General features: G+C 46.8%; 7 protein-coding genes across 15 annotated transcripts; 3 read left to right on the top strand and 4 right to left on the bottom strand.

Annotated features, from left to right (window-relative positions):
• Positions 1 to 3671: 3671 nt before the first annotated feature.
• On the top strand, positions 3672 to 59859 carry RHBDL1 (rhomboid like 1). Its single transcript, XM_077274242.1, has 8 exons — positions 3672 to 4141; positions 36567 to 36725; positions 38089 to 38313; positions 42424 to 42572; positions 51921 to 52033; positions 56275 to 56375; positions 57523 to 57583; positions 58183 to 59859. Exons 1-8 carry the CDS (start codon positions 4103 to 4105, stop codon positions 58452 to 58454), a joined length of 1119 nt encoding a protein of 372 aa, XP_077130357.1. The 5' UTR covers positions 3672 to 4102; the 3' UTR covers positions 58455 to 59859.
• A 970-nt stretch (positions 59860 to 60829) lies between these two features.
• Positions 60830 to 68531, bottom strand: LOC143785416 (uncharacterized). Of its 3 annotated transcripts, none has more exons than XM_077274247.1 (6): positions 68313 to 68531; positions 68038 to 68181; positions 67759 to 67852; positions 67502 to 67661; positions 67259 to 67411; positions 60830 to 61551 (listed from the first exon to the last, which is right to left on the bottom strand). In XM_077274247.1, exons 2-6 carry the CDS (start codon positions 68163 to 68165, stop codon positions 61409 to 61411), a joined length of 678 nt encoding a protein of 225 aa, XP_077130362.1. In that variant the 5' UTR covers positions 68166 to 68181; positions 68313 to 68531; the 3' UTR covers positions 60830 to 61408. The 3 variants fall into 3 exon arrangements, with proteins under 3 accessions (XP_077130362.1, XP_077130360.1, XP_077130363.1); XM_077274245.1 differs by having other exon boundaries at positions 68038 to 68211; positions 68313 to 68529; XM_077274248.1 differs by having other exon boundaries at positions 61414 to 61551; positions 67241 to 67411; positions 68038 to 68211.
• Positions 68532 to 68761: 230 nt separating this feature from the next.
• Positions 68762 to 75692, top strand: STUB1 (STIP1 homology and U-box containing protein 1). The gene is made up of 7 exons (XM_077274243.1): positions 68762 to 69623; positions 70772 to 70970; positions 71245 to 71410; positions 71522 to 71612; positions 74585 to 74641; positions 74727 to 74843; positions 74929 to 75692. Exons 1-7 carry the CDS (start codon positions 69441 to 69443, stop codon positions 75052 to 75054), a joined length of 939 nt encoding a protein of 312 aa, XP_077130358.1. The 5' UTR covers positions 68762 to 69440; the 3' UTR covers positions 75055 to 75692.
• Positions 75693 to 75842: 150 nt separating this feature from the next.
• JMJD8 (jumonji domain containing 8) lies at positions 75843 to 84773 on the bottom strand. The gene is made up of 10 exons (XM_077274244.1): positions 84649 to 84773; positions 83968 to 84114; positions 80210 to 80302; positions 79840 to 79888; positions 79669 to 79765; positions 78480 to 78548; positions 78262 to 78381; positions 78049 to 78116; positions 77843 to 77977; positions 75843 to 76202 (listed from the first exon to the last, which is right to left on the bottom strand). Exons 2-10 carry the CDS (start codon positions 84063 to 84065, stop codon positions 76122 to 76124), a joined length of 810 nt encoding a protein of 269 aa, XP_077130359.1. The 5' UTR covers positions 84066 to 84114; positions 84649 to 84773; the 3' UTR covers positions 75843 to 76121.
• Positions 83764 to 100242, top strand: LOC143785409 (E3 ubiquitin/ISG15 ligase TRIM25-like). Of its 6 annotated transcripts, XR_013217981.1 has the most exons (3): positions 92094 to 92155; positions 97090 to 97318; positions 100009 to 100242. XR_013217981.1 is itself a non-coding variant. In XM_077274231.1 (2 exons), the coding sequence occupies exon 2, from the start codon at positions 97190 to 97192 to the stop codon at positions 98735 to 98737; it is 1548 nt and encodes a 515-aa protein (XP_077130346.1). In that variant the 5' UTR covers positions 83764 to 84041; positions 97090 to 97189; the 3' UTR covers positions 98738 to 99796. The 6 variants fall into 6 exon arrangements, 5 of the variants coding, with proteins under 5 accessions (XP_077130346.1, XP_077130348.1, XP_077130345.1 ...); XM_077274231.1 differs by lacking the exons at positions 92094 to 92155; positions 100009 to 100242 and adding an exon at positions 83764 to 84041 and having other exon boundaries at positions 97090 to 99796; XM_077274233.1 differs by lacking the exons at positions 92094 to 92155; positions 100009 to 100242 and adding an exon at positions 84673 to 84820 and having other exon boundaries at positions 97090 to 99796.
• On the bottom strand, positions 88563 to 91911 carry LOC143785412 (tripartite motif-containing protein 14-like). Of its 2 annotated transcripts, none has more exons than XM_077274241.1 (2): positions 91801 to 91911; positions 88563 to 90183 (listed from the first exon to the last, which is right to left on the bottom strand). In XM_077274241.1, the coding sequence occupies exon 2, from the start codon at positions 90153 to 90155 to the stop codon at positions 89022 to 89024; it is 1134 nt and encodes a 377-aa protein (XP_077130356.1). In that variant the 5' UTR covers positions 90156 to 90183; positions 91801 to 91911; the 3' UTR covers positions 88563 to 89021. The 2 variants fall into 2 exon arrangements, with proteins under 2 accessions (XP_077130356.1, XP_077130355.1); XM_077274240.1 differs by lacking the exon at positions 91801 to 91911 and adding an exon at positions 91594 to 91787.
• A 4970-nt stretch (positions 100243 to 105212) lies between the features above and the next one.
• Positions 105213 to 106133, bottom strand: LOC143786167 (olfactory receptor 1L4-like). Its single transcript, XM_077275457.1, has one exon. The coding sequence runs from the start codon at positions 106131 to 106133 to the stop codon at positions 105213 to 105215; it is 921 nt and encodes a 306-aa protein (XP_077131572.1).
• Positions 106134 to 120596: the final 14463 nt, after the last annotated feature.

Here is a 120596-nt window from a genome sequence, read left to right as displayed (position 1 = left end):
ACTGTAGAGTTTTAGGCCTACGCTGGCAGCCTGGGCTTGTTTCTAGGGGCCGTGTTGTGGATGTCGGGGTCATCTGTAGGGAGTTGTCCACCACATCCTGCACCTGCTCCTCATTGCCGGGGTTAAGAGTCTTCGAATCGGCTAAAAGGGGCTTCTTCATGCTATAGGACCATAAGGATGCCATGGAAGAGGGCGTCCTGGTCTGATGAATCACGTTATATATCACACTATGAGAAGAAGACAAGCTGGCGGAGGCAGTGTGACTGGGTGACGCTCTGCAGTGTGACGGGGCGACGCAGCGCCCAAGAGTCTTGGTCGTTGCAGTAATGTCATTCTTCCACCAGGGGGAGTGATATTACGTCTGAAGGCAATAAAGTAGATCTCTTTACCAGGTATCACAAACCACACAACACACTTCACACTCCAGGCCGCCAGGGGGAGCTATGCTCCTATCTAGTAGGGCACTCCTCACAGTTGGGTAAAACTGGTGGTTTGGATAGGACGTTAGTCTGAATCAGAAGTCCGCAGCAGAGAGAAGCTGGCTAGAGTGAGCTCCAGTCAGATCCAGACTGCGGTCTGAGGAGGACGAGGGTCCACAGAGCTGCGCCTGCCCCACGTGCGGCAGCATCCTAGGAAAGAGACATTGAAGGGATTTGTGTTGCAGTGAGTGAGAAACTAAGTCATAGCAAAAGGAGAGGAAACCAGAAGGAGTTCTGCCCTGTGAAAGGCTGCCTCCTTTCTGAGGCGCAGGAATCCGGTAGCCAGAACACCGAGGGAGTAAGGATCTCTACGCTTTACTTCAGAGACTGGCAGGACAGTTAATTCCACGTTAGCTGCCCGACCTTATACCCAGGAGGCACGGTGGCAACTTGTGGGGGCCGGGGCGTGGTAGTGTCCCTGTAAAAAGCCTCAGGCCACCAGTCATACGGGTTTTGTCCTATCCTATCCACCAGGGGGACAGAGAGAAAGAGACTTAACATCCAGAATAGTTGTGAGTTCCTTCTGGGAACTATGGAACCACATGGGCACCAAAGACAAGAAAAACAACACCCATATCCAAAATGGCAACCTCTGGCTCCAATACTTCAGAGACCTCTATAAAGACATTCCAAAGGAAGAACTAAGCAAAGAACAGGAAAACATAATGGCGAAACTAAAAGCAATGGAGGAAAAAATCAAAAACTTCCAAAACCCGGTGGGTACACCTATAACACTACAGGAAGTAGCCAAGAGACTCTCCTCCATAAGATGTAGAAAAGCCGGTGGCCTGGATGGAATCCTACCAGAAATGCTGAAGTACAGCCCACCAGAAATACAGGCTGCAATGGTTAAACTCTTCAATATTGTGCTGAGTGCCGGCTACTTCCCTCGTACCTGGAACCAAGGCCTCATCACACCCATCCACAAGAGTGGGGACAGGTATGACCCAGCCAACTACAGAGGCATATGTGTCAGCAGCAACCTGGGAAAACTGTTCAACAGTACCTGAACAAGAGGATCCTCACCAAGCACAACGTCCTCAGCAAGAGCTAAGCAGGGATCATGCCGAACCACTGACCACATCTATACTCTGCACAGATTCATTCAGAGACACGTCTACAATACAAAGAATGAGAAGATATACGCCTGCTTTGTGGACTTTAAAAAGGCCTTTGATTCAGTGTGGCACCCGGGCTTATTCCTGAAACTGCTGGAGAGCGAAATAGGAGGAAAGACCTACGATGTCATCAAAAGCTCCTACACCGAGAACCGCTGCAGCATGAGTGTGAACGGCTTAGTTCCAGCAGAGCCGCGGGGTCAGACAAGGCTGCAGCCTAAGTCCAACGCTCTTCAACATTTACATCAAGGAGCTGGCTACCGCCCTGGAATCCTCCTCAGCACCAGGTCTCACCTTCCACGACGCACGGGTGAAATTCCTGCTGTATGCAGATGACCTGCTGCTGCTGTCACCAACCGAGAAAGGCCTCCAGGACAACCTGAAAATCCTAGAGAAATTTAGCTCCACCTGGGCTCTACTGGTCAACCTAAAGAAAACCAACACCATGGTGGTTCCAGAGGAGAAAGAGAAGATCAGACCAGCACCCATCATTTGTCCTCAACAACTGCGACCTCACAGGAATGGACAAATATACCTACCTGGGCCTAGAGATTCACCGGTCAGGGAGCTTCAAACAAGCCATAGAGACCCTGAAAGACAAGGCCTGCAAAACCTTCTATGCCATCCAAAGGAAACTCTACCATCTGAAGCCACCAGTGAGGGTCTGGCTAAAAATCTTCGACTCCATCATCGCCCCAATCCTCCTGTATGGCAGCACATTACAACAGCTGTCATGTAGCACTACATCACCCAGCAGAGATGCCACGTCTCCACAATATGATTAGAGGGGATCGGTCATCAGATCAGCATTGTCCACGTTTGGTTCTTATTTTATACCCGTTGCTATAATTTTTTTTTTTTTTACATCCGCACACGGTTCCACAGATCTGGGCCTTTTATTAAGTGCTAATTGTTATGGTATAGAAGATACTTATGCAGAACAGCCTCGAGCCACGCCTACATGGAATCCTGTGAGCCAGCTGAGGGGTCCCTACAACACCAGAGCATAAGCCCCTTCACTACTGTTCCTCTGGGCCGCACATGTACGTCGGGGATAGGGGCATGTGGGGTGCATCTGGCGCAGAGTCCTACATTGTCCCGTTGCGGCGCGGATCATGATCGCTCAGAAGCGATGGGTGGGATGTAGTCAGATGCGATAGGTGGGTTGTGATAGCTTGGATGCCATCTATCAGACGCGATGGGTGGGATGTAATCGCAGTGATGCAATGACTCGGGTGTGATCACTCTGATGTGATAGCTCAGATGCGATCTGTCGGATGCGATACCATTCTCATGATGTGATCGCTTACATGCAATCGGTCGTATGCGCTGGGTGGGATGTGATCGCTAGGATGCCATGGGTGGAATGTGATCGATCAGATGCGATTGGTGGGATGTGATCGCTAGGATGCCATGGGTGGGATGTGATTGGTTTGTTGGATGAGATCGTTCGAATGTGGTTGGTCAGAGGTGACCGGTCGGATGTGATGGATGGCATGTGATTGCTCGGGTGCAATTGGTCAGATACGATGGGTGAGATGTGGTCGGTTGGATACAATGTGTGAGATGTGATTGCACGGATGGGTCAGATACGATGGGTGAGATGTGGTCGCTCGGATGTGGTCGGTTGGATACAATGTGTGAGATGTGATTGCACGGATGGGTCGGATACAATGTGTGAGATGTGATTGCACGGATGGGTCGGATACGATGGGTGAGATGTGGTCGCTCGGATGTGGTCGGTTGGATACAATGTGTGAGATGTGATTGCACGGATGGGTTGGATGCGATGGGCTAGATGTGATCACTCGGATGCGATGTGATGGATCTGATTTGATCAGTCACTTGGACCCTCAGCACCAGATGGAAGTTACATAACAGCAGCATGTGAGCAGGATACATTGTTGCCCTGTGATGCAGGACACTGATGGCTCTGGGGGTCTCAGGTGATGAAGGGGCTGTATCTTCCCCCTCCCTCCAGGCTTGGCCCCCCATTTCCCTGCCTGTGATTGGCTGCTGGCTGCCACACACCCCCACTCTGTCTCATTGGCATTCGCAGGCGGTGCCCCGGCCTGTGTGTGTGATGGGAGGGGGAAGTGACAGCTCGCAGCCGTGTGTGGACGCGTGCATTGGGTGGGCATCACCTGGATCTCCGGTGGCCTCAGTGTCTGCAGCTTCCCCGCCTGTTCCCCTGCCTCCATCCTGCCAGTAGCACCAGCTGCTGCTCCCCAGTATAACCAGTGCCTGCATCCTCCATAACCCCCGCATTCTGCAGCTCTGCACATCACCCGGCCTCACCTGGCATCTCCACTGCACTGGGCAGGAGGGGGAGCTGTCAGTCATCGCTCCATCCTCTCCTGTCCTCCCTCCTTCCTGCCTGCATTCTCTCTTCTCCCGGATCTCCCCACTCTCTCCCTGTAGCCCAGGAGTGGGGGGCTGCTCTGCAGGTAGAGATCACCCTCCACCACAGTGCAGCGCCCCCCACAACAGCCCCTCTGCGGGTATATGGACAGGAGCTCCCTGCTGCGCCTCATCCAGGGGCAGGTAAGATGTGGGGGAGGGGAAAGGAGCAAAGGGCTAAGGGGCAAGAAGCATGAGACACAGGAGGAGAGTGACAGCATCTACTGAGTGCATGAGAGAGACAGGAGGAGAGTGACAGCATCTACTGAGTGTATGAGAGACAGGAGGAGAGTGACAGCATCTACTGAGTGCATGAGAGAGACAGGAGGAGAGTGACAGCATCTACTGAGTGTATGAGAGACAGGAGGAGAGTGACAGCATCTACTGAGTGTATGAGAGGGACAGGAGGAGAGTGACAGCATCTACTGAGTGTATGAGAGACAGGAGGAGAGTGACAGCATCTACTGAGTGTAAGAGAGAGACAGGAAGAGAGTGACAGTATCTACTGTGTTTGAGAGACAGGAGGAGAGTGACAGTATCTACTGAGTGTATGAGAGAGACAGGAGGAGAGAGTGACAGCATCCACTGAGTATGAGAGAGACAGGAGGAGATTGACAGCATCTACTGAGTATGAGACAGGAGGAGAGTGACAGCATCTACTGAGTGTGAGACAGGAGGAGAGTGACAGCATCTACTGAGTGTGAGACAGGAGGAGAGTGACAGCATCTACTGAGTATGAGACAGGAGGAGAGTGACAGCATCTACTGAGTATGAGACAGGAGGAGAGTGACAGCATCTACTGAGTGTGTGAGAGTGACAGCACCTACTGAGTGTATGAGAGACAGGAGGAGAGTGACAGAATCTACTGAGTGTATGAGAGAGACAGGAGGAGAGTGACAGAATCTACTGAGTGTATTAGAGAGACAGGAGGAGAGTGACAGCATCCACTGAGTGTATAAGAGAGACAGGAGGAGAGTGACAGTATCTACTGAGTGTATGAGAGAGACAGGAGGAGAGAGTGACAGCATCCACTGAGTATGAGAGAGACAGGAGGAGATTGACAGCATCTACTGAGTATGAGACAGGAGGAGAGTGACAGCATCTACTGAGTGTGAGACAGGAGGAGAGTGACAGCATCTACTGAGTATGAGACAGGAGGAGAGTGACAGCATCTACTGAGTATGAGACAGGAGGAGAGTGACAGCATCTACTGAGTGTGTGAGAGTGACAGCACCTACTGAGTGTATGAGAGACAGGAGGAGAGTGACAGAATCTACTGAGTGTATGAGAGAGACAGGAGGAGAGTGACAGAATCTACTGAGTGTATTAGAGAGACAGGAGGAGAGTGACAGCATCCACTGAGTGTATAAGAGAGACAGGAGGAGAGTGACAGCATCTACTGAGTGTATGAGAGACACAGGAGGAGAGTAACAGCATCTACAGAGTGTATGAGAGAGACAGGAGGAGAGTGACAGCATGTACTGAGTGTATGAAAGAGACAGGAGGAGAGTGACAGCATCTACTGAGTGTATGAGAGACAGGAGGAGAGTGACAGCATCTACTGAGTGTATGAGACAGGAGAAGAGTGACAGCATCTATTGAGTATGAGAGAGACAGGAGGAGAGTGACAGAATCTACTGAGTGTATGAGAGACAGGAGGAGAGTGACAGTATCTACTGAATGTATGAGAGAGAAAGGAGGAGAGTGCCAGCGTGTACTGAGTGTATGAGAGAGAAAGGAGGAGAGTGACAGCATCTACTGAGCATGAGAGAGACAGGAGGAGAGTGACAGCATGTACTGAGTGTATGAGAGAGACAGGAGGAGAGTGACAGCATCTACTGAGTGTATGAGAGAGACAGGAGGAGAGTGACAGCATATACGGAGTATGAGAGAAACAGGAAGAGAGTGACAGCATCTACTGAGTATGAGAGAGACAGGAGGAGAGTGACAGCATCCACTGAGTATGAGAGAGACAGGAAGAGAGTGACAGCATCTACTGAGTATGAGAGACAGGACCAGAGTGACAGCATCTACTGAGTGTATGAGAGACAGGAGGAGAGTGACAGCATCTACTAAGTGTATGAGAGCCAGGAGGAGAGTGACAGTATCTACTGAGTGTATGAGAGAGACTGGAGGAGAGTGACAGCATCTACTGAGTGTATGAGAGAGACAGGAGGAGAGTGACAGCATATACGTAGTATGAGAGAGACAGGAAGAGAGCGACAGCATCTACTGAGTATGAGAGAGACAGGAGGAGAGTGACAGCATCCACTGAGTATGAGAGAGACAGGAAGAAAGTGACAGCATCTACTGAGTATGAGAGACAGGACCAGAGTGACAGCATCTACTGAGTGTATGAGAGACAGGAGGAGAGTGACAGCATGTACTGAGTGTATGAGAGACAGGAGGAGAGTGACAGCATCTACTGAGTGTATGAGAGCCAGGAGGAGAGTGACAGTATCTACTGAGTGTATGAGAGAGACTGGAGGAGAGTGACAGCATCTACTGAGTGTATGAGAGAGACAGAAGGAGAGTGACAGCATCTACTGAGTGTATGAGACAGGAGGAGAGTGACAATATCTACTGAGTGTATGAGAGACAGGAGGAGAGTGACAGCATCTAATGAGTGTATGAGAGAGACAGGAGGAGAGTGACAGCATCTACTGAGTGTATGAGAGAGGAGGAGAGTGACAGCATCTAATGAGTGTATGAGAGAGACAGGAGGAGAGTGACAGCATCTACTGAGTGTATGAGAGAGACAGGAGGAGAGTGACAGTATCTACTGAGTGTATGAGACAGGAGGAGAGTGACAATATCTACTGAGTGTATGAGAGAGACAGGAGGAGAGTGACAGCATCTAATGAGTGTCTGAGAGACAGGAGGAGAGTGACAGTATCTACTGAGTGTATGAGAGAGACAGGAAGAGAGTGACAGTATCTACTGTGTTTATGAGAGACAGGAGGAGAGTGACAGTATCTACTGAGTGTATGAGAGAGACAGGAGGAGAGAGTGACAGCATCCACTGAGTATGAGAGAGACAGGAGGATATTGACAGCATCTACTGAGTATGAGACAGGAGGAGAGTGACAGCATCTACTGAGTATGAGACAGGAGGAGAGTGACAGCATCTACTGAGTATGAGACAGGAGGAGAATGACAGCATCTATTGAGTATGAGAGAGACAGGAGGAGAGTGACAGCATCTACTGAGTGTGTGAGAGTGACAGCACCTACTGAGTGTATGAGAGACAGGAGGAGAGTGACAGTATCTACTGAGTGTATGAGAGAGACAGGAGGAGAGTGACAGCATCTACTGAGTGTATTAGAGAGACAGGAGGAGAGTGACAGCATCCACTGAGTGTATAAGAGAGACAGGAGGAGAGTGACAGCATCTACTGAGTGTATGAGAGAGACAGGAGGAGAGTGACAGCATCTACAGAGTGTATGAGAGAGACAGGAGGAGAGTGACAGCATGTACTGAGTGTATGAAAGAGACAGGAGGAGAGTGACAGCATCTACTGAGTGTATGAGAGACAGGAGGAGAGTGACAGCATCTACTGAGTGTATGAGACAGGAGAAGAGTGACAGCATCTATTGAGTATGAGAGAGACAGGAGGAGAGTGACAGAATCTACTGAGTGTATGAGAGACAGGAGGAGAGTGACAGTATCTACTGAATGTATGAGAGAGAAAGGAGGAGAGTGCCAGCGTGTACTGAGTGTATGAGAGAGAAAGGAGGAGAGTGACAGCATCTACTGAGCATGAGAGAGACAGGAGGAGAGTGACAGCATGTACTGAGTGTATAAGAGTGACAGCATTACTGAGTATGAGAGAGACAGGAGGAGAGTGACAGCATCTACTGAGTGTATGAGAGACAGGATGATAGTGACAGCATATACGGAGTATGAGAGAGACAGGAGGAGAGTGACAGAATCTACTGAGTGTATGAGAGACAGGAGGAGAGTGACAGTATCTACTGAGTGTATGAGAGAGACAGGAAGAGAGTGACAGTATCTACTGAGTGAGAGACAGGAGGAGAGTGACAGCATCTACTGAGTGTATGAGAGAGACAGGAGGAGAGTGACAGCATCTACTGAGTATATGAGAGACAGGAGGAGATTGACAGCATCTACTGAGTGTATGAGAGACAGGAGGAGAGTGACAGTATCTACTGAGTGTATGAGAGAGACAGGAGGAGAGTGACAGCATCTACTGAGTGTATGAGGGAGACAGGAGGAGAGTGACAGCATGTACTGAGTATAAGAGAGACAGGAGGAGAATGACAGTATCTACTGAGTGTATGAGAGACAGGAGGAGAGTGACAGCATCTACTGAGTGTATGAGAGAGACAGGAGGAGAGTGACAGCATCTACTGAGTGTATGAGAGACAGGAGGAGAGTGACAGCATCTACTGAGTGTATGAGAGACAGGAGGAGAGTGACAGCATCTACTGAGTGTATGAGAGAGACAGGAGGAGAGTGACAGCATCTACTGAGTGTATGAGAGACAGGAGGAGAGTGACAGTATCTACTGAGTGTATGAGAGAGACAGGAGGAGAGTGACAGCATCTACTGAGTGTATGAGAGAGACAGGAGGAGATTGACAGCATCTACTGAGTGTATGAGACAGGAGGAGAGTGACAGTATCTACTGAGTGTATGAGAGACAGGAGGAGAGTGACAGTATCTACTGAGTGAAAAAAGAGAGACAGGAGGAGAGTGAAAGCATCTACTGAGTGTATGAGAGACAGGAGGAGAGAGACAGTATCTACTGAGTGTATGAGAGAGACAGGAGAGTGACAGCATCTACTGAGTGAGAGACAGGAGGAGAGTGACAGTATCTACTGAGTGTATGAGAGAGACAGGAGGAGAGTGACAGCATCTACTGAGTGTATGAGAGACAGGAGGAGAGTGACAGTATCTACTGAGTGAAAAAAGAGAGACAGGAGGAGAGTGACAGCATTTACTGAGTATGAGAGAGACAGGAGGAGAGTGACAGCATCCACTGAGTGTATGAGAGACAGGAGGAGAGTGACAGCATCTACTGAGTATGAGAGAGAGGAGGAGAGTGACAGCATCTACTGAATTTGAGAGAGAGAGGAGGAGAGTGATAGCATGTACTGAGTTTGAGAGACAGGAGGAGAGTGACAGCATGTACTGAGTGTATGACAGACAGGAGGAGAGTGACAGCATCTACTGAATATGAGAGACAGGAGGAGAGTGACAGCATCCACTGAGTGTATGAGAGAGACAAGAGGAGAGTGACAGCATCTATTGAGTATGACAGAGACAGGGGGAGAGTGACAGCATCTACTGAGTGTATGAGAGAGACAGGAGGAGAGTGACAGCATGTACTAAGTATGAGAGAGACAGGAGGAGAGTGACAGCATCCACTGAGTGTATGAGAGACAGGAGGAGAGTGACAGCATCTACTGAGTATGAGAGAGAGGAGGAGAGTGACAGCATCCACTGAGTGTATGAGAGATAGGAGAGTGACAGCATCTACTGAATTTGAGAGAGAGGAGGAGAGTGATAGCATGTACTGAGTTTGAGAGACAGGAGAGTGACAGCATGTACTGAGTGTATGAGAGACAGGAGGAGAGTGACAGCATCTACTGAGTGTATGAGACAGGAGGAGAGTGACAGTATCTACTGAGTGTATGAGAGACAGGAGGAGAGTGACAGTATCTACTGAGTGAAAAAAGAGAGACAGGAGGAGAGTGACAGCATTTACTGAGTATGAGAGAGACAGGAGGAGAGTGACAGCATCCACTGAGTGTATGAGAGACAGGAGGAGAGTGACAGCATCTACTGAGTATGAGAGAGAGGAGGAGAGTGACAGCATCTACTGAATTTGAGAGAGAGAGGAGGAGAGTGATAGCATGTACTGAGTTTGAGAGACAGGAGGAGAGTGACAGCATGTACTGAGTGTATGACAGACAGGAGGAGAGTGACAGCATCTACTGAATATGAGAGACAGGAGGAGAGTGACAGCATCCACTGAGTGTATGAGAGAGACAAGAGGAGAGTGACAGCATCCACTGAGTGTATAAGAGAGACAGGAGGAGAGTGACAGCATCCACTGAGTGTATAAGAGAGACAGGAGGAGAGTGACAGCATCTACTGAGTGCATGAGAGAGACAGGAGGAGAGTGACAGCATCTACTGAGTGTATGAGAGACAGGAGGAGAGTGACAGCATCTACTGAGTGCATGAGAGAGACAGGAGGAGAGTGACAGCATCTACTGAGTGTATGAGAGACAGGAGGAGAGTGACAGCATCTACTGAGTGTATGAGAGGGACAGGAGGAGAGTGACAGCATCTACTGAGTGTATGAGAGACAGGAGGAGAGTGACAGCATCTACTGAGTGTAAGAGAGAGACAGGAAGAGAGTGACAGTATCTACTGTGTTTGAGAGACAGGAGGAGAGTGACAGTATCTACTGAGTGTATGAGAGAGACAGGAGGAGAGAGTGACAGCATCCACTGAGTATGAGAGAGACAGGAGGAGATTGACAGCATCTACTGAGTATGAGACAGGAGGAGAGTGACAGCATCTACTGAGTGTGAGACAGGAGGAGAGTGACAGCATCTACTGAGTGTGAGACAGGAGGAGAGTGACAGCATCTACTGAGTATGAGACAGGAGGAGAGTGACAGCATCTACTGAGTATGAGACAGGAGGAGAGTGACAGCATCTACTGAGTGTGTGAGAGTGACAGCACCTACTGAGTGTATGAGAGACAGGAGGAGAGTGACAGAATCTACTGAGTGTATGAGAGAGACAGGAGGAGAGTGACAGAATCTACTGAGTGTATTAGAGAGACAGGAGGAGAGTGACAGCATCCACTGAGTGTATAAGAGAGACAGGAGGAGAGTGACAGTATCTACTGAGTGTATGAGAGAGACAGGAGGAGAGAGTGACAGCATCCACTGAGTATGAGAGAGACAGGAGGAGATTGACAGCATCTACTGAGTATGAGACAGGAGGAGAGTGACAGCATCTACTGAGTGTGAGACAGGAGGAGAGTGACAGCATCTACTGAGTATGAGACAGGAGGAGAGTGACAGCATCTACTGAGTATGAGACAGGAGGAGAGTGACAGCATCTACTGAGTGTGTGAGAGTGACAGCACCTACTGAGTGTATGAGAGACAGGAGGAGAGTGACAGAATCTACTGAGTGTATGAGAGAGACAGGAGGAGAGTGACAGAATCTACTGAGTGTATTAGAGAGACAGGAGGAGAGTGACAGCATCCACTGAGTGTATAAGAGAGACAGGAGGAGAGTGACAGCATCTACTGAGTGTATGAGAGACACAGGAGGAGAGTAACAGCATCTACAGAGTGTATGAGAGAGACAGGAGGAGAGTGACAGCATGTACTGAGTGTATGAAAGAGACAGGAGGAGAGTGACAGCATCTACTGAGTGTATGAGAGACAGGAGGAGAGTGACAGCATCTACTGAGTGTATGAGACAGGAGAAGAGTGACAGCATCTATTGAGTATGAGAGAGACAGGAGGAGAGTGACAGAATCTACTGAGTGTATGAGAGACAGGAGGAGAGTGACAGTATCTACTGAATGTATGAGAGAGAAAGGAGGAGAGTGCTAGCGTGTACTGAGTGTATGAGAGAGAAAGAAGGAGAGTGACAGCATCTACTGAGCATGAGAGAGACAGGAGGAGAGTGACAGCATGTACTGAGTGTATGAGAGAGACAGGAGGAGAGTGACAGCATCTACTGAGTGTATGAGAGAGACAGGAGGAGAGTGACAGCATATACGGAGTATGAGAGAAACAGGAAGAGAGTGACAGCATCTACTGAGTATGAGAGAGACAGGAGGAGAGTGACAGCATCCACTGAGTATGAGAGAGACAGGAAGAGAGTGACAGCATCTACTGAGTATGAGAGACAGGACCAGAGTGACAGCATCTACTGAGTGTATGAGAGACAGGAGGAGAGTGACAGCATCTACTAAGTGTATGAGAGCCAGGAGGAGAGTGACAGTATCTACTGAGTGTATGAGAGAGACTGGAGGAGAGTGACAGCATCTACTGAGTGTATGAGAGAGACAGGAGGAGAGTGACAGCATATACGTAGTATGAGAGAGACAGGAAGAGAGCGACAGCATCTACTGAGTATGAGAGAGACAGGAGGAGAGTGACAGCATCCACTGAGTATGAGAGACAGGACCAGAGTGACAGCATCTACTGAGTGTATGAGAGACAGGAGGAGAGTGACAGTATCTACTGAGTGTATGAGAGAGACAGTAAGAGAGTGACAGCATTTACTGAGTATGAGAGACAGGACCAGAGTGACAGCATCTACTGAGTGTATGAGAGACAGGAGGAGAGTGACAGTATCTACTGAGTGAAAAAAGAGAGACAGGAGGAGAGTGACAGCATTTACTGAGTATGAGAGAGACAGGAGGAGAGTGACAGCATCCACTGAGTGTATGAGAGACAGGAGGAGAGTGACAGCATCTACTGAGTATGAGAGAGAGGAGGAGAGTGACAGCATCTACTGAATTTGAGAGAGAGAGGAGGAGAGTGATAGCATGTACTGAGTTTGAGAGACAGGAGGAGAGTGACAGCATGTACTGAGTGTATGACAGACAGGAGGAGAGTGACAGCATCTACTGAATATGAGAGACAGGAGGAGAGTGACAGCATCCACTGAGTGTATGAGAGAGACAAGAGGAGAGTGACAGCATCCACTGAGTGTATAAGAGAGACAGGAGGAGAGTGACAGCATCCACTGAGTGTATAAGAGAGACAGGAGGAGAGTGACAGCATCTACTGAGTGCATGAGAGAGACAGGAGGAGAGTGACAGCATCTACTGAGTGTATGAGAGACAGGAGGAGAGTGACAGCATCTACTGAGTGCATGAGAGAGACAGGAGGAGAGTGACAGCATCTACTGAGTGTATGAGAGACAGGAGGAGAGTGACAGCATCTACTGAGTGTATGAGAGGGACAGGAGGAGAGTGACAGCATCTACTGAGTGTATGAGAGACAGGAGGAGAGTGACAGCATCTACTGAGTGTAAGAGAGAGACAGGAAGAGAGTGACAGTATCTACTGTGTTTGAGAGACAGGAGGAGAGTGACAGTATCTACTGAGTGTATGAGAGAGACAGGAGGAGAGAGTGACAGCATCCACTGAGTATGAGAGAGACAGGAGGAGATTGACAGCATCTACTGAGTATGAGACAGGAGGAGAGTGACAGCATCTACTGAGTGTGAGACAGGAGGAGAGTGACAGCATCTACTGAGTGTGAGACAGGAGGAGAGTGACAGCATCTACTGAGTATGAGACAGGAGGAGAGTGACAGCATCTACTGAGTATGAGACAGGAGGAGAGTGACAGCATCTACTGAGTGTGTGAGAGTGACAGCACCTACTGAGTGTATGAGAGACAGGAGGAGAGTGACAGAATCTACTGAGTGTATGAGAGAGACAGGAGGAGAGTGACAGAATCTACTGAGTGTATTAGAGAGACAGGAGGAGAGTGACAGCATCCACTGAGTGTATAAGAGAGACAGGAGGAGAGTGACAGTATCTACTGAGTGTATGAGAGAGACAGGAGGAGAGAGTGACAGCATCCACTGAGTATGAGAGAGACAGGAGGAGATTGACAGCATCTACTGAGTATGAGACAGGAGGAGAGTGACAGCATCTACTGAGTGTGAGACAGGAGGAGAGTGACAGCATCTACTGAGTATGAGACAGGAGGAGAGTGACAGCATCTACTGAGTATGAGACAGGAGGAGAGTGACAGCATCTACTGAGTGTGTGAGAGTGACAGCACCTACTGAGTGTATGAGAGACAGGAGGAGAGTGACAGAATCTACTGAGTGTATGAGAGAGACAGGAGGAGAGTGACAGAATCTACTGAGTGTATTAGAGAGACAGGAGGAGAGTGACAGCATCCACTGAGTGTATAAGAGAGACAGGAGGAGAGTGACAGCATCTACTGAGTGTATGAGAGACACAGGAGGAGAGTAACAGCATCTACAGAGTGTATGAGAGAGACAGGAGGAGAGTGACAGCATGTACTGAGTGTATGAAAGAGACAGGAGGAGAGTGACAGCATCTACTGAGTGTATGAGAGACAGGAGGAGAGTGACAGCATCTACTGAGTGTATGAGACAGGAGAAGAGTGACAGCATCTATTGAGTATGAGAGAGACAGGAGGAGAGTGACAGAATCTACTGAGTGTATGAGAGACAGGAGGAGAGTGACAGTATCTACTGAATGTATGAGAGAGAAAGGAGGAGAGTGCCAGCGTGTACTGAGTGTATGAGAGAGAAAGAAGGAGAGTGACAGCATCTACTGAGCATGAGAGAGACAGGAGGAGAGTGACAGCATGTACTGAGTGTATGAGAGAGACAGGAGGAGAGTGACAGCATCTACTGAGTGTATGAGAGAGACAGGAGGAGAGTGACAGCATATACGGAGTATGAGAGAAACAGGAAGAGAGTGACAGCATCTACTGAGTATGAGAGAGACAGGAGGAGAGTGACAGCATCCACTGAGTATGAGAGAGACAGGAAGAGAGTGACAGCATCTACTGAGTATGAGAGACAGGACCAGAGTGACAGCATCTACTGAGTGTATGAGAGACAGGAGGAGAGTGACAGCATCTACTAAGTGTATGAGAGCCAGGAGGAGAGTGACAGTATCTACTGAGTGTATGAGAGAGACTGGAGGAGAGTGACAGCATCTACTGAGTGTATGAGAGAGACAGGAGGAGAGTGACAGCATATACGTAGTATGAGAGAGACAGGAAGAGAGCGACAGCATCTACTGAGTATGAGAGAGACAGGAGGAGAGTGACAGCATCCACTGAGTATGAGAGAGACAGGAAGAAAGTGACAGCATCTACTGAGTATGAGAGACAGGACCAGAGTGACAGCATCTACTGAGTGTATGAGAGACAGGAGGAGAGTGACAGCATGTACTGAGTGTATGAGAGACAGGAGGAGAGTGACAGCATCTACTGAGTGTATGAGAGCCAGGAGGAGAGTGACAGTATCTACTGAGTGTATGAGAGAGACTGGAGGAGAGTGACAGCATCTACTGAGTGTATGAGAGAGACAGAAGGAGAGTGACAGCATCTACTGAGTGTATGAGACAGGAGGAGAGTGACAATATCTACTGAGTGTATGAGAGACAGGAGGAGAGTGACAGCATCTAATGAGTGTATGAGAGAGACAGGAGGAGAGTGACAGCATCTACTGAGTGTATGAGAGAGGAGGAGAGTGACAGCATCTAATGAGTGTATGAGAGAGACAGGAGGAGAGTGACAGCATCTACTGAGTGTATGAGAGAGACAGGAGGAGAGTGACAGTATCTACTGAGTGTATGAGACAGGAGGAGAGTGACAATATCTACTGAGTGTATGAGAGAGACAGGAGGAGAGTGACAGCATCTAATGAGTGTCTGAGAGACAGGAGGAGAGTGACAGTATCTACTGAGTGTATGAGAGAGACAGGAAGAGAGTGACAGTATCTACTGTGTTTATGAGAGACAGGAGGAGAGTGACAGTATCTACTGAGTGTATGAGAGAGACAGGAGGAGAGAGTGACAGCATCCACTGAGTATGAGAGAGACAGGAGGAGATTGACAGCATCTACTGAGTATGAGACAGGAGGAGAGTGACAGCATCTACTGAGTATGAGACAGGAGGAGAGTGACAGCATCTACTGAGTATGAGACAGGAGGAGAATGACAGCATCTATTGAGTATGAGAGAGACAGGAGGAGAGTGACAGCATCTACTGAGTGTGTGAGAGTGACAGCACCTACTGAGTGTATGAGAGACAGGAGGAGAGTGACAGTATCTACTGAGTGTATGAGAGAGACAGGAGGAGAGTGACAGCATCTACTGAGTGTATTAGAGAGACAGGAGGAGAGTGACAGCATCCACTGAGTGTATAAGAGAGACAGGAGGAGAGTGACAGCATCTACTGAGTGTATGAGAGAGACAGGAGGAGAGTGACAGCATCTACAGAGTGTATGAGAGAGACAGGAGGAGAGTGACAGCATGTACTGAGTGTATGAAAGAGACAGGAGGAGAGTGACATCATCTACTGAGTGTATGAGAGACAGGAGGAGAGTGACAGCATCTACTGAGTGTATGAGACAGGAGAAGAGTGACAGCATCTATTGAGTATGAGAGAGACAGGAGGAGAGTGACAGAATCTACTGAGTGTATGAGAGACAGGAGGACAGTGACAGTATCTACTGAATGTATGAGAGAGAAAGGAGGAGAGTGCCAGCGTGTACTGAGTGTATGAGAGAGAAAGGAGGAGAGTGACAGCATCTACTGAGCATGAGAGAGACAGGAGGAGAGTGACAGCATGTACTGAGTGTATAAGAGTGACAGCATTACTGAGTATGAGAGAGACAGGAGGAGAGTGACAGCATGTACTGAGTGTATGAGAGAGGCAGGAGGAGAATGACAGTATCTACTGAGTATGAGAGAGACAGGAGGAGAGTTGCAGCATCTACTGAGTATGAGAGAGACAGGAGGAGAGTGACAGTGGTGAGAGCTATGAGAGGTGACACGAGGTAGATGTTTCTGCTGGATAATGTGATATCAAGTATTAATGATGAGAGCAGGGAGAGATCACAGATTAGATGACTAGAAAAGCAATGATACATGTGACAGCAAAGATTGTGAGACGTGTTGTTACTGAGCTCAGGTCAAATGAGGAGTAATTTAGTTTTCAACATATTTTAATTTTCTAATTTGATAAGAATGTGTACTTCTTGTAATAAAATGGCTGGGGTGTAAATGGGAACAGCAAAGGATAATGCTCAATGACCAAGTGCTTTAGGATTCTGACCTGCGATAATAATATACAGTTCTGGTTACCATATAAGGTGGCGCAATACACAGATATTTTACCAAATATATTCACTAATGTATTATGAACCTCATTAGCGAACACAGTACTTTAGAGGGACTGTACGGGCATCTAATATTGATGATCTATTCTCTTGAACAGGAGATGATTCTCAGTTCTTGTCAGCGGCTGTTACACATTAAACTAATTTCTACAATACTGCCCCATGTACAAGAATATATCTACTATAATACTGTCCCCTATGTATAAAAATATAACTACTATAATACTGCTCCTATGTACAAGAATATAACTACTATAATACTGCTCCTATGTACAGGAATATAACTACTATAATACTGCTCCTATGTACAACAATATAACTACTATAATACTGCCCCTATGTACAAGAATATAACTACTATAATACTGCCCCCTATGTACAAGAATATAACTACTATAATACTGCCCCCTATGTACAAGAATATAACTACTATAATACTGCCCCCTATGTACAAGAATATAACTACTATAATACTGCCCCCTATGTACAAGAATATAACTACTATAATACTGTCCCCTATGTATAAAAATATAACTACTATAATACTGGAAAAGAAAAAGCAACGAAGATCAGCTCACCTCCTCTCAGTCCAGTTTTTTAACAAAAATGGAATAAAAGGTATTTTTTATGGACATCACCCACGCTGGACTTCTGCTTTTTCTACTATAATACTGCTCCTATGTACAAGAATATATCTACTATAATACTGTCCCCATGAATAAAAATATAACTACTATAATACTGCCCTTATGTACAAGAATATAACTACTATAATACTGCCCCTATGTGCAAGAATATAGCTACTATAATACTGCACCTATCTTCAAGAATATAGCTACTATAATACTGCCCCTATGTACAAGAATATAACTACTATAATACTGCCCCTATGTACAATAATATAACTACTATAATACTGCCTCCTATGTACAAGAATAACTACTATAATATTCCTCCCTACGTACAAGAATATAACTGCTATAATACTGCTCCTATGTACAAGAATATAACTACTATAATACTGCTCCTATGTACAAGAATATAACTACTATAATACTGCCCTCTAGGTACAAGAATATAACTACTATAATACTGCCCCCTATGTACAAGAATATAACTACTATAATACTGCCCCCTATGTACAAGAATATCTATATATATATAATTGTAAGGGGTATTTCCGTCTTTCTGTTGGCAACTTCCGTCACGGAAATCCCGCGTCGCTGATTGGTCTCGCCAGCTGCCTGTCATGGCTGCCGCGACCAATCAACGACGGGCACAGTCCGATTAGTCCCTCCCTACTTCCCTGCAGTCATGAAGTCAGTGCCCGGCGCCCGCTCCATATTCCCTTCCGGTCACCGCTCACACAGGGTTAATGCCAGAGGTAATGGACCGCGTAAGGCTACTTTCACACTAGCGTTAACTGCAATCCGTCACAATGCGTCGTTTTGCAGAAAAAACGCATCCTGCAAAAGTGCTTGCAGGATGCGTTTTTTCTCCATTGACTAACATTAGCGACGCATTGCGACGGATTGCCACACGTCGCAACCGTCGTGAGACGGTTGCGCCGTGTTGTGGCGGTCCGCCGGGAGCAAAACACGTTACATGTAACGTTTTTTGCTCCCGACGGTCCGCTTTTTCCAACCGCGCATGCGCGGCCGAAACTCCGCCCCCGCCTCCCCGCACCTCACAATGGGGCAACGGATGGGCTGGAAAAATGCATCCGCTGCCCCCGTTGTGCGGCTGAGACAACGCTAGCGTCGGTGACCTCTGCCCGACGCACTGTGACGGGCCGAGCCCGACGCTAGTGTGAAAGTAGCCTTATGCCGCGGGTAACGCACTCCGTTACCGCTGCTATTAACCCTGAGTGACAAACTTTTTACTATTGATGCTGCCTATGCAGCATCAATAGTAAAAAGATCTAATGTTAAAAATAATAAAAAAAACAAAAAACCTGCTATTCTCACCCTCCGTCGTCCGACGATGCGCTCGTGCCTGCCGCCATCTTCTGTTCCCAGAGATGCATTGCGAAATTACCCAGAAGACTTAGCGGTCTCGCGAGACCGCTAAATCATCTGGGTAATTTCGCAATGCATACTGGCAACGGAAGATGGCGGCAGCCGCGCGCGCATCGCCAGAGCTTTGCTGGATCCTGGAGGGTTAGTATAAAACTATTTTTTATTTTAATTATTTTTTATTAACAGGGATATGGTGCCCACACTGCTAAATACTACGTGGGCTGTGTTATATACCGCGTGGCTGCTATATACTACGTGACCACTGTTATATACTGCGAGGGCTGCGTTATATACTACATGGCTGCTATATACTACGTGGGCTTTGTTATATACCGCGTGGCTGCTATATACTACATGGGCAGTGTTATATACTGTGTGGGCTGTGCTATATACTACGTGCCCTGTGTTATATACTGCGTGGCCTGTGCTATATACTACGTCGCCTGTGTGCCTGTGTTATATACTGGGTGGCTGCTATATACTGCGTGGGCTGTGTTATATAGTACGTGGGCTGTGTTATATACTGTTTGGGCTGTGTTATATACTGCGTGGCCACTGTTATATACTGTTTGGCCTGTATTAACGGATCGGCTATTTTACAATATGTATGTATGTATATAGCAGCCACATAGTATATAGCACAGGCCACGTAGTATTTGTCTGCTTTATACTACATGGCTCCTATATACTACGTGGCCTGTGCTATATACCATGTGGCTGCTATATACATACATACATATTGTAGAATAGCCGATGCGTTAGAATCGGGCCACCATCTAGTAACTACTATAATACTCCTCCCTACGTATAAGAATATAACTGCTATAATACTGCCCCTATGTACAAGAATATAACTACTATAATACTGCCCCTCTGTACAAGAATATATCTACTATAATACTCCTCCTATGTACAAGAATGTAACTGCTATAATACTGCTCCTATGTACAAGAATATAACTACTATAATACTGCCCCTATGTACAAGAATATAACTGCTATAATACTGCCCCTATGTACAAGAATCTAACTACTATAATACTGCCCCCTATGTACAAGAATATAACTACGATAATACTGCTCCTATGTACAAGAATATAACTACTATAATACTGCCCCCTAAGTAAAAGAATATAACTACTATAATACTGCTCCTATGTACAAGAATATAACTACTATAATACTGCCCCTATGTACAAGAATCTAACTGCTATAATACTGCCCCTATGTACAAGAATCTAACTACTATAATACTGCCCCCTATGTACAAGAATATAACTACGATAATACTGCTCCTATGTACAAGAATATAACTACTATAATACTGCCCCTATGTACAAGAATCTAACTACTATAATACTGCCCCTAGGTACAAGAATATAACTACTATAATACTGCCCCTAGGTACAAGAATATAACTACTATAACACTGCTCCTATGTATATGAATATAACTACTATAATACTGCTCCTATGTACAAGAATATAACTACTATAATACTGCCCACTATGTACAAGAATATAACTACTATAATACTGCTCCTATGTACAAGAATATAACTACGATAATACTGCTCCTATGTACAAGAATATAACTACTATAATACTGCCCCTATGTACAAGAATCTAACTACTATAATGCTGCCCCTAGGTACAAGAATATTACTATAACACTGCTCCTATGTATATGAATATAACTACTATAATACTGCTCCTATGTACAAGAATATAACTACTATAATACTGCCCACTATGTACAAGAATATAACTACTATATTACTGCTCCTATGTACAAGAATATAACTACTATAATACTGCCCCCTATGTAAAAGAATATAACTACTATAATACTGCTCCTATGTACAAGAATATAACTACTATAATACTGCCTCTATGTACAAGAATATAACTACTATAATATTCCTCCTATGTACAAGAATATAACTACTATAATACTGCCCCTATGTACAAGAATATAGCTACTATAATACTGCTCCTATATACAAGAATATAACTACTATAATACTGCCCCTATGTACAAGAATATAACTGCTATAATACTGCCCCTATGTACAAGAATCTAACTACTATAATACTGCCCCCTATGTACAAGAATATAACTACGATAATACTGCTCCTGTGTACAAGAATCTAACTACTATAATACTGCCCCTATGTACAAGAATCTAACTACTATAATACTGCCCCTAGGTACAAGAATCTAACTACTATAATACTGCCCCTATGTACAAGAATATAACTACTATAATACTGCTCCTATATACAAGAATATAACTACTATAATACTGCCCCTATGTACAAGAATATAACTACTATAATACTGCCCCTATGTACAAGAATATAACTACTATAATACTGCCCCTATGTACAAGAATATAACTACTATAATACTGCCCCTATGTACAAGAATATAACTACTATAATACTGCTCCTATGTACAAGAATATAACTACTATAATACTGCCCCTATGTACAAGAATATAACTACTATAATACTGCTCCTATGTACAAGAATATAACTACTGTAATACTGCCCCTATGTACAAGAATATAACTACTATAATACTGCTCCTATGTACAAGAATATAACTAGTATAATACTGCTCCTATGTACAAGAATATAACTAGTATAATACTGCCCCTATGTACAAGAATATAACTACGCGAGCTCTGGGTTTTGGAGTGACCTGTACCTAGCGGTTACAGGAAAATATTGTAAAGCATTTATAGGAAGGACGTGTGGGTGAGGAGGGAACAGCAGCCAGTAGTACTGACTGTATACAACATCCTTTTGGTATTAGGTACATGAGTGGGAGAAAGCGCTGTGTGCAGGGAGAGCGGGTCATGTAGCAAGATTTTCTGTGTGTGGGCGATTCGTGATATGAAAATAAACTTCATTTAAGAGTCAATAGAAGATTTAATTCAGAAAACAAGGACAGAAGGTCTATAAGGAAGGAAATGGGAAGCAGCCTGCAGAATCTGGGGAGACAGTCAGCCCAGGCGGTGGAGAGCCACATATGGCAAAATATGGTGGAAAGAATATTAGTAGGAAACTGATGATAATGTCTGTGAAGCGATGGGGAATTTGTACTGAGTGTATGAGAGAGATAGGAGGAGAGTGACAGCATCTACAAAGTATGAGAGACGGGACACATCCTCTATATACTACACCACAGGGGACACATCCTCTATATACTGCACCTCACGGGACACATCCTCTATATACTGCACCACACGGGACACATCCTCTATATACTACACAGGACACATCCTCTATATACTACACCACAGGGGACACATCCTCTATATACTGCACCTCACGGGACACATCCTCTATATACTACACCACACGGGACACATCCTCTATATACTACACAGGACACATCCTCTATATACTACATCACACGGGACGCATCGTCTATATACTGCACCACACGGGACACATCCTCTATATACTACACCACACGGGACACATCCTCTATATACTGCACCACACGGGACACATCCTCTATATACTACACCACACGGGGCACATCCTCTATATACTGCACCACACGGGGCATATCCTCTATATACTGCACCACACGGGACACATCCTCTATATACTGCATCACACGGGACACATCCTCTATATACTGCACCACACGGGACACATCCTCTATATACTACACAGGACACATCCTCTATATACTACACCACACGGGACACATCCTCTATATACTACACCACACGGGACACATCCTCTATATACTACACCACACGGGACACCTCCTCTATATACTGCACCACACGGGACACATCCTCTATATACTGCACCACACGGGACACATCCTCTATATACTGCACCACACGGGACACATCCTCTATATACTACACCACACGGGACACATCCTCTATATACTACACCACACGGGACACATCCTCTATATACTACACCACACGGGACACCTCCTCTATATACTGCACCACACGGGACACATCCTCTATATACTGCACCACACGGGACACATCCTCTATATACTGCACCACACGGGACACATCCTCTATATACTACACCACACGGGACACATCCTCTATATACTACACCACACGGGGCACATCCTCTATATACTACACCACACGGGACACATCCTCTATATACTACACCACACGGGGCACATCCTCTATATACTACACCACACGGGACACATCCTCTATATACTGCATCACACGGGACACATCCTCTATATACTGCACCACACGGGACACATCCTCTATATACTACACAGGACACATCCTCTATATACTGCACCACACGGGGCATATCCTCTATATACTGCACCACACGGGACACATCCTCTATATACTACACCACACGGGGCACATCCTCTATATACTACACCACACGGGACACATCCTCTATATACTACACAGGACACATCCTCTATATACTACACCACACGGGACACATCCTCTATATACTGCACCACACGGGACACATCCTCTATATACTACACCACACGGGACACATCCTCTATATACTACACCACACGGGACACATCCTCTATATACTACACCACACGGGACACATCCTCTATATACTACACCACACGGGACACATCCTCTATATACTACATCACACGGGACACATCCTCTATATACTGCACCACACGGGACACATCCTCTATATACTACACAGGACACATCCTCTATATACTACACCACACGGGACACATCCTCTATATACTGCACCACACGGGACACATCCTCTATATACTACACCACACGGGGCACATCCTCTATATACTGCACCACACGGGGCATATCCTCTATATACTGCACCACACGGGACACATCCTCTATATACTGCACCTCACGGGACACATCCTCTATATACTGCACCACACGGGGCACATCCTCTATATACTGCACCACACGGGGCACATCCTCTATATACTACACAGGACACATCCTCTATATACTACACCACACGGGACACATCCTCTATATACTACACCACACGGGACACATCCTCTATATACTGCACCACACGGGACACATCCTCTATATACTGCACCACACGGGACACATCCTCTATATACTACACCACACGGGACACATCCTCTATATACTACACCACACGGGACACATCCTCTATATACTGCACCACACGGGACACATCCTCTATATACTGCACCACACGGGACACATCCTCTATATACTGCACCACACGGGACACATCCTCTATATACTACACCACACGGGACACATCCTCTATATACTACACCACACGGGACACATCCTCTATATACTACACCACACCGGACACATCCTCTATATACTACACCACACGGGACACATCCTCTATATACTGCACCACACGGGACACATCCTCTATATACTGCACCACACGGGACACATCCTCTATATACTACACCACACGGGACACATCCTCTATATACTACACCACACGGGACACATCCTCTATATACTACACCACACGGGACACATCCTCTATATACTGCACCACACGGGACACATCCTCTATATACTACACCACACGGGACACATCCTCTATATACTACACCACACGGGACACATCCTCTATATACTACACCACACGGGACACATCCCCTATATACTACACCACACATCCTCTATATACTACACCACACATCCTCTATATACTACACCACACGGACACATCCTCTATATACTACACCACACGGGGCACATCCCCTATATACTACACCACACGGGGCACATCCTCTATATACTACACCACACGGGACACATCCTCTATATACTGCACCACACGGGACACATCCTCTATATACTACACCACACGGGACACATCCTCTATATACTACACCACATGGGACACATCCTCTATATACTACACCACACGGGACACATCCTCTATATACTACACCACACGGGACACCTCCTCTATATACTACACCACACGGGACACATCCTCTATATACTACACCACACGGGACACATCCTCTATATACTACACCACATGGGACACATCCTCTATATACTGCACCACACGGGACACATCCTCTATATACTACACCACACGGGACACATCCTCTATATACTACACCACACGGGACACATCCTCTATATACTACACCACATGGGACACCTCCTCTATATACTACACCACATGGGACACATCCTCTATATACTGCACCACACGGGACACATCCTCTATATACTGCACCACACGGGGCACATCCTCTATATACTACACCACACGGGGCACATCCTCTATATACTACACAGGACACCTCCTCTATATACTACACCACATGGGACACATCCTCTATATACTACACCACACGGGACACATCCTCTATATACTACACCACACGGGACACATCCTCTATATACTACACCACACGGGACACATCCTCTATATACTACACCACACGGGACACATCCTCTATATACTGCACCTCACGGGACACATCCTCTATATACTGCACCACACGGGGCACATCCTCTATATACTACACAGGACACATCCTCTATATACTACACCACACGGGACACATCCTCTATATACTACACCACACATCCTCTATATACTACACCACACGGGACACATCCTCTATATACTGCACCACACGGGACACATCCTCTATATACTACACCACACGGGACACATCCTCTATATACTACACCACACGGGACACAACCTCTATATACTACACCACACGGGACACATCCTCTATATACTACACCACACGGGACACATCCTCTATATACTACACCACACGGGACACATCCTCTATATACTACACCACACGGGACACATCCTCTATATACTACACCACACGGGACACAACCTCTATATACTACACCACACGGGACACATCCTCTATATACTACACCTCACGGGACACATCCTCTATATACTGCACCACACGGGACACATCCTCTATATACTGCACCACACGGGACACATCCTCTATATACTACACCACACATCCTCTATATACTACACCACACGGGACACATCCTCTATATACTGCACCACACAGGACACATCCTCTATATACTACACCACACGGGACACATCCTCTATATACTACACCACACGGGACACATCCTCTATATACTGCACCACACGGGACACATCCTCTATATACTGCACCACACATCCTCTATATACTACACCACACGGGACACATCCTCTATATACTACACCACACGGGACACAACCTCTATATACTACACCACACGGGACACATCCTCTATATACTACACCACACGGGACACATCCTCTATATACTACACCACACGGGACACATCCTCTATATACTGCACCACACGGGACACATCCTCTATATACTGCACCACACATCCTCTATATACTACACCACACAGGACACATCCTCTATATACTACACCACACGGGACACATCCTCTATATACTGCACCACACGGGACACATCCTCTATATACTGCACCACACGGGACACATCCTCTATATACTACACCACACGGGACACATCCTCTATAAACTACACCACACGGGGCATATCCTCTATATACTGCACCACACGGGACACATCCTCTATATACTGCACCACACATCCTCTATATACTACACCACACAGGACACATCCTCTATATACTACACCACACGGGACACATCCTCTATATACTGCACCACACGGGACACATCCTCTATATACTACACCACACGGGACACATCCTCTATATACTGCACCACACGGGACACATCCTCTATATACTACACCACACGGGACACATCCTCTATATACTACACCACACGGGACACATCCTCTATATACTACACCACACGGGACACATCCTCTATATACTACACCACACGGGACACATCCTCTATATACTACACCACACAGGACACATCCTCTATATACTACACCACACAGGACACATCCTCTATATACTACACCACAGGGGACACATCCTCTATATACTGCACTACACGGGACACATCCTCTATATACTGCACCACACGGGACACATCCTCTATATACTACACCACACGGGACACATCCTCTATATACTACACCACACGGGACACATCCTCTATATACTGCACCACACGGGACACATCCTCTATATACTACACCACACATCCTCTATATACTACACCACACGGGACACATCCTCTATATACTACACCACACATCCTCTATATACTACACCACACATCCTCTATATACTACACCACATGGGACACATCCTCTATATACTGCACCACACGGGACACATCCTCTATATACTACACCACACATCCTCTATATACTACACCACACGGGACACATCCTCTATATACTACACCACACGGGACACATCCTCTATATACTGCACCACACGGGACACATCCTCTATATACTACACCACATGGGACACATCCTCTATATACTGCACCACACGGGACACATCCTCTATATACTACACCACACGGGACACATCCTCTATATACTACACCACAGGGGACACATCCTCTATATACTGCACTACACGGGACACATCCTCTATATACTGCACCACACGGGACACATCCTCTATATACTACACCACACGGGACACATCCTCTATATACTACACTACACGGGACACATCCTCTATATACTGCACTACACGGGACACATCCTCTATATACTACACCACACGGGACACATCCTCTATATACTACACCACACGGGACACATCCTCTATATACTACACCACACGGGACACATCCTCTATATACTACACCACACGGGACACATCCTCTATATACTGCACCTCACGGGACACATCCTCTATATACTACACCACACGGGACACATCCTCTATATACTACACCACACGGGACACATCCTCTATATACTGCACCACACGGGACACATCCTCTATATACTACACCACACGGGACACATCCTCTATATACTACACCACACGGGACACATCCTCTATATACTACACCACACGGGACACATCCTCTATATACTACACCACACGGGACACATCCTCTATATACTACATGTCACGGTTCACACCGTGCTGCCAACAATATGTTACAGATCTCAACAATATGTCAGGGATCCCGGGGAGGAGTTGTGTTGGCTGGCCGGGGTACTGGCATTGGTTGCAGGCTTACCCCCTCTCCAGCTGGCGGTGACTGGCTTCCGGACTTCCAATTTACGGTTGGCCTCATAGGCATCGGCAATCAGCGCTGCTTTAGTCATGTCTTTGGGCTCTCTGTCCATCACTAACTGTCGCACCTCAGCTGGGCAAAGATGTAAGAACTGGTATTTGATCATCAGGTCCCGCAGCTGTGCAAAGGTGATCACTGACAGTCCTTGGATCCACTGGTCAAAGTGGGTCCCGAATCCATGCGCCACATGGCTGTAACTGTCGTGTGGGCCAAGTAGGAGGTTCCGGAACTTTCTACAGTAAACCTCAGGTGTAAGTTGGTACTTGGTTATCAGGGCCTGCTTGATGGGCTCATAGTCGTCATCTTGGTCTGGCGGGAGAGAAGCAAATGCCTCAGAGCTTTGCCTTTTAGCCCTGGGGTCAGGTATCGGGCCCATTGGTTCCCAGGCAGCTGGTACTGTCTGCAGGCTTTCTCAAAGGCCCCCAGGAAAGTGTCCAAGTCCCCGTCCTTTTCCATCACAGAAAAGTGCTCTGGCCGGGGCTTAGGGGTCTGAGCGCTGTTGGGCTCGCCGCTGGACTGGGACGACCCTGGCATTTGGAGTCGGGCTAACTGCAGCTGGTACTCCCGCTCTGCTTGCCTCTCTCCGCCTCAGCTTGGTGCTTGGCTCTCTCCGCCTTCCGCTGGGCCACTCGCTCAGCTTGGTCCTCCTGTCGGTACTGCTGGACCAGCTGCATATGTCCAACACGGTCGTCAGCGGGGAATTGTTCCAAGGCCGCCAGCAGGTGGGGGTCCAATTTGCCCTGGTTGCTAGTAGGGCCGGCATTCAGTGTTTGGACCTCCGCTGCAGCCCTATTTTCGCTTGGGCTGGCTTCTGCATCCGCTGGGCTCTGAGCGATTTCCCATTGCACCAGAGCCGTGACCAGTTGGCTTTTGTTTTTGCCCGTGGCGTCAATCTGCATCAACCCGCCTAGGGCAATAAGAGTGTCCTTGTTATGCTGCTTATACCAGCCTTCTCTGCTTGCGGCCATCATTGCCAAATAAAAGATAGGATAGAGAAACAAAGAGAAAGGGAGGGGGTTATCGCAAGTACACACGGTATCATCTCAGGACTAGTAAACACCGAGCTTGCTCTCCAAACTATTTTGCGCAGAGTCCTATCTAGAACTGTGCAAGTTTTTAGTGAGAGGAATGATTTCTCAAACCAGATCACTAATGCTCTATTATCCCACCGCTCTGCCACCAATATGTCATGGTTCACACCGCGCTGCCAACAATATGTCACGGATCTCAACAATATGTCAGGGATCCCGCAGGGAGGATATCTTTATCGTCTCCACTACTCACACCGATTTGTCATGAACCGGGGTGATTTGGTTGCCCCTGGTTCCTTCTGAAGGGGATTTATCTATATTCCACTTCCCATTTCCGGTTAGGAACGTGCAGCTCTCTGGCGCCCCCTTTACCCTCAGGTCAGATTAGGTACTGCACCTAGGGTAATTTGTCGCCAGAAAGGCTGCCTGCTATGTAATGGCTATTGGGCACGCTACAGCTAGGGTGATTTAACTACTCCCACTCAAGAACAATAATTATCAACGCCGCCGGTCGCTGCAAAGAAGCCCAATCGCACAGGACAAAGTCGCTGCCACCAGCTCCGATTAAAGGGGTTCGGAGCCAACCCAAATCAGTAGCGTAATTCACTTCAGGGGAAGCGACAGTAGAGAGCATGAAGAGACAAGCTAGTAAAATTATATATTTTACTCCATAAAAAGATAGGCAGTATTTACAAAAATATTAAAAAGATATTATAAAGAAGACCAATCATGTGTACGATGCAATTACAAATAAAATGAGGATTAAAATAGAAGAGAACACTTACATATTGCTTAGATCATTCCAGGCTAACCATGCTGGTGGGAGGAGCCAGACGTCGCAATGCATTGAGGGTCTTGTTGCAGCAGCTTCCCAGGTAAGAATGAAGGCTGGGCTGAGTGCAGTAACTTATACTTCTGGGCATGTGAGGTCTTGTTGCAGCAGCTTCCCAGCTAAGAATGAAGGCTGGGCTGAGTGCAGTAACTTATACTTCTGGGCATGTGACATCACTAAAGGGACTGGTTTACCTGCACCCTCCCCTAGCTGCCAGGGTGCACATTTTGGTAAGAAAACTTATAATAATCATAACTGGGCTTGAGAACCTAGCAGATTAACGGCACACACATCACTCATCTTATATTTAAATTAGCTTTCTAATGATTACAAACTCGGACTAGCTATTCCACTCTGTTCAGGAGAAATCCATTTCTCGGGTTCTTTTGGTGCTAGAATTTAGCAAAAGGCGCTGTGGCGAAGCCCTATTAAAGCACGTTCCAAATATGTATCTGTCATATTTCTATCATACACTGGTGTCGCATTATAGCTTCTTTAATATCTTCCCCCACATACACCAAGCACATGGGTTTTTAGACAAAGACATTCTACACACTCCTGCCTTTGAGAAGGAGGGGGACAGAGTCCCACACTGGAGTTTCAAGTTACACAGTGTATCTGCCATAGGGCTTTGTTTGTTGTATTCAGGGGGGAGGGAGATGCCTGCAGGGTGTCTGTGCTCAGCTTTAAGGGTTGTAGCAGAGCTCAGCGTGCATGATCATAGACAGCCAAATACCTCATATTCCTGACACTACACCACAGAGGACACATCCTTTATATACTACACCACACGGGACACATCCTCTTTATACTACACCACACGGGACACATCCTCTATATACTGCATCACATGGGACACATCCTCTATATGCACCACACGGGACATATCCTCTATGTACTGCACCACACAGGACACATGTTCAGAGGTATGATGATAAAGGATAATTTTTTTCCTCGTCTTTTATTATTTCTTTTATTGTGTTCACTAAAGGGGTTAACTAGTGGGACAGTTTTATAGGTTGGGGCATTTCGGATGCCGCGCTTCCAAATATTTGTCATTTTTTTCATAAATATATTGTACCCATGAATAAATATTTGTATTATTATTGTGTTTTGTTTTTCACTTTTTTACTTAGTCCCACTATGGGGCTTTCAATTTCTGCAGTCTGATTGCTGTTATAAAGCATTGCAATGCTCCTGCAATGATACATCCATTTCACGGGTTCTTTTGGTGCTAGAATTTAGCAAAAGGCGCGGTAGCGAAGCTCTATTAAAGCACGTTATGTATCTGTCATATTTCTATCATACACTGGTGTCGCATTATAGCTTCTTTAATATCTTCCCCCACATACACCAAGCACATGGGTTTTTAGACAAATACATTCTACACACTCCTGCCTTTGAGAAGGGCAGAGTCCCACACTGGAGTTTCAAGTTACACAGTGTATCTGCCATAGGGCTTTGTTTGTTGTATTCAGGGGGCAGGGAGATGCCTGCAGGGTGTCTGTGCTCAGCTTTAAGGGATGTAGCAGAGCTCAGCGTGCATGATCATAGACAGCCAAATACCTCATATTCCTGACACTACACCACAGAGGACACATCCTTTATATACTACACCACAAGGGACACATCTTCTTTATACTACACCGCACGGGACACATCCTCTATATACTGCACCGCACGGGACACATCCTCTACATACCGCACCACACGGGACACATCCTCTATATACCACACCACACGGGACACATCCTCTATATACTACACCACACGGGACACATCCTCTATATACTGCATCACACGGGACACATCCTCTATATACTGCATCACACGGGACACATCCTCTATATACTGCATCACACGGGACACATCCTCTATATACTGCATCACACGGGACACATCCTCTATATACTACATCACACGGGACACATCGTCTATACACTACATCACACGGGACACATCCTCTGTATACAACATCACACGGGACACATCCTCTATATACTACACCACACGGGACACCTCCTCTATATACTACACCACACATCCACTATATACTACATCACACAGGACACATCCTCTATATACTGCATCACACGGGACACATTCTCTACATACTATACCACACGGGACACATCGTCTATATACTACATCACACGGGACACATCCTCTATATACTACACCACACGGGACACATCCTCTATATACTACACCACACGGGACATATCCTCTATATACTGCACCACACAGGACACATGTTCGGAGGTATGATGATAAAGGATAATTTTTTGCCTCGTCTTTTATTATTTCTTTTATTGTGTTCACTAAAGGGGTTAACTAGTGGGACAGTTTTATAGGTCGGGGCATTTCGGACGCCACGCTTCCAAATATTTGTATTTTTTTTTTCATAAATATATTGTACCCATTAATAAATATTTGTATTATTATTTTGTGGTTTTTTTTTTTTTTACTTTTTTACTTAGTCCCACTGTGGGGCTTTCAATTTCTGCAGTCTGATCGCTGTTATAAAGCATTGCAATGCTTCTGCAATGATACATCCATTTCACGGGTTCTTTTGGTGCTAGAATTTAGCAAAAGGCGCAGTAGCGAAGCTCTATTAAAGCACGTTATGTATCTGTCATATTTCTATCATACACTGGTGTCGCATTATAGCTTCTTTAATATCTTCCCCCACATACACCAAGCACATGGGTTTTTAGACAAATACATTCTACACACTCCTGCCTTTGAGAAGGACAGAGTCCCACACTGGAGTTTCAAGTTACACAGTGTATCTGCCATAGGGCTTTGTTTGTTGTATTCAGGGGGCAGGGAGATGCCTGCAGGGTGTCTGTGCTCAGCTTTAAGGGATGTAGCAGAGCTCAGCGTGCATGATCATAGACAGCCAAATACCTCATATTCCTGACACTACACCACAGAGGACACATCCTTTATATACTACACCACAAGGGACACATCTTCTTTATACTACACCGCACGGGACACATCCTCTATATACTGCACCGCACGGGACACATCCTCTACATACCGCACCACACGGGACACATCCTCTATATACTACACCACACGAGACACATCCTCTATATACTGCATCACACGGGACACATCCTCTATATACTGCATCACACGGGACACATCCTCTATATACTGCATCACACGGGACACATCCTCTATATACTGCATCACACGGGACACATCCTCTATATACTGCATCACACGGGACACATCCTCTATATACTGCATCACACGGGACACATCCTCTATATACTGCATCACACGGGACACATCCTCTATATACTGCATCACACGGGACACATCCTCTATATACTACATCACACGGGACACATCCTCTATATACTACACCACACGGGACACATCCTCTATATACTACACCACACAGGGCACATCCTCTATATACTGCACCACACATCCTCTATATACTACACCACACGGGACATATCCTCTATATACTACACCACACGGGACACATCCTCTATATACTGCACCACACGGGACACATCCTCTATATACTGCATCACACGGGACACATCCTCTATATACTGCATCACACGGGACACATCCTCTATATACTACATCACACGGGACACATCCTCTATATACTACATCACACGGGACACATCCTCTGTATACTACATCACACAGGACACATCCTCTATATACTACACCACACGGGACACATCCTCTATATACTACACCACACGGGACACATCCTCTATATACTACATCACACGGGACGCATCGTCTATATACATCACACGGGACACATCCTCTATATACTACACCACACGGGACACATTCTCTACATACTATACCACACGGGACACATCGTCTATATACTACATCACACGGGACACCTCCTCTATATACTACACCACACGGGACACCTCCTCTATATACTGCACCACACGGGACACATTCTCTATATACTACACCACACGGGACACATCCTCTATATACTGCACCACACGGGACACATCCTCTATATACTACACCACACGGGACACATCCTCTATATACTACACCACACGGGACACATCCTCTATATACTGCATCACACGGGACACATCCTCTATATACTACATCACACGGGACGCATCGTCTATATACATCACACGGGACACATCCTCTATATACTACACCACACGGGACACATTCTCTACATACTATACCACACGGGACACATCGTCTATATACTACATCACACGGGACACATCCTCTATATACTACACCACACGGGACACATCCTCTATATACTACACCACACAGGACACAGCCTCTATATACTGCACCACACGGGACACATCCTCTATATACTACACCACACGGGACACATCCTCTATATACTACACCACACGGGACACATCCTCTATATACTACACCACACAGGACACATCCTCTATATACTACACCACACGGGACACATCCTCTATATACTACACCACACGGGACACATCCTCTATATACTGCATCACACGGGACACATCCTCTATATACTACATCACACGGGACGCATCGTCTATATACATCACACAGGACACATCCTCTATATACTACACCACACGGGACACATTCTCTACATACTATACCACACGGGACACATCGTCTATATACTACATCACACGGGACACATCCTCTATATACTACACCACACGGGACACATCCTCTATATACTACACCACACGGGACACATCCTCTATATACTACACCACACGGGACACCTCCTCTATATACTGCACCACACAGGACACATCCTCTATATACTACACCACACGGGACACCTCCTCTATATATACACCACACGGGACACCTCCTCTATATACTGCACCACACGGGACACATTCTCTATATACTACACCACACGGGACATATCCTCTATATACTGCACCACACGAGACACATCCTCTATATACTGCACCACACGGGACACATCCTCTATATACTACACCACACGGGACACATCCTCTATATACTACACCACACGGGGCATATCCTCTATATACTGCACCACACAGGACACATGTTCGGAGGTATGATGATAAAGGATAATTTTTTGCCTCGTCTTTTATTATTTCTTTTACTGTGTTCACTAAAGGGGTTAACTAGTGGGACAGTTTTATAGGTCGGGGCATTTCAGACGCCACGCTTCCAAATATTTGTATTTTTTTTTCATAAATATATTGTACCCATTAATAAATATTTGTATTATTATTTTGTGTTTTTTTTTTTTTTTACTTTTTTACTTAGTCCCACTATGGGGCTTTCAATTTCTGCAGTCTGATCGCTCTTATAAAGCATTGCAATGCTTCTGCAATGATACATCCAAGGTTGTGAAGAGGTTAATTTATCAACAGATTTATTAATCTCCGGAGAATAAATCACGGTGGTAGAAAAGGAACCAAAACGAGGATGTAATCCATGATTACAGAAAAAGTTAGAAGTTTTAATGGATTCTTGATATTTATTATTAATAGCAAATTCAGCTAATGATAGATGTTCCACTCAGACTGGTTGATGATGAAACACATAACACCGAAGATATTGCTCGAGTGTTTGATTAGTACATTCTGTCTGACCGTTGGACTTTAGGTGGTAGGCAGAAGAAAAAGACAACTCAATATTTATTTTTTTTACAGATCCAAAATCTGGAAGTGAACTGGGTCCCCTGGTTGGAAACAACTTAAGGTTTCAGAGTAGACAAAATGACAGTTTACTAAACCTGTCAGCCACCACCCAGATAACAGTCTTCTCTTCTGAGGGTGGGAGGTCAGTAACAAAGTCCATGGAGAAAGGGGTCCAAGAACTCCTAGGAGCAGGTAGAGGCTGTAGAAAACCAGTAGGACAGGATAGGGGCGTCTTGGCTTGAGCACATATTTCTGACAGACCTTAACTATGGTTGGCCACCAAAAGTTCCTGGTTACCAGTCGATGGTATTGTTAATACCAGGGTGACCTGCAAGCATAGAATCATGAAACCCGTGAAGAATACATAGGCGAAACTGGGGAAGAACAAATAGCTTTTGGGTAGGAGTAGTGTCAGGGGCTAACTCTTGGGATCTACGGATCTTTTCTCCAAGATCTAAGAAACATAAGACACAACTATACCATCAGCTAGAATAGGAACTGGAACAGTGGGGAGAGTTGGTCAGTTTTCATGTCTTTAGTACCAGGTCTGAATATCACAAATTCACAATACTGTATCTGGCAGCTTCCAGCAGTAAGCTGGAAGATAAGTAGGGTGTGGTGTTCTTCATTTGGCTGGAGCAAGGAGCTGATAACTCCAGCTGCACAGAACCCATTCTGTCAGACTTGGACGGCACTGCAGGTCCCAACCGCCCTATTCAAAATGTCTGGATAGAGCCTGCGTCGTCCAGAACTTTTGGTTCCAACATCTCTTCTATTACCAGCGCTGTCCATATAATGAATACGGCAGCGCTTGTTGACATTGCAGGAACTGGTCCTGGTGGCGATGTGACAACAGTATGTTTCATGGCATTGAGTGGATGTTATATCAGCTGCTTTCTTGTTTTTTTTCAGCTTGACCCAGATAACACAGGTTTTGTATGTGCCGAAACCTTTGCCGCTCTGGTAAATAACAATGAGCTGCCCCTGGACCCCGCTAAGTTGGAGATGTTATTTGCTCTGTCACAGGGCAATGAAGAGGGGCAAATCTGCTACCCGCAGCTCGTGGACCTGGTGAGCAATGCAATATCCCTTTCACAAAAATCTTCTATAACTTTGAAGTATATCTTGTGTTAAAATCTCTAATCGTTTTCCAGATTTCTGCTTGCTGTCAGTTTTCCTTACCTTCGTATTACTGGTAGTTCTGAAATAAGAGAATTACCGTATTTCGCGGACTATAAGACGCACCGGACCATAAGACGCACCCCAAATTTGGGGTGAAAATTGCAGAAAAAAAGATTTTTTATAAGATGGGGGTCCGTCTTATTATCCGAATTTACAGTATCTTACCTGTGGGCTGGTGGTGGCAGAGCAGGGTCACAGGAGGCATGGTGTCGGCAGAGGTGGGGTGAGGCGGTACGGCGTACACCTGAGCAGGGTCCCTTCCTGCTTAGGTTGGCGACGCCACGGCCTGGTGTCCATGGGAGGGTGGCAGCAGTGGTTACCGGCAGAGGTGTTGGGATGAGGAGGCACAGTGAGAGGTATGGCGTGAGAGGGGTCCCTTTCCCCGGTGAGGTGATGCAGCAGCCCGGTAATGCAGCAGAGCCGGGTGAATCCTGTTGTTACCGTGGTGGCAGAGGTGTGGAGACGAGGAGGCGCAGTGAGCGGGGTCCCTTTCCCTGGTGAGGTGATGCAGCAGCCCCGGTAATGCAGCAGAGCCGGGTGAATCCTGTTGTTACCGCGGTGGCAGAGGTGTGGAGATGAGGAGGCGCAGTGAGCGGGGTCCCTTTCCCCAGTGAGGTGATGCAGCAGCCCCGGTAATGCAGCAGGGCCGGGTGAATCCTGTTGTTATCGGTGCGCGCGGCCATCTTCCTGAGGCCGCGCGTTCGCAGATGGAGCTCTGCTGCCCGGGGCTTCAGGAAAATGGCCGCCGCGATCCCCATCTGCGCACGCGCGGCATCCCGCGGCCATTTTCCTGAAGCCCCGGGCAGCAGAGCTCCATCTGCGAACGCGCGGCCTCAGGAAGATGGCCGCGCGCACCGATAACAACAGGATTCACCCGGCTCTGCTGCATTACCGGGGCTGCTGCATCACCTCACCGGGGAAAGGGACCCCGCTCACTGCGCCTCCTCATCTCCACACCTCTGCCGCCGCACCTCTGCCACCGCACCTCTGCCGCCACGGTCCACGGTAAGCCTGCATTGCGAATATAAGACGCACCCCCCATTTCCCCCCCTTTTTTTGGGGGGAAAAAGTGCGTCTTATATGCCAAAAAATACGGTATTTACTGTCTTAAATTGTGAGAAGATTAGTAACCTGCTTGGTGGTGGTTTCCATGAGACGCCAAGGGAATGGATTAGGGAATGAATGCATAATAGATAACATCTGAAAATTATCAATGGCTTTCTGACATGGAAACGATACTGTGACTCCACAGATAAGCAGCAAGAGGTCCAGTAGTTTCCGCAGAGCCATTACCAGCGGCCAGAGAGCTCTCCCTCGCGATGTGCTGCTGGATCAAGCTGGGCTGGGCGTCTATAAAAGATTTGTACGTTATGTGGCATATGAGATCCTGCCCGGGGAGATGGAGAGGCGGTGGTACTTCTACCAGCATCGCCCATGTCCACCACCTGTATTCATGGCAGCCGTGACTTTGACACAGGCAAGTATTCACTAGGAACAGGTGTAGATGGTAAATGTGTCTGCTTCCTAACATAACCTTTTCTCTATCTCTCAATGTATGTATCACTCTCATATCTATCTACACTCATCCACACTGGAATTACAATTCCAAGAAGTTCTTGAATTGTGGAAATCTCTGTACGGAGACATTACTGATCTGGAAAGAAATATTCAAAACATCTGGAATTCTTCAGTTTGGAGTAGGAGCCACGTGCAGAAATCCTGGCACTTTCAGCCTCGGCTGCTATCACTGAGGTCTTTTATCTTTGCCTGAGGAAGGTTCTGCCGCTGCATGCATTTGGACAAATCATCAAGATCAGCTGCTGGCAGCTCCTGTGTAATCACCGACAAATAATGTCTCAGATGTGCTTAATGGGAGACAAGTCTGGAGAGGCTGCAGCCATGGGAGCATGTTCAAGCCACCGCAGGCTGCTCACAGCCACGACTGGTTCCAGCAACAAATCAATGTAACGTTGAGTTCTTAGTGTACCTGGAAATAAGACTAGAGGGGTCCGGCTACTGTACATTGTCACCCCACACCAGAATCCCAGGAACTGGACCGATGTGACATTCCCTAGTGAAGGCCTCTTCATGGTGTTGTCCATGTGGTCTTCAGACCAATCTTTGGCTATCATTACATCCAAGGCAAAAACGTAACTGGTCACTGAGAGACTTCCAATCCAGCCTCTGGCCTTCATTAGGAGACCACATAGGCAACTCCATGAAGAGGCTTTCCTTATAGATTGTCATACTGGTCCTACTCCCGGGATTATGGTGTATAGTGGCATAACATCCTGTAATCATTGATTACACAGGAGCTGCCAGCAGCGGATCCTGATGATTTGCACAAGTGCATTCAGCTGAACCTTCCTCAGACGGCCATTAATAACCTCACTGATAGCAACTGAGGCTGGAAGTGCAGTGTGTCACTCATACTCCAGACTGCAAAAATTCAGATGTTTTGAAAATGTGGTTTCCAACCGGTTAATAACAGGTCTATCCATCCTGTGATTTGCATCATTCCACGATGATCAAGTCTATCTCATATACAGTACTGTGCAAAAGTCTAAAGAAGCTGTGGAAAAACTGCAAAGTAAGAAGCTTTCATTTATACAAGTGTTAATTGTAACTTGTTAATAGATAAAAAATAAACTAAGTGAATGAATAAAAGAGAAATGTAAATTCTCTGTCGCCTCCATCATCAGTATCTGGTGAGCGCCCATCACCTCCATCATCAAAATCTAGTGACCTCCTGTCTCCTCCATCATCAGTATCTGATGACCGCCCGTCATCTTCATCATCAGCACCTGGTGACCGCTTGTTGCCTCCCTCATCAGTATCTGGTGAGCGGCTGTGGTCTCCATCATCAGTATCTGGTGAGCGGCTGTGGTCTCCATCATCAGTATCTGGTGAGCGGCTGTTGTCTCCATCATCAGTATCTGATGACCGCCCATTATCTCCATCATCAGTATCTGGTGACCGCCCATTGTCTCCATCATCAGTATCTGGTGACCGCCCATTGTCTCCATCATCAATATCTGGTGAGCGCCCGTTGTCTCCATCATCAGAATCTGGTGACCGCTTGTTGCCTCCCTCATCAGTATCTGGTGAACGGCTTTTGTCTCCATCATCAGTATCTGGTGACCGCCCATTGTCTCCATCATCAGTATCTGGTGACCGGCCATTGTCTCTAATATCAGTATCTGGTGACCGCCCATTGTCTCCATCATCAGTATCTGGTGACCGGCCATTGTCTCTAATATCAGTATCTGGTGACCGCCCATTGTCTCCATCGTCAGTATCTGGTGACCGCCCATTGTCTCCATCATCAGTATCTGGTGACCGCCCATTGTCTCCATCATCAATATCTGGTGAGCGCTCGTTGTCTCCATCATCAGAATCTGGTGACCGCTTGTTGCCTCCCTCATCAGTATCTGGTGAACGGCTGTTGTCTCCATCATCAGCATCTGGTGACCGCCCATTGTCTCCATCATCAGTATCTGGTGACCGGCCATTGTCTCTAATATCAGTATCTGGTGACCGCCCATTGTCTCCATCATCAGTATCTGGTGACCGCCCATTGTCTCCATCATCAGTATCTGGTGAGCGCCCATTGTCTCTATCATCAGTTTCTGGTGAGCGTCCGTTGTCTCCATCATCATTATCTGGTGAGCTCCTGTTGTCTCCATCATCAGTATCTGGTGAGCGCCTGTTGTCTCCATCATCAGCATCTGGTGACCGCCCGTTGTCTCCATCATCAGTATCTGGTGAGCACCTGTTGTCTCCATCATCAGCATCTGGTGACCGCCCGTTGTCTCCATCATCAGCATCTGGTGAGCGCCCGTTGTCTCCATCATCAGTAACTGGTGAGCGCCTGTTGTCTCCATCATCAGCATCTGGTGACCGCCCGTTGTCTCCATCATCAGTATCTGGTGAGCACCTGTTGTCTCCATCATCAGCATCTGGTGACCGCCCGTTGTCTCCATCATCAGTATCTGGTGACCGCCCGTTGTCTCCATCATCAGTATCTGGTGACCGCCCGTCACCTCCATCATCAGTATCTGGTGACCGCTCCTTGTCTCCATCATCAGTAGGTGGGGACTGCCTGTCGCCTTCATCATCAGTAGCTGGTGACCTCCCGTCGCCATCATCATCAGTAGCTGATGACCACCCATCACCTACATCATCATTATCTGGTGAATGCCCGTTGCCTCCATTATCAGAATCTAGTGACAGCCAGTCACCTCCATCACTTCTGCTCGTCTCTTGTACTCAGGTTATGGAGGATCTCGGCAGGAGGTTCTATTAAACATCTTGGAGAGCTGACCCCAGATCTTCTGTGTTTGAGGCTTATGCGGATCCTTCTGTCTCAAGTGATCCCAGATAGACGGGATGATGTAAGATCAGGGCTCTGTGGGCCGGATCGTCACCTCCAGGACTCCTCGTTCTTCTTTACACTGAAGATCGCTCTTAATGACATTTTGCCCTATTCATCATTTGTGATTTATTGATGTCACTTTTTTTTTTCACTTAATATTCGCTGATGTTTTTTTGAGACAGTTTCTTCAAAATGACACACGGTCCATGAATTTAGTGCAAAAAAACCCCAAAAGCTCTTTATTTTTATCTTTAGCAGGTTTTTACGACTTTTCACCTCCAAAAGTCACAAATCCATTAAAAAGTAGCAAAAACGTGCCACAATTGAAAACTCCTTCAGAAACCTTACTCCAAGGCAGAGACTGAAGATGTTCCCCCTCCAAAAAAGGCGACATTTGATGGAAGTCATATTTCCAGAATCTGTCCAAAACATCCGGATAATAAAAGTTGTTGAGGAAAAAAATAAAATAAAAGACTTAAAAAAGAAAAACTGAAAAAGTGGCACATAATGTGTAGAGAATAATGGGGTCAAAGACTAAAGCTGTTGGAAAGGAGAAAATTACGCCAATAAATTGGAGAAACAGCAATGATGGGTTGGGGGGCCATTAGTTGGATGTTGTCCGGCTGCGGAATCAGACGCCTCCCTGATGTATCACATGATGGAGAAGTATTGGCCTCATTTTCTCGGCCACAATTCTTCCATGAAGATGACTTCTAGCCAGACATCTCCGAACAGTAGATGGGTGTAGCTGGGTTCCATCGGTTGCTGCTAGCTCCGAGCCATTGCTGGATATCTGCCGATTTAGAAGACAAGTAACACGATGTGTCTCATCTGCTGCCAATTTCATGGCGTTCTAAATGCGGAAAAATCCAGGAAGATACTTACCCATCATATAATACCATCCGGGAGGCATCCGATTGTCACCAAATTTATTCTGCAGCCCGACAACGACCCCCAACATCCTTCCAATGTCATTAAGAACGAGGAGTCCTGGGGGTGATGATCTGGTCTCAGAGCGCTGGGCTCACATCATCCAGTCTGGGGTCATAAGAAGATCTGGGGTCAGTTCTCCAAGATGTTTGGAACCTCCTCCTGACAGCAGGGCTTTGTTTAGTAGTTGAATGAGAGCGCAGCATCCTGCCCGGCTACCTAAGTGGTTAATAGTCCACTGGCCTTCTTCTGCTGTTCTTAGGCCTGTCTCATCCACTCTAGATCATCGTGTTCCTGTGTTACGGCATCAAATTGAACAAGTGGGTGTTACAGACGTACCACCCTGAGTACATGAAGAGCCCCCTGGTATACCACCCGGGACATCGAGCCAGAGCCTGGCGCTTCCTCACGTATATGTTCATGCACGTTGGGTAAGTGCCGCCCTCAGCTGACTCCATAAGGGTGCTTTGGGGTAGGCGGTGTTAGAAAAAGCGACAACTACAGCTCTACTTATGATATATGTACAGAGAGGTTGTCAGAAGACATAAAATGGGACAGGTTTAACAGGCAGGGATATCCAAAATGGCACCCTTACAGACCGCCTTTCAGCTCCATAACCTAAAGTGATGCAGCCATCATTGTGGGAGTGTTGTGACCCAACGTGTCATTGGCAGCTATCGTGCTTGTTGACGGTTTCCATAAAGCACTAGGAGGAGGTTAAAATAACCGATAATGCAGATAATATAGGTTAGCCGTTTTTGTTTTTTTTTACTTCTTTGGCGTCACGGTGCAGTATTTTCTCCGCCACAATCTCTGTTCCTCTCCTGCGGGTTTTACTGAAGGATGGAGATTTCGTGAGGCAAATCTGCTCGGAGATACGGGAGATATTTTTTCATGTAATTTCCATGGTAACCAGGTACTTGAGATCGTACGAAGAGGACTCTATAGATGTTTTTGAAGGATCCTGGTGCATTAAACCTCAATCCTCGTCTAGAAGAAAAAAAAAACAAGTCGCTTCCGCTATAAATCAGGCAGAAAACAAAAAGACATATCGTAATTGGTGGAAAATCTGCACAACAGATTTCCTACTTTTAATTTTTTTGCAGTCACCTAAAAAAACCATTTGAGGTCCCTTAAAGGAGTGCAGTCACATTTAGGCTAAGCTCCGCCCCGTTTGTTATATGGAGGGGGGTGTAAATACTTTTGCGGCACTGATGTAATATCACTAGAAGGCTTCGGGATGAAGAGGGGAACTTATTTGGACCTTGCACAAGAGGATCTGTCAGAAGTTGCCTGCTTGTTGACGGTTTCTAGTACTGGATATGGACCGTAAGTCTACTTCTCAGCCAAAACCTGATGGACAAACAGAGGAATGGTTTAGGGTGGTTGAGAGGTTAACGAGACCAGCGTCAGATCCTGTGACTGATTTGCCGTTTAGGAGTCCGGGAAAGCCAGGTGACAACCTCACGGCAGCGGTAATGGAGGCCGTATGCAGCCTATATGGCGGTGAAACGTTTCCCTGTGTAGTACGTTAATTCCCATTTCTCCACGCTCCCTCACCTCCATCAGTCTTCTGCTTTATTGAACCACCCAGGGCCTTGTTCTGTGCATTGATCCCAAGGCCGTAGTGGTGGTTGCCATGGTAACACTAGAGCATAACTGTGACATCCTAATTATAGGACTCGTAATGGTTCATCCTCATCTCAGGAGGGGCGAGAAATGTGTGAGCAGCCACTGCGAGGTCTTCATATAGCAGTAGTATTATTATTAGTGTAGGCCGGTGGAGCTTGTACGGACCTGAAGCCTCTACCACATCCATCAGCCCCAGCTCCTGAGCACAGTCTTCAGCCTGCCGGGACCTCCTTGACCACTACATTGTGCACCACTAGGCGGCGCTCTGGAACTTCCTGGTGTTATTTTCACGTCATTTCCTATATAAGTTGCAGTGGACAGCGGAATGCAGATCTGACTTTAAAGGGGAGCTCACACCAGCAGTGTTAACACACCGCCAAACGATCTTTTTATCATGCGACGTGTTTCTGACAAGCACCGAACGGTCACGTTAATGATCCCTTTTGTGAACGGGGCCATAAATGACCGACTTGTACATAGTAAGTGTATGGGCCTGTACTTTCCACCCTGATTTTACTCTGTTTATACACTGAATTAGTCACCATGCTGCTGTTGACAGATCTTGTTGTTTTACTTTCTAGCTCGTGTGAACGTATATAGCTCATCACAGCTATACAAGCTACCGAAATTGGGAATTTGTGTGCTAAAGGGACATTGCCATCATAGTAAAATGACTGGCGGTATCACAACTCGGTTGTCAGGTGACCCGGGGCTAATACCCTGTCCCTAATAATAGGGGGCGCCCTATTCCTCGGGATACTTCTGAAGGTGAAGATGTCGGGGCCTCCACCCTTGCTTTATCGCCTGAATCAGCCCTCTGTCCGTTCCTTTCTCCCACCCAGGGAAGAGGGGAGCAACCGTGCACTGCAGAACACCAACCAAACGAACAAGGCACTTGAAAATACCAGGCATATAAATATTCACTCACATATAATAGAGGAATGCACAGGGAGTGGAGGATGGGGGAAAAAAACAAAGTAAGAGGAGGGAAGGGAATTATCACACTTCGAAACCACGCAACAGTCACAGATAATTCCACCAAACACCTCTCCTCCAAGCCATGCAGCATAAGCTAGCTCTGACAATGTATTTCAGTCAGGACCTAGATTATATAGGGGATAGGAGTGGCTAACCGAGCTCAGCTGAGAGCCCAGAGTCTTCAACATGACCAATTAAATAAAATTAACACCTTTAAAAAAAAAAAAAAAAGGTGAAGTGCTTCTTTTCAGCGCAGGAGTAGGAGCAATCAGACGCTGCGGTCTTCTGGCTTCTCTCTGTTGCGGTAACACCGAGACAGGCGGTCTGAGGTCCGAATTTCAAACTGATCCAAAAGATGAAAGGACTGCAGTGGTGAGCGAGCACTGCAGCTTCTTTACTGTTTTTCCTTCTCCACAACCCTCTGTGCAGAGATTTCTGCTAAATTACATCCCTGCACAGCTGGAAATTCAAGAGGCAAAAAAATATAGTTCTTACCGATAACGGTATTTCTCTGAGCCCATGACGCCACCACGGAGAGAGGGGATCCGCCCACCAAGGACAGGAAACCTACAGATAAAAAGGCGGTACCTCTCTCCTGCATCAGTTGTTTACTAGAGAACGATGGGAGACTATGGAACAGCTTATTAGTTTCAATATTACTTAACTTAATTGAGATACCGCGTGACCTATTATAAAATAAACTATGGCACTATATTAACGTGCACACCCATGAGTGAAGGGAGGGAATGTACGGGTGCCGTCATGGGCTCAGAGAAATACCGTTATCGGTAAGAACTATATTTTTCTCTGTCGCCCATGACGGCACCACGGAGAGAATTGCAGAGATTTGTACATTCAGGGAGGGACCACCGCTTCCAGAGCCCTTTACCAAAAGTAAGGTCCGAAGAGGAGATAAGGTCCAATCTATAGTGCCTATAGAATGTGGAAGGTGATGACCAAGTAGCAGCTCTACATATCTGGTCAATAGAAGCTCCGGCCTTCTCCGCCCAAGAAGCTGCCACTGCTCTCGTTGAGCGAGCCTTGACCTCCCCGGAAATAGACATTCCACTTGATGAGTATGATAGGCTGATAGCATCTGTGATCCATCTCGCCAGAGTAGCTTTGGAGGCTTTTTTCCCCTTCCAGGGATCCTGAAAGCACACAAAAAGAGAGGCATCCTCCCTACTCTCTCTGGTGGCTTCTAAGTACTACATGAAGCATCTCCTGACATCTATTGTATGCAATGATTCCTCCTCCCTATTTTTAGGGTTAAGACAAAAGGAGGGGAGAGATATCTCTTGAGTTCTGTGGAACCGGGATGCCACCTTCGGGAGGTATACTGGATCTATTTTGAGAGTAACACTATCCCCTAAAAACCGTGTATGAGGAGGGTTAGAAGATAGTGCCTGTATGTCGCTTATTCTACGAGCAGATGAGAGGGCGATGAGCAGGGATGTTTTGAGGGATAGGAGTTTTAATGGGATATTCTCTAAGGGTTTGAAGGGCAGTTTAGACAGGGTTTTAAGGACCAAAAATAAATCCCATTGAAGGGAACTTTTACTGGAAGTGGCCTCGAACTACCTGCTGCCCTGATGAATCTGGGAACCCACCGAATCATAAAGTGATGTTTTAAGGGACAGATTCCCAGAGAAGCCTCTGACCGGGGTTCAAAAGGAGGTTTGGATAGGGATATAAGATCCAAGTTTAAATTCCCAGGAGGAGTAAACCGAGAGGGGATGGGTCTAGACCTGGCCAATGCTTTGATGAACCTGGATATCCCCGATACCCAGCCGGGTCGTAATTTTACATGGCCCTTAAAGCCAAGACTTGAACTTTTAAAGGATTTGTGGCTAGCCCCTGTTCCAATTCCTTGCAGAAACTCTAAGACAGCTGTTATTGGAAACTCCCTCTTCTAACTTGGAACCTGAAAGGAAGTTCCTCCAGGTTTCCCCCCCCCCAGCAGTTTGGTGGTTCCTATATGGTCTTCTCCACTCCTGGAAACATTCACAATCAATATTATGGCTAATATTCTGAGGAGATGCACCAGAGAAGTCTGGGTGACCAGCCTTTTGACCATTTCCACATATTAGGGCTCAGAGTACTGGCCCCCGACCACCTGCTCTATATTTCCATGAGGAGGGGACTTGGAGAAGCAACATGTGCCTGTTCAGACTGGATTACCCAGTCATGCACCGCGGCGTCTGCTTGCGTCATAAGGGCGCGCTCTCACCCCGCGCGTGCCACTAGCCTCCGGTCCTGGACTGCGTGAAGATCAAACCAATAACCGTTAGTACATGGATAATGGCAGAGCATTAGGATGTACACACATTACTCATCCAGAAGATCACGTCTATTCCGAATCCTTAGGTGTCTAAACCCCAAACAAGGGTTGGATATTATTGCAACCAAGGAATACACAATCCGGCAGGTAATATTTCCTAACATTACCAGAGTTGGCCTCTCATTAGAAACGCTGAAAGGGAAACGTGGATCATCACTCCTATTTTACTGACATTACACATATATACATATCCTAAAAGGCAAGCTTGTCAGTGTTATCAGCCATGGAGGGAGTAGCCATACTCTATGGCTAGAGAAAAACAGGATTCTTCCCACCAGAGAGGTGCTGATTCGCCACAAGGTGCCAAAGGCAGACATGCCGTCCCTGGTAACCATAGTACAATAGACGAGAATCTGTCTACTGGATGTTAATCAAGGAAACCAGCCTGATTGTCACATGTGGAATTGGTAAGGATTTTTTCCTTCCACCTCTTGGTATTTTCTGCTCCCAGGACAGTAGTATGTCCCTTTATAGGTTGAGAAAAACTGTTCCATACGGAAGAACTGCTAATTTACTCAGCCAATTCAAGCAGAGCTGCTTGCTCAGCTAAGCCCTGTTGTAAAGAATGAATCAACAGAAGTTGGAACTGAGTACAAAACCACTAGGACTCTAAGTCAGAATTGGGGCCCAAGACAAAAATGTGAAATGGTAGACACACGATATACCTTGTGCGTGGCTGCATAACCTAAATCAGAAGGTCTAACCCAGAGCCAAAAAAGAAAACAACAAGCCCGAAGAACTAGAAAGCACAGAGGTACTATGATACTAATGTTACCTCCTGAGATACAGGGGCACTGAAGCAAAAAGATGCCCGTAAGCACACATTTTGATGCATGGAGGGGCTATTGATGCAATGTGAAGCAAAAAAACACAATGAAGCACCACGATGCAATATGATGCAATACAATGCATAAAGGCAATATGAAGCACTAAGATGCGACATGATGCAACATGATGCACCGAGGCACTGTGAACTATACTGGGCAGCACGGTAGCGCAGTGGTCAGTACAGCAGCCCTACAGCGCCTGAGTCCCGGGCTCAAACCCCACCAAGGACAACATCCGCAAAGAGCCTGCATGCTCTCTCCGTGTCTGCGTGGGCCTCTGGGCCCTCCAGCCTCCTCCCACATTCCAAAGACTCACCGACAGGGAATCCAGATCGTGAGCCCCACCGGGGACAGCGCCAACAATGTCTGCAAACTGCAAGGCGCTGCGGAACATGCCAGTGCCATACAAAAACAAAGAGCATCATTATTATTATCTATTATGATGCACAGAGGCAATATGAAACACTATAATACAACATGAAGCACGGAGGCACTATGATGCAATATGATTCACAGAGGCACTCAATATGATGCATAGAGGCACTAAGATGCAACATGATGCACAGAGGCACTCAATATGATGCATAAAAGCACAATGATGCAATATGAAGCAGAGGTACTCAATATGATGCATAAAGGCACTATAATGCAACATGCTGCACAGCGGCACTCAATATGATGCATGGAGGCACTGATGCAACATGAAGCACAGATGCACTCAATATGATGCATAAAGGCACTATGATGCAACATGATGCACAGAGGCTCTCAATATGATACGTAGAGGCACAATAATGCAATATGAAGCACAGAGGCACTCAGTATGATGCATAGATGCATTATGATTCAATATGATACCCAGAGGCACTCAGTATGATGCATAGAGGCACCATGATGCAATACAACGCGCAGAGGCACTCACTACGATGCCTAGAGGTACTATGATGCAACATGATACATAGAGGCATGCAATATAATGCATAAAGCACTATGATGCAATATGATACACAGAGACATGCCACATAATGCATAGAGGCACCATGCTGCAACATGATGCACAGAGGCACGCAACATAAGGCATAGAGGCACCATGATGTAATATGATACGTAGAGGCATGTAATATAATGCATAGAAGCACTATGATGCGACATGATACAGAGACATGCGACATAATGCATAGAAGCAATATGATACACAGACACGCAATATAATGCAAAGAGGTACCATGACACACAGGGGCACTCGGTAAGATGCATAAAAGCTCTAAGATGCAATATGACACACAGAGGCACTCAATACGATGCATAGAGGAACCATGATGCAACGTGTTGCACTCAATATAATGCATAAAAGTGCCATATGATGTTCAGCCACACACAATAATAAAGCATAGAGCTACAGTCATGCTTGAAAACCGGCCCATAGTTACAAGCAAAAGAGCAATCTCTCAGAGATACGGATAAGCCTCCACTTTGAATAGTATATCTCATTTGTCAGACTGACCCCACCCGAAGGAGCTAACTAATGAGTCGCAGCTGAAGGGCAGTCTTCATGGAGGCAAAGTGCTCCATTAACACTATATGTCCTCCCAAGGCATAGAGTAGTTAAGTTGCAAAGAAAAGTGAGACACCTGTTTATCAGATCCAAGAAAAGTGAAATCCATGCATCCAAAGGTCACTTTGAAGTCTAATCATAAGGCTCTGCGCAGACAAGACATGCAACTAACTTAAGCCAAATCATGAGATGTAGCCTGGACATATGGCCTTATTATAGCCTAGAGGTCCAAGGTCTGGCTGTGTATATGTGAAAACATACCTCACATATGAAGCTCTAGCACAGCTTTGTACAAAGGCATGAGCTATCAACAGAACATTCCACCATGCACTTACCTGTGCTGGCTCCATACCTGCTAAAAAACAGGGGGAGCTGGTGACGCCAAGAGCCCAAAATGAGGGGAAGCGGCGTCCCATCAGGAGTGCTGCAATGATTCTCTCTCCCACGAGGTCCAGGCCTGGCAACTGAAGTAGGCTCAGCTCCGGTGTTTCCCTGGAGAAGATTCTGGAAGATGCAGCATGCAGCTTTTTTTTTTTTTTTTTTTTCCTCCCCTGCACACTGGGGCCCCGGCTTTTGCAGATTGCAGGCTTACGCTTCAGGGGGGAGAGCGCCACTCTCCCCGTAACCACAGAGGGACCCCCCTGTATGTTTATCGCTGCTGCGGCATCTTTTTTTTTTTTTTTTTTGTGGCTAGTGCTGCGGTTTGCGGTGCGGCCTGCTTCAAGATGGTGCCGCACATGACCCGCTGCCTACCGGAGCTCCCGGTCTCTTTGCAGCCTGCCCTAACGCGCGGTCCCTGCACGCCGGTCGGCTATGCAGTGTGCAGGCTGACGCTTCCAAAGGGAGAGCCGCGCCGCTCCTCCCGCAACCACAGAGGGACCCCCCTGGATGTTGCCGCTGCTGCATCTTACCTAGGGAGGTGACCGCGAACTCCATGTCACCTCCCCCGCACACCCTAAAGGCTCACTAGCCCCAGCGGTGGCGCTTCGGGTGACCACACCAGCCGAGGCAGAGGGACCCCAGCTGCCTGAGTCGGACTGATTGGCCCCGGAATCCCACGACGATCTTCCTTCTGGTAAGTCTGTAGGTCTCCCATCAAGGACAGGAAACCAACTGATGCAGGAGAGAGGTACCGCCTTTTTATCTGTAGGTTTCCTGTCCTTGGTGGGCGGATCCCCTCTCTCCGTGGTGCCGTCATGGGCGACAGAGAAAGTTAGTAGTCCGTGGCAGCCAGACCCCAGCCCGGCAAACTGTTTCCACCTGTCGACATCTCTGATATTTCCTCTGATTAGCAGCCCTGACGCTGCTTCATGTGTGTGTCACACTGGGCCGACTAATTAGAAGAGACTTGGAGATAAAAGCCGGTTCGCAGCGCTCTGGTCCAGTGGCCACGGACTACGAACTTAGGCCCTGCAAATATTTTGTGCTTCTAGACAGTGAAAATTTGGAAGGGGGATCAGGGCCAATTTAATTGAAACCTTCATTTTCAGAATGCAGGGTGTCACAGAGGTCGGACCTCAAGGCTGAAAATGTTTCCATCCTGAGATATTTTAGTCCAAATATACAAAAACAAACAAACAATCGATGGGAGCTTGCTGACAGTTTCCATGAACAGTTTTATTAACTAGCACTCAACACTGAAGTGGATTTTACATTGCTGTAATTACTAACAGTGGGTTATGGGATATTTCTCTGCCGCCATCGAAGGTGGAAGCGATTTTTTAACATATTGTGCTTAATGCAAATAGAGGCGGATTATTTCAGAAATACGACCACTTGCCAAAGCGAATAGATATTTCTGAAGGAACTGCGGCGACGATGGCTCCGGGCGCTCAGCCAGGAAATACGACTTTACTCTCACACTTAGAGACGACGCCAGGAGTCATTTTTAATGGTGCACGCAATAACAAAACTCCTGAACCTGAAAAGGCTTCACTCAGCAAAGCCCCCGCCGCCGCTCACAGGGGATCAGACAAGAGCACGTAGAGGCTTAATAGAGGCTTCCGTGACCGAGGGTGAAATCACTGAGTCGCAGCTTCATATTCGTGCTCGGTGTTTACTTGGTTAGGTTTTTTGTTAAAGAAATGGCGCACTAATCAGACGATGGATCAGCGAGTCACAGAGAAATCTAGAATATTTTCTACAGAGGCAAAGGAAAGAAATGCAGAGGAGGAGAATGGGGAGAAGGTAGAACATGATGGCAGCAGACAATTCCAATGAAGAAGACGGATATTTAGAAAGTGACTGCTATGCAAGTGGATGTGGGGTAGAAGTGACAACCACTCTCGCCACCGGTATCAGATCAGAGTAGTCAGACTTTCTGTCCATTTCATGATTACTATAAAGGAGAATGAATGTGGCTGAAAACAAAAGCACTAATGAATTTACTAATTACTGACATCACCTTGATCCGCTCTACAATTGACCCTTTATTTGACATTTCCAGCTTGGAGCAGCTCGGCTTTAACACCCTCCTCCAGCTAATGATTGGCGTGCCGCTAGAGATGGTTCACGGGGTGCTGAGGATCAGCTTCCTGTACCTGGCCGGGGTGCTGGCGGGTGAGTCCATCATGTTACCAGCTACAGAAATAAAACGTTTAATCTGAGACAAAAATTAGTGTTCATTGTAACCTCAAATCAAGGGAAGCGACAACTGTTCTATGCACATTTCTGTCTCACAGGCACAGTTGTCACTTTTCAAGAGATTCAACTATTGCTCGACAAAACCGTGAAAAATATCTCTACTGTACTAACCGTAATAATACTGCCCCCCATGTACAATAATATAACTACTATAATACTGTCCCCATGTACAATAATATAACTACAATAATACTGCTCCTATGTACAAGAATATAACTACTATAATACTGCTCCTATGTACAAGAATATAACTACTATAATACTGCCCCTATGTACAAGAATATAACTACTATAATACTGCTCCTATGTACAAGAATATAACTACTATAATACTGCCCCTATGTGCAAGAATATAACTACTATAATACTGCTCCTATGTACAAGAATATAACTACTATAATACAGCCCCCTATGTACAAGAATATAACTACTATAATACTGCCCCCTATGTACAAGAATATAACTACTATAATACTGCTCCAATGTACAAGAATATAACTACTATAATACAGCCCCCATGTACAATAATATAACTACTATACTGCTCCTATATACAAGAATATAACTACTATAATACTGCCCCTATGTACAAGAATATAACTACTATAATACTGCCCCTATGTACAAGAATATAACTACTATAATACTGCCCCCTATGTACAAGAATATATCTACTATAATACTGTCCCTATGTACAAGAATATAACTACTATAATACTGCCCCTATGTACAAGAATATAACTATATAATACTGCTCCTATGTACAAGAATATAACTACTATAATACTGCTCCCTATGTACAAGAATATAACTACTATAATACTGCCCCTATGTACGAGAATATAACTACTATAATGCTGCTCCTATGTACAAGAATATAACTACTATAATACTGCCCCTATGTACAAGAATATAACTACTATAATACTGCCCCCTATGTACAAGAATATAACTACTATAATGCTGCCCCTATGTACAAGAATATAACTACTATAATACTGCCCCTATGTACAAGAATATAACTACTATAATACTGCCCCTATGTACAAGAATATAACTACTATAATACTGCCCCCTATGTACAAGAATATAACTACTATAATACTGCTCCTATGTACAAGAATATAACTACTATAATACTGCCCCTATGTACAAGAATATAACTACTATAATACTGCCCCTATGTACAAGAATATAACTATAATACTGCCCCTCTGTACAAGAATATAACTACTATAATGCTGCCCCTATGTACAAGAATATAACTACTATAATACTGCCCCCTATGTACGAGAATATAACTACTATAATACTGCCCTTATGTACAAGAATATAACTACTATAATACTGCTCCTATGTACAAGAATATAACTACTATAACACTGCCCCTTATATACAAGAATATAACTACTATAATACTGCCCCTTATATACAAGAATAACTACTATAATACTGCCCCCTATGTACGAGAATATAACTACTATAATACTGCCTCCTATGTACAAGAATATAACTACTATAATACTGCTCCTATGTACAAGAATATAACTACTATAATACTGCTCCTATATACAAGAATATAACTACTATAATACTGCTCCTATGTACAAGAATATAACTACTATAATGCTGCCCCTATGTACAAGAATATAACTACTATAATACTGCCCCTATGTACAAGAATATAACTATAATACTGCCCCTCTGTACAAGAATATAACTACTATAATACTGCTCCTATGTACAAGAATATAACTACTATAATACTGCTCCTATATACAAGAATATAACTACTATAATACTGCTCTTATGTACAGGAATATAACTACTATAATACTGCCCCGTGTACAAGAATATAACTACTATAATACTGCTCCTATATACAAGAATATAACTACTATAATACTGCCCCTATGTACAAGAATATAACTATAATACTGCCCCTCTGTACAAGAATATAACTACTATAATACTGCTCCTATGTACAAGAATATCACTACTATAATACTGCCCCCTATGTACAAGAATATAACTACTATAATGCTGCCCCTATGTACAAGAATATAACTACTATAATACTGCTCCTATGTACAAGAATATAACTACTATAATACTGCCCCTTATTTACAAGAATATAACTACTATAATACTGCTCCTATGTACAAGAATATAACTACTATAATACTGCTCCTATGTACAAGAATATCACTACTATAATACTACTCCTATGTACAAGAATATAACTATAATACTGCCCCTATGTACAAGAATATAACTACTATAATACTGCTCCTATATACAAGAATATAACTACTATAATACTGCTCCCTATGTACAAGAATATAACTACTATAATACTGCTCCCTATGTACAAGAATATAACTACTATAATACTGCCCCCTATGTACAAGAATATAACTATAATACTGCCCCTCTGTACAAGAATATAACTACTATAATGCTGCCCCTATGTACAAGAATATAACTACTATAATACTGCTCTTATGTACAAGAATATAACTACTATAATACTGCTCCCTATGTACAAGAATATAACTACTATAATACTGCCCCTATGTACAAGAATATAACTATAATACTGCCCCTATGTACAAGAATATAACTACTATAATGCTGCCCTTATGTACAAGAATATAACTACTATAATACTGCTCCTATGTACAAGAATATAACTACTATAATACTGCCCCCTATGTACAAGAATATAACTACCATAATACTGCCCCTATGTACAAGAATATAACTACTATAATACTGCTCCTATGTACAATATAACTATTATAATACTGCCCCTTATATACAAGAATATAACTACTATAATTCTGCTATGTACAAGAATATAACTACTATAATACTGCTCCTATGTACAAGAATATAACTACTATAATACTGCTTCTATGTACGAGAATATAACTACTATAATACTGCCCCTATGTACAAGAATATAACTACTATAATACTGCTCCTATGTACAAGAATATAACTACTGTAATACTGCCCCTATGTACAAGAATATAACTACTATAATACTGCTCCTATGTACAGGAATATAACTACTATAATACTGCTCCTATGTACAAGAATATAACTACTATAATACTGCCCCTATGTACAAGAATATAACTACTATAATACTGCTCCTATGTACAAGAATATAACTACTATAATACTGCTCCTATGTACAGGAATATAACTACTATAATACTGCTCCTATGTACAAGAATATAACTACTATAATACTGCCCCTATGTACAAGAATATAACTACTATAATACTGCCCCTATGTACAAGAATATAACTACTATAATACTGCTCCTATGTACAAGAATATAACTACTATAATACTGCTCCTATGTACAAGAATATCACTACTATAATACTGCCCCTATGTACAAGAATATAACTACTATAATACTGCTTCTATGTACAAGAATATAACTACTATAATACTGCCCCTATGTACAAGAATATAACTACTATAATACTGCCCCTATGTACAAGAATATAACTACTATAATACTGCTCCTATGTACAAGAATATAACTACAATACTGCTCCTATGTACAGGAATATAACTACTATAATACTGCTCCTATGTACAAGAATATAACTACTATAATACTGCCCCTATGTACAAGAATATAACTACTATAATACTGCCCCTATGTACAAGAATATAACTACTATAATACTGCTCCTATGTACAAGAATATAACTACTATAATACTGCCCCTATGTACAAGAATATAACTACTATAATACTGCTTCTATGTACAAGAATATAACTACTATAATACTGCCCCTATGTACAAGAATATAACTACTATAATACTGCCCCTATGTACAAGAATATAACTACTATAATACTGCCCCTATGTACAAGAATATAACTACTATAATACTGCTCCTATGTACAAGAATATAACTACTATAATACTGCTCCTATGTACAAGAATATAACTACTATAATACTGCCCCCTATGTACAAGAATATAACTACTATAATACTGCTCCTATGTACAAGAATATCACTACTATAATACTGCCCCCTATGTACAAGAATATATCTACTATAATACTGCCCATATGGGGGAAGACTATAGGAACTGTACGATAACATGTCTGTCCTTTCCCAGGATCCCTTGCAGTGTCAGTCACAGACATGAGAGCCCCATTGGTGGGGGGCTCGGGCGGTGTATATGCGCTGTGTTCTGCCCATCTCGCTAACGTTGTTATGGTGAGTTACTACCTCACACTGTACATTATATATGCCGTATACTGGGGATGATATATGCTGTATTATAGCTTATGTCCGCCGGCCTCCTCGCCTGTGAGAAGCCTGAGCAGTGAGCACAGTATTATGCCCGACTCTCCGGCAAATATTAAGGACATTTATGAAGGTTATATGAATGAATGAATAGCATTGTGGGCTGAGTCTTAGTCTCTGGCCCTTCAGCTACCGCCTGTGACACCAGTGACATGAGGGGAGGTGACAGCTTGGCAGCAGTGACACGGGCGGTGATGAGCGGAGCTGACGGCGCACAGAGGATTTTCCCCCGTTGGAGGATTATTCTGTGACATGGGGCCGGAGCGGCGGTGGCATACGGGATGGAGGTCCTGTCATTACAGGGAGGCTCGGCTGCAGTCACGGCGCCCTCAGTAACAGAGAGACATGAGAACAGGACAAGGCCTAGTCATGGTTACCATAGCAACCGCATCCTGACCTAAATTCACTTACAAGTCAAAGCCCGGCCTGAAATGTTAACGGTCACAATTCCGAAATGTAGGGACCACCGTGCCTGTGCGTCAGGACTCCAATGGCCTCACATGTCCTGACAGGTCGCTGTGCAGCCCCAGCCTTTAGGGGGTATTTCCATCTCCAAGATCTGATCCCAATATGCAGTGGGTAGAATAATAATATTAGCAAATACCTCCAAATACAAATGTAGTATAGTTCTTCTGATTAGCTATGTTGCTTACTCTATGTGCAGAGCATTGCATTACCTTAGGCATGCATGGTTACTACCACTCATACATGTCACTGAGTTAGTTGCTAGTGGCCGTAACCATGGATACCTAAGCTACTGCAGTGGTCTGCACATGGGGTAAATGATATAGCTAATCAGAAGAACTATACATTTCTAATTGGGGGTGTTTGCTAATTTTATACTTACCGTACTATATATTGGGATAGGCTCTTGGAGATGGGAATACCCCTTTAAAGGTACACTCCATAAAAATGACTACATCTAGGGTGTGCGGGGGGGGAAAATGTATCATCCTTCAAAAAGTTGCATAAGGTCTGGTCCCCCCCAATCACTGATGCCAACATGTCCCTGTACACCGGCCCGCTCCCGATAACCTCTCACTTCTCTTCCTGGCAGAACTGGGCCGGGATGCGCTGTCCGTACAAGGTTCTCCGAATGGTTCTTGCATTGGTCTGCAGTAAGTATTCACCCCCCTAGGAAATATTTTACTCCTTTAATTTTTTGTCTTACGAGGGAATATCGCGACCAGAAATAATGACGTTTAAAGGGATTCTCTGCGGGGTGCCGATGAGTTCTCATGGCAGCAGGGGCCCATTGCGGCCATTATTTTCCTCCTGTGAAGCCCTTGGCAGGAGAACGTGACTTCTAATATATATTGCAATACTGTAGTATAGCAGTATATAGAAAAAAATAGATCAAATGATCACGTTATAAAAAAAAAAAAAAGTTGCATTTTTTTCGCGATAAAAACGCAGAAAAAACGCATACATATGCATCCCATCAATTAGAATGCATTCCGCAATTTTTGTGCACACGATGCGTTTTTTTTTTCTCGAAAAAAACGCATTGCGGTACAAAACGCAGCATGTTCATTAATTTTGCGGATTTTCCCCATTATTTAATGCATTGGGAAAGGTCCAGAAAAAAAACGCCAAAAAAAAACGCATGCGGATTTCTGGGAGAAATGTACGGTTTTTGTCAGGAAATTTCTGCAAGAAATCCTGAACGTGTGCACATAGCCTAAATCCAGAGTGACGCTCTTGTCTTTCTCCGCAGTGAGCTCGGAGGTGGGCCGCGCAGTCTGGCTTCGTTTTTCCCCTCCTCTACCGGCCGCTGGCCCTCAGCCCAGTTTCATGGCGCACCTGGCGGGCGCGGCGGTCGGGGTCAGCATGGGACTGACCATCTTGCGGAGTTACGAGGAGAACCTCCAGGACCAGTGCGGATGGTGGGTGATCTTGCTTTGCTACGCCACCTTCCTGGCGTTCGCCATTTTCTGGAATGTGTTCGCTTACGACTTGCTCGGAGTCCAGATCCCGCATCCTCCGTGACCGTCGCCGCCCTCCCTACACCCATCGCGCCCTCGACAGCGGACATTATTCTGGTGCTGAATCGGAGCTTGTCGACAAAATGGCCGAAGCCTCCTCCGGCGGGACGGAGGAGGAGATCGACAAAGGGGAAAGCAGGATGACTAAGAGCCGGGGGGAGGAGAAGAGCCGCCGTCTCACCTCCGTCCAGTACAGCAGAGTCATGTGATGTTTGCTATATATGTGGTTAGGTGACTTTTTTTTTTTTTAATCAAATTTTTTTTTTCCTTCTGCTGCCTGTAGATTGAGCTAAACAATAGGTGGGTTATCGTCGGGCGAGTATACCCCGCCCAAAAATATTTACACTGTGATGTCATAGCGGATACAAGGCTACTGGCCCTTTAAGGCACAGTGGGCGTCAGTACAATTCAGGCAAGATGGCGGTCGTCGTTACTACTGATGCTAGCGTATACTGCCCACTAGAGGCCGATGGCGGTACTATAACTTTAGAGCGCCGATTTCCTCTACCAGTAGACGGCGCCAATTTTCTGCTTCTTTTAACAGTATTTACCCCCTAAACGCTCCAAGAAAACCTCTATAAAAAAATAGATAGACAATTTTTTTTCCCCCGTTCCTGGAGGTTTTTTTTAGTATTATCATTTTGGAGTCCGTACGACTTTTCTTTCTGAAAACAGCATTTTTGCTTTTTTATTTTTCTACCCCCGCTCCACATTGTGACATAAATATATTTTAGCAGTCCTGAAAATTACGCAAGCGGCGATAGTTCATGTTCTATAAAATAAAAAAAAATAAAAAAAATTTACATTTTTCCCCCTAAAAATGAGGCAATAGGAACTTTTCTACATTTTGGGAGGCAGACACAGGGGTGCCGTTATTACTGGATTTGCCCCTTCTACCAAGGTGCCATTTGCCAAGTACTGGCGCTCAACCCCTGCTTACCGCTATTTTTTAATTATTATTTAAAGGGACAGTGCCGTTTTCAATAAATGCCTTAAATGTCCTGTTTATTATGAACCATTTACCTCAGACGAGCAACTAAAAAAATTAATATAAAAAAAAAGAGGGGCAACATGGAAGAAGCCGATGCATCCTTTCATCTAATCCAGACTTTCTAGTCACAGATTTACATTATAATCTGCGGGAGTCGGTTACCATGGTAACGACAAAGTGCATCCGATTATTACGACTCCATTGTTCTTTAATTAGAAATCTTATTATGTTTTAATTTAAAGGAAAACTCCTGCTCCGGAGCAGAAATGTAATGACGAGAAGATTCTTCTTTTTTTTTTTGAATATTCCTTCAGAGCTGCATTCAGAATTCAGCAGTACAAAGTCTGACAACAAAGGCTGACCAAAACCGCTGTCTGTTTCCAATGGCAACCAGAAGAATTTTGAATTCAGCTGCGGATATCACCAAAAAAAAAAAAAAAAAAAAGAAATAGGATTAGTCATGGATTTTGCAGATTACGCTCTTGCCTGATGATAACCCATCTCCCGACATTTTGTAGCACTCACAATGTTGCCTCAGTTTTTCGCCTCTCAAATTTATCCAATTTTTTTTTTGTTTTTTTTCACCGGCCTTTCAGCCTTATAAAGAATGACACAAAGGAAAAGAGAACATGGCGCCAATCTGTCTACAACTTACCAGGGGGAAATGTTTTGACAGGACACACATGAATGTTACTTGGGTTTTTATAACTTCTCTCAATCTGCATGGAGAATCCTGTCACATTAGAATTTTAACTTCTGACCTAGAAAATGGGTTAAAAAATAATAATTTCCGATCATAGTATGAAATATTTAGAAAATAGAAGCAACCTAAAAAATATTTTACCTCACATTTTGATATTCAAGACAATGGGTGGCCATTTCTGGTGACAGAAGGTTGACTGGCGGCCATTTTGTAACAGAAAACTACCACTTGTGTCCTTGTTCACAGAGCAACCAATCAGATTCTATATTTCATTTTTCCCATTGCATATTAGAAATGAAAGTTAAGCTCCGATTGGTTGATATGGGAACTAATTCAAACGCACTTAAGCCTCATTCCATGCTGCTCATAGCAACCAATCGCAGCGCTGCTTTTATTTTTCCACAGAACTAACAGAAATGAAACCTGAGCTCTCATTGGTTACTATAGGCAACAATGACAAGAGGAGATAAAAAAAAAAATATGACTGGCAGCCATTTTGTATAAGCCAACCAATATAACGTAATGGCAGCCATTTTGAACAACACAAAAATGGTGTCAGATTCCAAAATAAATATATATAAAATGTAATAAAAAGGCAAAAAATATGTTATAAAGAAAAAAAAAATATATATATATTCCACAATAGGCAAATTTACCGACCAAAAAAAAAAGAGATTATAAGAAGTAAATTATAAGCATATTTATTATTCAGAGTATAATACAACGATGGTGCATCTATTATATCGCCCCCTTAACCCTTGAAAAGACGTATGAAGTGCCAAAAACGATGAATTTCAGTCCAAATGTCGTGAACAGGGATAATTTTCTACAATTACTGACGGAGATTGTGCCACAATGCTTTTTTTATGTTATTTATATTTTGTTCTTATTTGGGAAGATTGTATGAGGAAAATAACAATGGCTTAAAAAAAAAAAAAAAAAAAAAAAAAAAAGACTGAATAAAATCAACATGCTGTACATGACTGAGCCGGTATTTTCTGCACAGCAGTGATATTATGTCTCCGGAGCTGCATTTACAATTCTGCTGTCAGTTGTTCAGGGTCACTGTCAGGGTGGACACTACATCTCACAGCGCAGCGGAGCCAGTATAAGACAAAGCTGCAGCGTGCACAAATCACCCCCTAAAAAAAAGTGTGCCCCCTGTGCCCAACGGATGTGACAAGCATTCCGGACTATCACTATACAGTGGAGGCCCACCACCATTGTACGAAAGCACGGGAACAACTCTATCCTGCTCTAGTGCTCATCGCTGGGTCTTCTGCCTCTTAGGAGGATTTTCTTCCTCATCGTCTGAGAACTCCAGAAGTTTGGGGCACAGTTTCTGGGCTACTTTCCAAGTCCACAGACATAGTTCCACACGGTGAGGCGTCCATTCTTCCTCTGAGGCTGCAACACACATTGTCTCAGATTATTGGTACTGAAAGAACATCCTAATCCCGAGTTACCTCCCGTATTATACTGCAGAGCTGCACTCACTATTCTGCTGGTGCAGTCACTGTGTACATACATTACATTACTGATCCTGAGTTATATCCTGTATTATACTCCAGAGCTGCACTCACTATTCTGCTGGTGCAGTCACTGCGTACATACATTACATTACTGATCCTGAGTTACATCCTGTATTATACCCCAGAGCTGCACTCACTATTCTGCTGGTGCAGTCACTGTGTACATACATTACATTACTGATCCTGAGTTATATCCTGTATTATACTCCAGAGCTGCACTCACTATTCTGCTGGTGCAGTCACTGCGTACATACATTACATTACTGATCCTGAGTTACATCCTGTATTATACCCCAGAGCTGCACTCACTATTCTGCTGGTGCAGTCACTGCGTACATACATTACATTACTGATCCTGAGTTACATCCTGTATTATACCCCAGAGCTGCACTCAGTATTCTGCTGGTGCAGTCACTGCGTACATACATTACATTACTGATCCTGAGTAACATCCTGTATTATACCCCAGAGCTGCACTCACTATTCTGCTGGTGCAGTCACTGTGTACATACATTACATTACTGATCCTGAGTAACATCCTGTATTATACTCCAGAGCTGCACTCACTATTCTGCTGGTGCAGTCACTGCGTACATACATTACATTACTGATCCTGAGTAACATCCTGTATTATACCCCAGAGCTGCACTCACTATTCTGCTGGTGCAGTCACTGCGTACATACATTACTGATCCTGAGTTACATCCTGTATTATACCCCAGAGCTGCACTCACTATTCTGCTGGTGCAGTCACTGTGTACATACATTACATTACTGATCCTGAGTTACATCCTGTATTATACTCCAGAGCTGCACTCACTATTCTGCTGGTGCAGTCAATGTGTACATACATTACTAATCCTGAGTTATATCCTTGTATTATTATTTATTATTATAGCGCCATTTATTCCATGGCGCTTTACATGTGAGGAGGGGTATACATAATAAAAACAAGTACAATAATCTTAAACAATACAAGTAACGACTGGTACAGGAGGAGTGAGGACCCTGCCCGCGAGGGCTCACAATCTACAAGGGATGGGTGAGGATTGTTATGATCCTTAGTGGTTGAGGATCACAAATTACTCCAGCTAAGTAACAAACATAGGACAAGCTCTAGGGAGGTGGCAAACTGGACTGACCGCAAATCTGAACCTATCCAAACACACTAGAAGTAGCCGGTGAACGTGTCTAAAATCCTAGACGTCTCGAGCCAGCCTGAGGAACTAACTACCCCTAGAGAGAAAGAAAGACCTCTCTTGCCTCCAGAGAAATAATCCCCAAAGATATAGAAGCCCCCAACAGATAATAACGGTGAGGTAAGAGGAAGGCACATACACAGGGGTGAAAGCAGATTCAGCAAATGAGGCCCACTAATACTAGATAGCAGAAAATAGAAAAGGGAATCTATGCGGTCAGTAAAAAACCCTTACAAAATATCCACTCTGAGATTTCAAGAACCCCCACATCCCCTAGAGCAACCAGCAAGCGAGGAAATCACATTTTAGCGAGCTGGACTAAAAACATAACGAACACTGATAATCAAAAAATGATCAAACAAAAACTTAGCTTGTCTTGGAGAGACTGGGAGCAAGGTAGTCACAAGGAATCTGAAGAGCACTGAATACATTGAGAGCAGGCAAGGAACTGAGTATCCAGGTGAGCTAAATAGGAAACCAACCAAGGATAACGAACCAGCTGATGCAGCCAACCTGCAGAAGGACAACACTACACAGTACCGCTTGTGACCACTAGAGGGAGCCCAAAAATAGAGTTCACAACAGAGGATACAGTAGGTGAGGGTAGAGCTGGTCGTGCAGTGGTTTGGTTGATTGGTGGTTACTGCAGGTTGTAGACTTGTCGGAAGAGGTGAGTCTTCAGGCTCTTTTTGAAGGTTTCGATGGTAGGTGAGAGTCTGATATGTTGCGGTAGAGAGTTCCAGAGAATGGAGGAAGCACGGGAGAAATCTTGTATACGATTGTGGGAAGAGGAGATAAGAGGGGAGTAGAGAAGGAGATCTTGTGAGGATCGGAGGTTGCGTATAGGTAAGTACCGGGAGACGAGGTCACAGATGTAAGGAGGAGACAGGTTGTGGATGGCTTTGTATGTCATGGTTAGGGTTTTGTACTGGAGTCTCTGGGCAATAGGGAGCCAGTGAAGGGATTGACAGAGGGGAGAGGCCGGGGAATAGCGGGGGGACAGGTGGATTAGTCGGGCAGCAGAGTTTAGAATAGATTGGAGGGGTGCGAGAGTGTTAGAGGGGAGGCCACAGAGCAGGAGGTTACAGTAGTCAAGGCGGGAGATGATGAGGGCATGGACTAGGGTTTTTGCAGATTCTTGGCTTAGGAATGTACGGATCCGTGAGATATTTTTGAGTTGGAGGCGGCAGGAAGTGGAAAGGGCTTGGATATGTGGCTTGAAGGAGAGATCAGCGTCAAGGATAACCCCGAGGCAGCAAGCTTGTGGGACTGGGGAGAGTGGGCAGCCATTTACTGTAATGGATAGGTTCGTTGGGGGGGTCGCGTGAGATGGGGGAAAGACAATGAATTCTGTTTTGTCCATGTTAAGTTTCAGAAATCTAGCGGAGAAGAAGGATGAAATAGTGGACAGACATTGAGGGATTCTGGTTAGTAGGGAGGTGATATCTGGTCCAGAGATGTAGATCTGTGTGTCATCAGCATAGAGGTGATACTGAAAGCCATGAGATTCTATGAGCTGTCCCAGGCCAAAGGTGTAAATGGAGAAGAGCAGGGGCCCAAGGACTGAACCTTGTGGGACTCCGACAGATAGGGGGCGAGGTGAGGAGGTGGTGTGTGAGTGGGAGACGCTGAATGTCCGGTCTGTTAGGTATGAGGAGATCCAGGATAGGGCCAAGTCTGTGATGCCAAGGGATGAGAGGGTCTGTAATAATAGGGAATGGTCCACTGTGTCAAAGGCAGCCGACAGGTCGAGGAGGAGGAGAACAGAGTAGTGTCGCTTGCTCTTGGCGGTTAAGAGGTCGTTGGTGACCTTAGTTAGGGCAGTTTCAGTGGAATGGTGTGACCGGAAGCCAGATTGTAAGCGGTCAAAGAGGGAGCAAGAAGAGAGATGGGAGGACAGTTCAAGGTAGACGTGTTGTTCCAGTAGTTTGGAGGCATAAGGGAGAAGTGATATAGGGCGATAGCTAGATACAGAGGATGGGTCAAGAGAGGGCTTTTTGAGGATACGTGTGATGGAGGCATGTTTAAAGCTTGAGGGGAAAACACCAGTTGTTAGTGATAGGTTGAAGAGATGGGTTAGGGTTGCGATGAAGACTGTGGTGAGGTTTGGGATGAGGTGGGATGGGAGCGGATCAAGTGCACAGGTGGTGAGATGCGATCTTGAGAGTAGAGTGGCGAGTTGATCTTCTGTAATGGTGGAGAAGTTGGTTTTGGAGGTAGAGGGCTGGGTAGTTGGGAGGAAGGGCTCTGGGGCTTGTTGACCAAAACTGTCTCTGATGCTATCAATTTTCTGCTTGAAAAATGAGGCAAAGTCTTCAGCTGAGATAAGTGGGGAGGGAGGAGGTGCTGGGGGACGGAGGAGAATTGAAGGTGTTGAATAACTGTTTAGGGTTGTGAGACAGGGAGGATATGAGAGATGAGAAGTAGGTTTGTTTAGCTGTGGCGAGTGCGGTCTTGAAAGTAGTGAGGGACTGTTTGAATGCGATGAAGTGCTCGTTGGAGTGGGATCTTTTCCATCTGCGCTCAGCAGCCCTGGAAGCTCGCCTCAGTTCTTTGGTCAGGCTGGTGTGCCAGGGCTGTCTGTTGATTTTGCGAGCTTTGGTATGTGTGAGAGGGGCAAGAGATTCCAAAGCTACAGCTATTGTGGTGTTATATAGAGCGGCAGCGTCATCCGCATTGTGTAAGGAACTTATATCTGTGAGAGGGAGGAGGGATTCAGAGAATGAATGTAGGTCAAGATGTTTAAGATTTCTGCGAGGGTGTGAAAGTTTGTGGGGTGGGGACTCTAGACATGGAGTGGAGAGGGAAGAGAATGTGAGAAGGTTGTGGTCAGAGTGGAAGAGGTGAGTTAGAGAGGTTAGATAGGGAGCAGAGGCGGTTGAAGATGAGGTCCAGTGTGTGACCATCTTTGTGAGTGGCTGGAGAAGACCATTGAGTGAGGCCGAAGGAGGAAGAGAGAGATAGAAGTTTAGTGGCAGCTGAGAGGGAAGTGTCAATGGGGTTGTTGAAATCGCCAATGATGATAGTGGGGATGTCTGCAGAAAGGAAATGAAGTAGCCAGGTGGTGAAGTGGTCAAAGAAGGTGGTGGCTGGCCCTGGGGGGCGGTAAATGGCAGCCAGTTGGAGGTTGGAGGGGGAGTAGATGCACACAGAGTGCACCTCAAAGGAAGGGAGGGTGACAGAGGGTGGCAGTGGGATTGGGGTGAAGGAGCAGTTATCTGACAGGAGAAAACCAACTCCTTTGCCATGCTTGCTGCTGGGGCGGGGTGTGTGAGAAAGGTGGAAGCCACCGTAAGAGAGTGCAGCAGGAGAGGCTGTGTCAGAAGGGGTGAGCCAGGTTTCGGTGATGGCGAGGAATGAAAGTTTGGTAGTAACAAAAAAAAAAGATTATGGATGTAGGAAAGCTTGTTACAGACAGAGCGAGCGTTCCACAGAGCTCCTGTTAGTGGGACTGGGGAAGTGGGGGCTGGGTGAAGGGGTATAAGGTTAGAGAGGTTACGGAAGTTTGTGATAGAGCGTGGATGGGAGGTAGAAATGACTGTAGGAATATGGTGAGGAGGACCAGGATTTGTAGAGATATCACCAGCAGTGAGAAGGAGCAGAGATAGTGTTAGCAGGTGGAAGCAGGAGAGGGCATGAGGTGGCTGTCTGTGCTTTGAGACAGAGGATTGTATGTTAAGGAACAGTTCTGAGGAGGAGGTGAGATGGATGGGGAGGATTGAAGCAGAGATAAACAGTTCCTTACTTGGTGTGGGGATTAGGGGAGGTAGGAGAAAGTGAAGGATTATAGGTGTAAAAGTGAAAATAAACAGAAACATTGTTTACAGTGACTGGCCAGTTACCTTCAGGTTCAATTCAGGTTTTAATTCTAAAGTAATCCACACTTTTAGGACACACTTCTAGAGATCACACTGTAGACTGTATTATACCCCAGAGCTGCACTCATTATTCTGCTGGTGCAGTCACTGTGTACAAACATTACTGATCCTGAGTTACATCCTGTGTTATACCCCAGAGCTGCACTCACTATTCTGCTGGTGCAGTCACTGTGTACAAACATTACATTACTGATCCTGAGTTACATCCTGTATTATACCCCAGAGCTGCACTCACTATTCTGCTGGTGCAGTCGCTGTGTACATACATTACATTACTGATCCTGAGTTACATCCTGTATTATACCCCAGAGCTGCACTCACTATTCTGCTGGTGCAGTCACTGTGTACATACATTACATTACTGATCCTGAGTTACATCCTGTATTATACCCCAGAGTTGCACTCACTATTCTGCTGGTGCAGTCACTGAGTACATACATTACTGATCCTGTATTATACTCTGGAGCTGCGCTCACTGTGTCCATACATCACTGTTGCTCCTCACCGTTGCTCAGGGCCTCGGCCTTTTGCTGCAGCGCCCCCAGGTACCTCAGGTAGTGCTTGGCGTTGTACTGTACAGGTGACAGGCCCGGGACGCTCTCCACAGCTTCGTCTGCCATGAACGCCGCCATGTCCGGGGCGCCGGCTGACAGCACCGCTGGATTTTGGGGGAAGGCAGAGGATTCTCAGTCACGCCATGGTGGTACTGGGCTAACGTCACCACGGTAACCGCCGTGGCCGCACTCACCGGACGCTGTGGCCGGGCCGACGCCCTTCAGCTGGCACAGCTCCTGGATGGCGGCAGACACGTCGGGCAGCAGCAGGAAGGCTCTCCCGGAGCAGCGCTCCACCGCGCCCGCTGAGTTATACGCCACCAGCTGCTTCAGGCGCGGACGAAACTTCCCCCTCTGCCGGACACAAAGGGAAGCCATGAGCGTCCTTAAAGGGCCGGTCACGCACCATGGAGACCGCGGGATGAGACCGCGGTAAGACGCCGGCACTCACCGTCAGCTTCCAGTCCATGAGCTTCTCCAGCTCCTCCAGCGTCAGGGACTTGTGCGGGCGAGCGGCCATGTTGGCCGGCAGCTCCTCCTGACACCTGCGAGCAACAGCGGTCACCGCACATAAGACAACGGAGCAGACGGCACGAGGCAGCATTTTACCATTTTTTGGGGAAATATTTAACTCTTTCCCTCCGCAGCCATTCTTTTGGGGGGGGGGGGGGGGGATCGCGCACTTGTCACCCTATGACTGACCCCCACGATGGCCGCCGTCGCCTCTCACCATTTCTCCAGCTCCACGAGACGCTTCTGCTTCGCCGCTTTCGCCGTCACCACTTCCCAGTACACGTCGGACACACGCCGCCACTTTTTGGGATCGCTGCAGTGGTAAAGGCCGGACCCGGAAGCCATTTTTGGTGGGATTTTTCTTTATTCACAGGAACAATAAGAAAAAAATCTGTAAAAAGTTAGAAAAAGAATCACAAGATTATCCTGCGAGACAATGTCGCTAAGAATTTGCATAATTGGCGCCTCAATAGTCAAACCCGTGATTTTTACCTAATACTGTCTGCGCCACAGCAGCGTAGTCTGATAAGTAAAGGGAAAAAAGTTAATTAAAATAAAAAAAATGACTTATAACCGTTTCCCGTGCACGTCCGCACACAGAGCAGCCGCCTGTCACCGGCAGGGACCTTCTCCCGCGCTCCTGAGGTGGCTCCTAAGTTTGGTCGGGTCACATGACTGCGTTCCAGCTCAGATTTGCGTTCCACAAGAGGCTGAATGCTGATTGGTGTCTCTGTTGCTTGTTTAGAAAACTGACCAATCAAAGACGAAGTAAGTCTAAACGCCAGAGGTTGCGCATTGCGAGCACATATTGTCGCCTTCTCCAAGGTCATTTTTGGGCAGACATTTAACTATTGTTTTACGGATTATTTGCTCTACGGCAAAATGGCCGCAACTGTACAAAACACTGTGATAAATGAGGACACGAACTTCAATGTTGTGAAATGCGCTGTGTCAGTCGGCGGATGCTCCGGAAGTTCCGGTTGGAGGTTGCTGTAGTAGGTTCCAGAGACCCTGGGGCTGTCCGGGTCGGAGCTGTGTCAGTGCGGGAAGCCTGAGGGGGCAGGAAAAGCGGAGTGCCATGTGACTGAGGACTGCGGGAGGTCAGGAGGGGGACATCCTTGCCGAATGTGACAGGGGGCGCTGTAGGCAGCCCGGGCCCCTCTACATAGGGCCGTCCCCCTATTAGACTGTGTGAAGGGTGAGCTATAGGGTCCCGCTCTGTAATACGCAGTCTGCAGGTTCATAAATAGTGTCCTCCCCTCATATACAGTGTGCAAGGTGTTATATAGTGTCCTCCCCTCCTATATACGGTGTTTAGGGTGTTGTATATTGTCCTCCCCTCTTATATACAGTGTATAGGTTGTATTGAGATCTGAGCCTCTGGGGTCCTGCTCGCCCCCCACTTTGTTCCTGCTATTATGAGGGTGTAGGGGGCCATCGTCCTCCTGTCATGGTGCCCGAGACTTCTTATTAATTGTCCCCTGGAGGATAGACTTTGACTCTTGACATCACTGATAGAAGGGGGTCCCCTCCAGATTTAGGGGTCCCGTCTCTGCTGTGAAATTGGGGGTGGCACCAAGCATCCCCAGGTTTGGAGGGGTGACCCCCGGAGGCCCTGGGATGAAGGGGAAGGAGGAGAGCGGGAGCGGCGGAGGTCGTCCATCTGGAGTCAGCGGCAGTCCGGGGAGCATTGGGGGGAGTCCAGAGAAGAGTGTCAGTGCCCAGGAGCTGAAGGAACAGGGCAACAGGCTGTTCGTAGCCAGAAAATACCAAGAAGCCATTTCCTGCTACAGCAAAGCCATCGTAAGTGTCCACACAAGGAAAATACTCTGTGCTGCTGTGAGACCAGTATATGTGACCACTGACGCCCACTTCTCATATAGTGACACCGTCCTGACCTCATCATGGTCACACGTGAATGGTCCCGACTTCACATTATCAGTACCCTCACTCCCTGTAACACTCTGTGCTGCTGGGGACCCTCAGGACACCCCCCTCTGTCATGTGCAGCCTTATCCTCCACATCATACACCTCTGCTGTAACACTCTGTGCTGCTGGGGACCCTCAGGACACCCCCTCTGTCATGTGCAGCCTTATCCTCCACATCAGGGGTGTCAAACTGCATTCCTCGAGGGCCTCAAACCATGCGTGTTTTCAAGATTTCCTTAGCATTGCACAAGGTGCAGGAATCATTATCTGCGCAGGTGGTTAAATTATCACCTGTGCAATACAAGGAAATCCTGAAAACATGACCTGGTTGCGGCCCTCGAGGAATGCAGTTTGACACCTCTGCTCCACATCATACACGTCTGCTGTAACACTCTGTGCTGCTGGGGACCCTCAGGACACCCCCTCTGTCACGTGCAGCCTTATCCTCCACATCATACACCTCTGCTGTAACACTCTGTGCTGCTGGGGACCCTCAGGACACCCCCCTCTGTCATGTGCAGCCTTATCCTCCACATCATACACCTCTGCTGTAACACTCTGCGCTGCTGGGGACCCTCAGGACACCCCCTCTGTCACGTGCAGCCTTATCCTCCACATCATACACCTCTGCTGTAACACTCTGTGCTGCTGGGGACCCTCAGGACACCCCCTCTGTCACGTGCAGCCTTATCCTCCACATCATACACCTCTGCTGTAACGCTCTGTGCTGCTGGGGACCCTCAGGACACCCCCCTCTGTCATGTGCAACCTTATCCTCCACATCATACACCTCTGCTGTAACACTCTGCGCTGCTGGGGACCCTCAGGACACCACCCTCTGTCATGTGCAGCCTTATCCTCCACATCATACACCTCTGCTTTAACACTTTGTGCTGCTGGGGACCCTCAGGGCACCCCCCTCTGTCATGTGCAGCCACATCTGTCACATTATCTTGACCTTGTGCTGAAATCCTCTGCGCTGCTGTGTCTGTTCTGATTTCTTTCTCTGTGCACCGTTCAGACCCGGAACCCCTCCATCGCGGTGTACTACACCAACCGCGCGCTGTGCTACCTGAAGATGCAGCAGCTGGACAAGGCGCTGGCGGACTGTAAGCACGCGCTGGAGCTGGACTGCCAGTCCGTCAAGGCGCACTTCTTCCTGGGCCAGTGCCAGATGGAGATGGAGAACTACGACGAGGCCATCGCCAACCTGCAGAGAGGTGCGAGCCCAGCTGGCAGGAGGGAGGATTCCGATAATCCGGAATCTTCTTGCCAATCCCTTTAAATTACTGTTATAGTGATAAAAGCTTCCATACATATAGTTGTAGGAAAATAAATGATCTGGAAACCATCAGCAAGCAGGTCGATTGTTTCTAGCGTAAATATTGTGCTGCCAAGAACCCTGATCAGTGTCTCCACTATGGAGATGAGATCCGGCCATGCTTGCTGATGGTTTCCACACTGAATTTGATGCTGATGGTCTGTTTTCCGCAGCGTACAGTCTGGCCAAGGAGCAGAGGCTGAACTTCGGAGACGACATCCCCAGCGCCCTGCGGATCGCCAAGAAGAAGCGGTGGAACAACATTGAGGAGCGGAGGATCAACCAGGAGAACGAGCTGCACGCCTATCTCACCAAGCTGATCCTGGTGGAGAAGGAGAGGTGAGGAGCCGCCATCGCATGCAGCGGCCATGTGCAGCGCCCCCCGCAGACGACCACCTCTATAACCCTTTAGATGCCGCCTCCGACCTCTCGCCTGTTTCCACTTCACAGGGAGCTGGAAGAGACAAAGAGGAAACACGAGGAGGAGAACGTGGAGGAGACCCGGAGCCGGGCCCAGCTGTCCGGAGTGGCCACCAAGCACGTAAGTCCCAGAGTATACAGACGTCTACCCCTCCCCCCCTGCACTGCGGAGCGTACAGACCTGATTACGTGTCACGGGGTTAAACATTAATGAAGGTCGGAGGAACGACCTGCGTGTACCTGGTACGAGACAGGCGGCGGGCAACGCGCTCAGCGGTGTATATGAATACAGTCTATTGTTCCCTGTTATCAGCCATTCTCTACCCTGCAGCTCCTCTTTATTAGCGGTGTATATGAATACAGGCTATTGTTCCCTGTTATCAGCCATTCTCTACACTGCAGCTGCTCTCTATTCTCTGACTCCCTGTGACCCCAGATGGTGCAAAATTACAGAGTTTCACCCTTCCACTGACTTGCCGGGAATAAACAGCTGCAACTTCAGGGCTTCTAGGGCAGACTACGCCCCAACAGTGGCACCCCTTTTTGGCGGTCACCCACAGAGAAGAGGTAACAACAAGCTTAGGAAGCTGACAGTCCATGGAGGTACATGGCCAGGTGACCAGAGGGTCACAACTTGGCTTCTCCGAACATCTCCATGGGGTCAGTTGACCGGATGGTCCCAATCCTGGCTTACCCAAACGTATCTATGTCTGCATAGTTCATCCTTCTCTTTTGCAGGTCAACAAACCAGCTGGACTTATACAATGGGTAATCAGCATATTAGCAAACATGTATTCTTCAACGACCCTGCATCCCTGTCCTCTAAAGATAGCAATACAATAAACGGTAGGAGCTGATATAAGTCAACTATGACTCGTATGACAACAGTCTATGGTTCTTGACCCACTGAAGAAAAACACATAAATTCAATAGTCAACAGACAGTAGCCTTATGTCTCGTGGGTAACTGAAAATAGACATCTGGCCTAATTAAGATTGAATGCTGTGTTGTCACATTACTCCCCCATCTTGATTAGCCAGACATGATGGGATTACAATCATCCTTCTCCTGGTCCTCGGCCTGACCTGGGTAACTTCTCATGTAATTGACGAGTCATTGTGTCCACACATGGCGTGCTCCGCATCCCCTGATTCCTGTATCAAATCCGACCGAGTGTTTGTGGTCTTGTATTCGAGCCGTCGAAGCAAGCACAACTCCTGTAGTTGAGTCTCCCGTTGAGGCTTTATATCCCCTCTGATCCTCTTCTCAAGGCTGAACTGGTGGGGTTGGATATATTGGTGTTTGAAACCTACTGTGCATGCCTCACCTATGGTCTGTGTGTATGCCTCGCTGGTTGAGGAGCCCTTGGACAGTGTCTACAAACACCAGTCTTCTGCAGCTTCTCCGGGCTGAATAGTATCCCACTGCTGCAACAAGGTGTGGAGACACGGGGGTCAATAGGTGCTCACGTCCGCAGGCCCGAGAACACATGGACCAGGGCTCATCCCACCACTCTCCTTTTCTGTGGGCAAAATACTACTCAGACAACACAGGGTGAGGGGAAAACAGCGTGGTAATACTTTATTGAACCACCAAACGGACAATAACACATAGAACAGTCCAAGAAAATAACCCAAGATGGTGCACACATTGAGTTGCCAGGATTAGAGCAGCTGCGACTTCTGGGCTTCCAGGGCCGACTACCCCACCTATGGCACCCCACTTTTGGCGGATGCCCACAGAGAGGAAGTGTCGACAAGCTTAGGAAGCTGATCATCCATTGAAGCACGCGGCCAGGTGACCTTAGGGTCACAACCTGGCATCTCCGTGGGTCCAGGTGACCGGAGGGTCCCAATCCTGGCTTCCCAAAATGTCTCCATGGATTTAGTGATAGTCAATGGAGCAGATCTGTATCCTCCCAGCTAGTGCCATGGTCCTTAAGCTGGCATCCTGTAGAATGTCAAATGTGTTCCCCTTGATGATGCCTTGATTGTTCTGTAGAGAGACTTGGTGTCCTGGCAGCTGTTCTGCAGTGTCCCTCTTGATGGGGCCATGGTGTCCTGGCAGCTGTTCTGCCGAGTCCCTCTTGGAAGGAGCCATGGTGTCCCGGCAGCTGTTCTGCAGAGTCCCTATTGATGGGGCCATGGTGTCCCGCAAGCTGTTCTGCAGAGTCCCTATTGATGGGGCCATGGTGTCCCGCAAGCTGTTCTGCAGAGTCCCTCTTGATGGGGCCATGGTTTCCCGCCAGCTGTTCTGCAGAGTCCCTCTTGATGGGGCTATGGTGTCCCGCAAGCTGTTCTGCAGAGTCCCTCTTGATGGGGCCATGGTGTCCCGCCAGCTGTTCTGCAGAGTCCCTCTTGATGGGGCCATGGTGTCCCGCCAGCTGTTCTGCAGAGTCCCTCTTGATGGGGCTATGGTGTCCCGCCAGCTGTTCTGCAGAGTCCCTCTTGATGGGGCCATGGTGTCCCGCCAGCTGTTCTGCAGAGTCCCTCTTGATGGGGCCATGGTGTCCCGCCAGCTGTTCTGCAGAGTCCCTCTTGATGGGGCTATGGTGTCCCGCCAGCTGTTCTGCAGAGTCCCTCTTGATGGGGCCATGGTGTCCTGCCAGCTGTTCTGCAGATTGTTCCTGGAAACAGAGGCAGATCACCTTTTGTAGTTCACAGCTCTTTATTAAATCATTTTTTCACAGGATTGGGGGAACTTGGCAGGAGATAATTTCGCATTGTTGGAGGGTTCATAGTTTATGCTTCAGTGTTTGAGGGTGAACAAACTGCATGGCCCAATACAATGGGTAATCAACATATTAGGAAACATCGATTGTTCAATGACCCTGCGTCCCTGTTCTCCAAAGACAGCAGACAATAACCTCTAGGCGCTGATATAAGAGGTAAACTGCTGCCATTCACAAACCTCAATTCAAGAATTAACTTATACAAACAGTAGTCTGTGTTTATTGACCAACTGAAGAAAAACAGAAATTCAATAGTCAACGTTGAACCCATAGCCTATGTCTCCTGGCCTACAGGAATTATACGTCTGGCATAATTATGATTAAATGCTGTGTTGTCACACTCCCCTTTCTTTTGTGAGCAGGACAAATATTTGGCAGAAATGGACGAACTCTTCTCCCAAGTGGATGAGAGACGTAAGGTGAGATCCCGCGGGCTGGGAGGTTGACCCCACCTTCCCAGCTCGCCCCAATGTCACTTACCCCATTGTTTCCCTTCGTGTGTAGAAGCGAGACATCCCGGACTACCTCTGCGGGAAGATCAGCTTTGAGCTGATGCGGGAGCCGTGTATAACCCCCAGCGGAATCACCTACGACAGGAAGGACATTGAGGAGCACCTCCAGGTAACAGGGATGATGGGGGGATGAACCAGGGTCGGCGTGGACCCCCCACTTCCTGACTGATTGTAAATCGTCTATTTTTCTGCAGAGAGTGGGACACTTTGATCCGGTGACCCGGAGCCCCCTGACCCAGGATCAGCTGATCCCGAACCTCGCCATGAAGGAGGTGATCGACGCCTTCATATTGGAGAACGGTTGGGTGGAGGACTATTAGCGGGGCGCCCCCCAGTGGTGGCTTGTATTCGGAGGTGTCCGGCAGTGGCGGCGGAGCAATGTAACGTGCCTGTTTTGCCTTCATGCCTTACTTGTCCCGCTCACGCCCATCGCTGTCCACCCGTCGTAGATCACAAACCCGGACGTCTCTTCTCGGGGCCGCTATCATCTCTCTCCTCTCCGGGGCCGCTCTCGTTTCATCTCTCTCCTCGCTGCTGGTCACCAATGAATCCAAGCGAGAGATCAGACATGGATTTTTGCAAGAGCACGAGGACTACGCCAATATGGCCACCGGCATACCCAGTGTTATTACGCTTTGTGGATGAAAACTCGACACTAGTTGGCGCCACAGATCATTATTTACAGCCCAGTTGCATCCTGGGACAGACATGCTGGAAATTGTAGTTCCACAACAGGCGGTCACTAACCTGCTATAGACGGTGCCCCCATCCCCCACTATATCTCTCTTCCTTGTACATAGGTGATGTAAATAGGTCCCAGTGTCCGTGCGGCTGCAGGACCGTCCACCTTTATGACCGATGAGTATCCGGACACGCGGGGTCTGGCGGGAGGGTCGGGGTAGTGTGTCGGCTTCTCCTGTGAATGCACAGTGCAAATATTAAAGCGGTTATGCGGTTGCTTTGCGGCTGGAGTGTCCCCTTGGATCTGGAGGTGGGGGGTGTCCTCGGAGGAGACAGTCAGTATGGCCGACTGTCACCACTGCCCGTACACGGTGATTCAATGATCCCTTTAAGAAGTCGGTGACCAAAACCTCGTTCACTCCGAGACTTTTTTTTTTTTAAAATTCATTTTTACTACAGAAGAAAATTCCGTCATCAATAAAAATCCTTAAACTTTAAAACCTGAGAACAGAAAAATGCAAACTAAAAAAAAGTGCAGAAGTTGTTCGCTATGAGCAGCCACCATGTCAGTCCAGGGGGCCTCGGTGCTTCCCCCGCCGGTCAGCAGGAAGGGGACTCCACTGATGACGCCGCTCGTTGCAGTTGTCAGCCTGCGCTCTGAGGTCTCTGGTTGTCGTACAGCAGAACGGTGGTAATGGGGGAGTCTCTACCCCAGGAACGTGGAGATGAAGACGCTGGTGTCCAGGTTCAGGGTCGCGTGCCACCAGCGGTCCGGGAAGTAAAGGACCTGAGGGAAGGACAGGAGCGGAGATCACTGGCCACATACAAGACTCTGCTTCTAGAAGGTTCCTATAGATCTGTGTCCCCAAGGGTCTCTGCCTGCACTGCATTCCCCATCCCCCGCCATCATCCATACAATAATGCCCTCACCTCTTCACTGCCCACAATCATCCTGCTCGCTCTTTACGACACCACCATACTGCCTTCATCCTGCTCGCTCTTTACGACACCACCATTCTGCCATCATCCTACGTGCTCTCTTCACCACCATACTGCCGTCATCCTGCTCGCTATTTACGACACCATAATGCCATCATCTTACTAGCTTTTTACGACACCACCATGCTGCCGTCTTCCTACTCGCTCTCTACACCATAATGCGGCAGGCATCCTGCTCGTTCTTTACGACAACACCATATTGCCATCATCCTACTCGCTTTCTACGATGCCACCATACTGCCGTCATCCTGTTTGCTCTTTGCGACACCACCATCCTGCCGACATCACGCTCGCTTTCTACAACCCCACCATATTGCCGTTGTCCGACTCTCTCTTTACGACCCCTCACATCCTGGTGTTATACCGCTCGCTCTCTACGACCCCACCACACTGCCGTCATCCTGTTCCTCTCTACAGCCCCCCCATCCTGCCCTCATCCAGCTTGCTCTTTGACCCCCTCCTGTGTCATCCTGTTCGCTCTCTACAACCTCACCATACTGCCCTCATCCTACTTGCTCTCTACGAGCCCCCATCCTGCCCTCATCCAGCTTGCTCTCTGACCCCACTATCCTGCTGTCATCCCGCTAGCTTTCTACGACCTCTCGCATCTTGGCGTCATCCCACTCGCTCTCTATGACCCAACCATACTGCCATCATCTCGCTCACTCTCTATGACCCCCAAATCCTGCCTTCATCCTGCTCACTCTACCACACCTCCATCTTGCCGTCATCCCTTTCGCTCTACATCCTCCCCATCCTGCTGTCATCCCGCTTGCTCTCTGCGAACCCCCCATCCTTTTGTCATTCTGTTCGCTCTCTACCACCCCACCATACTGCCATCGTCACATTCGCTTTCTACGACCCCTCACATCCTGGCTTCATCCCGCTCACGTTCTACAACCCCTCACATCTTGGCGTCATTCCACTCTACGACCCCACCATACTGCTGTCATCCTGCTTGCTCTCTACATCCCACCTATCCTGCTCGATCTCTACATCCCCCCCAATCCTGCTGTCATCCCGCTCGCTCTCTACATCCCACCCATCCTGTAGTCGTCCCGCTCTACGACCCCACCATACTGCTGTCATCCTGCTTGCTCTCTACATCCCCCCAATCCTGCTGTCATCCCCCTCGCTCACTACATCCCATCCTGTCATCTCTCTCGCTCACTACATCCCATCCTGTCATCCCCCTCACTCACTACATCCCACCCATGCTGTTCTCATCCCCCTCGCTCACTACATCCCACCCATCCTGTCGTCATCCTGCTTTCTCTCTACATCCCACCCATGCTGTTGTCATCCCGCTTGCTCGCTACATCCCCCCATCCTGCCGTTATCCCACCTGCTTTCTACACCCTCCTCACATCCAGACACCATGTTGCCTCCTCTTGCGCTCTCCTTCACCCCTCGTCCTCCGGTCCTCACCTCTCCGGGTCGGATCGTGCACTCTATAGGACGTTCTGCTGCCGGTAGTAGCGGGTACGTCTCCAGCATCCAGGACAGTGTGGTCCTGTTAGGATTAAATTCGGGGGTCTTGTCGGGTGGGTAAAGGAACCAGCGCTGCGGGAAGGAAGGACTTTAATTAATCTGTAAGACATAAGCGGAGCAGCTCCCGGTGTGGGGGCACTCACCTTCCTGCCGTATATCACCTCAGAGTACCCTGGCCCGTGCCAGTGGAAGGGAACGCCTGTGCCCGAACCTGTGGGGGAGCGGAGAGCCGGGGGTCATTTATTTGTGCACCGCACATGGGTGCCATAACTTCCCGGGAGTCTCCCTGCCGCCAGCATTTGTCGGGGGCCCTGGATTTGTGTTTTTTGTTGCCATTTTTTTATCACGTCACTTACCAGCTATCCCAAAGCTGTAGGCCCCGGCCGTGCCAGGCAGGGTGAATGGAGGAGGGGCGTATTTCTGAAACAGAGACCCCCATTCTGTGAAGTTATTGTCACCAAAGAAATACAAAGTATCTGCAGGGGAAACGAGGATTTGTTAGTGGTGACCGGGGGTCCTGTACATGTCCCCCATACCCTACAGTCATCACGTCACCGGTACGGGTATAACTCACCCACACCCAGAGAGTCCAGGTCCTGGGGGCCGAGGAGGCGAGAGACGTAATCCTGGAAAGGGACGTCCACTGGGGAGAAGGGAGGCCGACGTTATACATACACGAGACCCCCGAGGAGGCTGGGACACAAGATCATGAGGCCCCTTCCTCCAATGTATCCTCTGTTATACACGCTCCTGTACGCTACGGCCCCTCTATTATACCCCGGCCCTGTATTCTGCGGCCCCCTCCTCTATTATACCCCGGGCCTGTACACTGCGGCCCCCTCCCCCTCTATTATACCCCGGTCCTGTATTCTGCGGCCCCCTCCACTATTATACCCCAGTCCTGTATTCTGAGGCCCCCTCCTCTATTATACCCCGGTCCTGTACACTGCGGCCCCCTCCCCCTCTATTATACCCCGGTCCTGTATTCTGCGGCCCCCTCCACTATTATACCCCAGTCCTGTATTCTGCGGCCCCCTCCTCTATTATACCCCGGTCCTGTACACTGCGGCCCCCTCCTCTATTATACCCCGGTCCTGTATTCTGCGACCCCCTCCTCTATTATACCCCGGTCCTGTACACTGCGGCCCCCTCCTCTATTATACCCCGGCCCTGTATTCTGCGGCCCCCTCCTCTATTATACCCCGGTCCTGTATTCTGTCTCTCCCCTCCTCTATTATACCCCGGTCCTGTACACTGCGGCTCCCTCCTCTATTATACCCCGGTCCTGTACACTGCGGCCCCCTCCTCTATTATACCCCGGTCCTGTATTCTGCGGCCCCCTCCTCTATTATACCCCGGTCCTGTATTCTGCGGCCCCCTCCTCTATTATACCCCGGTCCTGTATTCTGTCTCTCCCCTCCTCTATTATACCCCGGTCCTGTACACTGCGGCTCCCTCCTCTATTATACCCCGGTCCTGTACACTGCGGCCCCCTCCTCTATTATACCCCGGTCCTGTATTCTGCGGCCCCCTCTTCTATTATACCCCGGTCCTGTATTCTGTCGCTCCTCTCCTCTATTATACCCCGGTCCTGTATTCTGCGGCCCCCTCCTTTATTATACCCCGGTCCTGTATTCTGCGGCCCCCTTCCTTTATTATACCCTGGTCCTGTATTCTGCAGCCCCCTACTCTATTATATGCCGGTTCTGTACGTTGAGCCCCCTTTATAGTGTTGGGGCTATCACCTGTGATCGGTATCTCACCTTTCTCATAGGAATACGTGTTTGCGGTGCTCAGCCGGACGCTGCGATCTCCGTATGTCCGGAGCAGCTGCTCTTTCCTGCACAGCGACCGGAATTCCTGACATAGACGACATGTGAGAACTGCACAACATAAGTTCTGTATGGGGGGACAGGGACCAAAAATGCACTCACCGAATTATCTGTGATTCCCTCAATAATGACCGGCCTCTTGTATGCATACCTGTCAAGAACAAGATCAGGTGCTCAGGGCATGTGCTGCTTGGAGCAGGGGGCTCAGGGCATGTGCTGCTTGGAGAAGGGGGCTCAGGGCATGTGCTGCGGGGAGCAGGGTTTTAGGGCATGTGCTGCGGGGGAGCAGAGTGCTTAGTGCATGGGCTGTAAGGGGCTCGGTGCATGTGCTGCGGAGGTGCATGGAGTTCAATGTATGTGCTGTGGTTGTGCAGAGGGGGCTGGGTACCAGTGTTGCTGGCATGCATAGGGTTTGGAACACGGGGTGCAGAGTTGATGGAGACATAGCGGGAGCACACAGGCAACCACTCACCGCTCGATGAATTCGGAGTAGGTGATGGAGGCGTCTCTTCTCTCCACCGTGCAGCGCTCCTCCTCTTGGACCGGGGAGTAATTGTTCCTTTGCCTGCAGACAAAAGCAAGAGCACGTCATGTTTCCTGCAGAAGACGGGACCTGAAGTATCCGGATAATAACTGCCAGATATTCCTCGCTCCCCCTTGTCCATAGAAACGCTTGTTTTGTCTGAGTGTGCATGTGTTCTTAATAGGAAGAGGGGAGTAAGCTGCTGGTAGAAAACTCTTGAGATGATCTATTCCCCCACCCCGAAAATAATGGATATGATGTCTTAAAGGAGATTTCTGCCGTTATTAAACACTTTATAAATGGAGCAATGGGCCTGAGGGTAGTGCCAAAGTCAAAATATTTTTCCTGAACCCTCTGATAAACATTCTCCCTAGGCCTCTATGATAAAGTGTCGGTGGAGCGTGCACACTGCTGACCCATAGATAAGGGATGGAGCGACGGTGGAGCGTGCACACTGCTGCCCCATAGATAAGAGACGGAGCGTCGGTGGAGCGTGCACACTGCTGCCCCATAGATAAGGGATGGAGCGTCGGTGGAGCGTGCACACTGCTGCCCCATAGATAAGGGATGGAGCGTGCACACTGCTGCCCCATAGATAAGGGATGGAGCGACGGTGGAGCGTGCACACTGCTGCCCCATAGATAAGGGATGGAGCGTCGGTGGAGCGTACACACTGCTGCCCCATAGATAAGGGATGGAGCGACGGTGGAGCGTGCACACTGCTGCCCCATAGATAAGGGATGGAGCGACGGTGGAGCGTGCACACTGCTGGCCCATAGATAAGGGGTGGAGCGTGCACACTGCTGCCCCATAGATAAGGGGTGGAGCGTGCACACTGCTGCCCCATAGATAAGGAATGGAGCGTGCACACTGCTGCCCCATAGATAAGGGATGGAGCGTCGGTGGAGTGTGCACACTGCTGCTCCATAGATAAGGGATGGAGCAACGGTGGAGCGTGCACACTGCTGCCCCATAGATAAGGAATGGAGCGTCGGTGGAGTGTGCACACTGCTACCCCATAGATAAGGGATGGAGCGTCGGTGGAGCGTGCACACTGCTGCCCCATAGATAAGGGATGGAGCGTGCACACTGCTGCCCCATAGATAAGGGGTGGAGAGTGCACACTGCTGCCCCATAGATAAGGGATGGAGCGTCAGTGGAGCGTGCACACTGTTGCCCCATAGATAAGGGATGGAGCGACGATGGAGCGTGCTCACTGCTACCCCATAGATAAGGAATGGAGCGACGATGGAGCGTGCACACTGCTGCCCCATAGATAAGGAATGGAGCGTCGGTGGAGCGTGCACACTGCTGCCCCATAGATAAGGGATGGAGCGTCGGTGGAGTGTGCGCACTGCTGCCCCATAGATAAGGGATGGAGCGTCGGTGGAGCGTGCACACTGCTGCCCCATAGATAGGGGATGGAGCGTCGGTGGAGCGTGCACACTGCTGCCCCATAGATAAGGGATGGAGCGTGCACACTGCTGCCCCATAGATAAGGGGTGGAGCGTGCACACTGCTGCCCCATAGATAAGGGATGGAGCGTCAGTGGAGCGTGCACACTGTTGCCCCATAGATAAGGGATGGAGCGACGATGGAGCGTGCTCACTGCTACCCCATAGATAAGGAATGGAGCGACGATGGAGCGTGCACACTGCTGCCCCATAGATAAGGAATGGAGCGTCGGTGGAGCGTGCACACTGCTGCCCCATAGATAAGGGATGCAGCGTTGGTGGAGTGTGCGCACTGCTGCCCCATAGATAAGGGATGGAGCGTCGGTGGAGCGTGCACACTGCTGCCCCATAGATAGGGGATGGAGCGTCGGTGGAGCGTGCACACTGCTGCCCCATAGATAAGGGATGGAGCGTCGGGGGAGCGTGCACACTGCTGCCCCATAGATAAGGAACGGAGTGTCGGTGGAGCGTGCACACTGCTGCCCCATAGATAAGGGATGGAGCATGCACACTGCTGCCCCATAGATAAGGGATGGAGCGTCGGTGGAGCGTGCACACTGCTGCCCCATAGATAAGGGATGGAGCATGCACACTGCTGCCCCATAGATAAGGGATGGAGCGTCGGTGGAGCGTGCACACTGCTGCCCCATAGATAAGGGATGGAGCGACGGTGGAGCGTGCACACTGCTGCCCCATAGATAAGGGATGGAGCGTCGGTGGAGCGTGCACACTGCTGCCCCATAGATAAGGGATGGAGCGTCGGTGGAGCGTGCACACTGCTGCCCCATAGATAAGGGATGGAGCGTCGGTGGAGCGTGCACACTGCTGCCCCATAGATAAGGGATGGAGCGTCGGTGGAGCGTGCACACTGCTGCCCCATAGATAAGGAATAGAGTGTCGGTGGAGCGTGCACACTGCTGCCCCATAGATAAGGGATGGAGCGTGCACACTGCTGCCCCATAGATAAGGGATGGAGCGTCGGTGGAGCGTGCACACTGCTGCCCCATGGGTAAGGGATGGAGCGACGGTGGAGCGTGCATACTGCTGCCCCATAGATAAGGGATGGAGCGTGCACACTGCTGCCCCATAGATAAGGGATGGAGCGTCGGTGGAGCGTGCACACTGCTGCCCCATAGATAAGGGATGGAGCGTCGGTGGAGCGTGCACACTGCTGCCCCATAGATAAGGGATGGAGCGTCGGTGGAGCGTGCACACTGCTGCTCCATAGGTAAGGAATGGAGCGTCGGTGGAGAGTGCACACTGCTGCCCCATAGGTAAGGAATGGAGCGTCGGTGGAGAGTGCACACTGCTGTCCCGTTTTGCTGATCGCTGTGGTTCCCGGCTGTCAGACCCCTACAGATCTATAACTACCGTCTATCCTCTGGATTGGTGACTACTTGCTTTCACTGGACAGCCCCTTTAAAGGGCCACTGTCACCCCCTCCAGCCGTTATAAACTAAAAGAGCCACCTTGTGCAGCAGTAATGCTGCATTCTAACAAGGTGGCTCTTTTAGTTTTAGGTTAAAGTATACCCAAAATAAAGCGTTTTGATACTTAGCCACAAAAGCTATCTTTATCCAGGGAGGCGGGTCCTCACTCCCCAGCTTGAACCGCTACTCTGCCGTCACTCACATCTTCAGGGTCTTTCGGCGCCGCCCCCTCAGCGCTGTTTACATTTCAAAAAATGCGCCTGCGCTTTGTACTACTGTGCTGCGCAGGCGCAGAGCGCTCTGGCCGTCTGACGTCACAGCCAGGCTTGCAGACTGCGCCTGTGCGGGCAGTGCGGCCACCCACCTTTGGAATCCCCGCCCCGCAGTGTGTTATGCATTATGCACAGTGCGGGGCTGGGATTCACAAGCAGGGCGGCCGCACAGGCGCAGTCTGCAAGCCTGGCTCAGTAGTACACAGCCACCTTGTTAGAATGCAGCATTAATGCTGCACAAGGTGGCTCTTTTAGTTTATAATGGCTGGAGGGGGTGACAGTGGCCCTTTAATTGTGTGACACATTAGACGTCGTCTGGTCCTTGCAAAGCACGGGAGAGGGGTCCAGCCGACCCGCCTGTTATTTGTCCAGGCCACAATTCGATGCCGAATTCATGGAGAACTGGATGTCTGCTGCTGGCTGACAGCTGTCGGGATGCTGGGAGTTGGAGTTGAATGGCTTTTCCAAGGCTGTGTATGTCCAGTGAGGCGATGACATCATAGATGGTGATGACATCATCAGTCACGCTGTCGGCCATAACTAGGACCCACCATCCGCCGCCGTCACACGCTGTGTAGTCGCCCGGCTCCTGCAGTGACAGCGCTACGAGGACTCGGAGCAGGAGGTAAAGCAGGGGGAGAGACGCCATGTGGTCCTGGGGCCCCGCAGCCCAGCTTTCTTCGCCTCCTCGCCCACACCTGCAGTGGGAGGAGAAGCGTTATAGATACCACAGGTTATAAACTCCAGTGCGTAATAAACATTATATATAGAGCATCAATATTACAATATATAGAGGGCCAATATCGCAATATACTTTATATATAGAGGGCGAATATCGTGATATACATTATTTATATAGCGCCAATATCACAATATACACACTGTGTCAATAAAGTTTATTGATAGACCACACAAGACTGTACCAAGTACTGGATAGGCCTGTTGCTCCTGGCAACCAATCAGCTTCCTTTCCTCATTTTAGAAGCTGGAATCTGATTGGTTACTATAAACAATAAGCTCATTGGAAGAGGGCCATGTGCGCATTACGTCACCCTCCAGCTCATATGCTGAAAGCAGCGATCTGATTCTATGTAGTGACTATATGGCGCTGTCAATAAACTTTATTTACAAAAACACATATTGCGCTATATACAGCTGGGCATGCTGGGAGCTGTAGTTTTAGTACTGCGTAATTCAGCGCTCTCTCCGCCCGTGCATACACTATGACAGACCTGACTGCCGGCTCCGGGGCTCTCCTCCGTGTCCGGGAACTGATGATGTGTAAGAAAGAAATCACATTCACTCTCCGCCCGGCCACTCACTGCCGTCCACACGTCCCTAGCCGCACTGCACTCTGGGAGATGTAGTTCCTGATCGTCACATAGTACGAGTCACAGACCGGAGGTAAGAGAGCGAGAGAACTACATTACCCGACATGCAACGCTGCTATATATACACATATATGTACACACACAAATATATATATATATGTATATATATATATATATATATATATATATATATATATATATATATATATATAAAAGCATTAACTCCTTCGCCGCTGTTGTTGGTCATTAGTAAGGAACAAACTGCCAAAAGTAGTGGCAAGAACCATCCAATCAGATTGCAGCTCTCATTTTAACACAGCATGGTCTGGGATGGAAGAAGCGATCTGATTGGTTGTTAAAATCAGGTTGGGGATTCAAGACAGGAGTCCTTTGGTTGCTAGGGGCGACGGCCTTACTAGGGCCGCTTTCATATGTCCGTTTTTTCTGGTACCGGAGATGTCAGTGTCCGTGTGTGTAAAACATGCTGCACATGTGTGCCGCATCAGTACCACACGCATCGGCGCCTGAGAAACAGCGGTATAGTGAGCGCTGTTCCCCGGCGCCGGGTGCTGAACACGGTTCTCATCATTCTTCCCTGCCGGCGATCAGGGGAGAATGATGAGTTTTATTCAAGTGATAAGTGACAGCAGGAGCGGCTGATGGGAGTATTCCTCACCCGCCGTCTGCGATGTAAATAAATAAAATCATGTTTCTCCCAGTGATCTGCAGTGAAGTCACAGAGCTTGAACTGCAGCGACCTCATCACTGACTTTTTCCCACGGTGTTGAGGTCACCGCAGTTCAGCCCGGCTGGGAACGCAGCCGCAGTGACCGGAGATAACCTCGATGACATCACCGCCGGTCACTGAGGCTGCGCCCGCTGCAGCTCATTCACCAGTGGTTCTCAGTCTGGACGGTTGCATCTTGGCACCGTCCTGGTTGAATACTGTTTATCCCCCAGACATGGATTACGACATGGGACAGAATGATGGACAGGTATGGTATATTGCTCTTTTTTATTTTACTTTTATTACAGGAGACGAGGGCTTCGGTGGAATTAGGCGTTAGGTGAGTATAACTGTGTTTGTTATTTTTAAATAAAAAATGTGTTTTGTTTTAGTTCTAATAAAGGACTTTATTCTGGCTGTGTCTTTACCATGTAACTATAGGATTACTAATGGATAGGCATCTTATAGATTCCTCTCCATTACTAACCTGTGGGCTTGATGTCACCTGACAATACAAGGTGACATCAACCCCACAAATATGAACCCCACTTGCTACCGCTCCAGAGCAAGTGAGAAGAGCCGGGCAAAGTGCCAGAATTGGTGCATCTATTAGATGCACCTTTTCTGGGCAGCTATTTTTAGGCTGGGGTGGGGGTCAATATCCCTGGCCCCTTACCAGCCTGAGAATACCAGCCCCCAGCTGTCTGCTTTAGGAAGGCTGGTTGTCAAAAATGAGGGCGGACCCCTCACCGTTTTTTTTTAATTTATAGCGCAGGCGGTGGGTGATGAAGCCTCTCATCAGTCCCTCCTAATCTTACTGGTATTAGCGGCAGAAGGCGTACACTGATGGGAGTAATAGTCCCATCAGCCTCCGCCTGCTGTTATCAGTTGAATACAACTCTCATCGTTCTCCCCTGCTAGTGCTCATCACCGGCAGAGCAGGGGTGAATGATGAGAGCCGTCTTCAGCCCCGGCGCCGGGGAACAGCACTAACTGTACCGCTGCTTCTCAGGCGCCGATACGTGTCACATCTCAGTGTGTCATCCGTGCGCAGGACGTTTTGCAGCCCATACTGCCGGTTAAAAACGGACAAGTCAATGCATTGTGCCCATGGTCCGTGGAAACTCACTGGAATGTCTGTGTGTCACCACATGTACCGGAGACGCGGACTTGTGAACGAGGCCTGACACATCAGTCACTGCCGCAGCCGCCTGCACGGTACTAGATAGTTGTAGAATCCACGGGCCCCGAATCATAACTGCTTTTGCCCCTTTTTTTGGTATTTTTTAGCCTCCATGTTATTTGTTCATCTGTTTTTTTCATTGCAGCCGGAGTTTAGTGTTGTCGGATGTTTTCGGCCGATTCATCAATTTTTAATAAGTTGCTACATTTTGGTGCTAATGTTCTCCAGATCGGTTCCCCACCCCCAAGAGGGATTATACGGACATCTCGCATTTTAGCCCAAATTTCATTACATTTTCACGAGACGATTTTTGTACTTAAAAGTCCCCGAAAAGGTTCAAAAAATGAAATAAAGAAAAAGCTTTGATTTATCGTGTTTTTTTTAAAGTCACTTTTCTTCTTTGTTTTGTGATAATAGTTGACCTTTTTTGCACAAAATTATTCAAAAATGGAACAACGCATGAATTTGTGAAAAGTAAAAAAAAAATTATCTAACTTTTTAGTGCAAAAAAAGTCACAAACTGAATATTGCAAAATCACTCAGGGAAACGGGAGAAGATTTGCACAAAAATATTTGCCAAATTTTTAAAAAGCCGCCAATTGATAAATCAGCCGAACACAGGAAAACGAACAGCAACGTCCGAATGCAATAAATCGGGCAGAAAAGTTTTTTTTTGGTTTCCTTTTTTTGATTCTGTACGAAATTCATGACCAAGTCCGTTAATTTGAAAAATTTAGAGGAGAAAAAATTAACAAAAAACCACAAGACTAAAGAAAAAAAGCAGCAACTATAGAACTGGGCCCGATGAGTGACAGACGTACTTTATATGGTTCAGGACTGTACGTTTTCCTCATGTCTAGAGGTGGAGCAGAGCCAAGACTGCATCCTGTCAGGTGTAATGGAAAAAAATAGAAAAGAGACCATGAAAGAAAAATACAGTAAAAACCCCAAACGGTCGGGACAAGTCCCCGTTTATTGCCAGGTCCTAGGAATTAGGCAGATGTTTGGTTGTGGTGTCATTCTGATGCTCGTCCACTAGATGTCGCCATTGTTACACGAGTCTAGGCGCTGTCACCTATGAAGGCGAGACCCCCTAACAACTATAGAAGCCGCTCTGCTCCCTGTAATGGGGGGGACAGTAATAATGGTGCTAAAAAAGCAGGAAGCCATTGTGCTTTTATATCATAATAACTTTATTAAATAACACAACTCTGACAGAATAAGAATCTGTGTGGCTGCTGTAAAGTGAGAAGCTGCAAAACGGATGGCAGAAGAGATATGGTCCCCGCCGCCCCCCCCAGGTGTAAATGCTCCTGCAGATTCTAAAGTAATGGAAAGTTATTAAAAAATATTGATTTCTTCGCTATTGGTCCATCCTTAATTTATACTCTAGTCACACCCAAAGCTGCATCTACGATCCCACACTGCCAGTGAAGGGCAGAAGTGAAATGATCACTCCTGAAGTGTAAGCTTTGGATGTGACTGGAGAACCTGGCGCTGTTTTCATGGATTTTATAAAATATTCGGACTCCTACAGGGGATATTTTTTAGTACTTGTGTGTATTTTTGTAATTGGGTTTCATTAAAACTTTGCCGCCTCCTCCTTCTTCTATCTGTTGCTGGCTGCGGAATGAGAAAACTGAGAATCCAGCAGCAAGCTCGTTCTTATCCGAACATGGCGGTCCGTGCTTGGATGGATAAAATCGGATGTGTGAACCCGGCCTTACTTGTTCTTCATCACCCACGAGCTCACTGATGGATTCCCAGTTACACCATTCTGCAGCCAGACAGCGCACTGCACGAGGCTAGAAAACGCAATTCTTCATGAAAACCAATTGCAAAAATGATTTTTATCCAAAAATTCTTTCTTTTAAATATAAAAAACAACCCCTTAAATATTTATATATTTATATTGCCCTGAACTGTGTAACGCTGAGCTATTCTCTAATTTATCAGCCAGAGATAAATGATAACATTATGTAAAATACTATAGAAAATGTAAAAACTGTACCGACTTATTATGAACACTACTGCCCCATCGTCTAAACGACCCCTAATCGATTTCTGACCCGAGACGAGGTACAAGCCCCGGCACACCCCTCTCCGAAGATATCAAAATTGGAAAAAAATAATAATTAGAAAAACATGGCTGCTCTCTCCTACAAACAGCGCCCCACTGGTTGTGTTTGGTACTGCAACTCAGTCTCATTTACTTGTAAGCAGCTGAGCTGCAGTACCGGACACAACCTGGGAGCGGGGTGGTGCTGTTTTAGGAAGTAAGCATGTTTTTCTAATGTTTTACTGTCCCTTTAATAACTCAGGTCTTCTCCCTGTTAAAGGGATATTCCGCTGCTAGCAAGTGATCTATTTCTGTGCGGGAGACCTTGAAGAGTTAATCTCAATCGAGCCGTAGACCACGTAAAACGCGGGGTGGAGCGGTTCGCTGAAGCTGGCGAAGAAGGTGTAGAGATGCACGACTGGGTTCTCGATCCGGTAGAAGGAGATCCGGCCGGCCTCGTAGTCCAGATACACGGCCACGGAGGACGGCTCGTCTCCTTCAGAGGCGACCTCCCTGCACTGAGAGTCGTGGCACACCTCCATGTACCCGTGGCACCAGGTCAGACACCAGGACTTCTGGTTGTACCCTAGGTACGCGTCCAGACCACTCTTCTCCATGGACGGGTACGCCACGCCGACGCTCTTCACGCCGGTCTTGCTCCCGTTCACTTCCCAGTAGTGTTTTCCGGACGAGAAGGCCTCCTTGCCGAAGACGTTGCAGGTCTTGAATCTATTCGGGCCCGGCTCTCCTTTACGCCCCACATACAAGACGGCTCTGCCGGTGACCGTCACCAGGAGGCCTCCGCCGGCCGTGGCCTTGTTCAGCAGAAAGCTGGCTTTAAGCCTCAGGTGGAGGCAATGGGAGCCCAACACTCTTTGGACCAACTCTGCAAAGTTTTCCAAATTTTTCTGAAATATCAGGGAGAAGAGCATGTGGTCGATGTCGGTGCATTGGGGCGATGGTCCGGCCTGGAATTCGGTCTTCTGCTCCTTGTAGACCTTTAGTTTCCGCATGAAGGCCACAGGATCGCGTTGGCTGCACAGATCCTTCAAGTGCGTGATCTCCTGGGATAAGAACATTTCCCTCTCCTTCACATTAAGTATTTTCATCATCATTTCCGTAAAGAGCTGCACCTTCTGCTGGACGATGTTCTGCTCCATGAAGATCATCGATTCCAGCTGGGAGTCGAGGAAGATGCGGCACAAGCCTTTGATGTTGCCTTTCATTATTTCGCTCTTCTCTTGGAGCGTCTTCATCTCCTCCTTCAGGCCGGTCACCGATCTTATAAGGCTGTGGATCACAATGCTCCTGGCATCCTCAGCCCTCGGCAGCTCGTGACAGGGGGCGTCCGCCGCGTCACCCTGGTCATGTCTGCAGCGGTGCCCTGCCGCCTTGCACAGAGGGCAGACGATCGGCTTCTTCAGGATCGTGTCCGCCATGGTCCACAGTGAGAGCGGTGGAAGCTGTCTGGAAAAGAGAAGGAAAAAACACAATTCACACAAAAAACTGGAGCTGATCATTATTTACATAACTATTTACATTCTACTGCTCCAAGGCCAAGAATGAGCTCTGGGGAGAGGCTCCTGCTGCAGACAGACCTGAGCTTAGGGAAAGGCGGGGAGAGATGACCAATCAGCTTGGTGTCTATAACTTATTCTCGCCAGCAAATTATGGGGAGGATTAAAGGGATCTTATTTATCGTGTACCTATGTACCCCCGCCTGAGAGTGTTGCCCCCCCCAGCTGCAAGTGACAGTAAGTCCACAGGCGCAGGGACATCGCCCCCCACTGGCACTTGGCTGCCATTATCCTCTTCACAGACAGGTGCAGGGACCCCGATAGTGAAGTCGCAAAGCACCTTGAAGGGACGAAATGATGAATTTTATCATTAAAGGGGTTGAATGCTCATTTTTTTTTATATCGTATGTGTCCCCACCAGAAAGGTACGAGGAACGGCGGACATCAGGGGCTTTTATCGTGTGTCTGGGCAGATGCGCACACAATGCGCTCTGATGGTGGCTCCTGCCCACGAAAGTGTAGAGCGTGAGGGGCTTCAGTGAGGAGGATGGGGCGTCCTGACATGGGGCTGCTGAGTACTGGCATCATCCAACAGAGTGTGCACTGTGATCACACCGCTCGTGCAGTGTCAGTGCGCAGACACAGGGATCTGACAGCGGTCACAGAGCCGCCAATCACTGTAAGGGTACGTTCACACAGGACTTTTTTGCTGCTTTTTTTATGCTAATTTAGGTGTGTTATTTTGGTGCGTATTTGGTGCGTTTTTTGGGTATGTTCACACAGGACTTTTTTGCTGCAGATTTTTGCTGCAGATTTTTGCTGCAGATTTTTGCTGCTTTTTTTATGCCAATTTTCAGCTGCTAGGACACCTCACAATGACTCACAATGGCTCTTCACACCTCACTAACCACACCCCTAAGGTCTTGGCTGTGAGATCCCTTCCTGCTGGCCATGATTTTCTGCACAAAAAACGCAGCAAATAATGCTACATGCGTTTCTTCAGCGTTTTTGCAGCGTTTTTTTCATCACCCATTCAAGTCAATGGGTGAAAAAACGCTGCAAAAACGCAGCAAAAACGCTGAAAGAAGTGACATGCCCTATGTCCAAAAAAAGCAGCAAAGCAGAAAATACTGATCAAACAAAAAACCAACGTGTGTGCATGAGATTTCTGAAATCTCATAGGCTTTACTGGTACTGTAAAAAGCAGCTGAAAATTAGCATAAAAAAAGCAGCAAAAAAGTCCTGTGTGAACGTACCCTAAGGCTCCACTATGCAGGGAGCAGGGTGCCAGGGGCCACCGGGGCCCCCTCATTTGCATATCACATAAATGTACAGGTGTAATAACATATTAAGTTGTTACCCAGGGCCGCTGCGCTCAGTGTACGCGGTCACACACTGCCTGCTGCGGTATGGCCCTGTGTGCACGGTGTCTGCGGGGCTTTGCTATACTGAAGCCTCTGGGTGAGGACCCCTCTACTGTATGTGGTAACCGCACACGGTGTGAGTAGTATGACCGCGGAGGCCCCGGGCCTGACACACGGGACACAGCGCTCCGCCCGCGACTTACCGTCCCGACACCCAGGAGAAGAGTCCGCCGAGGAAGAGCAGCTCACACTCCGGCAGCCAATCAGCTCTGGCGTTAAACGGAACAACCAATCAGCGGCCACTGTGCTTTGCCGCGCTGGGTTGCTCAGCAGCAGGTTCGGCTGCACTCTGTCCGTTAGGCGGCGGCGCAGTCACCTCAATCCTCCAGCCGCCTCACACGCGGGACGCAGGTAGGCGGCGGCTCGGGCCCGGGCGGTGTACCGGCCGGGTATAGCGGTTATCAACCGCCGTCACTGACAGGCCCGAGGAAGGAGGAGGCGCCGTGTGACAGGCTGCAGACACCGGAGGATGCTCAGCGGTGTAATAACAGCTCCTTGGTCTGTCCCTGTACAAAATGTTCACTGTAGGCCTCCATCCTGACAGCCTCCATCCTGATAACCTCCATCCTGACATCATCCTCCATCCTGATAACCTCCATCCTGACAGCCTCCACCATCCTGACATCCTCCATCCTGATAACCTCCATCCTGACAGCCTCTATCCTGAGAGCCTCCTCCAACTTGACAGCCTCCTCAATCCTGATAGCCTCCATCCTGACAACCTCCATCCTAACATCATCCTCCATCCTGACATCCTCCTCCATCCTGACATCCTCCTCCATCCTGACAGCCTCCATCCTGACAGCGTCCATCCTGACATCCTCCTCCATCCTGATAACCTCCATCCTGACAGCCTCCTCCATCCTGATAACCTCCATCCTGACATCCTCCATCCTGACAGCCTCCATCCTGACATCATCCTCCATCCTGACAGCCTCCTCCATCCTGACATCATCCTCCATCCTGACATCCTCCATCCTGACAGCCTCCATCCTGACATCATCCTCCATCCTGACAGCCTCCTCCATCCTGACAGCCTCCTCCATCCTGACATCATCCTCCATCCTGACATCCTCCATCCTGACAGCCTCCATCCTGACATCATCCTCCATCCTGACAGCCTCCTCCATCCTGACATCATCCTCCATCCTAACATCATCCTCCATCCTGACAGCCTCCTCCATTTTGACATCCTCCTCCATCCTGACAGCCTCCTCCATCCTGACATCATCCTCCATCCTGAGAGCCTCCTACATCCTAACAGCCTCCATCCTAACATCATCCTCCATCCTAACATCATCCTCCATCCTGATTGTCTCCTCCATCCTGACAGCCTCCTCCATCCTAACACCATCCATCCTAACATCATCCTCCATCCTAACATCATCCTCCATCCTGATAGCCTCCATCCTGACAACCTCCATCCTAACATCATCCTCCATCCTGACAGCCTCCTCCATCCTGACAGCCTCCACCATCCTGACTGCCTCCTCCATCCTGACATCCTCCATCCTAACATCATCCTCCATCCTGACAGCCTCCACCATCCTGACAGCCACTTCCATCCTGATAGCCTCCTCCAGCCCGATAGCCTCCTCCATCATGAGAGCCTCCATCATAACATCATCCTGACAGCCTCCACCATCCTGAGAGCCTCCTCCATCCTGGCAGCCTCCATCCTGACATCCTCCTCCATCCAGACATTATCCTCCATCCTGACAGCCTCCTCCATCCTAACATCATCCTCCATCCTGACAGCCTCCTCCATCCTGACATCATCCTCCATCCTGACAGCCTCTATTCTGAGAGCCTCCTCCATCCTGACAGCCTCCATCCTGACAACCTCCATCCTGACATCCTCCATCCTGACAACCTCCATCCTAACATCATCCTCCATTCTGACAGCCTCCACCATCCTGACTGCCTCCTCCACCCTAACATCATCCTCCATCCTGACAGCCACCTCCATCCTGACAGCCACTTCCATCCTGATAGCCTCCTCCATCATTTCATCCATTATAAGTTCATGTTAAAAACATACAACTCTGCCCTTCACCTCTCCAAACAAACCTATTTCAACACCCTCATCACCTCACTGTCCAATAACCCTAAACGTCTCTTTGACACTTTCCGGTCCCTACTCAACCCAAGAGAGCAGGCCCCAACCACAGATCTCCACGCTGACGATCTGGCCAATTACTTCAAAGAAAAAATTGACCACATTCGACAGGAAATCATTTCCCAATCTCTTCATACCAAGCACTGTCCTCCCTCCCCCACTGCATCTAGTTCACTCTCTGACTTTGAACCAGTTACAGAAGAAGAAGTAAGCAGGCTCCTTGCATCTTCTCGCCCGACCACTTGCACCAGCGACCCCATTCCGTCGCATCTCCTCCAGTCCCTTTCCCCGGCTGTCACCTCTCACCTAACAAAAATATTCAACCTTTCCCTCACTTCCGGTATTTTTCCCTCCTCATTTAAGCATGCCATCATACATCCACTACTTAAAAAGCCCTCCCTCGATCAAAATTGTGCCGCTAATTATAGACCTGTCTCTAATCTTCCCTTCATCTCTAAACTCCTGGAATGCCTGGTCCACTCCCGTCTTACCCGCTATCTCTCAGATAATTCTCTTCTCGACCCTCTTCAATCTGGTTTCCGCTCTTTACACTCTACTGAAACTGCCCTCACTAAAGTCTCTAATGACCTACTAACAGCTAAATCTAATGGTCACTATTCCATGCTAATTCTCTTGGATCTCTCCGCAGCATTCGACACTGTGGATCATCAGCTCCTCCTCACTATGCTCCGCTCCATCGGCCTCAAGGACACCGTTCTCTCTTGGTTCTCCTCCTATCTCTCTGGCCGATCCTTCACTGTTTGTTTTGCTGGTTCCTCCTCCTCTCCCCTTCCCCTTACTGTTGGGGTTCCTCAAGGATCAGTCCTAGGCCCCCTCCTCTTCTGTTTGTATACTGCCCCTATTGGACAAACAATCAGTAGATTTGGTTTCCAGTACCATCTCTATGCTGACGACACCCAATTATATACCTCTTCTCCTGTTATCACGCCGACCTTTTTAGAAAACACCAGTGATTGTCTTACCGCTGTCTCTAACATCATGTCCTCCCTCTATCTGAAACTGAACCTGTCAAAAACTGAACTCCTCGTGTTCTCTCCCTCTACAAACCTACCTTTGCCCGACATTGCCATCTCTGTGTGCGGTTCCACCATTACTCCAAAGCAACATGCCCGCTGCCTTGGAGTCATCCTTGATTCCGAGCTTTCATTCACCCCCCACATCCGATCACTGGCTCGCTCTTCTTATCTGCATCTCAAAAACATTTCCAGAATTCGCCCTTTTCTTACTTTCGACTCTGCAAAAACTCTTACTGTCTCACTTATTCATTCTCGTCTGGACTATTGTAACTCTCTACTAATTGGCCTACCTTTTACCAGACTCCCCGCTCCAATCTGTCCTGAATGCTGCTGCCAGGATCATATTCCTCGCCAACCGTTACACCGATGCCTCTACCTTGTGCCAGTCATTACACTGGCTACCCATCCAATCCAGAATCCAGTACAAAATTACTACCCTCATCCACAAAGCACTCCATGGCTCAGCACCACCCTACATCTCCTCTCTGGTCTCAGTCTACCACCCTACCCGTGCCCTCCGCTCCGCTAATGACCTCAGGTTAGCATCCTCAATAATCAGAACCTCCCACTCCCGTCTCCAAGACTTTACACGTGCGGCGCCGATTCTTTGGAATGCACTACCTAGGTTAATACAATTAATCCCCAATCCCCACAGTTTTAAGCGTGCACTAAAAACTCATTTGTTCAGATTGGCCTACCGCCTCAACGCATTAACCTAATTATCCCTGTGTGGCCTATTAATAAAAAACAACAACATAATCACGTTCCTCCATCATGTTCTCATACACTTTATGCAGTTAATAGCCTCTGTGTCTGTACTGTTACATACTTAGGCAGTTAACTGGTTCATGCAGCTTTACATGAACACCCGAGCCTTACACTATGGCTGGTCCAAATAACTAAAGCAATTGTTACCATCCACCTCTCGTGTCTCCCCTTTTCCTCATAGATTGTAAGCTTGCGAGCAGCAGGGCCCTCATTCCTCCTGGTATCTGTTTTGAACTGTGATTTCTGTTATGCTGTAATGTCTGTTGTCTGTATAAGTCCCCTCTATAAGTTGTAAAGCGCTGCGGAATATGTTGGCGCTATATAAATAAAATTATTATTATTATTATTATTATTATGAGAGCCTCCATCATAACATCATCCTCCATCCTGACAGCCTCCACCATCCTGAGAGCCTCCTCCAGCCTCAACCTCCATCCTGACAACCTCCATCCTAACATCATCCTCCATCCTGACAACCTCCATCCTGACATCCTCCATCCTGACAGCCTCATCCATCCTGACAGCCTCCATCCTGACATCATCCTCCATCCTGACATGATCCTCCATTCTGACAGCTTTTCCTCCTTCCTGACAGCCACCTCATCCATAGCTGGCCTCCCCACGGATCCTGAGGACAGGACTCAGACTGCAGCAGTTCCCGGACCGGCACTTTCCTTCCGTGCATCCTCTGCAGGACTTGTGCAGATCTCCCAGCGCTCTCGGCTTTCGGGCAGTCCCATAGATAATTATCAGAATACTTCAGAGCACATTTCTTCTTAGGATTGATGAGGGTCCTAGAGCTCGTCTCTCCATCGATCGATTTTGTGTGCACACAGCCACCACCAGGGGGAGCTCAGGAGGTCACTGCTTATAATGTGACCTTAATAACGAGTCTATATTCAGTGAGCTCCTACACTCCCCCTAGTGGTGACTGAAGGCAGCCGGGGGTCCGCAGCAGCTGAGGAGCTTTGTATGAGGCTTTGTTCACTTCGGTATCACAGCTTTTAGGCTATGTGCACGTCAGGATTTCTTGCAGAAATTTTCCTGACAAAAATCCGCATGCGTTTTTTTGCGCGTTTTTTTGGCGTTTTTGATGCGTTTTTTTGCGGAAAATTTGCGTATTTTCTGCGTTTTTCTCCTGTCACTCCAAAATCAAGGGAAATCCGCAAAAAGAATGAACATGTCCTTTTTTTTCCGGATTGCGTTTTTTTTGCGGAAAAAAACGCAACATCTGCACAAAAATTGCGGAATGCATTCTAAATGATAGGATGCATACTGCAAGCGTTTTTTGTGCAGAATTATAGCGTTTTTATCGGGGAATTCCGCAAAAAAAAAACGCTAAAATTCCGGAAGAAATCCTGACATGTGCACATAGCCTGAGTGTTTCTGACAAACAGATATCATTGACTTTAATAAAAAAATAAAAAGGAATCTAAATGTATTTCTGCCGAAATTTGTGAATTTTGCTCTAAGATTCCAAGTTTGAGCTTCTCTTATTTCTCATTCAGTCGCTTCTGAACAGATCCGGAGATCTCGGGTTCTCGCTTGGACGGCGCCAATCTTCGTTAGAAACCGGTAGGAAGGAAGGAGTTGCGGGAGCGGGAAGCGATGGCGGCCATGACACTGGATTACGAGCTGACCTGCTCCATCTGTTTGGACATTTACACCAGCCCCGTCATGTTAGACTGTGGACATAACTTCTGCCGCGGCTGCTTTCAAAGGTTGATTGATCGACAGGTAGATGCTGAAAATATTTCTTGTCCCAAATGCCGGAGAAAATGTTCAGCCGATGCTTTATCTCGGGTCAACTTTAACCTGGGGAACATAGCGGAGCACTATAAGTCCGTGAAGGGCTGTCAGCGCCCGGAGGAGGTGCCGTGCACCTTCTGTATTCTGTTCCCTTCCACCGCCGCCAGGACTTGTCTTCACTGCGAAGCTTCCTTCTGCCGCCAGCATCTGGAGCTCCACAGCCGGAGCAAAGAACACATTTTAGTTGACCCCACCACGTCGATAAGGAGCAGAAAATGCTACATCCACAACGAAATTTTCAAGTATTATTGCGTAAATGACCAGGCTTGCATCTGTCCGTCCTGCTGCTTGTCAGGACACAAAGACCATGACATCGGGCCACTGGAACAAGCCGTTCAGCGTGAAAAACATCGCCTGATAACTATTCTCCAGGGCCTAAAAGCAGAGTGGGCATCTTGTAGGGAAATGGTGGCTGTCTCACGCAGCGTTTTCATAAGCAAGGAGGAAACTCTAACACAAGTGAAAAGAGACTTCGAAGGCATGCACAACGACTTAAGAGATCGCATTCTGGAAGCGCACGTCGATGTGACGAAAGAAGTCAGCAGACATTTGAGAGAGGTCGCAAAACAGATATGTGGCGAAATGAATTCTGTCCGCAAGAAAGCAGCCGAGATGTCCCTGGACGTAGATCAGGCTTCGTCCACCACAATGGATCTGTTCTCAACAAGCGCCGACGCAGGCAACGAAGCAGCCACGGCCGGCCGGTACATCGACAGGTTACTGATATCCTTACTCTTACACAAAGGCATAAATGATGTGTCCGACTCTCTGCCGCTCTTTCTGTCAAGTAATTTGTTCCATTTACAGTACAAAGTCGATTTGCTACTAAAAGTAGAAACCGCCAGTAATTATCTCAGTCTCTCTCCTGACCTCAGAGGCCTATCGTACTCCATGGAAAATATTCACCGGGAAACCACACCATCCCAGTTTAAATCTAGTCAGGTCATCAGCGTCGAGTCTTTCGCTTCAGGTAGACACTTTTGGGAAGTGAAAACCAGCAAGCACGGAGTGAAAGCCGTCGGCGTTGCCTATCCCACCATGGAGAGATCCGGTTTAAAGGCCTTCCTAGGATACAACGAGAAGTCCTGGTGCTTGATCTGGAGTCCTAACTGCATCGAAGTCTACCATGACTCTGTTTGTACGCAGATCGAATCGGATGATGGTGCCGTCCGTGGCGTCGGAGTGTTTCTAGACTATGAAGCCGGACGGCTATCCTTCTACAGACTTAGTGGAAAAGTCAGATGCCTGCACACCATCTCGGCCTCATTCACCGAGCCGCTTCATGCTGCCTTTTATGTAGTCGATGGCTGGATTAAGATCAACCCCCCAATGAAGCAGAATAAATAGGTTCTCTTAACTTTTAACAAGTTCGTCTGTCAATTTTAGAATTTAAAGGGGTTGTCCAAGCTATCAGCAGTACAAGGGATAGGTGACAATTTGATCGGTCCTGGTCTGTGAATGGAGTAGCAGTGCGCTTACTTGACTGCCTCTCCATTCCTTATGGGTCTGCCTTGGCTTTTTCGGAGTTGCGCTCAGGCCTTGACTCCCTTCTAACAGGGAGTCTGGACCCCCTTCGATCAATGGACAAGAGACAGCTTGTTTTCTCCGAATAACCTCTCTAAAGTTAAAGAAATCTACACGAACTTACTGTTATTTCACAAGTTGCCTATCTACAATAGTGTCGGACCTTTTTTTTTTCTGATACTTAAAAGTTGTATTTCACCTTTAGGAATAAGGAGTTGCTGTCAAAATGTATTTTTTTTTTCAGAGAGGGAGCAGTTTTATTAAATATTTTTGTAAGGAACTTGAGTGCTTGATATTAGGAATTGTTGCTAACAGGGAGCGGCCGACTGGTCTTAGAAACTATAATTATTATTATAAATTTTTTTGTTTAATAGGTGAAAGTAAAGTTGCACTTTAGGAAAAGTTGTGAAGGATTAAAATGGATTTGCTTAAAGGGAATCAGTCCGCACCTATTTATTTCTAGCAGTGCTATGGCTGTGTAGGCCCTTGTCCCCTGGTGAAAAATTATACATAAGAAATCTGCAAGTGGACGGGGGGGGGGGGTGTTCTTCTGAGTGCGTTGACACCCCCCAGTGCACTTTCAGCTTGATTTGCATGTAGCTTCTGTACCAGATTTCTCTTGATCGGATCGGGGACCAGCGCCTGTGCGGCCAAACCACAACTTCAACATGTAAAAAGGTGCCGACAGGTCCCCCTGCATTAAAGTTCCATAATACTTTACGGGAAGTGCTCCTGTACAGGTTCTTACTCGATGAGGGCTTTCTGTAGCATCACATCTGTATTCAGTCTCATATCGATATTAAACTTTTTTCAGCATTTATCTCGTCTCACTTTTTTATGCGTTTATTTCTTTACAGCAAATTGAAAGATGTCTAGAATTTTATTCACACGGTTCGCTGTTTTCGGTGTGTTTTTTACAGCGTTTTTTTTATTCATCCCCCCCCCCCCGTTGAGATCAAAATTACTAAGCACTAAAAAAGCAATTTTAAGCAGCGTTATAATGGTCATAACCTGCATTTTTTATGCAGTGAATATACCCTGATGCCTCACATGTCCGTTTTTCACATACTTGATTTATCCTTGATGTTTTGCAGATCAGGCGGGAACCCATTACAGCCTCTGGAGCTGTTCACAAGTCTGCACGTTGTATGTGTGCTTCACGCCGTGATGATGACTTTGTGTCTGGCCGGCTAATCAGAAGTGGACAGAAACTACAGAGTGGGGTCCCGTGAAGTGATTTGCCCCTCTCTAATAAGTTTTGTACCGATCAGTAAACCTTGTAAAGAGTAAAGAAAAAATCAACAAAATTGCTATTTAAGGCCTCCAAAGAAAGAATAAAAAGCAAACAAAAATTTTATATGTACCCGAAATCATACTGATCAAATTTTCAACTCATACAAAAAAAGTAGTGAAAAACTTGTTTTTATTAAAAAAAGGGTTTTTATTGAATTATATATATATATATATATATATATATATATATATATATATATATATATATACACATATATATATATTTGATATTGCTGTAATTGTAGTGACCTGCAGAGTAAAGTTAGCATTGCTGTAAAAACAAAGCCTCCAAAACAATGACAGATTAGGAACTAGACTCTGAGCGAACATGTCGGCTGCTGGCGGATGGAGTCGGCTCAGAAAGTGATCCCTCACCGTGCTCAGCAGATGCTGCCTGTTTTATACAGCTGGCACTTGACGCGACTAGAGCGAGCCAAACTTTTAATAGTGAGCGTGCATGGCACAATTGTCCTGGTACCTAGGTGCCATTTTCTTGGTCAAGAAGACATAAGCTTAGTATCATTGATTGTATTGACCTAAGGCATCTTGTCACAAGGTCATTTTTATCGCAAATAAACGTCATTAAAAAGGCCCAAAAAGCGATATCCGAACTAAAAAAAAAAATCTTTTCCACCCACTTTTTTTTTTTTTTTTTGTTTGTTTTATGGTAAAGAGAAAAACTACAACTTATCCCTCAAAAAAACAAGGCGTCATACGGCTCAGGGGACATACAAATAAAAATGTTATTGCTGTAGGAAAAATAAAAAGCATGAAAATCGATGCATCATGAAGAAGATAAAGGGGTTATTAGGGATTCATTTGTTTTTCCCAAGCAAGCAGCTATACTTACCCTCCCCAAGTCCTGACAAATCCTGCTCCACTAAGGTTGTTGAGAGGCTACAGCAGTGACGTCAAGACTGCAGTGTACTTGACCGCTGCAGACAAACACTGGGCTCAGCGTCTCAGACAACATAGATGTCCTGAGCTACTGAGCTTGATTTTTGGCTGCAGTGGTCGTGTGCACTGCCATAGTGACATCACCACTGCTGCCTGTCAGCAGAGACTGGGGCAGTGGCAGAGCAGCATCGCTGCATCTGGGAAGAGTGAATATAGCTGTGAGGGTTTTTTTTTTACGTCTGCAATCCAAAGAGGAAATAAAATATAACCCTGACTAACGCTTTGGCCGGGGTCACACTTGCGAGTGCAACACGAGAAACTCGCATCAATACCCGACACTCGGGACCGGAGTGTTCAGCTGCATAGAAATACATGTATCCGCACACTCCGGTCCCGAGTGCTGGCGGAAGTGCCGGGTATTGAGGCGAGTTTCTCGCATTGCACTCTCAAGTGTGACCCCGGCCTATGACTGTAAAAAAAATCCCTCCATCTGATTGTCTAAAAGTCACTAATGGTAAAAAAGAATGATGTTAATGAGTCAAATTTTTGAGTTGCAGCAAAAAATTCAAGTCTCGGGTCAGAAACTTGTGTAAAAACATTGGGCAAAGTGACCTCACACTCTTTCACCGACAAACAGAACTGACTGTTTAGGTGCAAATAAGGTTGAAAATGGTGCAAGTGAGTAATAACTATGGCGTGTAAGAAAAAAAGTGGAAAAAAATTCAAATTATTCCAAGTAATTGAATTAAAATAAATAACTGGACCCTTTAGTGCTTCACTAACGTAGAGCTGTAAGAGCATGGATCTACACTGTGTGCAGAATTATTAGGCAAGTTGTATTTTAGAGGATTATTTTTATTATTGATCAACAACTATGTTCTCAATCAACCCAAAATACTCATAAATATCAAAGCTTAATATTTTTGGAAGTTGGAGTCGTTTTTTTTAGATTTGGCTATCTTAGGAGGATATCTATTTGTGCAGGTAACTATTACTGTGCAGAATTATTAGGCAACTTAATAAAACCAAATATATTCCCATCTCACTTGTTTATTTTCACCAGGTAAACCAATATACTTGCACAAAATTTAGAAATATCATATAACATTTCTGACATGCAAAAACAAAAAAACCCAAAATTAGTGACCAATATAGCCACCTTTCTTTATGATGACACTCAGCAGCCTTCCATCCATAGATTCTGTCAGTTGCCAGACACTATTCCGAGAGGTGGACTGTTTTCCCTCCCTGTAGATCTCACATTTTATGAGGGACCACATGTTCTCTATGGGGTTCAGATCAGGTGAACAAGGGGGCCATGTCATTATTTTTTCTTCTTTGAGACCTTTACTGGCCAGCCACGCTGTGGAGTAGTTGGAGGCATGTGATGGAGCATTGTCCTGTATGAAAATCATGTTTTTCTTGAATGATATCGACTTCTTCCTGTACCACTGCTTGAAGAAGTTGTCTTCCATAAACTGGCAGTAGGTCTGGGAGTTGAGCTTCACTCCATCCTCAACCCGAAAAGGTCCCACAAGTTCATCTTTGATGATCCCAGCCCTTACCAGTACCCCACCTCCACCTTGCTGGCATCTGAGTTGGAGTGGAGCTCTCTGCCCTTTACTGATCCAGCCTCTGGCCCATCCATCTGGCCCAATAAGAGTCACTCTCATTTCATCAGTCCATAAAACCTTTGAAAAGTCAGTCTTAAGATATTTCTTGGCCCAGTCTTGATGTTTTATCTTATGTTTCTTGTTCATATTTGGTCGTTTTTCAGCCTTCCTTACCTTGGCCATGTCCCTGAGTATCGCACACCTTGTGCTTTTTGTTACTCCAGTAATGTTGCAGCTCTGAAATATGGCAAAACTGGTGGCAAATGGCATCTTGGCAGCTTCACGCTTGATTTTCCTCAATTCATGGGCAGTTATTTTGCGCCTTTTTTGCCCAACACGCTTCTTGCGACCCTGTTGGCTATTTGCCATGAAACGCTTGATTGTTCGGTGATCACGCTTCAAAAGTTTGGCAATTTCAAGACTGCTGCATCCCTCTGCAAGACATCTCACAATTTTGGACTTTTCGGAGCCCTTCAATCCTCTCTTCTGACCCATTTTGCCAAAGGAAAGGAAGTTGCCTAATAATTAAGCACACCTTATATAGGGTTTTGATGTCATTAGACAACACCCCTCCTCATTACAGAGATGCACATCACCTAATTTACTTAGTTGGTAGTTGGCTCTCAAGCCTGAACAGCTTGGAGTAGGACAACATCTATAAAAAGTATCGTGATCAAAATACAACTTGCCTCATAGTCTTCAGGAAGACAAAACTTTAGAAACAGATCTGCAGGAGGATGAAGCTTCAGAAACAGAGATCTGATGGAAGATGAAGTTCCAGAAACACGGATCTGCCAGAAGATAAAGCTTCAAAAACAAGGATCTACAGGAAGGCGAAGCTACAGAAACACGGATCTGCAGGAAGATGGAGCTTTGGAAACACGGATCTGCTGGAAGATAAGGTTTCAGAAACATAGATTTGCAGGAAGTCGAAGCTTCAAATACAAGAATCTGCAGGAAGACGATGCTCGAGAAACACAAATTTGCTGTAAGACGAAGCTTCAGAAACAGATCTGCAGGAGGACGAAGCTTCAGAAACACGAATCTGCAGGAATACAAAGCTTCAAAAACAAGGGTTTGCTATAAGATGAAGCTTCAAAAACAAGGAGCTGTTGGAAGACGAAGCTTCAGAAACATGAATCTTCAGAAAGACAAATCTTCAGAAACAAGGTTCTGCAGGAAGACAAAGCTTTAAAACAAGGATCTGCAGGAAGACAAAGCTACAGAAATGCAGATCTGCTGCATTACAAATCTTCAAAAACAAGGATCTGCAGAATGATGAAACTTAAAAACAAGAATCCATTGAAAGAGATATTCATTATCTGTTGAAGATATTCAGAAACAGATCTGCAGGAGGACGACGCTGCAGAAATATAGATCTTCGGTAAGGTGAAGTTTTAAAACATTGATCTGCCGGTAGAGGAAGCTTCAGAAACTAGGATCTGCAGGAAGACAAAGCTTCAAAAACAAGGATCTACAAGAAGACGAAGCTTCAGAAACAATGATCTGCAGGAAGACAAAGCTTCAGAAACAAGGATCTACACGAAGAAGAAGCTTCAGAAATAAGGATCTACAGGAAGACGAAGCTTCAGAAACATGGATCTGCAGGAAGACAAAGCTTCAGAAACAAGGATCTACAGAAAGAAAGCTTCATAAACAATGATCTGCTGGAAAACGAAGCTTTAAAAAGAAGGATCTGCTGGAAGACGAAGCTTCAGAAACAATGATCTGCAGGAAGGCAAAGCTTCAGAAACAAGGATCTACAGGAAGAAGAAGCTTCAGAAATAAGGATCTACAGGAAGACGAAGCTCCACATGGATCTACAGGAAGACAAGGCTTCAGAAACAAAGATCTACACAAAGACAAAGCTTCAGAAACAAGGATCTACAGGAAGACAAAGCTTCAAAAACAATGATCTGCTGGAAGACGAAGCTTGAAGGATCTGCTGGAAGACGAAGCTTCAGAAACATGTATCTGCAGGAAGACGAAGCTTCAAAAACAAGGATCTAAAGGAAGACAAAGCTTCTAAAACAAGGATCTGCTGGAAGACGAAGCTTTAAAAACAAGGCTCTGCTGGAAGACGAAGCTTTAAAAACAAGGCTCTGCTGGAAGACAAACTGGAAGATTAAACTTAAAAACAAGAATCTTTTGAAAGAGAAAGATTCATAAACACAGATCTGCAGGAAGACAGAGCTTTATAAACAGACCCACTATAAGATGGAGCTTCAGAAATAAGTATCTGCAGGAGGACGGAGCTTCAGAGTCAGGATCTGCAGAAAGATGGAACTTCAGAAACACAGAAGTAACAGATCCAACAGTTCTCAGTATTAGAACAGTATACGTACAACAATGTGTTTATGTGGTCAGCCTCACGGAGAGCATAGAGCAAGGAAACTGAATAAGCAGAGATGTTTATCATGTCTATATGTTCATGGTGACAAGCGATGCTTGAATATTACTTTTTTAACAAGTGTATGTTTTACCTTTAGATTTTTTTACTTTATTCCGACTAATCTCAGCAGAGCCTTCTTAACCTCTTTATTCCTAAGACTGTATATGAGGGGATTTATCATGGGGGCGACTGTGGCATATAGGACTGTAAAGACCTGTTCTAAGAGGTCCGCGTACTGCGATGCTGGCATTACTATCACCACGGCCACAGTGATATAGTAGATCAGGAGGACTGTGAGGTGGGATGTGCAGGTGGAGAAGGCTTTTTTCCTTCCATCCATAGATTTAATACACAGGATGATGTTGATGATTTTCACGTACGAGGCGACAGTGCAAACAAATGGGCAAAACCCAAACAGAAAGAATTCTATGTACATGATGATAGAAAATAAGCTTGTCCCGCTGCAAGAGATTTTGGTGAGGGCCTTAGAGTCACAGAAGAAGTGTCGAATGGTGTCAGAACGACAAAAGGACAACCCTGTGAATGAAGATAAAAGGAAGAAGCCGTTTAAACATCCACCAAACCATATAGAAGTGATCATCAAGATGCAAGTATTCCGGCTCAAGACAAGTTGATAGCGTAAAGGATTGCAGATGGCAACGTATCGGTCGTAGGCCATAGCGAACAGCAACAGATCCTCCGTACTTCCGGTCCAGAAAAAAAAGTACAACTGAGCAAAGCATTGGCTGAAAGACATGGAGTTATTTCCGGATATTAACATTTCCAGCAGCTTTGGAATAATGACCGTCGTGTAGCAGATGTCTACGATGGATAGGTTACAGAGGAGTAAATACATCGGGGTATGCAGATGGCTATCTCTATATATGACTGCTATGGTAGTGGCATTCACAAAGCCTCCGAATAGATACAAGAAGGCGAACAACGTAGAAATGAGCGGCTTATTCTCCGAGGTCCATGAAAATGGCACAATGTGGAAATATCCCGGGGAGGTGAAGTTTGCCATGACATTTTGGAGGTGCCCTGGAAGAGAAGAGCCTGACGTGAGTACAAAGCTCTCAAAGACCTGTCTGGAAAGAAAACGATTGTTCCAACACACAACTATCCTACCTACAAGAACATCTTTCCAGCAGCGCTAGACATAGAAACCTCTTTTTCATCTCATCCTTGTCTGCATTAGCATAAAGCAAAGAATCGGAGCTGCAGGCTAACCATCGATGAAGGCTCTGACCACCACCTGCTGGGATAAAGCCTAAATCATAGGAGAATCAGGTGCAAAAGAGAATATCTGTTACCCAAGTTAGTGCTGTGGTAAATCCATTATATATCTGTAACCTGAGATACATTTCTGCTAGGAGAAGAAGAAATAAAGGAGGAATTTTATACTCGACTGATCCTCATGGGAACATCAGACACTGGGACAAAATCTACTGGGGATAATTAGACTAAGGAGACATTCGTTATAGTGCGATCCATCTGTCAGGTGTGAACAAAGGAGAGTCCCATAGGGAAATTACAGCACTAACATCTGCTGTATCTTTTGTGTGTTTTCACTATATTATTATTAGTATTCAGTATGTTATTTTTATCTTCGACCTGGCTTATGATTTATTTACTCGGGATCTTGTTTCTTTAACAACTTTGCATAATTGTAAAGTCTGAAATATTTTGTCCACCCCAAGCAATTATAGTGATCCTGACTTACATTCAATATTATACTCCAGAGCTGCACTCACTATTCCCCTGGTGCAGTCACTGTGTCCATACATTACATCACTGATCCTGAGTTATATCCTGTATTATACCCCAGAGCTGCACTCACTATTCTGCTAGTGCAGTCACTGTGTACATACATTACATTACTGATCCTGAGTTACATCCAGTATTATACTCCAGAGCTGCACTCACTATACTGCAGGTGCAGTCATTGTGTACATACATTACATTACTGATCCCGAGTTACATCCTGTATTATACCCCAGAGCTGCACTCACTATTCTGCTGGTGCAGTCATTGTGTACATACATTACATTACTGATCCTGAGTTACCTCCTGTATTATACTCCAGAGCTGCACTCACTATTCTGCTGATGCAGTCACTGTGTACATACATTACTGATCCTGAGTTACATCCTGTATTATACTCCAGAGCTGCACTCACTATACTGCAGGTGCAGTCATTGTGTACATACATTACATTACTGATCCCGAGTTACATCCTGTATTATACCCCAGAGCTGCACTCACTATTCTGCTGGTGCAGTCATTGTGTACATACATTACATTACTGATCCCGAGTTATATCCTGTATTATACTCCAGAGCTGCAATCAATATTCTGCTGGTGCAGTCACTGTGTACATACATTACATTACTGATCCTGAGTTACATCCTGTATTATACTCCAGACCTGCACTCACTATTCTGCTGGTGCAGTCACTGTACATACATTACATTACTGATCCTGAGTTACATCCTGTATTATACCCCAGAGCTGCACTCACTATTCAGCTGGTGCAGTCACTGTGTACATACATTACATTACTGATCCTGAGTTACCTCCTGTATTATCCTCCAGAGCTGCTCTCACTATTCTGCTGGTGCAGTCACTGTGTGCATACATTACATTACTGGCCCTGTTTTATACAGCAGTTGTGGACTTAATGTCATTTATGAAGGGGTCATTCCATGTCAAGTGAAACAATGCAATTTTCCTCTCTTTTTGTGAGATTTTCTTCTCTGGTGATAGTGTGTTAGGCCGGTTTCACACGTCAGTGGCTCCGGTACGTGAGGTGACAGTTTCCTCCCGTACCGGAGACACTGACACACGTAGACCCATAAAAATCAATGCATCTGTTCAGATGTCATTGATTTTTTGCGGACCGTGTGTCCGTGTGCCAAACACGGAGACATGTCAGTGTTCGTGGGAGCGCACGTATTACACGGACCCAATAGAGTCAATGGGTCCGCGTAAAACACGGACCTCACACGGACATTCTCCGTCTGGGGTCCGTGTGCGTGCAGGAGACAGCGCTACAGTAAGCGCTGTCCCCCCCACATGGTGCTGAAGCCGGTATTCATATCCTCTCTGCAGTAGCGTTTGCTGCAGAGAAAATATGAATAATAGTGTTTAAAATAAAGATCTATGTGTCCGCCGCCCTCCCACCCCCTGTGCGCCCCCCCGCTGGTCAGAAAATACTTACCCGGGTCCCCCGTCGGCTGTCGCTCCTTCCTGGTCTGGCCGCGGCTTCTACTGTATGCGGTCACGTGGGGCCGATCATTTACAATCATGAATAGTCGGCTCCGCCCCTATGGGAGGTGGAGCCACATATTCATGACTGTAAATGATCGGCCCCACGTGACCGCATGCAGGAGAAGCCGCGGCCAGACCAGGAAGGAGCGACAGCCGACGGGGGACCCGGGTAAGTATTTTCTGACCAGCGGGGGGGCGCACAGGGGGTGGGAGGGCGGCGGACACATAGATCTTTATTTTAAACACTATTATTCATATTTTCTCTGCAGCAAATGCTACTGCAGAGAGGATATGAATCGCGGCTTCAGCATGATGCAGAGTGGGTACCACACGCTCCGTGTGGTACCCACTCGCCATACGGGCGGCACACGTGTGCCGCACGTATGGCCTCCGTGAGTTCCCAGGCACACGGACACGGATAACTCCGGTACCGATTTATTCCGGTACCGGAATTATCTGGACGTGTGGGACAGCCCTTAGAGAATGTAAAATGTGAAGAAAAAAAATCTATATTTTTTAGTTTTTTTTACTTAATTTTCAAAGTTTTGAAAAAGTGCAAATTCCTATGTTGCATGCCTTTACGTTCCTCCTCGTAACTCAGGCCAGAATCAAGATAGAGAAATGGAACAAAGCACCATTCCACTCAAAACTGTACAGGCTTTCATCCAATATGTGTCAAGAATATATTTGATAATATTTTACCCATGCTTACTCAAGTGCAAACTTTTGAAAAACATTTCCAAAATATACCCTACCCACATCTGTACCAAAATTCAAGTTGGGATCTTCAAGGGATCATGTTTCAAAAAATTATTGTATGAACAGTGTCTATTTGAAAATTTCTAACTCAGATCTGTTTGGTCTGATATTATACCTGACGTGAAAGACTGTGAGTCTTTGAAAGTGAGCAGTAAGAAAACTCATGTCCAACAGAGGCTGGTTTTTGCCAATTTGAAAGAGACGCATGAATTTTCTTATTTTTTTTAATTAAACTTCTGCCAAAATAAGATTTTAAAAATATGCTGAGATTAGATCAAAAAATTGCATCCTGGCTTGTGGTAATGGTGCACACTCAGTGTGCGTATGTACAGCACAGCAGAACGCTAAGCTTATAATCCAAGCAGGTAAACTGAAAGATACTCAGATTGGTGAGTCCAACCTTGGTGATTACAAAGTTTGTATTTCACTAATGTGCCGAAAGTGTTCAAACAGTTACCTAAATATCTGCAAAAATGTCATCCAGGAATGGCTCTCCACAAAAAATATTGCATCATTTCGAAGAGGATATGGTGGATATTATAACTTGTAAACAGTGGATATCTTGTGACAGATGGACTTTTGACACTTTCTCAAAGTGCAGAAGACTTTGTAGAGCTGAACAAGGAAGACACCGCATGGACAGAGCATTGACCAGCCCCTGAAACGAGCGTCACTGATGACACTTCATTTCAGAGCAGCAAACAAAGCAAGAGGAGTATCTGAATGTCCCAAACCATCCTCCCCACGATTACGCTTTTTTCAGGGTGGAGAGGGGAGTGACAGCAGTTTTTGCCAGCAGATGATGCTTCTTTTCAGGGTGGAAAGGGGAGTGACAGCAGTTTCTGTCGGCAGATGATGCTTCTTTTCAGGGTGGAAAGGGGAGTGACAACAGTTTCTGCTGGCAGATGATGATTGGTTTCAGGGTGGAATGATTGGTTTCAGGGTGGAAAGGGGAGTGACAGCAGTTTCTGCCGGCAGATGTTGATTGGTTTCAGGGTGGAAAGGGGAGTGAGAGCATTTTCTGCCGGCAGATGATGATTGGTTTCAGGGTGGAAAGGGGAGTGACAGCAGTTTCTGCCAGCAGATGATGCTTCTTTTCAGGGTGGAAAGGGGAGTGACAGCAGTTTCTGTCGGCAGATGATGCTTCTTTTCAGGGTGGAAAGGGGAGTGACAACAGTTTCTGCTGGCAGATGATTGGTTTCAGGGTGGAATGATTGGTTTCAGGGTGGAAAGGGGAGTGACAGCAGTTTCTGCCGGCAGATGTTGATTGGTTTCAGGGTGGAAAGGGGAGTGACAGCATTTTCTGCCGGCAGATGATGATTGGTTTCAGGGTGGAAAGGGGAGTGACAGCAGTTTCTGCTGGCAGATGTTGATTGGTTTCAGGGTGGAAAGGGGAGTTGTTGTGAATTCCGTCTGGGCTCCCTCTGGTGGCCTTTAGCGATACTGCGGGTCTGGAGATGGTCTCAGCTGCCTCATTTCCTGCTATGCTGGTTCCTATTTAACTCCACCTGCACCTTTGTTTGTTGCCTGCTGTCGTTGTATTCAGTACTGGTTCTGATCTCTCTGGACTTCCTTGTGACCTGTCTCCATCCGGAGAAGCTAAGTCTTGCTAGTTCATGTTTGCTCATTTTTCTCTTGAAAATATGTTTCATTATATGATGAGTTCAGTCCAGCTTGCTTATATGTGATTTTTTGCTTGCTGGAAGTTCTGGGGTGCAGAGTGCGCCCCTCACATTGTGAGTCGGTGTGGGGGTTCTTGTATTTTCTGCGTGGATAGTTTTTGATCGTTTTTGTACTGACCGCACAGATCCCTTGCTATCTTCAGTCTATTTAGCTTTAGCGGGCCTCATTTGCTTAAACCTGTTTTTCATTACTACGTTTGTATTTTCCCCTTAACTCACCGTTATTATTTGTGGGGGCTGTCTAAACTTTGGGGTCATTTCTCTGAGGCAAGTGAGGCTTGGCTTTCTCTCTAGGGGTAGTTAGTTCCTCAGGCTGTGACGAGGCGTCTAGGTTTTTAGGTAACGCTCCACGGCTGCCTTTAGTGTGTTTGGATAGGATCAGGGTTGCGGTCAGTATAGTTCCCACATCCCCGCAGCTTGTCCTATTATTCAGGTTTACCTATCAGGTCAGTTTGGTGATCCTACCACCAGATCATAACAGTACAGCAGGCCAGTAAAGAGTTAATGCATCGCAAAAGAGGGATAAGAGAAATCCTGAGTTCATATTTTTTTTTTTCTGCAGTGTGTCTTGCCTCTCTCCTCCCCTTAATCTCTGGGTGGTTCAGAATTCAGCTGCAGCTATGGACCTTCAGAGTCTGTCTTCTAGTGTGGATCATCTCACTGCTAGAGTACAAGGCATTCAGGATTACATAGTTCGCAGTCCTATGTCAGAGCCTAAGATACCTATTCCTGAGTTGTTCTCCGGAGACAGATCTAGGTTTTTGAACTTTAAAAATAATTGCAAATTATTTCTCTGAGACCTCGTTCCTCTGGTGATCCGGTTCAGCAAGTTAAAATTGTTATTTCTTTGTTGGGTGGCGACCCTCAAGACTGGGCATTCGCCCTGGCGCCAGGAGATCCTGCATTGCTTAATGTAGATGCGTTTTTTCTGGCGCTCGGTTTGCTTTATGATGAACCTAATTCTGTGGATCAGGCAGAGAAAATCTTGCTGGCGTTGTGTCAGGGTCAGGATGAAGCAGAGGTTTACTGTCAGAAGTTTAGGAAATGGTCTGTGCTCACTCAATGGAATGAGTGTGCCCTGGCAGCGATTTTCAGAAAGGGTCTTTCTGAAGCCATTAAGGATGTTATGGTGGGGTTCCCCACGCCTGCGGGTCTGAGTGAGTCAATGTCTTTGGCCATTCAGATTGATCGGCGTTTGCGGGAGCGCAAACCAGTGCACCATCTGGCGGTATTTTCTGAGCAGAAGCCTGAGTCTATGCAATGTGACAGGATTCTGACCAGAATTGAACGGCAAAATCACAGACGTCAGAATGGGTTGTGCTTTTACTGTGGTGATTCTGCTCATGTTATCTCAGATTGTTCTAAGCGCACAAAAAACTTTGCTTGGTCTGTCACCATTGGTACTGTACAACCTAAATTCATTTTGTCTGTTACTTTAATTTGCTCTCTGTCATCCTACTCAGTTATGGCTTTTGTGGATTCAGGTGCCGCCCTGAATTTGATGGATTTGTCTTTTGCCAGGCGCTGTGGTTTTGTCTTGGAGCCTTTGCAATTCCCTATTCCACTAAAGGGAATTGATGCCACGCCATTGGCCAAGAATAAACCTCAGTACTGGGCTCAAATGACTATGTGCATGACTCCTGCACATCAGGAGGTGATTCGCTTTCTTGTGTTACATAATTTGCATGATGTTGTCGTGTTGGGTCTGCCATGGCTGCAGGCTCATAATCCAGTCCTGGATTGGAAAGCAATGTCTGTGTCAAGTTGGGGTTGCCAAGGGATTCATGGCGATGCTCCTTTGGTGTCATTTGCTTCTTCTACTCCTTCTGAAGTCCCTGAATTTTTGTCGGACTACCAGGATGTATTTGATGAGCCCAAGTTCAGTGCCCTACCTCCTCATAGGGATTGTGATTGCGCCATAAATTTGATTCCTGGTTGTAAGTTCCCTAAGGGACGACTTTTTAATTTGTTTGTACCAGAACATGCCGCTATGCGGAGTTATATCAAGGAGTCTTTGGAGAAGGGGCATATTCGCCCGTCCTCGTCCCCTTTGGGTGCGGGGTTCTTTTTTGTGGCCAAGAAGGATGGTTCTCTAAGACCCTGTATAGATTATTGCCTTCTAAATAACATCATGGTCAAATTTCAGTATCCTTTGCCACTGTTGTCCGATCTGTTTGCTCGGATTAGGGGGGCCAGTTGGTTCACCAAGATAGATCTTCGTGGAGCGTATAATCTTGTGCGTATAAAGCAGGGTGATGAATGGAAAACAGCATTTAATACGCCCGAAGGCCATTTTGAGTACTTGGTGATGCCTTTTGGGCTTTCTAATGCCCCTTCTGTGTTCCAGTCCTTCATGCACGACATCTTCCGAGAGTATCTGGATAGGTTTATGATTGTGATCCTGGATGATATTTTGGTCTTTTCTGATGATTGGGAATCTCATGTGAAGCAGGTCCGGATGGTATTTCGGGTCCTGCGAGCCAATGCCTTGTTTGTGAAGGGCTCTAAATGTCTCTTTGAAGTCCAGAAGGTTTCCTTTTTGGGCTTTATTTTTTCTCCTTCTACCATTGAGATGGATCCAGTCAAGGTTCAGGCTATTCATGACTGGACTCAACCTACATCGGTAAAAAGTCTTCAGAAGTTCTTGGGTTTTGCTAATTTTTACCGTCGCTTCATCGCTGATTTTTCCAGTGTGGTTAAGCCTTTGACGGATTTGACTAAGAAGGGTTCTGATGTGACGAATTGGTCTCCTGCGGCCGTGGAGGCCTTTCAGGAGCTCAAACGTCGGTTCTCTTCGGCTCCTGTCTTGCGTCAGCCGGATGTCTCTCTACCATTCCAGGTCGAGGTTGATGCTTCTGAGATTGGAGCAGGGGCTGTCTTGTCACAGAGAAACTCTGATGGCTCTGTGATGAGGCCATGTGCTTTCTTTTCAAGAAAGTTTTCGCCTGCCGAGCGGAATTATGATGTTGGTAATCGGGAGTTGTTGGCAATGAAGTGGGCATTTGAGGAGTGGAGACATTGGCTTGAGGGAGCCAAACATCGTGTGGTGGTCTTGACTGATCACAAGAATTTGACTTATCTCGAGTCTGCTAAGCGGCTAAATCCTAGACAGGCTCGATGGTCGCTGTTTTTCTCCCGTTTCAATTTCGTGGTTTCATACCTTCCGGGTTCGAAGAACGTGAAGGCTGAAGCTCTTTCTAGAAGCTTTGTGCCTGACTCTCCGGGAGTTTCTGAACCGGCTGGTGTCCTCAGAGAAGGGGTGATTTTGTCTGCCATCTCCCCTGATTTGCGACGGGTACTGCAGGAATTTCAGGCCAATAGACCTGATCGTTGTCCACCGGAGAGACTGTTTGTCCCGGATAGATGGACCAGTAGAGTCATTTCCGAGGTTCATTCTTCGGTGTTGGCAGGCCACCCTGGGATTTTTGGTACCAGGGATTTGGTGGCTAGGTCCTTTTGGTGGCCTTCCTTGTCGCGTGATGTGCGTTCCTTTGTGCAGTCCTGTGGGATTTGTGCTCGGGCCAAGCCTTGCTGTTCTCGTGCCAGTGGTTTGCTTCTGCCTTTGCCTGTCCCGAAGAGGCCCTGGACGCATATTTCCATGGATTTTATTTCGGATCTTCCAGTCTCTCAGATGATGTCTGTTATCTGGGTGGTTTGTGATCGTTTTTCTAAAATGGTCCATTTGGTGCCCTTGCCTAAGCTGCCTTCCTCCTCTGATTTGGTTCCACTGTTTTTTCAGAATGTGGTTCGTTTGCATGGTATTCCTGAGAATATTGTGTCTGATAGAGGATCCCAGTTTGTGTCCAGATTTTGGCGGTCCTTTTGTGCTAGGATGGGCATTGAATTGTCTTTTTCATCGGCCTTCCATCCTCAGACAAATGGCCAAACCGAACGTACTAATCAGACCTTGGAGACTTATCTGAGATGTTTTGTTTCTGCTGATCAGGATGACTGGGTGACTTTTTTGCCATTGGCTGATTCGCCCTCAATAATCGGGCTAGTTCTGCTACTTTGGTTTCGCCTTTTTTTTGCAATCCTCGTTTTTCCTCAGGTCAGATTGAGTCTTCTGACTGTCCTGGGGTGGATTCTGTGGTGGATAGGTTGCAGCAGATTTGGAACCACGTGGTGGACAATTTGACGTTGTCACAAGAGAAGGCTCAGCGCTTTGCTAACCGCCGTCGCTGTGTGGGTCCCCGACTTCGTGTGGGGGATTTGGTGTGGTTGCCTTCTCGTTATATTCCGATGAAAGTTTCCTCTCCTAAGTTCAAGCCTCGTTTCATCGGTCCTTATAAGATTTTGGAAATCCTCAACCCTGTGTCATTTCGTTTGGACCTCCCAGCATCATTTGCCATTCACAATGTGTTCCATAGGTCATTGTTGCGGAGATATGTGGTGCCTGTGGTTCCTTCTGTTGATCCTCCTGCTCCGGTCTTGGTCGAGGGAGAATTGGAGTATGTGGTGGAGAAGATCTTGGATTCTCGTGTTTCGAGACGAAGGCTTCAGTACTTAGTTAAATGGAAGGGCTATGGTCAGGAGGATAATTCCTGGGTTGTCGCCTCTGATGTCCATGCGGCCGATTTGGTTCGTGCCTTTCATTCGGCTCGTCCTGATCGGCCTGGGGGCTCTGGTGAGGGTTCGGTGACCCCTCCTCAAGGGGGGGGTACTGTTGTGAATTCCGTCTGGGCTCCCTCTGGTGGCCTTTAGCGATACTGCGGGTCTGGAGATGGTCTCAGCTGCCTCATTTCCTGCTATGCTGGTTTCTATTTAACTCCACCTGCACCTTTGTTTGTTGCCTGCTATCGTTGTATTCAGTACTGGTTCTGATCTCTCTGGACTTCCTTGTGACCTGTCTCCATCCGGAGAAGCTGTCTTGCTAGTTCATGTTTGCTCATTTTTCTCTTGAAAATATGTTTCATTATATGATGAGCTCAGTCCAGCTTGCTTATATGTGATTTTTTGCTTGCTGGAAGTTCTGGGGTGCAGAGTGTTGTGAATTTGCTTTTTGCTCCCTCTAGTGGTTACTAGTTTTTTGACTCTGGTTTTTCTGTCATTCCTTTTATCCGCACCTGGGTCGTTAGTTAGGGGTGTTGCTATATAAGCTCCCTGGACCTTCAGTTCAATGCCTGGCAACGTAGTTATCAGAGCTAGTCTGCTGTGCTCTTGTCTACTGATCCTGGTTCCAGTTATATCAGCTAAGTCTGCCTTTTGCTTTTTGCTATTTGTTTTGGTTTTGTATTTTTGTCCAGCTTGTTCCAAATCTATATCCTGACCTTTGCTGGACGCTCTAGGGAGCTGGTGTTCTCCCCCCGGACCGTTAGACGGTTCGGGGGTTCTTGAATTTCCAGTGTGGATTTTGATAGGGTTTTTGTTGACCATATAAGTTACCTTTCTTTATTCTGCTATCAGTAAGCGGGCCTCTCTGTGCTAAACCTGATTCATTTCTGTGTTTGTCATTTCCTCTTACCTCACCGTCATTATTTGTGGGGGGCTTCTATCCAGCTTTGGGGTCCCCTTCTCTGGAGGCAAGAAAGGTCTTTGTTTTCCTCTACTAGGGGTAGCTAGATTCTCCGGCTGGCGCGTGTCATCTAGAATCAACGTAGGAATGATCCCCGGCTACTTCTAGTGTTGGCGTTAGGAGTAGATATATGGTCAACCCAGTTACCACTGCCCTATGAGCTGGATTTTTGTATTCTGCAGACTTCCACGTTCCTCTGAGACCCTCGCCATTGGGGTCATAACAGTTTGCCAGGCCAGTATTAAATGTTTAATGCATTGCAGAAGAGGGATTATAAGAAAGAAGATTCTGAGTTTTTTTTTTTTTTTTTTTCTTTCTTCTTCCCCTTTACCTCAGAGTGGCTATGCTTGCTGCAGACATGAATGTCCAGACCTTGATTACAAGTGTGGACCAGCTGGCTACTCGTGTGCAGGGCATACAAGACTATGTTATCAGAAATCCTAGGTCAGAACCTAAAATACCGATTCCTGAACTATTTTCCGGAGACAGGTTTAAGTTTAGGAATTTCGTGAATAATTGTAAATTGTTTTTGTCCCTGAGACCCTGTTCATCTGGAGATTCTGCTCAGCAAGTAAAAATTGTTATTTCGTTCTTACGGGGCGACCCTCAGGATTGGGCTTTTTCGCTGGCGCCAGGAGATCCGGCATTGGCTGATCTTGATGCGTTTTTTCTGGCGCTCGGTTTACTTTATGAGGAACCCAATCTTGAGATTCAGGCAGAAAAGGCCTTGCTGGCTATGTCTCAGGGGCAGGACGAGGCTGAAGTGTATTGCCAAAAATTTCGGAAATGGTCCGTGCTGACACATTGGAACGAGTGTGCACTGGCCGCTAATTTTAGAAATGGCCTTTCTGAAGCCATTAAGAATGTTATGGTGGGTTTTCCCATTCCCACAGGTCTGAATGATACTATGGCACTGGCTATTCAAATTGACCGGCGGTTGCGGGAGCGCAAAACCGCAAATTCCCTCATGGTGTTGTCTGAACAGACACCTAATTCGGTGCAATGTGATAGAAAAACCGCAAATTCCCTCATGGTGTTGTCTGAACAGACACCTGATTTAATGCAATGTGATAGAATCCTGACTAGAAATGAGCGGAAAATTCATAGACGCCGGAATGGCTTGTGCTACTACTGTGGTGATTCTACACATGTTATCTCAGCATGCTCTAAACGTATAGCTAAGGTTGTTAGTCCTGTCACCGTTGGTAATTTGCAACCTAAATTTATTCTGTCTGTAACTTTGATTTGCTCACTGTCATCTTATCCTGTCATGGCGTTTGTAGATTCAGGTGCTGCCCTGAGTCTCATGGATCTCTCATTTGCTAAGCGCTGTGGTTTTACTCTTGAACCATTAGAAAATCCTATTCCTCTTAGGGGTATTGATGCTACACCATTGGCAGCAAATAAACCGCAGTATTGGACACAGGTTACCATGTGCATGACTCCTGAACACCGCGAGGTGATACGTTTCCTGGTTTTACATAAAATGCATGATTTGGTTGTTTTAGGGCTGCCATGGTTACAGACCCATAATCCAGTCCTGGACTGGAAGGCTATGTCAGTCTCAAGTTGGGGCTGTCGTGGTATTCATGGGGATTCCCTGCCTGTGTCTATTGCTTCTTCTACGCCTTCGGAAGTTCCGGAGTATTTGTCTGATTATCAGGATGTCTTCAGTGAGTCTGAGTCCAGTGCACTGCCTCCTCATAGGGACTGTGACTGTGCTATAGATTTGATCCCAGGCAGTAAGTTTCCTAAGGGAAGACTGTTTAATCTGTCGGTACCTGAACATACCGCTATGCGTTCATATATCAAGGAGTCTCTGGAGAAAGGACATATTCGTCCGTCTTCTTCCCCTCTTGGTGCGGGATTCTTTTTTGTGGCAAAAAAGGACGGATCTTTGAGACCTTGTATTGATTATCGGCTTTTAAATAAGATCACTGTCAAATTTCAGTATCCTTTACCGCTGTTGTCTGACTTGTTTGCCCGGATTAAGGGTGCCAAGTGGTTCACCAAGATAGACCTTCGTGGTGCGTACAACCTTGTGCGCATTAAGCAAGGTGATGAATGGAAAACCGCATTCAATACGCCCGAAGGTCATTTTGAGTACTTGGTGATGCCTTTTGGGCTCTCCAATGCGCCTTCAGTTTTTCAGTCCTTTATGCATGACATTTTCCGGAAGTATCTGGATAAATTTTTGATTGTTTATCTGGATGATATTTTGGTTTTTTCTGATAATTGGGATTCGCATGTGGAGCAGGTCAGGTTGGTCTTTAAAATTTTGCGTGAAAATTCTTTGTTTGTCAAGGGCTCAAAGTGTCTCTTTGGTGTACAGAAGGTTCCCTTTTTGGGGTTCATTTTTTCTCCTTCTGCTGTGGAGATGGACCCAGTCAAGGTCCGAGCTATTCTTGATTGGACTCAGCCCTCGTCAGTTAAGAGTCTTCAGAAGTTCTTGGGCTTCGCTAACTTCTACCGTCGTTTTATTGCTAATTTTTCTAGCATTGTGAAACCTTTGACGGATATGACCAAGAAGGGCTCCGATGTAGCTAACTGGGCTCCTGCTGCCGTGGAGGCTTTCCAGGAGTTGAAACGCCGGTTTACTTCGGCGCCTGTTTTGTGCCAGCCTGACGTCTCACTTCCCTTTCAGGTTGAGGTGGATGCTTCGGAGATTGGGGCAGGGGCCGTTTTGTCGCAGAGAGGCCCTGGTTGCTCTGTTATGAAACCTTGTGCCTTTTTCTCTAGGAAGTTTTCGCCTGCCGAGCGAAATTATGATGTGGGCAATCGGGAGTTGTTGGCCATGAAATGGGCATTTGAGGAGTGGCGTCATTGGCTCGAGGGTGCTAAGCATCGTGTGGTGGTCTTGACTGATCACAAAAATCTGATGTATCTCGAGTCTGCTAAACGCCTTAATCCGAGACAGGCCCGCTGGTCATTGTTTTTCTCCCGCTTTGATTTTGTTGTCTCGTATTTACCAGGTTCAAAGAATGTGAAGGCCGATGCTCTTTCTAGGAGCTTTGTGCCTGATGCTCCTGGAGTCGCTGATCCTGTTGGTATTCTTAAAGATGGAGTTATCTTGTCAGCTATTTCTCCGGATCTGCGACGTGTGTTGCAGAGATTTCAGGCTGATAGGCCTGAGTCTTGTCCACCTGACAGACTGTTTGTCCCGGATAAGTGGACCAGCAGAGTCATTTCCGAGGTTCATTCCTCGGTGTTGGCAGGTCACCCGGGAATTTTTGGCACCAGAGATCTGGTGGCCAGGTCCTTTTGGTGGCCTTCCTTGTCAAGAGATGTGCGGTCATTTGTGCAGTCCTGTGGGACTTGTGCTCGAGCTAAGCCTTGCTGTTCTCGTGCCAGCGGTTTGCTCTTGCCCTTGCCTGTCCCGAAGAGACCTTGGACACATATCTCCATGGATTTCATTTCTGATCTTCCGCTATCTCAGGGCATGTCCGTTATCTGGGTGATATGTGATCGCTTCTCCAAGATGGTCCATTTGGTTCCTTTGCCTAAGCTGCCTTCCTCTTCCGATCTGGTTCCTGTGTTTTTCCAGAACGTGGTTCGTTTGCACGGCATCCCTGAGAATATTGTGTCAGACAGAGGATCCCAGTTCGTTTCCAGGTTCTGGCGATCCTTTTGTAGTAGGATGGGCATTGATTTGTCGTTTTCGTCTGCTTTCCATCCTCAGACTAATGGACAGACGGAGCGAACCAATCAGACTTTGGAGGCTTATTTGAGGTGTTTTGTCTCTGCTGATCAGGACGATTGGGTGACATTCTTGCCGTTGGCTGAGTTTGCCCTTAATAATCGGGCTAGTTCCGCCACCTTGGTTTCGCCTTTTTTCTGCAACTCTGGTTTCCATCCTCGCTTTTCTTCGGGTCATGTGGAGCCTTCTGACTGTCCTGGGGTGGATTCTGTGGTGGATAGGTTGCAGCAGATCTGGAATCATGTGGTGGACAACTTGAAGTTGTCACAGGAGAAGGCTCAGCGCTTTGCCAACCGCCGCCGCGGTGTGGGTCCCCGACTACGCGTTGGGGATTTGGTGTGGCTTTCTTCCCGCTTTGTTCCTATGAAGGTCTCCTCTCCCAAATTTAAACCTCGTTTTATTGGGCCTTACAAGATATTGGAAATCCTTAATCCTGTATCTTTTCGTCTGGATCTTCCTGTGTCGTTTGCTATTCACAATGTATTTCATAGGTCCTTGTTGCGGCGGTACATTGTGCCTGTAGTTCCTTCTGCTGAGCCTCCTGCTCCGGTGTTGGTTGAGGGC

The sequence above is a fragment of the Ranitomeya variabilis genome, chromosome 7 (genome assembly GCF_051348905.1).
Source record: "Ranitomeya variabilis isolate aRanVar5 chromosome 7, aRanVar5.hap1, whole genome shotgun sequence".
Lineage (NCBI taxonomy): Eukaryota > Metazoa > Chordata > Amphibia > Anura > Dendrobatidae > Ranitomeya > Ranitomeya variabilis.
This window is presented reverse-complemented; position numbering and strand designations above follow the sequence as displayed.

Excerpts from the sequence above, each read along its gene's own strand:
- RHBDL1 (XM_077274242.1), top strand. The coding sequence starts at position 4,103 with ATGGACAGGAGCTCCCTGCTGCGCCTCATCCAGGGGCAG. Across the intron at positions 36,726-38,088 it reads ACCCGCAGCTCGTGGACCTG|ATAAGCAGCAAGAGGTCCAG; the intron begins GTGAGCAATGCA and ends GTGACTCCACAG. Across the intron at positions 42,573-51,920 it reads TATATGTTCATGCACGTTGG|CTTGGAGCAGCTCGGCTTTA; the intron begins GTAAGTGCCGCC and ends TGACATTTCCAG.
- LOC143785416 (XM_077274247.1), bottom strand. The coding sequence starts at position 68,165 with ATGGCTTCCGGGTCCGGCCTTTACCACTGCAGCGATCCCAAAAAGTGG. Across the intron at positions 67,662-67,758 it reads TCATGGACTGGAAGCTGACG|AGGGGGAAGTTTCGTCCGCG; the intron begins GTGAGTGCCGGC and ends TGTGTCCGGCAG. Across the intron at positions 67,412-67,501 it reads CGGCCCGGCCACAGCGTCCG|CGGTGCTGTCAGCCGGCGCC; the intron begins GTGAGTGCGGCC and ends CCCAAAATCCAG.
- STUB1 (XM_077274243.1), top strand. The coding sequence starts at position 69,441 with ATGAAGGGGAAGGAGGAGAGCGGGAGCGGCGGAGGTCGTCCATCTGGA. Across the intron at positions 70,971-71,244 it reads CATCGCCAACCTGCAGAGAG|CGTACAGTCTGGCCAAGGAG; the intron begins GTGCGAGCCCAG and ends TGTTTTCCGCAG. Across the intron at positions 71,411-71,521 it reads ATCCTGGTGGAGAAGGAGAG|GGAGCTGGAAGAGACAAAGA; the intron begins GTGAGGAGCCGC and ends TCCACTTCACAG.
- JMJD8 (XM_077274244.1), bottom strand. The coding sequence starts at position 84,065 with ATGGCGTCTCTCCCCCTGCTTTACCTCCTGCTCCGAGTCCTCGTAGCG. Across the intron at positions 79,766-79,839 it reads AGGGAATCACAGATAATTCG|GAATTCCGGTCGCTGTGCAG; the intron begins GTGAGTGCATTT and ends CGTCTATGTCAG. Across the intron at positions 76,203-77,842 it reads GCACGATCCGACCCGGAGAG|GTCCTTTACTTCCCGGACCG; the intron begins GTGAGGACCGGA and ends TCCTTCCCTCAG.
- LOC143785412 (XM_077274241.1), bottom strand. The coding sequence starts at position 90,155 with ATGGCGGACACGATCCTGAAGAAGCCGATCGTCTGCCCTCTGTGCAAG.
- LOC143785409 (XM_077274231.1), top strand. The coding sequence starts at position 97,190 with ATGGCGGCCATGACACTGGATTACGAGCTGACCTGCTCCATCTGTTTG.
- LOC143786167 (XM_077275457.1), bottom strand. The coding sequence starts at position 106,133 with ATGGCAAACTTCACCTCCCCGGGATATTTCCACATTGTGCCATTTTCA.